This window comes from Phascolarctos cinereus, unplaced genomic scaffold (assembly GCF_003287225.1).
Source record: "Phascolarctos cinereus isolate Bilbo 61053 unplaced genomic scaffold, phaCin_HiC Scaffold_2;HRSCAF=192, whole genome shotgun sequence".
NCBI lineage: Eukaryota > Metazoa > Chordata > Mammalia > Diprotodontia > Phascolarctidae > Phascolarctos > Phascolarctos cinereus.
In genome coordinates, this window is record NW_027555625.1 from 203,350,958 (window position 1) to 203,495,136 (window position 144,179).

The following is a 144,179-nucleotide window of genomic DNA, read 5'->3' on the forward strand; positions in this document are numbered from 1 at the left end:
CAGTGGATAGAGCACCAGGCTTGGAATAAAGAAGACCTGAATTCAAATCCAGCTGCAGACACTTCCTAGCTGTGTTACCCTGGCCAGGTCACTTAACCCTGTTTGCCTCAGTTTCCTCATCTATAAAATGAGCTGGAGAAGGAAATGGCGAACCACTCCAATGTCTTTGCCAAGAAAACCCCAAAGGTGTCTCGAAGAGTGAGACGCGACTGAACAACAACAAAATTCCACGGTATCGTTTGGTAGGAGTGTGTGTGTGTGTGTGTGTGTGTGTGTGTGTGTGTGTGTGTGTGTGTGTGTGCGCTCGCGCGTATTTGTCTAATGATTCTTCCTCAGACAGCTGTGTGACCCCGAGTAAGTCATTTAACTTTTCTTAGCCTCAGTTTTCTCACCTGTAAAACAAGGGGCAATAATATCTTTAGGATATACTTCACAGTGTAGTTGACAGGTTCAAACGAACTAGTGCATGGAAAACACTTTGCAAATCCTCACTAGCTATATAAATGCCAGCTGCTGTTATTCTGATGATGCCCAGAAAGAGAGTCCGGTGGCCTAGGAGCTTAGGATGGAAGGGGGAGAGGCCAGGTAAGTCAGAGAGAGCCAGCAGGGGCCCTGCGACAGGCGACCTGGTACCGTATGCAAATCCGCAGGTAGGTGGGGGCAGTCGAGCTACTTCCCGAGCTGCTGCTGGGGAATAAAACGCCAGGCGGTCGGGGTGGGGCCGGCGGGAGCAGCTGGAGCCGCAACCGCCTGGGAGCCGGGACTCTCGCGCACCCGGGAGTGATCTGGGCAAAGAGGGTAGCACCTGCCCTCCAGCTACCCCGGCAACCAGTTGCGAGAAGCAGCCCAACACACTCCACTCCCAGCCCAAGCAGTGCCTGAACCGACTCCCCGAAGGGCCGAAGGTGCCCTCACCCCAAGGCTGCCCAGGCGGATCGAACGCATCGTCCCGAACCGGAGCTCGCGTCTGCTTCCCGCCTCCAGTCTCTCTGCCCCCGGTCCTTCCCACGCACCCTGGCATGCGAGCCCCCTTCATTCTACGCCAGGTAAGTGCCGGGAGAAAATTGGGAAAGTGTTGCCGAGAGAGGGTGGGTGAAGAAGGGAGCCAGCGAGTCGGGAGAGCCCAGACCATTCGCTATCTGGAAACAGGTAGAAGGAGGAAAGGAAACTTCCACCTGCATTTATATTCGCTTCAGTTTTACTCTGGGTACTCGCTCGCCGTCATTTCTGAATGGGAAGTCCAGAATTCAGGTAGCTCACATCTCTACAGCTTTTTCAGGTGTAGCAGTCCCTTCCCTCACTACATTCCTGTGAGGCACTAAGAGCAGGCAGTATTATCCGTTTTTGACCGGCTGGGAAATTTAAGTTCAGGGGTGAAGGTCACAAGGCTGGTAAGGATCAGAGTTCAAACTGGAACCCCGTCTACGAACCAAGACCACTACATCTCCCTGCCTCTCGAAGGAAACTATGAGGCAGCTGACAATCTTTTGAGTTGTCACATCAACATTAGGCAATTCGGGTTGCAGGGGCACCTCTTCAGTCCCCTGAGAATAGGAGCAATCCATCCCCAGATTCTTTGCAATGAAGATGTGAAAAGGGAATTGGGGTTAGCCGATTAAAAATTGCCTCAAAGCATTAGATATCAGTTTCTTTTAGTAAAATTCAGGGTGTTTGGTGTTTTTTTAATCCACGGAGCAGAGCCCTCTTTAACTCTCATCTTGGTCATCTAAAAACAGGAGGTACTAGAGAGGAAGGAAAGCCAGATAAACACCTAGAGGGAGGAGAGACAATGGGAAGAAGTAATGTGTGTGGGTGTATTTGTGTTCGAATGAGCAGAACTAATAGGTTTTAGTGGTAAGAACACTTGGGCAGAAATTCCTAGGTACCAGGGGTTAGAAGCCGGGCTGGCTATAAGCTACTTCTCTAAAGGAAGACATTCGAGGTCCTCTGTACACCAGATGTTAAGGGTTTTTCTGAAGAGACTAGCAAAGGCATGTTCAATTATGTAGGTCTGTAGTTATTACTGATGTTAGAACTGCAAGGATGTAAAATCATGTATTCCACTCCTTTAACTTCAGAAACCAGGAGACTGAACCACAGAGGGAAAATGACTTGTTCAAAGTAAAAACAAAAACAAAACAAAACAAAAAACTCAATTACTAAATGTTAGAGCCAGAATTCAAACCCAGGCTTTTTGACTCCAAATCTAATACTAAACCGCTAAGGTTTTTCTTTCCAAAAGGAGGGAAATCTCATCTCTATTACTCCCCTTCTCCCCTCGCCTCCCCGCTCAAAAGGTGGATATCATGTTAAAGGAACATCAAGTTCTCCAGCTAGGCCTCCTGATTATTACATGTTTTTATGAGGTCATATGGGCATTTGTCACTGGAATGGGGTGGAGGGAAAGGAAATGGAAAACCTCCTTCCACTCTTCCACCTCCACCACCACCTATACCTCCTCCTCCCCAGGAACCAGTTGGAACAACCCCAAGAAAGAAGGTACTTCCAAGGCCTTTCACACTCAGGAGGCCAAGCTTCTGACTAGTCCAGGGCTCATAGCCCTTAGGACTAGGTGCTTCTCATCTTTAAGACTGCTTTAGGACTGTGGAATTTAAAGTGGAAAGGAGGCACAAAATTTTAGAGGTGAAAGGGACCTCAGTGCCATCTAATTCAATCCATACCAAAGAGCAGTATCTACTACAGCATTCCTGAGAAGAGGTCATCTAGCTTGAAGACCTTTCAGAACCAGTTATCTCTTGAGACAGCTGATTATGCTCTTGAGCAGTTTTAATTTTTCCTTATTGCAAGCCTAAATTTGCCTCTTTACAACTTACCTTGTTCCTGGTTCTGCCCTCTGGGGCCAAACAGAACAAGTTTAATACACTTTTCTCATCAATCAGTAAATCAACTAATAAATATTTATTAAGTACCTGCAGTGTGCCAGGCACTGTGCTAAAGGTTTCAATTATTTGTTCTCTTGTCCTCCTGAGTCCAATCCTCTGAGCTAAATTTCCCCATTTCCTTCAATCAATAACCATATGACTTTAAATTCATGGCCTTTCACCATCCTGGTTGTCCTCCTTTGGACTCTTTCCAGTTTATCAAAGTTTATGCTAAACTATAGTCAAACTCCATCATTTTACAGTAGTGGTACCTGAGGCCCGGAGAGAAAGTGACTTGCCTGAAGTCATGGCAATGATTCTAACCTTGGCTGACTCCAAAGATTTGAATCCAAATCCAATCTAAGGCTACTTCTCCATGCACTACACCGTATCTACCTGTGACAGGTCTAATCCCTATCCTCAATCCTATAGAACTGGTACTAGGAAGAAGAAAAAGCAGGTAGGAAGGCCCTTACACTTTTTTCTTTCATGTGTTGGTTTTCTTTTTTGTATGTTTGCTCAGTAACCTTGACTAAAAGAGAAGACTTCAAACATGTCATCAGAATTTTGGTTAATTTCTGCACCTGGAGATAAGGAGAATTTGCAGGCTCTGGAACGGATGAACACAGTAACCTCGAAGTCTAATCTGTCCCACAACACCAAATTTGCCATTCCTGACTTCAAGGTAAAGTCCTAGAAATTAGAAGATCTGGGGAGGGTTGGGAGAGAGGAAAGAAAAAAGCAATAATTACAGAGAGGGAGGGGAAAGGCTGCTCCTCATTTTAGCATCCTGGAAGAAGAGAGTTAATTTGATTTTGTGGAAAGAGTACTGTATTATAGTGTAAGCATCTGAGTTATGGTTTAGGCAAGTCACTTAACATAACTGCCTCGGTTTCCTCATCTGTAAAATGAAAGGGTTAGACTAGATGACTTTATGGTCCCTTCCCGCTCTAAACCTATGGTCCTATAAAAAGTGAGATGGTACTGTGAAGGCCATCTATTACGGATGGTCCTTTGGAAAAATGGAAGATAGAAATGGCCATCAAGAGCAAATGGCCATAGGATTCTAGATCTTGAGCTAGAATGGATCTCAGAGGCCACGGACTAACTTCCTCATTTTTGTAGGTGAGTAAACAGAGGCCCAATGAGTTTAAATGAAAGGGTTACACAGGTAGTATGCATCAGAGGTATGATTTGAACTCAGAATCAGCAAATTTTCTCCTGTATCACATATGCCAACAGTGGATGGTAGAAAAGTCTGATTTTACAGTACTTGGAAGATGAGGAGGAATCAGTCTTCGGATTCATTGTGGTATCATCGGAAGGGATGGATGACAGAAGGATCAGAGAGACTTTCTGCAGAATAGCTAACAAACTTTTGGATAAGGAGAGAGCACTATCTCCCAGTTGTGGGTGGGTTCCATTAAAGGTAGAACTAGCTACCTCCATCTTTGTTTCAAAACACTTGTTTCTTCCCTGTTGAAAGTCATCTAGGAAAGTCTGCTGATTGGCTGTCAGAGTTAAACTCCTGGTTTGATCTTAAATTCCCATTCTAATTCCGTCTGGTAAGGACTAATAATATGCTATAGTTTGGAATTTGCCTTGTTTGTCTCCAGCCTTAAGTATACTTTTGACCCACTTTAGGGAAGGTATGAAGGGAAAGAAAGTCAGTGTTCATGCCCAAGATCACTTTTTGGTTCCCATATGCCTTGGCATTGTTCCCATACCCTTTATTCAATATGAAAAGGAAAACATTCTTGAATTCACAATGCTTAGTTGCATAAGCCTTTTTTTTTTTGAGACCAGGTCTCTCCCTAGCACACCCAGGTTCTAAGTACAGAAGCTACTCATAGGCCCAAAGCTCTGAAGCTTTGACCTGTACTGTTTCTGACCTGGCCTCAGTAGGCAGCTTGGGGCCCTTGTGCCCTTGGGAATCACCATAATGGTGTCTGACTTAGCAGAGACCCTGGATGGCTTTAGCCCTATCCTAGCTCAGAACTCCAGAGCTCAAGTGATTCACCAGCCTCAGCCTCTCAAGTAGTACGAAGTGTGTGTCACCCTGGCCTGGCAGAAATAATTTTACAAAATCAATTAATTCCCCTACCTCCTTGACTAACTTCTTACATCAACTAGGTGCATACTTCCCTTCCCAAGATGAAAGTGAAAATGGAGAGACTGGAGTTGCTTTCAGTGGGAAATAAACAAAAACTCCCATTTATGTAGTGCTGTTAAGGTTTACAAAGCCTAAGCCAATAGAGTAGCCCTTAATGTCTTCATTATATTGAAGAAACTGAGGCTTAGGAAGGTACTGGCTTGCCTAGTGTTACATAACTAATGAATATCAAAGCCTGGACTTGAACCCAGTTCCTTCCAAACTGGAAGTACAGCACCCTTGCCACTATATCACATTGCCAAAGTAAATCTTAAGGAGATTAATATATATTAGCAAAATGGTTTTATTTTGAAAGTAGGTCTATTTGTATGTCATTCTGCCTTAGAAGGCAGACTACTGGGGACAGGATATCCACATTTAATATGATTATGCTCCTTACCTCATAGGATTTTGTTGTCAGAAAGTGTTCTACAAACCTTTAAAAAAAACCATAGAAAAGAGAACTATGGATGCTTAAGAAGTAGTAAATGGACATCTGGAATCAGTCAAGCAAACATTAATTAAATGCCTAACAGGCTAGGCACTATGAAATATAAAGAGAAAAGGAAGACAGTTCTTTGCTTAATCAATCAATAAACATTAAGCACTTGCTATGTGAGCTTACGTGTACATACATATATGTGTATGTAAATTACATACAAAATGAGTATAGTGTAGTTTTGAGAAGCAGGCCACTAGCAGGTGGGGAAAGAGGAAAGACTTGTAGAAGTAATGATCCAGATGTTTAAAATAATGATGTATACACCCACTGCTCTTAGATCAGGGGTTCTTCAATTTTTTATTTGTATATCATAGATCCCTTTGGTAGTCTAGTGAAGCTTATGGGTGCCTTGGAATACAGTTTTACTGCATAAAATAAAATATATAGAATTATAAAGGAGACTTAATTATATTGAACTACTTTTTTATTTACATTTTACAGTAGAGGGGAAAAGGGGGGAGGAGGGAAAGAAGAATCTTACTCTCATCAGATTTGGCTTAAGGAGGGAATAACACTTAAAAGGGTATGGAAATCTATTTTGCCCTACAGGGTAGGGGGTAATGTTGTCAAATACTAACTATAATTCCTTCCATCCTACCCTGCTCTCCTGTTTATTCTATTCTCTCCTTTGACCCTGTCCCTCCTCAAAAGTATTTGCTTCTGATTACCCCCTACTGACTCCTCCTCATTTATTGAAAAAGTTCCAGGACCCTAGATTAAGCACCCTTGTTTCAACTTCTGCCAGAGCTCAAGCTTTCTTTATTTCAAAAATAGAGATAAGCACAGGAAATCCCTTCATGTACTATTAGTCTCATTTTATAGATGAAGAAATCGAGGCTCAGAGAAGAACATAGATTTAAGACCTTGGAGGTCCATAGTCCAATGTTCCTCCATTTTGTAGACTTGGACACTGGGAGCCAGAGATACTAAGTGATTTACCTGAGGTCACACAAGTAGAAGAAGCCCTGAATTTAAGCCCTTGATTCTGGGTTGTCTTTTTAAATAGAAATAGTAAACATTCATGTGCTGGGGGATTGGGAGGGAGGACCCTTGGGGAAGAGAAGCCACAGTACATCATTTTATCAGAGATAATTGGGCATTGTTGTGCATACTCTTATTCCTTCTTTAATCCCTTTGGTGAGCTGAAGGAATGTTTGTAAACTTTCAGAATATCTAAGAATATGGCTGTTTCCGGGATGACCCTAAAGAAGCCCCACCCAAGCCAGATCCTTTGTCTGTAGCAGCCAAGAAAATTCAAGAAGGTGCTAGTTGAAATCACTTGAAATAGAAATGCTTTTTAAAATTTAAGTTCTTAATTTGATTGTTAATTTAATAAACAATAAGTGTCTACTGTGTGTAAAGGACTATGCTAGTTTCTGATTGTATAAAGACAAAAATAGAAATAGTCCCTGAAAGGAGCTGACATTTTACTAAGTTTTCAAGTTTGCTTCCACAGGTATCTCTTGCTGAAATCAAACTGCAAAATTGCTATTTTCTATTCTGTGAAGAAAATGAGAAATAGGACCTACCACAAGATAACATGCAGTCTTTCCTATGGGAAAAAAATATGACAGTGGGGAGAATCTAAAGTCCCAAGTTTCTATCATTAAAGATTTCTAACCAAGTTTCTAGACTCTGGATTAATTTATCTAACAATGAATGGCTCTCTCAAGTAGGCTACCATAGAATTTCCCACTAGAAGCTGTTAAAAAAAATCACAAAGCATCTTTCCCATAAATCTTTTGTACATTTAATTTATTTATACTTTTTACAGGTGGGGACCTTGGATTCTCTTGTTGGTCTCTCAGATGAGTTGGGGAAACTTGATAGCTTCGCTGAAAGGTAAAATAGTTCTTATTTACTACATACAAGTGAGAATCTGACATTGTTTTTAAAGGACACAGTGTTTTTGTATTAACTGAACCCATACCTGTCTAAACCTGGTGGTAGTAAACCAGCATAGTGGACAGAGGAGACAACAGTTCTCTAAGGGCTGCAGGGTCATCCTGGTGACTCACTTGCTTAGATAATGTGTTCCTAAAGAAGACCATAATTTTCAAGGCAATTATTCTGAAATAAAAGTAGGACTCTTAGCATTAAGCTCTAGGAATCAAGAAGTTTTCTTTCCTTCTAGAAATAGCCCTGAGCATTGTTTAGAGCTGTAGTTTTCCTACTTTTTGAGGTTGCGAAACCCCCTGTATTTCTTTTAGGACACAATTCTGACTATGAAATGCTGTGTGGAGTATCAGTCTAAGAGGGAGGACAGTGGATATGAGCTTTGAAATGTGAAGATATTGGGGGTCCAGGGAACATAGTTGAAAAATAATTGGTATTTATGGTTGCTGTTATATGATAGGCATTGGGAAATCTCTCTACCTCCCTACCAATTGCCTAATAGTATTGTTATTTGTAAAAATGGTAGTAAGTAATATGTACCTGTTTGTTGGATGTGGGATACTATATAGTAGCCCTAATCTTGAGGGAGTTTAAGATTTGTGAAACCTGGAAAAAATTGGAAGGCACTTGTTAATTGTTTATTGAATGAATGATTGAATGAATAAATGTTTTGCATTTTGCTTACCTGTAAAATTGGGTGATTCTACTTAGCTTTTGGTCTGGTTAGTGAGGTATTGTGAGGGTGAGATGATAAGATCTGGGTACTTGCTTTGGGAAATTCTAAGGGGAAAATGATCGGCATTTTCCATAATTTGGGGAGGGGCAGAATGATAGCCTAGAACAATTCATAGGATTTAAAGCCAGAATTAAACTCAATTAAGCAAACATTAAGTACATTTTATGTTTGAGTCACTGTGCTAGGTGCTGGGGATAGGGCTATGATGTCATTAGTATGGAGAGATTCTGGTGAGGAAACTCCACCTATCAATTCAGGTTGACACCTTCTCTGCAACTTGGAGTCATCTAGAACACTGAGAGGTTGAGTCACTTGCCCAGTCACACAACTAGTATATATGAGACCCAGGTCTTCCTGGTTTAGAAGCTGGTTCCTGATCCACTATGTCACACTGCTGGGGATGCAGAGACAAAAATGAAAGTCTCTGCTCTGGAAGACCTATTTGTGGGTGAATGGGACCATAGAAATGATCTAATATAGCCAACTCATTTTACAGATGAGAAGATCATGCATAGTAAATGCTTAATAAATGTTATTCATTCATTCATTGGACCAGTCATCTATCCATTTATTCATTTAAAGTAAGAGAACTGAGATTCAAACTGAAGTCGTTTGATGTTGTCTCTGTGTTCTTTTTTTTTTAACTATATTACACTGCCTAATAATTGATAGGTATTAATGTTACCTTAAGATGTTCTAATAATTAGGTACTGCTGTAACAATTGGCTATAATTCTTTTTTTTAAATAATTTTTTAAAGTAATTTATTTATTTTTAGTTTTCAACATTCACTTCCACAAGATTTTGAGTTTCAAATTTTCTCATCTCTCCCCTCTCCCCACCCAAGACATCCTGCATTTTGAATACCCCTTGAATACTTCCCTCAATCTGCTCTCCCTTCTATCACCCCTCCGTCTTTTCTTATCCCCTTCCCTGTCTTCTCTTATCCCCTTCCCTGTCTTCTCTTATCCCCTTCCCCTTCTATTTTCCTGTAGGGCAAGATAGATTTCTACCCCATTGCCTGTATATCTTATTTCCCAGTTGCATGTAAAAACAATTTTTAACATTCATTTTTAAAACTTTGAGTTCTAAACTCTCTCTTTTCCTCCCTCCCCACCCACTCTTATTGAAAAGGCAAGCAATTCAATATAGGTTATATATGTATAGTCATGCAAAATACTTCCATAATAGTAATGTTGTGAAATACTAATTCCTTCCATCCTACCCTGCTCTCCTGTTTATTCTATTCTCTCCTTTGACCCTGTCCCTCCTCAAAAGTGTTTGCTTCTGATTACCCCCTCCCCCAATCTGCCCTCCCTTCTATCATTCTCCCCCCCCTCCTCTTTCCCCCTATTTTCCTGTAGGGCAAAATAGATTTCCATACCCATTTGAGTGTGTATGTTATTCCCTCCTTAAGCCAAATCCGATGAGAGTAAGAGTCATTCTTTCTCTCTCACCTTCCCCCTCTTCCCCTCTACTGTAAAAGCTTTTTCTTGACTCATTTATGTGAGATAATTTACTCCATTCTATCTTTTCCTTTCTCTTTCTCCCCGTACAATTCTCTCTCACCTCTTAATTTTGTTTTTTACATGTAATCCCTTCATATTCAACTCACCCTGTACCGTCTCTCTCTCTCTCTCTGTCTCTCTGTATGTGTGTGTGTGTGTGTGTGTATGTAACAATTGGCTACAATTCTGAGTAGTATGTTCAATGTACCAATGAAGTGTTTTGCTGTCTCCATCCTACTGTAAAGTTTCTTCTGTGTATGGGTTTGCCATCTAGCTTGCTTGTGGTGCTATGCAAACATATTAATAAAACCTACCTAGATAGAGGTATGTGAGCATGTGTATGTGTATATACTGTATAATATAATTAGAATCACAGATTAAGAGCTTGAAGGAGCTATAGAGATCTGGCTAATTAATCTTCTTGATTTTAAAGTAAGAAAATTGGGACCCTGTGAGGTAGGTGGCTTGCAAGGTCACACACTGAATTACTGACAGCAGAGTGGGACTAGATGACAGAGTCTGGTAGAAGATTCTAGTTCACCAAAAAGAAGCAGCCTTCATCTATAATGTAGTGGAAGGAACACTGGACTTAGGGAGTCAGGACACTTGGATTTTGATTCTTGCTCTGCCCCCACCCTCTCCAACAAACTGTGATCTCAGAAATTGAAAAGAGAAGACAGCATGGCATAGAGGATAAAATGTGGAACATGGAATCAAGAAGAACTGGGTTCAAATCATCACTTATATACTAACTAGCCATGGGCAGTCACTCTATTTTTCTCAGTCTCAGTTTCCCCATTTGTAAAATGAATATAATACCTACTTCAGAACTTTTCTCTCAGGTTTGTGGTGAGGATCGTATGAGATAATATGCTTAAAACATTATACATATGTCACTAATTATTATTATCTCTAAGGTCCTTTTGAGTTTTAGAGTTGTGTGATTGCTCTTTCCATCATACCTTACATTCAGGGTCAAAAAAATTCATGGAAAGAAAATATATAAAAATAAGTGTAATTGGCATGTTAATTATCTGGCTACATAAAGTAGCAGCTAGAACTGACTTTATGTGGCAGTCAGTATAAATCATTACTGATTTATGGAAGCAGTGAGATCCAAAAGAAAATAAAGTATCTGACATGTCTTAATTTTCAATATGAATTGTTGTTTGCCCTTCATTCCTGAAGGAGATGTTATGACTTGCAAGTGAATTGGGTTTAAGTCAGGAAGTCAAGCAGGGCTGTGCAAAGTCACTGGCCTTACTCTCTCCACCAGAGCCATCTGGGTCCAGTGACAAGATATTCACCAGGACGACTGGAGATGGCCTTGATGCAGTGGGAGGCCTTGGACTTTTTAAGCTAAGGTATTTCCCAGGTCTCAGTTTGTCTGAAGCAATGACCATCCAGTGATTAAGGCTAGGTGAAAATGAGGCAAAGAATGGCCTCTTTTATCTGGTCAAAAAAAAAAAAATCAGTCTGGGAGGGGAAGACCCTCAGGGTTTCTGGCCAAAACAGAAACAAGTAGTAGATACTGTGTCAACCATAATCGAAGAAGAAAATTAAGATTTGAGTTGGAAAGAGCCCTAAAGATCACCTAGGCCAACAGCAGCCCCCCTCTCCCACCCATACCCCCACCCCCATCCTCCTCACCCCTAACTATTACAGGTGAGAAAGCCGGCCCAGATTTGTTAAATAACTTTCTAAAGTAATATAGCTAGTAAGCAGTAGCAGGATTCAAACCCAGGTCTCCAGTCTATAAATCTGGCACTCTTTCCCTTGGACATCATTGCTTCCAGAAGATAGACATGATCTGTTTTGACTACTACAAAGAGTTAGTTCAAGCTCAACAGTAGTATAGCCAAAGGGTGGTTAACCTGCCAGCCACCCCTGCCCTCACAGTGGGAACAAATAATGTATAGGATGCTTATAAGGAATAGAGTATTGAAAGAAACTGCCCATACCCAGCTTTAGTTCTTTGAAAAGGACTACTGGATTCTCTGAAAAGTGCTTTAGTGTTATTAGATAAATAAATGCTAGCTGTTCTTGTAACCTAGGCAGCACAAACCTGTCAGCACCGCCTCTGGTCAGGAGAGTAGAGAAGGTACAAGAGTTTTCAGGGTGTATTGTTTCCATATCCTTTTATTATTTATTTACTCGGCTAGACAGAGTGTTTTTCCATGTTGCTGTAAGGCAACTTTTGGCTCTCAGAGGTTTTCATCTATTTTTGATTTATTCCCTAGCAGTTCTGTTGGGGGATCTGTTAATTATTTTTGTTCCAATGCATTGACATCTGAGGAATCAATACTTTAGTCTTAGAAAGCAGCACTTTCCTCCCTTTCCTGAGTATTTGAGCCCTTTAAATGATCTTAATCAGGTTAACAATTGCTGGTGGAAACATCACATGTCCCGAGAGCTTTCTTAGGACGTAACTCGAATTAATGAAGGAGAACAAAGCATGGACAATGAACACAAACATTATTTACCTAGGATCTAGTTAAGCCCACATTCACAGCTACTCATTTATAAACTAATAAAATCCACCAGCAAGAAGACAGATAGGATTTGAAGACTTTAGAATTTAACCCCCTCATTTTATAGGAGAAGAAACTAAAGTCCTAAAATTTAGCTAAGTGGAAGTGACCCGTCCAGCACGGCGTGGACATGTAGTCATATGCTCAATCATCCGTGAATGGATTATTCGTGACTGAAAAAAACTTAGAGGTAGGAATTTAGAGATTCATCTAGTCTAGCCCCTTTATTATATAATTGAGGAAACTGAGGCCCAAAAAGAGGAAGTGATTTTCCAACGTTACATAGCTTAAAATTGGCAAATGTTGGGACTCTAACACCTTTTGGTTCCTTATCTAAAATTATTTCCCTTCTTCTATTTCTTATTTGGGTTCCAGGCTGCTGGTAAAGCTGAGCCGAGTCTGAGTGTGAGATTGCAGATACAGTGCATGGGGTACTTTGGCATTTAAAACCCTTTACAACCTAGCTCCATCCTATTTCCCAGGCCTCTTATACATTAGTCCTCTCCACATGCTTTATTATCTAGCCAAACTGACCTTCTTGCTGTTCCTTATGTGCAACGTTCCATTTCCCTCTCCACACTTTTGCAAAGACTCCCCCAAGTAAGTGCCTCCATTGTCATCACCTCTGCCTCTTTATTGTTATTCAGTCATGTTCAACTCTTTGTGACTCCATAGACCATAGCACATCAATATTATCCAGGGGGTTTTCTTGGCAAAGATTCTGGAGTGGTTTGCCATTTCCTTCTCCAGTGGCAGAGGTTAAGTGACTTGACCAGGGTCACTCGGCTAGTAATTGTCTGAGGCCAGATTTGAACTTGACTCTTCTTGACTCCAGGCCCAGTGCTCTATCCACTAAGTTATCTAGCTGCTTCCAGTATCTCTGGGTGTACGCTATGGGAGATATGAACTGGATCTGTGATTTCACTGGTATAGAGAAGTTCTACAAGGGGAAACTTCCTCTGTCAATGCAAGTCTGTATTATCTCTGCAACTTCTCCTAGAGATTTGTCCTAGGGAGTTGCTTAGAGCTCTGGGAGGCTGCTTGATTTGCCCAGGGTTGCACAGCCAGGATGTCCCAGGTGGACTTGAACTACCTACCTTAGAGGTGAGTTTTCTATCTACTATGCTATGCTGTTATCTCTCTTATTAGGCAGATAAGGTTCAAGTATAAGAATATACAAAAAGTAAATTTAAGGAAATTTTGGAGCTGGGAGGAATGGGAAGGATCTCATGTAGGATATGTAGTACTTGAGATGAGCTTTGAAAGAAGAGAGAGTCTAAGAAGTAGAGAAGGGAAGAGGGCATTCCAGATGTGGGGATGGGATGGAAACTTGAAATGGAATGTTGTGTGTGAACACCTGCAGGTAGACCAGTTTCAGGTTGCATTGTAAACTGTATGCAAGGGAGTCAAGCATAACGTACTTGCAAAGGTTTGCTGAAGAGCTGGATTGTGAAGGAGTTTAAATTGTCAAACCAAGTCTTCAAACCTTAGCCCAAATGCTGCCTTGTACAGGAGTTTGTGTTTTGGTTTTGAGGCAGGACAGTGACATGGTTAGAGCTGAGTTTTAGAAGTTTTTACTTTGGTAGCTGTGTAAAGGATGGTTTGGAGAAGGAAGAGATAAACAGTGAAGTGAGAAAGGTGTTGAGCAATGAATCAAGAAAGTAGAAAAGATAAAGCATAATCCCCAGGGAACAGTATTGTAGTGGTATATGTGTATTGTGTACAGGTGTATTGTGGGAGAATTTGAGACTTCTGTTTAATACAACAAATATTTATTATTTGAATTATGATAAGAAGAAAAGCCACATGGTCCCTTCCCTCAAAGGGTTACAATATGAGGAGGAATAATGGCAAAAGAGAATTTCAGAGGGTAGGAATCCCGTATGTTTTTCATTGCATGTTTCTTGTGCTTAAAGAAGCTCTAAATGGTCTGGGTTGAATTTAACAGTAGCAAAAGTTCTTTAATTTAGGATAAAGATTTTAAAACTAGAAAGTACTTTTGAGATCAATCTTGTTTAACCACCACATTTTACCAGTGAAATTTAGATTCTGTCAGAGGGCCACACATGAAGACCTAGAGGACCACATGTGGCCTCGAAGCCAAAAGTTTCCCACCCCTGGTCTATAATATATCTTATGTCATTCTTGCATTCCCAGTGCTTTGTACATTGTAGGAGTCAGTCAATAAACATTTTTTCCCTTTTTTCTTTTTTAAAATTCATTTTTAACTTAAATATAAAAAAGCAAAAAAACTAACACTTCCATGTACACAGCACAACATAAAAAGATTTAATATAAAACCATGAGTTTCTATTTTATACTATTTACTTTTTTTTGAAAACTGTGTAATAAATACTAGATATCATTTTCAAAGCTACCCTGCTTTTATGTACTTCCTTTTAAGTTTTCTTTTGTTGTCTGCTGTGTACTTTTTTTCTCCCTCCATCCCCACCCTACCCTAGAGAAGGCTACCATTAGACACAAAAATGTGTGTGTGTATGTGTGTGTGTGTGTGTGTGTGTGTGTGTGTGTGTGTGTGTGTATAAAACCATACTATACATAGTTCTTTTCATCAGTTTTTTCTCTGGATGTGGATAGCACCTTCATAGGTCCTTATAGCTGATTTGAATATTTATGGAACAATATCGCTATTACTGTGTACTACGTTCTCTTGGTTTTGCTCATTTTGCTCTTCATTATTTCATATAAATCCATGTTTTTCTAAAATCAACCAGCTCATCATTTTTTGTAGCACAATAATATTCTTTCACAATCATATACCACAATTTGTTTAGCCATTCCCCAGTTGATGGGCATCCCCTCAATTTTCAGTTCTTTTTCTACCACGAAGAGAACTGCTATAAATATTTTAGAACATATAAGTTCTTTTACTTTTTCCCTAATCATCTTGGGAAACAGACCTAATAGTGGTATAGCTAGGTCAAAGTGTATACACAGTTTTATAACTCTTTAGGGCTAATTCTAGATTGCTTTCCAAAATGGTTGGATCAGTTCACAGTTCCACCAACAGCAAATTAGAGCCCCATTTTTTCCACATCCTCTCCAATATTTGTCACTTTCCCCTTCTATCATTTTAGCCAATCTGATAGGTGTAAAATGATATCTCAACATTGTTTTAATTTACATTTCTCTAATGAATAGGGGATTTAGAGCACTTTTATATGACTATATATAGTTTTAAGTTCTTCATCAAAAAACTGTCCTATCATACATATCCTTTGACCATTCATCAATTGAGGAATGACTCATATTCTTAAAACTTGACTAAGTTCTTTATTTTATATAGTTGATATATGAGACCTTTATCTGAGAAACTATAAAATTTTTTTCCAATTTTAAAGTTTTTATACAATAATATGTGGTCAATTTTTGTAAAGGTACCATGTGCCACTGAGAAAAAAAAAAGTATATTTGTTTCCATTCTCCTTCACTTCTCTCCATATACATATACATATATATATATACACACACATATATATATATATACATATATATATACATATATATATATATATATAATCACAATATCATATCTAGCTTATCTAAGATTCTATCCACCTCCTTAACTTCTTTCTTGTTTATATTTTGGTTAGATTTATCTAGTTCTGAGAAGGGAAGGTTAAAGTCCCACACTATTGTAGTGTTGTTATCTGTTTTCACCTGTAATTCATTTAACTTTTCCTTTCAAAATTTAGATGCTGTAGCATTTGGTGCATGTAGGTTTATTACTTCATTTTTCTATGGTACATAGAAAATATAGTCTCACTGTTTATCTCTTTTAATTAAATCTATTTTAGCTTTAACTTTGAGATCATGATTGCTACCCCTGCTTTTTTTTTACCTCAGCTGAAGCATAATAAATTCTATTCCAGCCCTTTATTTTAACTCTGTATAACTTTCATTTTTAAAAGTGTTTCTTATAAACAACATATTGTAGGATTCTGATTTTTAATCCATTATGCTATCCATTTCCATTTTATGGATGAGTTCATCCCATTCACATTCAAAGTTATCATTACTAGTTGTGTGTTTTTTCTCCATCCTATTTTTCCTCCCTATTACCATGGTCACCTTCTCTTTTTATCCTATCCTCACACATCTGATTCACTTCTAACTGCTACCTCCCTAGTTCTTAATTTTAAAGAATCCCTTCTTTAAAAAAAAAAAAGAATCCCTTCCTTATCCTGTCCCCTTCCCTCCTATTTTTAAAAATAAATTTAGAAGATTTTCAAACCTTTCTAGATGTATGTTATTTCCTCTTACACCCAGTTCAACCAGCACCCAGCAGTACCAACCCTCTACTCCCACCTGCTTCCACTCACCCCTTGTTTGAATGAGATAATTGCTCCATTTTATTTCTCCCTACCCAGTTTTATTTTTTTAGAATCATTCCTTTATATCCAACTCAATCCAATGCTCTTTCAAAACTATCCAAGTAATGATAACATTCTTAAAAGTACAGATGACTTTTTCCCTTATAGGAAGTAAACAGTCTAATCTTCTTGAGTCCCCTATACAGGAATTAGTTTTCATTGTTTACATTACATTTCTTCTAGATCCTGGGCAGCTAAGTGGTGCAGTGGATAGAGCACTGTTCCTGAAGTCAGGAGGACCTGAGTTCAAATCTGGCCTCAGACCAAACACTTGACACTTACTAGCTTTGTGCTCCTGGGCAAGTCACTTAACCCCAATTGCCTAAAAAAACAAAAACAAAACAAAAAAACCCAACATTTCTCCTAGATCTTGAGTGTCAAATTTTCCATTGAGTTCTGGTCTTTTTGTCACAAATACCTGAAAGTCTTTCAATTCATTAAATGTACTCCCCCCCCCGATTTTTCATTCAGCTTTGCTTGGGTAAATTATTCTTGGTCTCAAACCCAGCTTCTTTGCTCTTTGAAATGTTCCAAGCCTTTCAGTCTTTTAATGTAGAAGCTTCTAGATCTTGTGTTATTCTGATTATAGCTCCACAATATTTAAATTTTTTTTCACTTGTTGTATGTAGTTTTTTCTTCTTAACATGGTTAGCTTTGAAACTTGGCTATGATTTTCCTATGAGTTTTCATCTTGGGACCTGTTTTAGGTAGCGATGGATGGATTTTTCCCATTTCTGTTTTGTTCTCTTTTTCTAGAACTTCAAGGCAATTTTCCAAATTTTAACTCATTATCTTTCCACCTGAAGTCACCCACATACTGAACTTCACTACTTTGTGGTTGAGTTGTTTCAGTTGTGTCTGATTCTTTGTGACCCCATTTGGGGTTTTCTTGCTAGAGATACTGGAGTGGTTTGCCATTTCCTGTTGCGGTTCATTTTACAGATGAAGAAACTGAGGCAAACAGGGTTAAGTGACTTGACCAAGGTCACACACCTAGTAAAGTGTCTGAGGCCAGATTTGAACTCTTGAAGATGAGTCTTCCTGATTCCAAGGAGTCAGGAAGATGAGTCTTCCTGATTCCTGATTCCGCTGTACCACCTAGCTGCATTCACTGCTACTGCCTGAGATATAACCATTCTCCTCCTAGTCGTGTAGATTTGTAACCTTGGTATCATCCTTGACTCCTTACTTGTCCTTACCCCATATGTCCAATCATTTGCCAAATCTTATCATTTTCATCTGTGCAACATCTCTTGTAAAGGTCGCCTTCTTTCTACTCACACAGCCATCTCCATAGTTCTGGCTCTTATCACTTCTGATCGTGTATGATCCTTCACACAGTTGTCAGAGTAATTGATTATCTTAAAGTCTAGATCTGGCCAGATAGTCACACACTTCCCCCAGCACTCCCCAATTCCAGTGGTTCTCTTCTGCCTCTAGGATCAAATACAAATTCTTGTGTTTGATATTTAAAGCTCTTTACAACCTGGTCCCTTCCTGTCTTTCCAGTTTTTTTCCACATTACTTTCTTCCTTCTACCTACTCTGTGGTCTACCTACTCTGTGGTCTACTATTTAATATATTGCAGTATTTTTTTTTGTGAGGCAATTGGGGTTAAGTGACTTGCCCAGGGTCACACAGCTAGTGAGTATCATGTACCTGAGGTCAGGTCTCCTGACTCCAGGGCCAGTGCTCTCTATCCACTGCGCCACCTAGCTACCCCTGCAATAGTCTTGCTATAGACTCTTCAAAGGAGTCCTGCCAATGAATGCCCGATTGGGCTTTGTGATCCTGCTTGCTGGGCAACTTAGCCAAACATCCAAGTCTGTAACTATTTTTAAGTACCATTGTTGCTGTCATGATGTCAGGGAAAGAACACTGCACTGGGAAGGAGTTAGGAGATCAAGGCTTTGATGCTTAACCAACTATGTGACCTTAGGCAAGTTATGTAACTTCCAGGAAACCTCTGTTTCTTCATCTGTAAGATGGGGATAATACTTGGACTACCGGCTTCACAAAGTTGTTGTGAGGAAAGTATTTTGTAGTCCTTGAAGAACTCACCCCCCTCCTTTCCCTGTACTAGACACAAGTTCCTCCATTTGGCAGTCAGTCAACTAGCATTTTTTGTTGTTGTTGTTGAGTTATTTTCAGTTATGTTTGACTCTTTGTGATCCCATGTGGTGTTTTCTTGGCAAGGATGCTGTAGTGGTTTATTCTTTCCTTCTCCAGCTCATTTTACAGATGAGGAAACTGAGGTGCAAACAGGGTGAAATGACTTGCCCAAGGTGACAGCTAGTAAGTGTCTGAGGCTGGATTTGAACTTAGATCCTCCTGACTCCCACCTTGGCCCTCTATTCACTATGCCATCCTAGCTGCCCCTGGGTAAGTTTTAGAAACAGCCAAAAGTTATTCAGAATTCAATTTGGCAAATAAAGGGGTGACTGAGTTAGGTCATACCATATGGTATAGTGGAAAGAACCTTAGATTCATAGGGAAGCTTGAGTTTGAGGCCTCAATCAGCTTCTTCTGATCTTTGTAACTTTGAGTAATTACTCTAAACCTCAGTTTACCCCTTTGTAAAAATAGTAGGTTGGAATAGATGATTTAACTGCTCTTGAATAAAAACATATAGTTTTGGAAGAGACAGCATTTTCCAACCTCTTCATTTTACAGAGGAAGAAACTGAGGCCAGAGAGGGTGGCTTGCCCACAGTCACAGGGCTAGTAACTAGCAGAGCCTGAATTTGAGATAAGAAATTAGAAATATGCTTTTTTTAAAAGGTTGTACATAATGGAGATTCATGGTTTCATAATCAGACCTCTTTTTCTGTTACTTATACAGGGAAATGTTCATGTTTGTTGATATTAGTAAAGTTAATAACAGTAAAAAAACTAAAAATGTTTTGAACCCAGATATTTTCATTCTAGGGTTTTCCATTACAGTCTTTAAAAAAAAAAGTTCAGCCTCCTTCCTTTGTAGTCAGTCACACCTTCCTATTCCTGCTGCTTTGCTCCAGGGTAGGTTGGTTCCATTGTTCCTATTGGCTGAAGAGGAAACAGTAAAACAAAGAAGCTGGGTGACTTGCCCAGGGGTTCACTGAGTCATCTGATGGGCCTGAATCAGAACAGACTCCCCTGTTTGGCACTTTTTATACCTCTGGGCCAAACTATCTCACTTCAGACTTCACTATAATGAAGAGGAAGGAATGTCAGACCTTTAGTTTTTGAAATACCCAGGCCATCCTTCATGTCTTGCTTTTTTAGCTCACTTGGGAATCCATCCAGCAAAGGCAGCCCTTGTATTGTCGTATAGTTTGTTTGAGGCTTGCTGTCTTTCTGCTATAGGTGTAAAGAACCTAGCTGTAAACAGAGCAACCACTGGCAAAAGAAATGCTCAAATCAGTCAGTTAATCCACAAGGATTTATTGAGGCTTGCCATGTGCCAGGCTTCAAAAAAGGAGCTGGGGTAGCTCTACAAGTATAAAAGAGAGAACACTTCTTGCCCTCCAGTGACAAACCCACTAAATAAAACACGACTGTACATAAAGCTATAAATTCAAAATGATTTATAATTTGTTTTTGAAAAAGTATGTGTTAACTTTTAAAAACTGTATTCATTGCTTTTGTTTACTTGATCGTCATTTCTGAATATCTCACATCCCAATCCTCCCCCAACCATTGCTTCTAACCAAGAAAAACAATTAAGCAAAACCAGCAAACACAATGACTTTCTGACATGGCATATTACAATATCCACCTGTAATCAGTCTTGCCTCTATACTAAGATGACGGAGGTGTGTTTAGTCATCTGTTCTTTAGTACCAAGATTGGGCATGACAATTAAGCTGAATTCTGTTGTGTGTCATTGTATGTACTGTTCTCCCGGCTTTCCCTGCTTCATTTTCCATCAGTCATACAAGTCATAACCATTGAGTTCTTTTCCAATTATGAGATTAAGTTTGTGACTTTGTTCCAGAACAGAAATAGTCCCTTCTGAGAACATTAACTCTTGCTATTTCTTGGGCTTTCTGACTTTGAGTATGAATTAGGAAGGGAGTGGTCTCAAATGATCCCTTTTGGGGACCCCTTAGGGGAGTTTTAAGTGTCCTCTATGACACCTTCTGTTGTATTCTGCCATGCCTTGTGGTACCTCGGCCAGGAAATTCTCTATTTGGATGGGAATTGAAGCACTAAACCCTTTTCTCTACCGATTCTCATTTGTTATTATTTCTTTGAATCTCTGCTTGTCCTGTTCCCTAGAGGCTCTTAATATTCCTAATGTGATAATGGGGACTAGCCCCGGTCAGTCTTTTGCATTTTTTTTTTTTTTGCTTTTTGGTGAGGCAGTCGGGGTCACAGAGCTAGTAAGTGTCAAGTAATACCTTTGCATTTTTAACTGAAACCTTCTGGTGTCCTTTAACCCCAAAGAATGATCTCCTTGGCAAGGACTGTTGGCTTCAGAAGCTCTTAGGGAAATGTTTTGGGAGGGGCAGCTAGGTGGCACAGTGGGTAGAACACTGGCCCTGAAGTCAGGAGAAACTGAGTTCAAATCCGGCCTCAGACCAAACGCTTGACACTTAACTAGCTGTGTGACCCTGGGCAAGTCACTTAACCCCTATTGCCTAGAAAAAAAAAGAAAAAAAAGAAATGTTTTGGGGAAGTACAAGAAGGAAGGCCTTGTAGCAAACCTCAGAGGTGAATGCCTGCTCCATGCTTCTGCTTCAACCTAATTATTATCTCTGTGCTGGTCCAGTCTTATATCTCCAACTGCCTATTGAATATCTCAAACTCGATGTCCAGTAGACATCTTAAACTCAACAAGTTTCAAAAGAACTCCTTATCTTTTCCCCTAATCCCTCCCCTTTTCTCTAACTTCTTAATGTTGAGGCCTCTTTTCTCTGTATGTTAAGTGCTTGTTGCTTGCTGCCTGGCTAATGAAACTCCGTAATGGTTCATAGGCTTTAGAATTGGAAGGGACTTTAGAGAGAGAAACATCTAATCCAAACCTTTCATTTTACAGATGAGAGGTTTGTGGCCCAGAGAGAGCAAGGGAATTTCCTAGGTCACACAATATAAGTATGACAGTCAGGACAGGAACTCAGGTCTTCTGACTCCAGGACTTCTTCTGCAATGGCACATTGCTTTGTATGCTACTTTATGACTGCTTTAGAGGAACCTAACGTATTTGGCTTTCGCCTGTATTCACTCTTTCATTTCCAGATGTTATAACTCATTTCTGTAGTGTTTTAAGGTTTACAAAGCACTGAAGTAGGGTATGAGAAGTCAACATCTGATTAAGAAGATGTCAGTAGAGAAGAGCAGTTTGGCACAATGGAAAGAGTGCTGGATTTGGAAATAGAGGATCTGAGTTCTAGAGGTGGGAAAAGGAAGAAAAGAAGGAAGGAAGGAAAAAAGGAAAAAATTGATTTATTAAGCACCTATTATGTGCCAGGCACTGTATTAGGCACTTTACAAATGTTAGAAGTAATCTCATTTACAGAAACTTAGGCATACAGAGGTTAAGAGACTTGCCCAGAGTCATACAAACAGTAAGGAGCTGAGGCCAAATTTGAACTCATGTTTTCCTGACTCCAAGCTCAGTGCTTTATCCCCTAGGCCCAAGTATTTGCCACAGTTTTTGCTGTGAAATTGTACTCGAGTTCTAATATATCTGTAGTCTCCTTTGCTAGACCCGTTAGTTTTTGAAGAGAGGAACTGTCTCTTTTTTTCTTTGAGCCTCTTCTTTCTCATTATTTTTGAACAATAGCCATGATAACTCCCATTTCTAGAGCACTTTAAGGTTTATTAGTAGTTTTCACAACAACCCTATGAGGTAGACAGCATATGAATTATAGACTTCATCTCACATGCGAAGAAACTGAAGTTTAGTTAAAGTGACATCCCCAAGGTTAACATTGCTACTAAGTGTCAAAATAGAAATTCAAATGTAGGTTTCCATATGGTTATTATGGCATCTCTCTCAAAGCTTTTTGTGTCTTTCTAATCTCTCAATTCCCAACATAGTTATGTTGTAGAAATGTTGAGTTTGAAATGTCTAATAAGTAGTTACTGATACAAGCTTGGGAAGACCAAAAGTAGGCATTTAATAAAATGTTTGTTGAATCTAGTGGAAATGACTTATTGAAATTAAAACTGAAAACCAGCACTAGTAACTGCAGTGAAGTCAGAAGCTTCCAGTCCAGGTCAATGGAGTAATCCTGATGATAGACGCATTAAAAGAGCTCTGTCCTACATCACACTTTAGCATCCTGAATTTCTACGGGGACTTCTATGTTCTACATGGTAGCAAATACTGTTGGTACTGAGAGTGTGTGCTGTTGGTGCTAGATAGTAATAATGATAGCAATAACAATAATAATGATTATAGTAATAATAATAATACTTGAAGGGATGAGTGGTCTCATCAATATGGTTATACCCTCTAGGGGTATAGATAGCCATTCATCCACAATTTCTCATCCTGGGCTACTATTGTCCTGTCCTCCTATAATCCCATCACAGGGGGCCCCATTGCCTGGGGTCCTTAGATCTTTTGACTTGGTGTCAAAAGATTACCACCTTTAAAGCATTATATAAATGTTAGTTATTAGTGACTTTAATATAGTGTTTTAAAGTTTGCAAGGAAACTTTGCAATAGACATCAGAAAAATCTAGTATAAGAATTCCGTTTCTGCTAGTTACTCTCTCTGTTACTTTGTAGATATCACTTCACTCCTCTAAGCCTCAGTTTCTGTATCTAAAAAATGGGGGAATATAGTACTTGCTTCACTGGGGTGTGAGGCTTAAAGAGATTATATACTACAGTGCTTTGCAAACTTTAAGGTGTCATAATCTAATAATAACTATGTCGGTTATGCCTCTCATTTTGTAGATGAAACAACTCAAGCTCAGACAGTTTGATTTTTCTCATAGTCACACAGTTATTAAGTGTCAGGAGTGAGATTTAAAAAAAAAACAAAACCAACTCATTTGATCCCCACAACAACCCTGTGAGAGTAGGTTCTATTTGAACCTCATTTACAGTTGAGGAAATGAAGGCAGACAGGTTAAGTGACTTGACCAGAGTCACACTGCTAAAAAGTATCCGAAGCTAAATTTGAATTCAAGTCTTCCTGTTTTCAGCCCTACTGCTCCATCCACTATACCACCAGCTGCCTCTTTTCCCCTTCCAAGTTAAAAAAAAAAGCTTCTTTACTTTTATGCCAGAAAAACCCAACAAATAAAAGGTGAATTAAAAAGTGCACGTTAGCATTAAGAATTCTTCCTGCCTCTGAGTGTAGCACTCTATTCACTACACAAAACTACCTCTCATTTCTGGATGCCTGGTGAGTGCAGAAGGCCCTGTGCTTCACTTAGAGGTAAATGGCCTTCCTCTGTGCTCCCTCCAGGCGTATCGCTGCTCCTGCCCTCACCAGAATGCGCACAAACTGGGATGTAGGGCGGAGAGTCAGATCATTAATATCCTCTGTAGTACTTGATCTTAGTTTGTCCAATGAATTTCTAGTTGGGTAGTTGCTTTCCATCATCACCATCATCATCATTGTTGTGGTCAGCAACATCATCATTATCATAATGTCATTTACAAAGCACTTTAAGTCCTGAAAAGCAGTTTGCATATATTAGATAATCCTTGCCACACAGCTCTGTGACTTACCCCTAGTTTACAAATGAGGAAACTGAAGACCAGAAAGGCTCCCCAATTACATACTTAGTACATGTTGGAGGTGGGATTATAACCCCAGTTTCTTCTTTTTTCTTTTTCTTTTTTCTTTTTTTTAAGGCGATTGGGGTTAAGTGACTTGCCCAGGGTTACACAGCTAGTAAGTGTCAAGTGTTTGGTCTGAGGCCAGATTTGAACTCAGGTCCTCCTGACTTCAGGGCCAGTGTTCTAACCACGGTGCCACCTAGCTGTGCCCCCACCCCCACCCCAGTTGCTTTTAACATGAAATCTCATGTCTTTTTGCTGTAACATGCTGTTACCTTCTTTATGACAAGTTTCTTATTAACTGGTATGTCTGTATACTTTTGTAGGACAGTTTTCTGCTACTAATTATATTTTTCTTCTCTTCCTTCAAAGCCTTATAAAGAAGATGGCTCAGTGTGTAGTAGAAGTCATGGAAGATGCGAAGGGCAGAGTTCATGAGAACCTGTTGGCCAATGGAGGTAGGTAACATGCATGGTCCCAAGTGTGCTTTGGGGGCTGGGCCCTGAAGAAGGGCTTGCAGATGTCTTTGGCAGATCCAGCCTTTAAGTAGAACTTAAATCTACTCAGTATTGAAGACACTGCATACCCCTGGTATGACATCTAGCTGCTCAAAGTATACTGTTAGAATCTGAAATGGATATTTGGAATTGCTTGAAAATGTCCTGTTCTTTGCATGGCAGAATTATGGTGTTTTACAAATTAAAAGCCTTTTTCTATATTGATCTGACAGTTTCTGAGGCTAATGAGATTTAAAAACATATCAAAAATATTTTGCCTTCTTTTTGAAAGGATCTCATGGCTCCTAGGTGGCCTCATCATATCAGGGCTCAGAGGTAGCAACGGGCTTCCTAAGACTTTGCCGGCGGTATAGAAACTTTGGCAAGGCCTCCCAGGTTGCAAAGGCTTTCCGGTACAAGCCTGAAGACTGACTGGATCTGTTGTTTAGTGTATGTTAAGCGACAGATGGAAGTTTGTCACCTAAGTTCTCCAAAGGGTTGACTGTTTTTCAGCCACAGCATCTCTGAGATGACAATCTATCAAATTGTAGATAGGTTGTTATCTGTGTCAGTGGAGGAGACTGTCCCCACTCATCAAATCTCTAAGTACTAAAGTATTAAAATGTTGCATGTAGGTGCGTGCGTGTGTGTGTGTGTGTGTGTGTGTGTGTGTGTGTGCACGCACATTTGTATATTTAAAATAAGCCTTCTTGTTTCAGAATGAGACTTTGAAATCCTTTTGCTCCCAGATTTGAGCTGTACTCCAGTAGCTTCACGTAACTCATAATAATCCACCTTCCTATGTTGCAGGGTTGAAGGAAAAAATGAAATACCTCAAAAGTAGGTTGAGCATGGTTTGCTGTTCTGATCCGTGTGATGTGTGCATGCTACCCAGAGGGAGGAATCTTGGTCTGGTTGTAGGGGTACAGTGATCGGGTTATGATGGATTTCTCAAGTAACCACCTCGTAGCTGGGTCACTATATACATATGACTCAGATGGTCACAGTTTTAGACTTTTGTCTTATTTCTTATGTTACTTGTTCCTTGCCCAGTAATTGATCTATATGTTAAGTAGGAGGTAGAAATTCTTTAGGAGGCTTGCTGCTAACATTTGCATAATGCTTTAAGGCTTACCAAGGGCTTTTTGTAAACTTTACCTCACTGGTCAGTGGGGTGAGCATTACACCTGTGTTTAATAACCTAGATATTTGTTTGTGTGGTCACTTCTTTCTTTTACGGAGTGGACAGGCTTTAAAAAAGTTGTTGTAGTCTACTAACTCATTGCTAGGCTGTTCAGAAAACTGATGTACAGTGTGATAATAAATAATAATGATGATGATGATAATTAGATATCATTTATGTGGCACCTACTGTGTGTCAGACACTACGCTAAGTGCTTTATAAGTTATTATCTTCGATCCTCACCATTCTGAGGTAGATGTTATAATTTTCTTCATTTTGTAATTTGAGGAAACTGAGGCAAACAGGTTAATTGCACTACCCAAATATTTATTATTAATCCTATTTTACAGATAAAGGAACTAAGGCTTCTACTCCTCCAAGGCTACACTGTAAATAACCATGTCTTCCAAACCTAAGTCTAGCTCTCTGTGCCCTGTAGGACCCTGCTTCTCTTTCTGAGCTGTATATGACTTCCTGTGTACGTTGCAGTGCTCAGAAATATGGTTGCTTTTCTGTTACTGTTTTTCTGATGGGTCACATTGCATTGCTCACCTCTCTATTCCAGACATATCCGAGGGAAGATAGTCCATAAGAAATTAACTTACTTTTGTTTTTGTTTGTGTTAAGTGTGCTCTGAAACATCCTTAGGCCATTTACTTTTTAAATATACTTCTGGTTTCTGCCTTGGGGCCTTTGTGTTCAAATATGCTGGATCTGGTTTTGGTGAGGAGAAGGAGACTTAGGTTTTTCTCTAACCAGGTCAGTCATCACCCAGTAGGCTGGATGGCTTTAAAGATGTAATCTTCAGTGTGAGTCCAATCCTATTTTCAATTCAGTTCGACAAACATTTACGAGGTCCTTCCTGGGCACAAATCACTGGGCTTCCTGGAGCTACCTGAGATGTGTAGTTTAGATACAAAACAGTTCATGCCCTTGTGGGGCTTAGATTTATAGCCTAGTGAGGGATAAGACACTAGAACAGAAGACTGTAATACACAATTGTGTTTGGGAGGGGCAAACAAAGACAAGATAAGGGGAGGTTCTTAACTGAGTGATGGGGGGGGGAGAATCACAGTGTATGAGAATTGCTTTTGAGAGGGGCAAACAAAGGGAACTAGATAAGAGGACATTCTTAACTGAATGTGGGGGGGGGGGAGATCCGGGATCAAAGCTTCCTGAAGGAGGTGACATTTGAATTGAAACATTTATTAAGCACTGTCTGCCAAATCCTGTGCTAATCCTAGGGCAAATACATTTTGGGCAAGACAATCGAATGCTCTCAAAAAACTGGTAGTTCTAGCTAGCCTTTATGGTTTAAGGTTCTCAAAGTGCTTTGCATATATTATTTCATGTGAACCTTGCCACTCAGGAAGTAGGTGCTATTATTATCCCCATTTTACAGATGAGGAAAGTGAGGCCTCTGCCTCTTAACCTCTGTTAAGTACTTCAGGGTCACAGAGCTGGAGTCTGAAGAAGGATTCAAACTCAAGTCTTATTGGCTCCAGGTCCAATGCTGTCCACAACACCATCTAGTTGCCTATATAGAGTTTTTAAAAGGGTTTTTAAAAATACAGCAAAAAGACTTTCCAAACCAAATCTGTCCTGTACAGTTGCCCTGCTAACAGATCCTGAACTAAGTTATTTGTTAATGCTTTTTTGTCTGATTGGTAAACCAATCTGATGGCTTTAGTCATCTTTTGTACTGGATCAGCTGTTCTTGCTTTTGTAGACAATCAGACCAGACCAGTAACCTGAGGCCAGTAACTGACCCACTAAAGACCCAACATTTCTGGCCTTAGGATAAACCTTGTTTTAAGGGGAAAGGTCTCAGAACAACACTTTAATTATCATTACTGTAAGCTCTTTGTAAGAAGGGATTGTTCATTTACTGTATTTGTACTTCTAGTGCAGTGCCTGGCACAGAGTTAAGTACTTATTGATTGATTGATTTTTTTTTTACTAAATTTGTTATGCATCTTAAATTATAGTATTGGTTTGTAAACTCATGATAGGAAAGAACCTTGAAGGCTCATTCCATTTACCCTGAAGACCACCTGGGTAGAAAAAGCCCTAGAAGTGGTATAGTGGGTAGAAGATTGGATCTGGAGTCAGGAAGCTGTGAGTTCCAATCCTGTCTCAGACACAATATGTGTATTCATTGGAAAGTCACTTTTTTTTTTGCTTTTTAGGCAATTGGGGTTTAGTGACTTGCCCAGGGTCACACAGCTAGGAAAATGTCAAGTGTTTGGTCTGAGGTCGGATTTGAACTCAGGTCCTCCTGACTTCAGGGCCAGTGCTCTATCCACTGCGCCACCTAGCTGCCCCCTGGAAAGGCACTTTTAACCACTCTCAAACTCAGTTTCCTCCTCTTTAAAATGGTGGTAATTATAGCACCTATACCTTTTAGGGTTGTTATGAGAATCAATGAGGTATCATGTAAAGTGCTTTACCTATCATTATTTATTATTATTATTATTATTATTATTATTATTATTATTATTATTATTATTATTACCTGGAGTTGGAAGGGCTGGATTAAAATCCCAGTTTTGCTGCTTACTACCTGTGTGAATCTGAGCAAGTTACAGAAATGTAAAATTTCAGAGTTGGTTGTAAGGGACCTCAGAAGCCATCCTGTCTTAACTAGTACGTTGAAGAGCAATCTCCTTATGTAATACTTTAACAAGTAGTGATCTGGCCTTAGCCTGAAGACCCCTCTCTGAAGCTCAGTTTCTTTGTAAAATTCAGAGGTGGATGTTACACGTATGTGGGGAGAAGGTGGGAGTGAATTGGCCTCTCAAATCCTTCTAGTTCCAAAGTTCTAAAGCATAGTATCTTTTTAAATAAGGCAAGATTAGAATCAAACCAGCTCAGAACTATATTTTTTCAAGTCTTCAGAAATGGAAACTCTGGCCTCTTTTGATGATGATTTTTAATGTCTCAAGTTCTTGTTACAATTAACTTACAGTATTTTAGAATTGAGAACTGGAGCTCTTCAATATGATAGTAGCTCTGAAATGTAAACAGAGTCAAATGAAAGCTTCTAAGGATTCTTTCATCCCCATGCCAACAGCACATCTAATATGGATACCCATTCATTTCGAAATACATCATTGACTTCATTCCCTATTTAATTAAGCCATGAACCCATGGAGGTTACCTCTGAGTAATCCTACTCCCTAGAGCTTTTAATTCTCAGAGGCACAGTCCTCTACTGCTGGTATTCTTTCTACTGGACCATACTGCTTCTAGTCTGGCTTAGGACCCCAGAAGAGATTAGGAGCTGCAAACTTGAAGGGAAGGAGGAAGGGCTGCTTGAGACGGAAACAGATATCCTTAATCACAGAAGAAGTAAAAGAAAGTATGAGAAGTAGATGATAGAACTTAGAAAGCATAGAAGCCTAGGGTCATTTAGTGCAAGGGCAAACTGTTTTGAGCAGCTTAATAGTACCTGAGCATCATAAAATAGTATAACAATTACGATTTATAACAATGACCCAGATTATCTAGAATAACTTGAATCTGGGGCAGATGGTGACATTTGGAGGAGCTTAGGAAGATGCAGCAGGACAAATGGTAAGGCCTTGTGATTCTCCATCTCACCATTAAAGGGGAAAGGAAAGAGGGAAAGGGCATCCCTGGTGTCATGTATGTATTCTAGGTGGCCTGGGGCAGGGGCGATAGGATGAGAAAAGGCAATAATCTTAATGAGGGTAGAGCATCTTGCATTATACAGCTATGCAATTTGTCTTGGTAATAGAAGCACCTAAATCCCTATTTCATTATTTGTTGACTTTTCTTTCGCTTGATCTCATTGGCGTTAGTATTTATTTCATTTCGATTTTATAGTCACACTTGGACAAACATGTATATATCAGGTTGCAAGAAGAACTGGTCCACAGTGAAAAACAGATGTCTAACTCAAGCTTTAAGATATATATATGGGGGGAAGGAGGGTAAACGCTTGTTAGGGCCAAGTGAGTAAGTGATCCTTAAGTCATCATCTTGTTTTTGGCTCCTTGGATGTCACATAAGCTTAAATGCCCCTGTGGTATGATTATAGAGTTGATTGGTTTAAGTCTCTGCCAATAATGCTTTTGATCTAATATAGAGAAATGCAAAACAAGGTAGTCATACTTCACCTTCACTCATATTTCACCACCCCCTCCCCTCTTCCCCCTCAACTGGGCAAGAATTAGGCAAACATCGGTTAGGGCAATTGGCTAGAGCCCTTACTTTGCCAATAGAAAGGGGAGAAAGTTGTATAAGACTAAAGAGACAGGACCAGAGACTTTAGAACTGGAAAGGGCCCCTAGCTGTTAAGGCCTTTATATCTCCCATCCTCTATTACCTTGTATAGTGTATATTGTCTATATAGTTCTATGTGTTCATGTTATTTCCTTCTGATAGGAATAATAGCTCCTAGAGGGCTGAGGTTGTTTCCTTTTTGTCTTGGTATTTCCAGCACCTAGTACTGCTTTTGAGTAGGCCCTTAATAAATACTTGTTGATTGATTGATGTAGATATTTAAATTTCAGTCCCTTTATTTGTCATCTGAGAAAGCTGGAGCCGCAAGTCACTGAAATGACTTGTCCAAGGTCACACAAGTTGTAAGAGACAGGAGGTGCTTTGACTCCAAATCCAATGCTCTTTTCTTAAGACAATGGTCCTTGCCTAGTCTTACAGGATTTTCTCATCTGATAGTGGTGATAAGAGCAAAGTGCCCTCAGTTGGAAAATAACTGGGATTTTGCTAGACTTTTTTTGCTCTTACGGTAAGATGTGGGGCTTGAGATACATGTGCTCAGAGTTCAGAAATCTTTGATTTGTCCTTCGGTTGGGAGCTATAGATAATGCTGTGTTCTGATGGCAATAACTCCATTGGAATTTGTGACATGTCTGATGAGATGGAAGTGAGCTTCTGTTTAGCAAAGTTTTTATAAAGTCCACTTACCTGTTAACCATTATAAAGCCCAAAGACACTGGTAACTACAGATATACTTTCTCATCTCTATAACAATTTTATGAGAATATTCTATGGACTTTCTGAAGGGCTGTTGAAGGAATGAACAGACAGACTTTTGCAGACAATTTTCTATAGCAAACAGCATCTTCACTGTCAAATGACACAGCATGATCATATCAAAGGACATACTATGATCCTGTAAGATTTCTTGATAAATCATGAGATCATAGATTTGGAGATTGAAGTGATCTATGAGGTCACTTCATTAACTCCCTCATTTTACTGATAAAAGTATTTGAAGCTCAAGGAGGTTAAATGATTTACATTTCCACATACATAGTTGAACAGAAAAGAATTTTGTGCGTGAAACTGCAGGTGCCTATTAAGTATAGAGTACTTTTCTGTGGAAATAAAAAGTAGAATAAATTCAACATAAAGCTTTCAAATTGGTCCTACTTGTCATAGAGATAGTAAGAGAGCCAGGATTCAAACTCAGGTCCTCTAACACAAGATCTAGTACCCTATCCAAACATTGTACTACGCTGCTGACATAGAACACTTTATCTGATGATCTTGTAATTATCAAATGAGGCATAAGGCAAGACATAAAAGTTGTTTATCACCATCATGGAAACTTTCCTATGTTCTTCTTATGCCAAAAACAGATCAACTAATAATTTCTTCACTTAAATATAGAAATGGTCATATATCAAAGGGCAGCTAGGTGGTACAGTGGATAGAATGCTGGATCTGGAGTCAGGAAGGCTCATCTTCTTGAGTTCAAATCTGGCCTGAAATACTTACTAGCTGCATGATTTGGACAAGTCACTTACTCCTGTTTGCCTCAGTTTCCTCATCTGTAAAAATGAGCTGGAGAAGGAAATGGCAAAGCCAATCCAGTATCTTTGCTGAGAGAACCTCACATGGGGTCAGGAAGAGTTGAACACAACTGAACAGTCTTTCAAATGTTAAAGGAACTAAAAAAAGCTGCCATTCTGGACCTGATTGTTACAAAGGAAGAACTGACTGCTGAAGTAGGCATACAGGCTACCTACCTTTGTGGGGAAGTGACCATTCCACTTCAAAATCTGTGCTAGAGAAGGAGAGGAAAGCTGGGTATGGTCTGACATGCGTCCTACTTTGGGGAAAACATATTGCAAAGGGATCAGAGAAAGGAAAGCTATAGGTATAGAAAGGGTAATTTTCTCCTAGAAAATGCAATAGAAGAAATCAGTCAAGGAGTGATGAGGCAGTTTCTTTTTTCTTTTTTTTTTTTTTTTTTTTTGTCTAGGCAATAGGGTTAAGTGACTTGCCCAGGGTCACACAGCCAGTAAGTGTTATGCGTCTGAGGCTGGATTTGAACTCAGGTCCTCCTGAAGCCAGGGCTGGTGCTCTGTTCACTGCGCCATCTAGCTGCGCCTTATGAGGCACTTTCAAGAATGAATTTGTGAAGCCACAAAGAATAATTTTGATAAAAAAAGAGGAATCAGTAAAAAAAAATTGTCACTCATCAAGCAATTTAGATTTTAAAAAGACATGTGTAGCAAAAATATTTATAGCAGTACATATCATGATGGCAAAGAACTGGAAACTAAGGCGGTACCCATTAATTGGAGAATGACTAAATAAATTATGGAATATAAATGTAATATAATATTATTGTACCATATGAAATGATGAAAGCGATGATTTCAGAGAAACCTGGGAACACTTGTATGAACTGATTCAGAGTGAAGTGGGCAGAAGCAGAAGAACAAGAACATTATGAAGACAAGCAACTTTGAACACCTTTAAACTATTAAGTGACCAACTGTGATTCCAGAGGACTCATGATGACATGTGCTACTCACCTCTTGACAGAAAGGGGACAGACTCGGGATGCAGAATGAAAGATGTATTTTTTTTTGGAAATGACTGATTTAGGAGTTTGTTTTTATTGACTATGCATTTTTGTTACAAGGCATTTTTTTTCCCCAATAGGGGAGAAGGCGTGAGAGAGAGAAAGGGGGGGAGGGGAGGAAAGAAAAAAAGAAGAAAGAAAAGGGGACTGTTGAAGCATCTTTAGAAGACAATAGGAGAAAGAGCAGAAAGAAGTACAGACAAGCAGAACATATTTGAAAACTATATGCTGAATTTATTATATTTTAAAAGAAAAGCATGCTATACTTAATAGATATCTGCAGTTTCATATACCATATTCTTTTCTATTATATGTATGAAAATAGATTTTTTTTTTAGTGTTAAGTTCAGTATAAAAATATTTTAAACTTAGAGGACGAAATCAAGGTTAGGTAATAGAAGGTCATAACAGTCCTGTAAAAATAGTGTGAAAGTTGTTATAACTAAGCCTAAGTCAGCAATGCTGAAGATAACTGGAAGGTGGATTTTATTTTTTCTTTCATTTTATTGGTTTAAGAAGAAGTAGTACTGTTCCATCAGATGGATAGAATCATGACAGTTGAAAGAAGACAAAATTACTCAACTCCTATTTTGCCTCTGTTTTGTCTGATAAGGAAAACAGGCTTTAGACTGGAAAGGACAGAACACAAAAGGCCAATACAGAATTGAAACCCAAGATAAGCAGGTAGATAGGAAGAGAATGGCATCTTGCTGCCCTTGGTGCCTTCAGGTTTCCAAGGCCAGACAAACTATATCCCTGGGTACTGAAAGTACTGGTGAATATAATTGCTAGGCTACCATCAGGGATATTTGAAAGATCATAGAGAAGGGGAGTGCTGTAGCAAGACTGGCTAACAATAAAAATTTTATTATTTACAAAAAGGAGACGATAGTAGAGTTTGCCAACTGTAGGCCAATGACCATTGTTTCAATTCCTGGAAAAATTCTACACTATGTTAAAGGAATGGTTACTGAATATCTAGAAAAGGGAAATGGTGATCTCCAAGAGCCAGGGTGACTCCACTAAGAATAGGTTGTGCATGACTAGCTTTTTTTTTTTTTAATAGTAGTGCTAGCCTTATAGATCAAGGAAATGAAGATGATGAAGTTGATCTTATGAACTTCAAGAGGTCAGAAGATTTCGGGCTTTGCATGTGTGTCTTTCATGTGATGTCTGGAACATCAGTAGTTGACAGCATGTCAACGTTGGGAATTGTAAAGAATAGACTACACACACTGATGAAAGTTAGCTTCAGGACTCTCTAAGCAGTTCTCCAGAAATTATGCCATCCATACCTATAGTGAGGACTCCTCAAAAGGAGAAAAGGACTTCTAGTAAGCAGGAGCTATGAATGTACCTTTGCCACATGAACTTTTTAAGGTTGAGACTATTTCCTTCTGAACTTTATGTGTATTTAAGGAAGAGTATGTCCCAGATTTAGAGATAGCTGGTGGTGCAGTGGACAGAGTACTGGGCCTGGAATGGGGAAGACCTGAGTTCAAATCTAGCTTCAGACACTTATTTCATGTGTAGGCAAGTGACACATTCTATTTGCCTCAGTTTCTTCCACTGTAAAATAGGTATAACAGTAGCTCCTATTTTGCAGGGTTGTAAGGAAGAAGATAGTTTGCTTTTTTAAAAAAGAACTTAGTATAGTACCTGGCATATTGTAGATACTATATCAATGCTTATTTCTTTTCCCCCTCCCTCCTTTTGGGGAGATGCTTTGTGCCAACTGTTCATACTATACCACTTCAGTTAATACCTTTTTTTTTTTTTTGGCGAGGCAATCAGGATTAAGTGACTTGCCTAGGGTCACACAGCTAGTGAGTGTTGGGTGTCTGAGGCCAGATTTGAACTTGGGTCCTCTTGACTCTAGGGCCAGTGCTCTATCCACTGTGCCCTCTAGCTGCCCCCCAATACCTATTTCTAAAAACTAAATCTGGCTGTTAATTGATATCAAACGATAATCAGTGAGGGAAACGTATTGATGGAGAGCCCAACTCTAAAGGATTACCTCTAGAAGCCTGAGGGGAAAAATTATAGCCTCACTCTGGGGAACCAATGTACTAATCTAACTGTGGGTTCTCAGAGAAGAAGAGCTAATATGTTAGATGACAGAGTCTAAATCCCAAAGGATTTTGAGAGGCTAGAACATTGGATTAAATCTAATCTTATAAAATGAAATTAAATAGGGACACACTTGGTTTGTTTTTTTAATCAGCTTCATAAGTATAAGATGAAGACGGTATGACTTAATTTCAATTCATTTGAAAAAAGATATGGAGTAGGTGGCGCGGTGGATAGAGCACCAGTCCTGGAGTTAGGAGGACCTGAGTTCAAATCTGTCCTCATACACTTTGACACTTACTAGCTGTGTGACCCTGAGCAAGTCACTTAATCCTGATTACCTAGGCAGCAAAAAAAAAAAAGATATGGAGAATTTAGTGCACTATAAGATCCATGAGTAAATAGTATGAAGGGTACTCAAAAAGCTAATGGAATCTTAGGCTGCATTAAGGGAGGTAAAGTAGTGAGGACTAGGAAGGTAATAATCCCATTATACTCTGCCCTAGTCAGATCATACCTGAAGTATTAATAATCATAATAACAATAATAATTCCTAGTATCTGTCACAAACTGGAATGAGCTGCTTTTAGAGGTGGTAGCTCTTCTCATTAAAGGCGTTCAAATAAAGGCTGGGTTTTCCCCTTTGGGGATGTTGTAGAAAAGATTTTTTTCCTGGTGTAGGTTGGACTAGATGAGCTGTGAGGTCCCTTCCAGCTCTGACACGTGTAAGGCCTGTACTTCGTGCTGTGGAAGATACAGATAAGACTAACTTGCTGTGTATAGCAGGGATTACATGGGAACAAAGAATACATTCCAAAGTGCAGAACAAAAGTCCTGGGAGAGCTTCAGATCTGCTGTGAGGTAAATGGACACGATTTCTGCTTGGAAAGATCAGAGAAAGTTTCCTGGAAGAGATAGAAGTATTTAATGTGCCTTGAAAAATCAGTAAGTTTTGCAGCAGAAGGTGAAAGCAAAGCTGTTTTGCTTTGCTCCCTTGGAGAGCCCAAAGGGCACAGCAGGTCCTTTATCAGAGTAGAGAGAGCACTAGAATTAAAGGAAGATACCTAGAAGGGAATCTTAGATCTGTCTTAGATCTGTCTGGGAATTTGGGAGGGACAGAAGTGAAAGTATCCAATTTATGGAGTCTGATGATCTTGGTTCAAATATTGCCTCTGCTAATATACAATCTCTGCAGTCTTAAGCAATTTATTTCACTTCTCTTAGTTCACTTATCTCTAAAGTGAGAAGGTAGGACTAGATAACCTTTAATGTCCTTTCCAGTGTTAATTCCTTTGAGGCTATGATCCCAAGTTGTTTAACTACTCTGAACCTTAGTTTCCTCATCTGTAAAAGGGGTATTAATAAGCACTACCTACCTCACTGGGTCATTGTGAGGAAAGCAATTTGGATATATTTAAAGTGCCGTAGAAATGTGAGCTATTATTTCGAAGATGGCAGTTTTCTGCAAATCAGTCTTGACCAAAAGATATATTTCTGTGATGAAGCTTTCTCAGCTGGCTTGACATAATGAGAATAGTACTTTCTATGGAACTTCAAGGTTCCATATTTGATTTGATTATGCCATCTATCTGTAGATTACCTTCAAGTGACAGTTAAAACATTAATTATATTGATGTGGGTGGGGTATTTCAACTCCCATGTTGCATGCATCTTTCCTAGAGCAAATCATTCTAAATAACTCACAGTTTTTCATCAGCTGCAACACTGATGTAAGTACTCGATATGTTGGAGAGAGCATGGAACCTTAAGTTAGGAGACCTGGGCTTAAGTCCTGGCTCTTACACTTATATGAGTGACTTTGGACAAATCACTTTATCATGTTGGTCCTCAAGTCTCCTCTGTAAGATGGGGTGGGGAACCTGTGACCTCAAGGCCACACGTGGCCTTCTAGGTCCTTGGGTGTGGCCTTATGACTGAATCCAAATTCTACAGAACAAATCCTTTTATTAAGGAGATTTTTCCTGTGAAGTTTGTATTCAGTCCAAGAGCCACACTTGAAGACCTAGCAGGCCACATGTGGCCTTGAGACTGCAGGTTCCCCACCCCTGGATTAGGTGACCTCCAAATTCCCTTCCAGATCTAACAAGCTATGTGTCTATGCATGAATTCAAATGACAAGGAGCCCTCAAAGGAGAACACTTTAATTTAAACCACTCTAGGCCTTGATTTACTCATAAATGGATAAAATGGATATATTTGTACTGTTTCCATCTCAAAGCTGTTGGGAAGAAATTGTTTTGTAAACCTTAATGCACTGTAAAAGATTGTGTGTGTGTGTGTGTTTTATTATTATCATTATCCTGCTTGGTGGCAGTCTTTCATTGCCCCACATTGCACATATTGAAAGGCTGGATTTTCTTATCTTGTTGCTAAACCGACTATATTCATGTCTTTTCAGTTGACTTAACTTCTTTCGTGACCCGCTTTGAATGGGACATGGCCAAGTATCCTGCCAAGCAGCCACTTGTGGTTGTAGTGGACACATTAGCAAAGGTAAAGGAGATACGACTGTGTTTGAGCGTAGTTACCCATTGGGGACTTGACGGATCTCAGGGAAGGGTGTGTGAGCCTTCTGAACTGTATTCTCTCATCTCCCTTTCCCCATCCCACTTGCAGAGCTTCCATATTTTACATTTGGATACAGTGATAAAGGCACTACACCGGTGGACAGGGAACTTGCATTTCATCTAATTCCTTTACCTTTGTCTTTTTTTTTCTTTGCTAGGCAATGGGGGTAAGTGACTTGCCCATGGTCACACAGCTAGTAAGTGTCAAATGTCTGAGGTCAGATTTGAACTCTCCTCCTGACTCCAGGGCCAATGTTCTATCCACTGCACCACCTAGTGACCCCTAATTCCTTTACCTTTGAAAAAATGACCTAGAACAAGTCATTTCACTTCTGGATCTCAATCGTCTTCATTTATAAAATGAAGTCACTCTTATTTTATGCTCTCTGTTCTAAACACCCCTTTTGCCTTAATATCCTCAGATTCTGTGGTTTATGCTTTTCCATGCATGGCTGGATTTGTGTTTTCCTAAACTCAGGGTCTCTTTACTTGCCCTGGCTGTCATGTTCTTCATGAGAAGAAGCTTCCTAGAACCAGTAGAGGCAGAGAGGTAGTACCCACTGGTGGGGTAAAGGGAGTGTGCAAATCCACTTCTCAAACTGAACAGCCAGGTTTGATACCAGGATGTCTTCTGAGTAATATCAACCTCTAAGGGTTTGAGAAGGAAACAGAATGCGATGTTCATGAGTAGAGGTTCAGGTCAGGGCAGTCAGTATGGAACCAGGAAGCAAAATCCTATGAGTTTCAGTGAACTAACTGCCTCCCCAATTCTTCAGGTGTTTTTTTTTTTTGTGGTAGCAGTGGGTATGTTCCCCAGCCTGTATTACTCTGCAATATCATGGGCTTTTGTGGTCATGGTCAGGGCCACCCTGTTCTCTCCCATAAGACTATGGGCTCAGATACTTGTCCTCCCCACCTACCTTGCTAGTCTGGATGTAGGAATATAGCCTGCCCCTTTCAAAACAGGTTTTTGAGGAAGCAGGTTAGAGTTATGATAATAATTCACATTTCTATAACATTTGAATATTTACATCTAAGGTTGATTATGTTCAGATACTTCAAGGACTTGTGATTTCCTTAATGGGGGTATCCTCCCTTGCTGTGCAGATTATATAGTCCCCCACAACCTATTAGATGATCTTTGAGAGTTTCTGTGGTGGAACAATTCATCTTGCTGAGACCCAGTGATGAGCATCTGTGATCTTAGCTAGACATTTCTTGTTCAACACACAAAAGTCTTGTCATTACCTGGCCAATCTTAAAAGCCTTTCTAGCTTAGTAGGCCATGACAGACCTTACACGTCACTGGCAAACTTTTTGAGAACCCACATTCACATTTGTAACATGATGATGCATCAGAGGAGGTCTTAAATGGAGGCTTATTTTTTTCCTTTTTTTAAAATTAATTTATTTTTAGTTTTCAACATTCATTTCCATAAACTTTTGAGTTTTTAATTTTCTCCCCCTTTCTCCCATCCCCCTCCCCAAGAGAGTATGCAATCTGATATAGGCTCTACTTATATATTCCTATTAAACCTATTTTCACATTAGTCGTGTTGTAAAAAAGAATTAGAAGCAATGAAAGGAAGCATGAGAAAAGAGAAACAAAATGAAACAGCCAAAAAAAACCTGAAAGTGAGCAAATAGTATGCTTTGATCTGCATTCACACTCCATGGTTCTTTTTCTGGATGTGGATAGCATTTTCCATCATAAGTCTTTTGAAGCTGTCTTAGATCCTTGCATTGCTAAGAAGAGCTAAGTCTATCAAAGTTAGTCATCACACAATGTGGGTTACTGTGTAGAATGTTCTCCTGATTCTGCTCACTTCACTCAGCATCAGTTCGTATAAGTCTTTCAGGTTTCTCTGGAATCTGCCTGCTCATCATTTCTTATAGCATAATACATTCATATACCACATATACCACAACTTGTTTAGCCATTCCCCAATTGATGGGCATCCCCTCAAATTTCCAATTCTTGGCCACCACAGAAAGAGCTGCTATAAATATTTTTGTACATGTGGGTCCTTTTCCCATTTGTATAATCTCTTTGAGATATAGACCTAGAAGTGGTATTGCTGGGTCAAAAGGTGTGCACGTTTTTATAGCCCTTTGGACATAGTTCCAAATTGCTCTCCAGAATGATTGAATCAGTTCACAACTCCATCAACAATGCATTAGTGTTCCAATTTTCCCACATCTTCATGGAGGCTTTTTTTTTTGGTAATTGAAAGTTTAATAGTAATACATCTGATGGGCCACTACAGTGTTCCATACCCAGGTACTTAATTAAGAGTTATTGAATAAAGGAATAAATAAGCAGTGATGGTAACTGCTATTTATAGATATTTATATTTATATACCTTATTGAGTTTTTTCTCCTTGAATAATTCACATTTCAATAGTGCTTCCAAGGTATGCCAAATGTTTGTCGTATAGTCCCAAGATGGCAGATGTGGTGATACACACCTGTCATCTTGCTAATGGGGAGGCTAAGGCTGGCAGATCTTGAGTTCAAGGGTTCTGAGTTACAGTGGGTTAAACTGATCAAGTATCCTTACTAAGTTCAGCATCAATGTGATGAGCCTCCAGAAGCAGAGAGTGAGTGGGGGGCAAAGTAGGTTGCCAAAGGAGGGGGTGAACTGGCCCAGGTTGGAAACAGGGCAGGTCAAAGTTCCTATGTCAATCAGTGGGATCAGGTCCTTGAACTTCCAGCTTGGGACACCCAGTCTGAAAAGAATAAATAAAAATCCTGAGGGCTAATATTATTATTACCCTTTTACAAATGAGGAAATTTAAACCAAAAGAAGTAACTTGCCTACTGCTTCACAGCTAAGAAGTGTCAGTCAGGGCTCCCCAGGTCTCCTGACTATGTCCATTCATTGATTCCATCCCATCAACATTTGTTAATGAATAAATGAGACCTAGGAGGCATTATATAGTGACTATTACTTATGGTAGTCTTTGTATGGGTGTGAAATAAATAATTTGTGACATACCTATTATGAAAACCACGTGTTAGCGAGGGTGTGGACTCAACTGGCATTCATCTACCCAGTCGATCCATTTTCATCCACTCATGTCCTCTGAGGTCTGATCAAACAGTCCTGTCTGTGGTTTTGGTTAAACGTAAGAAATAACTTCTGAATGAGAATGATTGTGAAATCTCTGCCCAAAGAGGAGGGAGAACATGCACTCCATACCACAGAGAATTGGGGAACATTCTGTCCACGGAACACAGGTCGGCTGGCAGATTTTCCATCTCTTTGAAGTCCTCACTATGCAAACCAGTGGAGGGGATTGTAATGTGCTGTTACGAGCCATTTATTGAAATACTGTATTTGGCTACCTAGGTGAGGTAGGGACAGGCTGTTATTGCCATTTTATAGTTTCCATAAGACCTAGGAGCTGGAAGAGAACTCAGATAATAGACAATTTAGTACAACTCCCCACTTAAATTTTTTTCTTTTTTATAATCAACTTAAATATGAACATTTCAATATACAATGAGCAGAAGAGGATTATATAGGAAAAACATGAACTATTACATCACTTTTCAAAACATGTATATTCAGTTTAATAAAATAACAACTGTCTTGCTTGTCTATTTCTCCTTTTGAGCTTCCTTGTGTTCTTTACTGTGTAATTAAAAAAAAGTTAGTTAACACTCTTTTCTTTCTTGTATTTTGTTTGAATCACTCTCTTACCCACCAAATCCCCTTCATAACTCCTCTCTCCCTACTCCTACTGAAGAAATTCTCCTTTGTAGTACATAAATATAGTCAAGCAAAATAAATCCATTAATAATATTAAATGTATGTTTCATCTCATTCTATACCTCTGGCCATTACTTCTGTACCAACAAATGGGAAGCATGATTCATCAGTAGTCTTCTGGAGCTATGACTGGTCTTTGCATTGATAATGGTTCTTAAAGTCTTTCAAAGTTGTTTTCCTTTACACTATTGTACAAATAGTTCTGGTTGTACTTATACTCTTTCAATCATTTTTCAGTCATGTTCAACGCTTCATGATCCCATTTGGGGTTTTCTTGGCAAAGATACTGGAGTGGTTTGCCATTTCCTTCTCCAACTCATTTTACAGATGAAGAAACTGAGGCAAACAAAGTGACTTGCCCAGGGTCACACAGCTAGTATCTCAGGATGGATTTGAACTTGGGAAGATGAGTCTTCCTGACTCTAGCCCAGGTGCTCTATCCACTGTGCCACCTAGCTACCCACTCATGCTCTACCTTAGTTCATACATGTCTTCCTAGGTTTCTCAGAATCTGTCATCTGCCATCCCTTACAATACAATAATATTCCGTTACAGCCATATATTATAATTTCTTTGACCATTGTCCATTGAATGTAACTCCCTTATTTTGCAGAGTGGAAAAGTGAGGCTCTCAAAAGGGAAGGAATGTCCCTAAATTCCTATAGCTCTTAAGTAGCAGGGCTAGGATTTAAATGTAAGGCTCCTGACTTCTAATCAAGTTCTTGTCCTGTTACACCTCACTGTCTACTATCTCTGGCAGGATCCAGTCTGGTCTCGATTCCTAATAATAACAGCAACTAAAAGAGTTAATTTAAGGTTTACTTAGTTGTGTAAAAGGCTTTTTTCACAGCATCCAGTTCATACATGTTCAAGGTTTTCAAGGTCTGATTTGACAATGTGGCTACTTTCTGTAGTGTTATGCATGGCCTCATTAAAACTTACTAGCTCATTGTATTGTCTAGAGCCAGAAGAGCGCACTTAGAGAAAATGAGTGGCTTGCCCCTGGTCATTCAGGTGGGAAATGGAAGAATTAGGATTGGAACTCAGGTCCTCTGGTGCCAAATCCAAGGCTCTTTCCCCTGGATCCCAAATGAGGTGATTTTCAAAGGTTGCTAATCCTGAAATATCCACCCTACATCTTAACCTGGTGATCAGCCTCTCAGGCCAGAAACCCCCTGGAAGTCTAATGCTCCATCCTTCTCCAATCTAGTTGGACTTGCTTGAGAATGCTCTGTGCTAGTGCATTCGCCAGAACCCCAAAGTTACCTTCACACTGGGTCGATGTCTTATTGTACCTATTTTATAAATGAGGGAACTGAGGCTTGGAGAGATCAAGTGAGTAGTTTATGGTCACAGAGCTAAGAAGTGTTAGGGTCTAGGATTGAAGCCCAGGTCTCCTGACTCCACCTCTAGGGCTCTTAGAATGGAACCATAGTTCTTGGAATTCACAGTATTTTGTCAACACAGTCCATCCGCCCTCTCTAGTTTATAGGCAGCTAGTAGACCCTAACTCATCTTTCCTTCTGATAAATCTGTGGCCCTTTGGAGGCCTGGGGGCATTTGGGAATCCAGGTGGTGCTTCTCTAAAAGCATCACAAAGCCTTAATGTCCTCTGGCAATTAGAGAAACCTGATGGGACATTCAGTTCCTGCCCAGATACCTGAGGCAGTCATTGTCCCTGGGGGGTATAGAGTCCACTGTCTCCACCCATTCATTTTACACCCTCACACTCTCCCCTCCTTCCTCCCTCCCACATACTCTGTGATCCAGAGTTAGAAGGGACCAGTTAGAGAGGATCTTAGAGGTGATCTTATCTAATCCACATCATTTTACAGAGGGGCTAGGTGGCAAGGTATAGCTTGAGTCAGGAAAACTTGAGTTCAAATCTGAACTCGGATTCTTTATTAGCTGTGCGATTCCTGGCAAGTTAATTAACCACCATCTGCTTCAGTTTCCTCACCTGTAAAATGGGGATAACAATAGCACCTACTTTGCAGGGTTATTATGAGGATCAAATGAGATAATTGTGTGGGGAAAAACAGCTCTTAGCACAGTGTGTCTGGCAGTAGTAGGTGCTATATAAATGCTTATTCATTTCCCTATAAATGAGCAAAATGAAGCTAAGAGAAGTGACTTGCTCAAGATGACTTAGGCAGTAAGAAGGGATTTAACTCTTAAGGTCCTATGACTCTTTCCACTAACACAGTCTCTTTCCTTCTCTGGGTCCTAGTGTCTTAGGACTTGGAGCTATTTGGGACCTTAAAGACCACCTAGTTTAATTGTCTCAGTTTCTAGATAAGGAAAGTGCTGCCCAGGAAAGTTGAATGATCATTGGTTATATTCTCTGTACAATGAAGGGATAGTCCTAGGGAGTCTCTTTCAGAGGTCTAAATTCTGTGATCCTTTACTTGAGAAACATGGAGACACAGGGACATCCGTCCTTGAGCTAGAACTAATCAAGATTTCAAAAGTCATCTAGAAGCCAGTTGCTGTTTGCTGGTAGGAAGCTTATGACCATTAAAAGAAATAATTTCATAATATTACCTTACTACCAGTCTAGTATGCTCTGTCCCTCTGTAGCGGGATTCCTTGAGGGCATTGGACTCCAGATAATGTTTTAGTTCCCCTTCAGCTCTGAAGTCCTAGGATCTAATTCAATGCATGGCTTAAGATGTGTAATGAAGTCAGTTCCTCTCTGAAGCCAGTGCCTGAAAGCTAGAGCAGGTATTGACCATCTCTATGGCAGGGAGGGGGCCAATTGGCATTTATTCTAGAAGGTGGCTGCCAGTTACTACTTTCTCTAGCCCACTGGTGATGTAAACAGGTTGAATATACGGAATATATATATATATATATATGCCATACTGACTATATAGAATTGTATATTCTATACAGAATTGTCAAGACATTGATATTCTTAAATAAGCTTGAGAGTGGTCAATTTGGGGCAAATAAGTTATAACATTGGTAGGACATGTTGTCGAACCTGATACTACTCCAAGAGGTAGAATGAGGCAGATAAATACAGAAGTAACCTCAAGAAAGATTTAGATGAACTAACTGAATGACAGTCACGATAATATACGTGATGTTTATATTGTGTTAAGATTTACAAAGTACTTTTCATTGTCTTATTTGATGAGGCTCATGATAACCCTTTGAGAGAAATTGTTTAGATGTTATTCCTCATTTTGTGGGTGAGGAGCATGGGGCTTGCTCTTGGCCACAGATTTTGGGTGCCTGGGACACATTCAAACCAAGTTCTTGTGCCTCCCAGGCCACAGCTGTAGTCAGTATAATAAATATTTCAAACATGTCCTTAAAAGCCTTTCCTGCCTCTGACACTTTAACTAGCTGTGTGACCATAAGGCAAGCCACTTAAATTCTCTAAGCATCAGTTTCCTCATCAGTAAAATAAGGCTAATAATGCCAGGAACAAGATTGCTGTAAGGATCAGAAGTGTTGTTTAAATGTCAGTTGCTATTGTTATTTCCTGCTTGGTAAGATTTACTTTAGCTTAAGCTATACTGGAAATGTGTTCCCAGAACAATGAGGAAACAAATGATGACTTTAATAGCAACAGTGATTTATGTTAGGTTTGCTTAGCTCTTCACAGGTCTTCTTTCATTTGATTTTTGTAAGAATTCTATTGTCTAGGAAAGGAGTACAAGGATTATTATCTCCACTTTACAGGTAGGGAAATTGAGCCCCAATGTGGGGAGAGGTTACAAAGCTGGTAAGTCGTGGACCCTGAACTCAAACACAGGTGCCTCCTACCACACTATACTGCTGCATGGGTCCTCAGGGTGAAACCCAACTTGTCACCTAGGTTGTCCTGAGAGTTCTTTAATATATCCAAATGGAGGCAGTCTTGTAGGAAATCTTGACTTGTTAACTTTCATTTTTACATACAGCAACTGGCACAAATAGAAACAGACCTGAAAGCCCGAACAGCTGCCTACAGTACTCTGAAAGGAAACCTGGAGAATCTGGAAAAGAAATCCTCGTATGTATCTTTGCTTTTGCTCATTCACATGGGACCTGTTTCTGCAGGCTCTGCTGAAGTTGCCCCACCCAGGTAGCCCATTCCCCTTCCTTTTACAAAAACCCTTCCCACCCCCCAGCTTTGATTATGCTCCTCTATAGATTTATAACCTTGTGCTTCTTCTGAGGCCTACTAGGATTTAGAATGGCTTAGTTCTTTGCCCCAAGCTGCAGTGCCTCCCTCATTTCTCCCCTTATTCAATTCCATTCAGCTAGTGTTTACTGTCTGTGATATGCGAGGGTGGGGTTGAGATATTGAGTGGGACCATTTGTGGGGAGATTGAGAAGTCCTCTTCTCAGGGAATTTACCACCTACCAAAGAAGAATGCAGTATATACAGATAAGTAAACAAATGGTAACTAGAATGGATTGAGTATGGAAGGAGGACCTGGATTCTGTGAGAAGAGAGAGAGTGCATTCCAGTCTTCCGGGAAGGATTAGGCAAATGCCTAGTGCCAAGTGGAATGTTTAAGGCTGGAACATGGAGTTCACGAAGGAGGATATTTTGAGTCTAGTAAATGGGGTTGGAGGGATCATGGAGGACCTTAAATGCTAGAAAGAGGTCATTTGTATTTTATCTAAAAGAGCCACTCAAAGTTTTTGAACCACCTAATTTCATGGTCAGTTCTGTGCCTTAGGATTATTATTTTGGTAACTGAAGATGGATTGGGGACTGTAGACATTAGAAGCAATTAAAATAGTTGGGACAAGAAGGGGATAAATTAAAGTGAGGGTGACATTGTGAATGTTAAGAAAGGGGACAGATGTGAAAGAGGAACTAAAAGGACTTGGCAAGTAATTGAATATAAGGATTGAAGAAAGAAGAAAAGTCTGAGATGTCTCTCAGTTAAGGGTTTGGCAAAGTAAAGGAAAAGTTGAAAAGAGGCAGCTTAAAGTTATATTTTGGTTAACTTTAGGTTCAAGACTGAAGTAAGGTCAGAGTAGGAATGATGGCTTGAACAAACAGGGAATGTTGGGGAGACTGGAGATTGCAGTGAGGATGGGGGGCTTGAGGTTGAGAAATGGAAGGCAGCAGATTACTGCCAGAGGGGGAATTTCGGAGTTTAGGATCACGTAATTCCTACATTTTGACTGCCTCCTCACTGATCTTCATCCACTTGCTTCTTTGGGGCTTTCTTGGAGAAGAAATTAGAAGTAAAGGAGTGTAAAAGACTTGGAGGTGAGTGGGAGAATGATAGTTTAGAGAAAAGAGCTACTCTGAGCTAGAGGGAATTAAGGGCAGCCAGGCGGTGCAGTGGATAGAGCACAGGGCCTGGCTTATGGAAGATTCCTCTTTCTGAGTTCAAATCTGGCCACAGATACTTACAAGCTATGTGACCCCAGGCAAGTCACTTAAAGCTGTTTGCCTCAGTTTCTTCATCTGTAAAATGAGCTGGAAAAGGAAATGACAAACCATTCCTGTGTCTTTGCCAAGAAAACCCCAAATGGGGTCATGAAGAGTCAGACATGACTGAAACACTCAACAAACTTCCTGACTCTGAGCTACCTAGTTGCCCTCACTTCTACATTACTCAAGTACTTTGTACTTCTCAAAAATCCTGTGAAAGGATTAGTTCAAGTATTATGCTCCTTATTTTACAAGTGACTTGTCCAGGGCCAGAGAGTTAGTTAAGTCACTCACACCCAAGTCTTGTTCCTTCTCCTCTTTTCTATGAAAATCTTTTAGGGTTTTGTGGACAACCCTACTGGGTACTGGGAAAGGACAAGCAGAAGAGATGAAATCCATTCTCTGGTAGTAGGAAGGGAAGGGAAGAGGAAGCCCAAGTTATTCATTCAAGGGAGTTATCCCCCTGAATCAGAACAGGCCTACAGTCTGCTTCTTAGAAGACTTAGAAGTCATCTAGATGCTCAAGCCTCCTACAACAATATGCTAGTCCTCCCTGCAACATCTTTGACAAGGTGTTCTCAGGCATCTACATCTACATCCCAGTGCTGATTGTTAGAAAGTTCCAGTGTGGGATAATAGAAAAAACACTGGATTTGGGCATCAGATCCTAGGTCTAGCACTTACTGACTATGCAACCTTAGGCAAGTCACTTAATCCTTCTGACTCAATTTTTTCATCTGTAAAATGGGAACAGTAAGGAACTCGCTATTCTACCTATCTACTTCTATTTTTTTTTTGTATTTTGCTAGTCAATGAGGTTAAGTGACTTGCCCACAGCCACAAAGCTTGTTAGTGTTAAGTGTCTGAGGTCAAATTTGAACTCAGGTCCTCCTGACTCCAGGGCTGGTGCTCTATCCACTGCGCCACCTAGCTGCCCCTCTACTTCTATTTTTCTAGTATTTCAGGAGATGTTGTAAAATCCCAAATCAGGCTCATAAAGAATTTTGACCCAAGGATACAGGGTTGATTATAAGGAAAACCTTTAAGTAACTATATAAATGTAAATTGCTGTTTAGATTTTATGTTCCTATTTCTTCCCACAGCCCAGAACAAATCTGTCTCCTGTCTATAGGACAGCACTTTAAATATGTGAAGACAATGATCATATGAAGGGATTAAATTAGATGATGTCGAAGGTGCCACTCAGGGGCAGTTAGGTGGTACAGTGGGTAGAGTGATAGGCCTGGAATCAGGAAGACTCCTCTTACTAAGTTCAAATCCAGTCTCAGACACTTCCTAGCTGTGTGACCTTGGGCAAGTCACTTAACCCTGTCTGCCTCAGTTTCCTCATCTGTAAAATGAGCTGGAGAAGGAAATGGCAAACCATTCTAGTATCTTTGCCCCCCCAAAAACAAAAAAACAAAAAACCCAAATGGCAAAAAAATTGGAATTGAAGGGATGCCCATCAATTGGGGACTGGCTGAACAAGTTGTGGTATATGAATGTAATGGAATACTATTGTACTATAAGAAATGATGAGCAGGTGGACTTCAGAAAAACTTAGAAAGACTTGTATGGACTGATGCTGAATGAAATGAGCATTATTATACTGTGTATAATAGCCATATTATTCAATGACTGACTTTGATACACTCAGCTCTTTTCAGCAATGCAAGGATGTAAGATAACTTCAAAAGACTCATGATGGAAAATGCTATCCACATCCAGAAAAAGAACCATGGGAGTCTGAATGCAGTTGGAAGCATACTATTTGCTCAACCTTGTCTTTTTTGTTTTGTTTTATTTCTTCTTTTTCCTGGTTCCTCCCATTAGTTTTAATTCTTCTATACATCATGACTAATGTGGAAATATGCTTAATATGAATGTGTAAGTAGAACCTATATCAGATTACACATTCTTTAAACAAAACCCAAATAGGGTTATGAAGAGTTGGACACAACTGAATCTCACCATCAATGGTTATAAAGGTGCCATCTGTCTCTCAAGGGGATTACCATATTTTCAATTCGATTCTACAAACATTTATTAAAACAAGACAATTTTCTGGGTGGAGAAGATGCAAAGTTAAGAGTCCCCAGTAAGTATGAGGACTGGTCCTGTGATTTCTTTTTGTTGTTGTTTGTCCTTTATTTTCTTTCTCTTTTTTTTATTAATTAATTAATTTTTAGTTTTCAACATTCACTTCCATAAGATTTCAAGTTCTAAATTTTCTCCCCCTCCCTCTGCACCTCTCTTCCCAAGATGGTATGCAATCTGATATAGGCTTTACATATACATTCATATTGAACATATTTTCACATTAGTCATGTTGTAAAGAAGGATTAGAACTAATGGGAGGAACCATGAGAAAGAAGAAATAGAGAGAGAGAGAAAGAGAGAGAGAGAGAGCGAGCAAATAGTATGCTTCTATCTGCATTCTAACTCCATGGTCCTTTTTCTGGATGTGGAGAGCATTTTCCATCATGAGTCTTTTGGAGTTGTCTTACATCCTTGCATTCCTGAGAAGAGTTAAGTCTATCCAAGTCAGTCATTGCACAATGTGGCTGTTACTGTGTATAATGTTCTCCTGGTTCTGCTCACTTCACTCAGCATCAGTCCATACAAGTCCTTCCAAGTTTTTCTGAAGTCTGCCTGCTCATCATTTCTTATAGCACAATAGTATTCCATTACATTCATATACCACAACTTGTTCAGCCATTCCCCAATTGATAGGTATCCCCTCAATGTAAATTTCATTAGTAAAGCCAGCTCCCAGTGGGGGAATATCTATATCTCTACCAATGTAGTAGATTAGTACCTTATCTGCAAATTACAATCTTAGAGTTGCCTAGGGTGCAAAGAAATTATATGACTTGCACAAGTCACAGAGCCAGTATGTGTCACAGGTGGATTTGAACTTAGGCCTTCCTGGCTCCCAGGTTAGCTCTCTATCTTTGAGGAGGGGGGAGAGAGCAAACACAACTGGGCTATCAAGGATACTTCTCAGGAGATAGTTCCTGAGCCAGGAGAGGCAGAGAGAAGTAAGAAGGGGGCAATTCCAGGCATTTCTTAAAGACATCCCACCCACTAAGCATTGTCTTCACCTGTCTAAACATTCCCAATTTCCTTAACTTGTCCTCATGGTTTTGTGTTTCCCAGTCCTTCTGATCTTTCTTCTCTGGATAATTTTTAGCCTGTCAATAAAATGCTTACACCCAGAATATAGGCACTGAAGCATGGTTGGACAACATAGCAAAGTACACCAAAAAACAATAACATGCAATAAACCACCGTCATCCTTTTATGCAGTTGTTGTTAAGTAGAAGATTCAGAAAGTAAGAAGTTGGTTGCTATGATTCTGCTTTTCAGTTTTCTTGTTTGGTACCACATCGGAGTGAGTAAAATCCTCAAGATCATAGGACCTTGCATAGGAAAGGACTTCTATACCATCTGTTACAACCTCTTCATTTTATAGAAACATTGGGGTCCAGAGGTTAAATGACCTGCTTAAGGTCACACCAATAAGAAAAAAAGAGGCAGGATTTGAACCCAGGTCTGCTAACACTAAATCCAATGCTCCGTCTACCACATCTTGCCACCCCCTTTGGAACAAACTTCTGATCAAAAATGATGTCCTTTATCCTCTTTTTTTTTTTTTGGTGAGGCAATTGGGGTTAAGTGACTTGCCCAGAGTCACACAGCTAGTGAGTGTTATGTGTCTGAGATCAGATTTGAACTCAGGTCCTCTTGACTCTAGGGCCAGTGCTCTATCCACTGCACCACCTAGCTGCCCCGCAATGACATCCCCCTTCTCTCAACTCTTAGGCATCTTCTCCATGCCCCTTATTTGGCTAGCATCAGATACTTCCTGGTATTATTAGTTATAGAATCAGACAGGATCTTAGAGCTTAAGCTGGAAGAGCTCTCAATAACAATTTTTTAACCTGTTCTGATTCTTTTCTTTTTTTTTTTACTTTTTAGGCCATTGGGGTTAAGTGACTTGCCCAGGGTCACACAGCTAATGTTGTGTTTGGTCTGAGACCGGATTTGAACTCAGGTTGTCCTGACTTCAGGGCCGGTGCTCTATGCACTGCACCACTTAGCTGCCCTTTATCCCCATTCTTGACTGATAAAATTCTGCCTACACTTCAAGGCTCAGATAAAATGTTATTTATTTCCTCTTTTGTTGTTGCCAGTGTATCATATGCCAATATCCAGGATGATGTTTCTCTGAATTTTTTAAAAAAGTTTTTTTTGGGGGGGCAGCTGGGTGGTGAAGTAGATAGAGCTCTGGCCTTGGAGTCAGGAGGACCTGAGTTCAAATATGGCCTCAGACACTTGACACTTACTAGTTGTGTGACCCTGGGAAAGTCACTTAGCCGTATTTGCCTCACCAAAAAAAAAGAAAAAGAAACATTAAGCAATTACTGTACTCAAGAGTACGGAAGGAGATACAAAATACAACACTGTGATTAAGATAAAAAAGTTTTTTTCCCCTCTGGTACAAGTCAACTAGATTGTTTGAGCTGCAAACCATGTCAAAGGCAGCTTTGCTCTATCTCGAGCCATCTTCCCTATGGTAACTTGAATCAGCTCCTCCTTCTCTCCTGGTGGTGAGCTTCAGAGTGGTAAAGAGCCCTGCCCCTAGGGAATTCCCCCTGCCCCCTGTAAAATAGCTTCCACTTCTGGAAGGCGATAGGAGCTGGAAGAGAGGTACAGTCAGTTCAGTGGAGAGCATGGGGAAAGTAGCATATTGCAGGGGAGGCTGCCTCAGGCTTGAAATCAGAGGATCTGGGTTTGACTCCTGACTGCTGCCGACTTCATGGTGATTCTGACATGCTAGTTTCACTCCCTGGGTCTCAGTTCCATTTTCTATAAAATAAGGAAGTCATACATTGCTAAGATCCTCTCAGCTCTTGAGCTCTTGAACTTTTGATTAGGGGCAGCCAGTGGACAGAGTGCTAGACCTAGAGTCAGAAAGGCCTAAGTTCAAATAGAACCTCTGACACTTAGTAGTTGTGTGACCCAGGCTGTCACATAACTTCTGCTTTCCTTACTTACCTGAACCTTCCTGCCAGGGTTGTTATAGGGATCAAATTAGACAGTATTTGTAAAATGCTTAACTTAGTACCTGGCACATACTCAGCCTTTCCTTCCTTCCTTCCTTCCTTCCTTCCTTCCTTCCTTCCTTCCTTCCTTCTTCTTCTTCCTTCTTCCTTCTTCTTCCTTCCTTCTTCCTTCCTTCTCCTTCCTCCCTTCCTCCCTTCCTCCTCTCCTCTTCCTCCTTCCTTCCTTCTTCCTTCCTTCCTTCCTTCCTTCTTCCTCCTCTCCTTCCTCCTCCTCCTCCTTCCTCCTCCTCCTCCTTCTCCTCCTCCTTCCTCCTTCCTCTTCCTCCCTCCTTCCTCCCTTCTCTCCTTCCTTCCTCCTCCTCCTCCTTCCTTCCTCCTTCCTTCTCTTCCTCCCTCCTTCCTTCCTCCTCTCCTTCCTTCCTCCCTTCCTCCCTTCCTTCCTTCCTCCCTCCCTCCCTCCCTCCTTCCTTTTTTTCCCTCACTTTCTAAAAATAATAGTAAATGAATTCTCAATATTTTAGTATAGAGAATCATCATGGTGTAGAAGTCACTGGAGTCAGTAGTCTCTTGGGTTCACGTCCTGGACCTGCACTGTGCCACATTAGATAAATTACAGCCTTTCTGAACTCAATTTCTTTATCTTGAAAGCAAGGGGTATTAATGCTTGCAAAATCCATTTCATAAGGTTATTGGTTGGAAAATGCTTTTAAAATCCTAATATCCTATAGAAATGTGAGTATTTTTGTGGGTTTCCAGTTATGGAAATGATTACATTTTTTTAGAAGGAGGTCTGATTGGGAAGTTAAATTGGAGACTTGGGTAAGAGGCGTTGGAAGGTGCTGTGTTCTGTCAAACACTTCATGAGAGGGAAATAAGACCAGAAAAGAAGGTTATGGCCAGATCCTGGAGGACTTTGAATAGCCAGGAAATTGGACTTGACTTGGTGGGCAATGGGAATGTGCTGGGGCTGAGCTTTTGAGGAGCTTTTGAACAGAGGAGCCGTATGATCCAAATAATGCATTAGGGAGATAAATCTGGCAGAGCCATGTAGATGGAAAGAATGGAGGTGGGGAGGGGAGCCCAGGTCACTGTGGTGTGGAATTCAGGCAGCTAGAGTTTAGCCACCTTGGCAGACTGGTGAGAACGCCATTGGGTTAATGAGCCAAGTTTGTCACATCTCCTAGGGAAGGGAGGGGGGTGCCAGCTTTAGTGCCCTGGATGCCAGGAAATAAAAGCAGAAAGAAAGTGTGAATGGCCAGGGAACAAGATGAATAACAAGCATTTTTCAAACCGTGGGTAACACCCCCCCTCCCTGCCTTGTCCCATGATGCCTCGAGGGTACTTGCCCCAAGTCTGTAGCTATGATGTGGCACCTTCTCTATGACATGGCACCTTCCCTACCTTTCCAGTCTTAGCTCAATCATTCCATTCTCCACAATTCATGTTCCAGGTCAGCTGGACAACTCTGTCCCTTCAGTGGTTCACGCTGTCCCCTATCCCTGAAATTAATCAACAAGTGATTCTTAAGTGCTTACCTTAGTGCCAGGCACTGTGCTACATGTTAGGGACTTAGAAAAAAATAAAAATAAATAACACCTTTTTATATTCTATGGGTGAAATATCCATCCCTATTTTTACCTTTAAAATCTAGCTTAAATGGCATCTCATCCTTGATGCCTTCCTTATAGCCCCCGAATCAGTAAAGTGGACCCCAATTTTACTTGCTCAGGAGGAGGCCGTGGAATAGAAAGTGGAAGGATCACCAATAGTGGACTTGAATTCAAATCTTCAGCTTACAACTTGTGCCTCCGTGGGCAAGTCATTTATTTTAAGACCTTAGTTCCCTTATTTGTAAGATGAATGGATACAACCAGATGTGCTTAAAGGTCCTATCCAATTTGAAATTTATGAACATTCTCCTCTTGCTTCTTGGAACCCAACTTTGCCCTGGGTGAGGCCTTTCGACTGAGTCCAAGTTTGTTTGTTTGTTTGTTTGTTTGTTTGTGAGGCAATTGGGGTTAAATGACTTGCCCAGGGTCACACAGCTAGTAAGTGTCAAGTGTCTGGTCTGAGGGCGGATTAGAACTCAGGTCCTCTTGACTCCAAGGCTGGTGCTCTATCCACTGCGCCACCTAGCTGCCCCTGAGTCCAAGTTTTATAGAACAAATCCTTTCATTACGGGGATTTGTTTTGTGATTTGGATTCAGTCAAAGGGGGGCTGCACTTGAGGACCTAGAGGGCCACATGTGGCCTTGAAGCTGTAGGTTTCCCATTCCCCCCCCCACCCCAGCCCTAATACTTAATCCCACACAACTAAGGTGAATTTATCCCTAGATAATGTGACTAAAGCAATCAAATTATTTTATCAACCTGACAGAAAAGTCATTGATAAGCGTCTGTATAATGAATGACTCACTGTATGTTAAACCGAATGTGTTTGAGGAATGTTTTTGGTGTCTTTTTAAAACTTTTAACTTTTGCATTTAAAGGGTGCAAACTCCTTGGTGGTATTGACCCTGTCTAATTCAAATTGGATCCCCCCCCCAACATAGGACTTGGTACAAAGTAGGTGCTTAAAACATGTCTGTGGTATTATAAAGTCCAATTCAAATGCTACTTCTTCCAAGGAGGCTTCCCAGATGCCCTCATTCATCTAAGTGTTGTTCCTGGTAATATGTTAGATAGCACTTTATCATATTATAATGCACTCATCATGTAATATTATTTAGTTATCTGTGTCTATGTCATATTTCATGGTAAACTCATGAAGTCAAGGACCGTGTCTTATCTAAATCAGGGATTCTTAGCCTTGTTCTCTGCCATGGCTTCCTTTGGCAGTCTGGTAAAGCCTGGATCCCCTTTTTGGAATAATATTTTTAAATGCATAAAGAAAATTGTTAAGAAAACCAGTTATACTGAAATAACATTTATTAACGTGTTAATCTCATGTCAAGAATGCCTGATCTAAACTGTTTCCTAAACTGCCTAGCACAGTACTCTGCAAAACACTAAATAATGCTTGTTGACTGATTGAATATGACCATTTTGTAGCTGAGATCTCTTGTTTTCAATGTGTATGTGTTACATATGTGGCACATGTGCCTGTATGCCAGAAAGCTTAAGTGAAGGAACAGGAGCTCAGATAGGACTGTGATGTGCCTTTCCATTAAGCTCACAGCTTTTTGCTTTTGTGTTTCAGGGGAAATCTCTTCACTCGAACATTAGCTGATATTGTGAACAAAGAAGATTTTGTGCTGGATTCAGAGTATCTCATCACTCTCCTGGTGATAGTCCAAAGTAAGAGCATTGTTAAGTGACCTCAGTGTTGAGTGTTCTCGGTTCCTCTTTGGGGGATTTCTCTTTGACTAATGGGCTGAGGGAACCAAGGGAAAGCTCTTTGACTGCTGCAAGGTCTCAAGGATGTAAAGCTGAACCAGAAGAGACATCTGAGAGGGTCGGGTAGTGTGAGAAATAATTCCTTTGAACCCCTGCTCTATTCCAATCGTTATTAATCTATTTGATATGATTCCATAGGGGTAATGATTATAAATTCTGTATATTAGACCCCAGAGCTTTGAGTTGCAGATTGTAAGTTCATTTGCTTAATCATAGGATGCCAACTAGTTTTTTCTTGTTATGGTGACCAAGCCCAGTGTGGTGGAGGTGACTCAATGACATGGAAAGTCCCCAAACTTATTTTTGTACCTCCAGACCATTTTCTCTTGTCCAACATGAGCAGGTAACCATCTTACAACCACTTAGTGGAGAATGCCTCGTGTCTCGCCCAACTCGAGACCCTCCTGCTGACATACTATTTCTAGCTGATGCGTCAATTTTGGGCCCGTGAAGCAGTAGCTATCAACCAATGGGATTCTGTACTTTGTATAGCTTGATTAGAATGCTCGGGTATCAGATCTGGTGTCAAACCTTATACAAATAAAGCCCTGGAAGAAGAGGGCATCTCAGATCATAAGGAAGATCTGAGGTCCACTTCATTAGAGGGGACCATGGATCCTTTAATAAAGTGTCATTAGCTCAGAGCTCTGCCTCAGTCTGTTTTATTGTAGTTTGGACAGTTTTAATCCCCACCTTAGGAAGCTTCTGGCAGGGATGACCTGTGTCAGGCAGGAGCCTCCCATCCCAGTTGCCTAAGGACCTCATGGGCTCTCCCAGAGAAAGTTGTGGCTCTTACACTTAATAGTTATAAGGCATTGGGGAAGTCAGTTGTCCTCTCAAGACTATAGGTCTTCATCTTTCAAATGGAGATAATAACAAACTTACTTCACAGGGTTCTTGTGAGGAAGGAAAGTGCTCTTGTGGACTTTAATAAATAACACTTTACAACGTACTTTATTGTTGCTTTTGCTGTTGCTAACAAGTTCTTTTCTGTTGTTTGAAGGCCAAACTATTCACAGTGGCAAAAAAGATACGAATCTCTCTCAGACATGGTGGTACCTCGATCAACCAAGTAAGTAAAGCTCTTGAACTAGGTCCCTTTTCCAGTGGATTTTGCACTTCTTGTGTTTAGAAATGGCATTTTCTGCAAGGAGAGACTGTTACAGTCTGTGTTTCAGAATGTGTAGTGAATTGAAGAGGCAAGGTGTGGCACTCATGGGAGCACTGTGGTCATGAACTTTGGTCCTAGGCTCACCTCTGCAGAAACAGAGAGTTGTTTCTCCTGTGCAACCTTGAGTAAATCACCCCTCTTCTCTGGGATTCCCTCCTCTGTAAAACGTGAGGGAAATTGGACTGAATCAGAGAGGAAGAATTGTTTTTCATTAGAAGGCTAAGTCACTCTACCGACTTACCATGAAACCACAGACTCTCTTTGACAATGGAAATTTTATGCATAATATATAGAAATGGATTCTATATGTGATGCAGATGTACAAAAGATTCCTTCCATACTTCCAGGAACTATAATTGTTTTGGTTTGGGCAATCTTTCTGCCAGTGCTGGCCATAGTCCCTCCAGACCCTAGAATATGCTTTTTGAGTTGCTCTGACAAGGGGGAATATAATTCACTTGATGATCCTCTTTGCTCTTAGATGAATTGAACTTAGGTGACAGGCATGCTGTCCATTGCTGGGCTGTTGTTATTTGAAACCCTTTTAACTTGTGCTTTCCTGGCATAGCCTTTGTGAAACCACGGTCACCTCTATATCATGATCAATCACCTCTAATTATTATGGGAAGATAGATTTAAAAAAGATGTGGATGGTCCTTGTCCTTGGTGAGCTCACAGTCTATTTCATAGGTAGGGCAAGACAAATTTACCTGTAATACAAGGTAGAAGAATGGTTTTCCTGAGTCCAGTGGGACCAGAAGAAGAAGGAATTCCCTAGGGGCTTCTAAGACCCCCAGTCTTAGAATATATTCTGAGTACCATGTTAAAATGGTGTTTGAAATGGGTCTTGGAAGATGAGTAACATTAATACTTAACCAAAATTAAAAAATATATATAAATAATAATGAGAAAGCAAACATAGTTAAGTTTGCTTGTTGTGAACTAAGAACTTGCTGTTAGCTTCCAGATGAAAGCCACAGAATCCTAGATTTAGAGGCAGATGGGTTCTGCTTGGAATAGTGGATAGAGTGCTCAATCTGGGGTCAGGAAGATGAGTTTAAAACCTGCCTTAGATACTTAGTAGCTGTGGGACCTTGGGACTAAACCTCTGCCACTTGTCATTAAACCTGCCACTCTCAGTTTCCTCTTCTGTAAAATGGGGATAATAATAGCACTGATCTCAAGTATTATTGTGAAGATAAAATGAGATAATGTATGTAAAATGTTTTGCAACCTTAATGCATTCTATACATGTATCATTATCATCTCAGCCATCATTTAATCAAGCCCTCATTTTAAAAATAAAGACTTATGGCCCATTGGAGCTAAGTGACTCAACTATGGTTGCACAGAATTAAAACACAGTTATTCTGACTCCAGAAGTGTGAAGATGTCAATTCACAAGACTCATCTTGGTGTGGAGGTGATCTTGGGTTCTCAAAGGCTCTGGCAGAGTTTACCAAGCTGCAAATGCTTCAGGTGCAAGGCTAGTGATGATCTCTATGTTTGTCGTCTGAGTTTTTTTTTTCCTTCCAGTTTTTTTTTCCTTCTTCCAGTTTTTTTTTCTTTTTTAGGCAATTAGGGTTAAGTGACTTGCCCAGGGTCACACAGCTATTAAGTGTCAAGTGTTTGGTCTGAGACCAGATTTGAACTTAGGTCCTCCTGACTGCAGGCCCGGTGCTCTATCCACTGCACCACCTCGCTGCCCCCCATAGTCTTTTAAACTAGCTAAGTTCATCGTGCTTCTCATCTGGTTGTCCCCAGTGGGTTTATCAAGTAGAAAAAATACTTACACTGATGAAATCACTGATCTTTTAGGTACTGAAGTAATCTAGAAATAAGTATCGTCCTTCTAACTTGTTAAGATCTTGCTGAATCCAAATTCTATCATCCAATGTCTTAAGTCTTCCACCCAACTTCCTGTCAAGTGCAGACATACCCTCTGGGCTTTCACTCACAAAGCCAGGGTTCAAATCCAGTTCTCCTAACTCCTAGTCTAGCACACTGTCCTCTTCAAAAGGACCAACCTTTAGACCACATATGGAGTATCCTCAGGTGTCATTAGCAATCCCTGAAACCTCTTAGCTGAAACAGTCTAGTTAGGAGAATCCAAAAGCTGGCAGAGTCAAGACTACCGTGTCAGAATATGGAAATTCCTTGTATTCCCAGCTCTTATAGCTTTCAAATGCATGGATCCTCACTTGTAACGTTTCTGAGGTGTTAAACAGAAGGAAAAGTAGGATGTCCTATCCTGGAGAAGAACAGTGAGTTTTAGTCTGAGCACAGTTACGAGTGGGGTCTTCTCCTCCACAGACTGATTGCTGAGGATGACGAGGGAGGCCTCTTTACAGTCACCATGTTTCGGAAGGTGATCAATGATTTCAAAGCCAAAGCCAAAGAAAACAAGTAAGGATTTGGGGTTTCTGCTTTATTTATTTACTTATCCACCCACCCATTTTTTAATATGTCTACTTAGTTTTATTCACATATATTTTTTTTCTTTTTGAAATTTGAAGCTGAAAGCTCAAAAATATCCTAACTATAAACTTGCCCTTTAGTTAATGGCAAAGTCAGGATTTGAACCCTTTTCCCCAGGCTGCTGGTCTGCTAGAACTTTCTTCTTCCTACATATTTAATAATTAGCTAACATATTGCTTCTTTTAAAAAATATTTTATTTTTTCCCCAATTACATGTTAAAACAATTTTTAACATTTTTTTTAAGTTTTGTGTTCCAAATTCTATGTCTCCCTGTCTTTTTCCTCCCCTCTCCCTGGGACGGTAAGCAGTCAGATATAGGTTATATATTTACAATCACATAAAACATTTCCACATTACTTCTTTTAAGGTTCATTGTCCGTGAATTTTTCTATGATGAAAAAGAAATTAAAACTGAAAGGGAAGAGATGAGTAAATTGCTGTCTGAAAAGAAGCAACAGTATGTAAGTATTTGAGCCAGGTGAATTCGTACTGAATTTCCAAACTTTCTGCCCCACCCTTTGGTTATCCCTTTACCAGGGCAGATGTTTTAGCTAGAAGAGGCCCTTTGTTTGAAGCTTGGAAGTTTCCCCGATTTAGTCTCCAACTGTTTAAGAGAGAGATCTTGGGGAAGCCTGTCGTCTCTTAATTCTCACCTACTTCCACCAGGTAGGATCATCTGACCTCATAGGAGCTTTCTGCCAGGTGCTGTAGGAAAGCGGCCACAGGCATTGAGATGAACATGAGCTCAGTTTCCCGTTGAAAGAGATCTTAGGGTGCCCTCACACTGAGGCACAACAATTCAGAGGTTCATTGGTCAGAGGGACCAACGCAACTCTCTGTTGATGGCAATAAGGCAGCTATGCTGAAGGGAGTGGTGCTTGGTGTCTGGATGTACCAAACAACTACCTCATGTCTTTATGTACTCATGTTTTTGGCAAGGCATCTGCCTCAAAATGTATCCTCCAGCAATAGTATCATGTGAGCTTTATACTGTGTGAAGGAAGCTTAGCTTAGTATATAATGAAAGTAACAGACTTTCCATTTTTGTTTTTATTATTTTTTTTTTTTTAGTGAGGCAATTGGGGTTAAGTGACTTGCCTAGAGTCACACAGCTAGGAAGTATTATGTGTCTGAGGTCACATTTGAACTCAGGTCCTCCTGACTCCAAGGCCGGAGCTTATCCACTGCATCACCTAGCTGCCCCCAGACTTTCCATTTTTAAAGACGATCTGCATGGCCTTTGGGCAAATCATTATTTCTTTCTGTACCCTAGTTTGCTCCTCTGTAAAGTGGGCTTAAAACATACGCAACCCCACCCAAATCATAGTCAGGTTTTCAGAAGCCAGAAGAACTATGTCCCCTATTGCTCCTTTTCCTCAGAGAGTACAGTGAATCTTTTATTACCATGCTTACCATCAAGGGTTCTGGTTCTGAGGTCCTGTGAATCTCCACTGATTTTCAGGACTGGTCATGAAAACGGAGAGCGAGTCCAAAAAGCCCCTTTGCTTTCTTTGGGGGGGCGGGGAAGGCTTTATGCAAATCAACACAAAATTTGTTAAAAGCATGTCATCCTTACTGCTGAAGTTAGAAAAATAAGTTTATTCTAAAGGCAGTTGAAGTTTTAGAAGTGTTATTTGTATGGAAGAGTATTTGTTAATATATTATCCTATGTTCTGTTTTTTGGCCAAAGTTTGATGTCAGATGTTTAGATAACTCATAGAATCCTGAATATGCTGCAATTCAGGCTTTGAATAACCCTTTTCCATGTGTATTGGGAAAAAGCAAAAAACATAGTAAACGATCACTACTGTAAACAGATTACCTGGCACCTCCATGAACTGGAATTTTGTGACTGCCCCTACTTTTAGCAGTAAGAGATATATGACAAGAAAGAAAAGATGTCAGAGATTTAGACATAAAAAACTTCAAACCTCTGGCCTAGGTCTGGTGTTCAGTCACCCACAACTTTCATATTGTCTTGAACAATAACAGATGACGTTCCATTCAGTACAGTGGCCCTGAACTCCCCGAGTATCCTCAGACATCAAAGAATCAGTCAATTCTGGTCACTGGACTTGACTTTATTGAGGCAGGTCTCAGTGGGACTTTGCCAAATAAGACTAAGTAAGAGCTAGAACACAGGTTTTATTTTTTTTTAGTTGGGAAAGAGGGAAGAGTGGGAGTAGATGATTTCTGAGGCTCCTTTCACTGCTAAGTCTACGATTCTATTAACCTTGAGCTAACTAGAAAATCTTGTTACCCAGAACTACCTCTCTCATCAATTCCCTGAGCATTCCTGTTTATCCACATTTTTTAAAGAATAAAAATTAAACGGGCAGCTAGGTGGTGCAATGGATAGAGGTCCTGGAGTCAGGAGGACCTGAGTTCAAATCCCTCCTCAGACACTTGCCATTTCCTAGCTGTGTGACCCTGAGCAAGTCACTTAACCCCATTGCCTAACCCCCCCGCCAATACTTATATGTGTGTGTGTGTGTGTGTGTGTGTGTGTATACATATATGTAGCTACGTGATGCAGTAGAGAGAGCTCTGGCCTTGGAGTCAGGAGATCCTGAGTTCAAATCCAGCCTCGGACACTTGACACTGTGTGACCCTGGGCAAGTCACTTAACCCCAACTGCCTCACCAAAAAGCCAAAAAAAAGAATAAAAATTAAAGCACTACTTCTCTCCCCAGGTACCCCCCACCCCCAATCAAAGGACCAATACATCATCCCTTCCTGACTCGAAGCCAGCTATCTTTTCTAATGCTTTACCTGTGAATTTTATCTAATTTCCAGGACCTGGACTATCTAAGAGTCATTTTTATTTCCAGGGAAACTTTTTAGAAGGCTGTGCTAAGCAGGAGGGATAAAGTGGGGCTCTTGGCACTACCCTCCGTATCATCACAAGCCAACCTGAGACCACCCCGTTTATCAGTGTGTTATACAAGAACATCACACCTGCCATGTGGGTTATCAGATTGCTGGTCTAGAATTTTACATGGTATTCCACTTCTGTACATCTCCATCCTCCCCCCTCCCCCGCCCCAGGGAGTGTGGCCAAGGTTTCTTTAAGAAGGGAAATGGAGCTCTGTAACAGGCATCCAACTTTTAAACATTTAATAGCTCTCAACCTTCTCATCTTATTATATGGGGAAAGTAGCATACTGCCCACTAACCTTTCAGTGGGGGTAGAGGTAGGGGTAGAGTGAGTTTGGGGTGTTTTACAGTGTTGGGTTTAGAAACTATTTTCTGTCTTAATCCATTTTAAATTGATTATATTATACATTAAGAATTAGTCATTTCATCCTTTTATTCTTTTTAGTTTTTTAAAATTTTTATTTTATTTTAATTTTTAAAATTTTATTTATTTTTTTCCTTCTTTTATTCTTGACCAAGGAGAAAAAAGCTTTATTTCTGCTTTCATTGTGCTCCTTCATTTCAGTCAGTGTTTAAAGAGACAAGATGAAATCTCAGATCTACAAATTCAATCCTGATATTTCCTGAGCTACAGTCCAGTACCAGCAACTGTCTATTCATCATCTTCTAGTCTTTTTTCACTTAACACCCCCTCCACACATTCTACAGCATAGTTTTGCTGGTCTTGCAATTTCTCAGGACTCTCCATCTCCCATCTTCATGCCTTTACATTGGCTGTCTCATGACTGGAAAGTTCTACCCCCTCACCTCTATTTCCATGACTTCCTTCAAGATTCAGGGAGGGCTTGGACCATTCCACTAACTTTTTGTGTTGCTCTATGAGGGAAAACACAAAATATAGGCAAAGGCTGTATATATTCCAAGCGTAGTATGTGATCTTAATCCCTCTTTCAGCAATTGGCTTTGGTCCTGGAATTGTGGGCATGGAAATGCACCAGGGCAGGCACAGGCCATTTTCAGTTTCCCCAGGTTAGATGACAGATCTAACTTGTACACTTAATCTCTAGGATTGATGTTAAATTTCATCATTCACTTGCTTGCTTTTAGATGCTTTTCATTGATTTAATGTTAGTTTGTGTTCTGATGCATGTTTGCTGAAAGATTAATAAATCATTTCTATGCTTATAGCAAACTTCACGTGTTGCTCTTAAAAAGAGATCATCTACCTTCCCGGATCACATGGTTAAGGTAACCCCGATAGGGAACCCTGGTAGGCCCACTACGGGGCAGACGGAGAAAGAAAAAGAGAGTGAGGGCGAGGGTGAGGTAAGCAATTCTGCGTGGGGAGCTTTTCTATTCCCTCTCCAGGCTTCGAGGTCTTTAACTTTTGATAAAATGAATTTCTTCCCACCATTTTCATCATCTGGTGTGGCTTTCACTAGACCTCAAATTAATAAAAGTGATGAAAAAGGGGACCCTTCCCTTGCCAATCATGCCTTTTCCTAATCTATAGGACTTTTTGTTAACTGCTGCCTCTTCCCCCTAATACCTAAATGAATGTGCTTCTTGGTCAGGTGGGCTAGGTTATCCCAGGATTCTGAGTGGATGGAGCTGATTGGGAGACATGAGTCCTTGGCTTTTTGACGGGTTCTGCCACTAACTCATCTGGATATTGGGCAGATCATCTATGCTCTCTTGGTTTCTCCATCTGTACAAATGAAGAGAATGGTACTCAACCACCTACCAACCTATCTTGAGGTGTTGGGGAGGATTCATGCACTATGGTCTTTGAAGTGCTTTTAAGATTCCTGAGAAGAATCTGTAGCTTGTGCTGATTATCATCAGTTTTGTCACTATCTACATCAAGAGAAGCACTATTGAAAGTTTTGCCACTATCTACATCAAGGGTAGCACTATTGAAATCCGCGCATTTCCCCTGCCAAGCAAGGCTGGGGCTTTAAGCTGGTCTGAAATCTAGTCTTGGAATGTTGGTAGAGCACTTAGCACTGTTGACATTACAGCTTGCAATGAAAACCGTAAAGGATCCCAAGTTGGAAATTGTTGTCAGACAGAAGCCTGAAATCTGCCTGGTATCAGAACTTACGTTTAAGGTGGGCTCGCTAGTTTTCCCAGACACTGGTATAGATGGTATGCATGTGCTGGGTGGCTGACCTGCTAATTTCCTTCAACTCTACTTAATGGAGTCTGGAGAATTTGATGTCAATCAGCCCCCATAATATATTTGGGACTGGTTTATCTTTCTGGAAGGCGGACTTCTGGGTGGCTTCTCCACCTTTTCAGCTTTTGCAAGCTTCTGGTTCTTATCAACATCAATGTTCTGTCATAATGAAAAGTTTCTTTTTAACATTCTGTGTCTGGAGGTAGAAGAGAAAGGTGACAACCTGATTTCTTTTCAAGGGTCCCCTTTTGCGCTGGCTCAAAGTAAACTTCAGTGAAGCTTTTATTGCCTGGATTCACTTAAAGGCTTTGAGAGTCTTTGTTGAATCTGTGCTAAGGTAAGTGAACCCAGACCACATGTCTAGAAATACCATTTTTCTTAAGGCAGCTAGGTGGCACCTGGTCTAGAATTAAGAAGACAGTTCAAATTTGTGACCCAGGGCAAATTCCTTCACTTCTATTTGCAAAATGAGTATAATAGCACCTTTCCCCTAAGGTTATTAAGAGGAGACAGATGAGGCATTTGTGATGTGGTTATCCTGGTACATGTTAGATGCTATATAAATGCTAGCCATTGATTAACATTTTATTTTTAATTAATATTTTGCATAGTATTTTTAGGTAGTATTAATTAGTATAACTAGTATTCTTCAACTACTTTGTCTTATTGATGATGATGACTGGACCTGGACTCAGAAGAGTTAGGGTTCAAGTCCCAGATCTGACACTGTGTGTGACTACAGGCAGCTCACTTTAGCTTAGAACATCAGTTTATTCATCTATAAAATGGAGATGACATCTACCTTATCTTCTTAGGGTCACAAGGAAAACACTGCAAATTTTTAAGACTAAAGGAATATTGTTACTGTTATGTGGCTGAGATTTTATGGAATTTTAGAGGGGACTGTCGAACAAATTACATAGGCCTGTATCATCTGTATAGGTAATACAGCCTCCCACCTGTGTTATGTGGGGGCACGGGCACTGGGTAGAGATTGTAAGACTGTTAAATACTGGTAATAGGTACACTCTTGCAGCAGAATGAGAACATTTCTGTCCAGTCTCTTCACAGACGTGAAGAACAGGGCAATACTAGATGCATATTAAAACCGGTAAAACAATAATCCCCTGGGCAGCTGGGTGGTGCAGTGGATAGAGCACCAGCCCTGGATTCAGGAGGACCTGAGTTCAAATCTGGCCTCCGACACATAACACTTACTAGCTGTGTGACCCTGGGCAAGTCACTTAACCCACTGCCTAGCCCCCCCACCAAACAACAACAATATTCCTGGAGAAATCTCCATCGAAGAGATGGATGTGACAGGAGGAGGGAAAAGCCAAAAGGCTGCATGAAAAAGCCTATGTTGCAACCAAGGACCACTATAGAGGGGAGTGGTGAGGATGGAGAAGACAGGAGAGAGGAGGGAAGAGGAGAAGGACAGAAGAAAGAGTATAGAGGAGAGAGAGGGAAATGGAGGGGAGGGGACAGGAGAGGGAGCAGCGAGGAGGAAAAGAGGGTGGTAGGATAGAGGAGAGAGAGGGGAGGGAAGGTCTACCCCATGATCCTATTTGCTTTGAATGAAAAGGTAACAAAAATAACTTTCAAAATCCAAGTTTCTCTATATTTGGAGGTGGTGCCTATTTGCTATCAAAATTTTCCCCTTCTATGCTGACATATTCCTGTGGGTCTCTACCTTTCAGAGGCTGCCAACTTTTTAAGGGAGAACAGGATTTTGAGAAATGTTCCAAGATAGTAACTTCTTGGTGAGCCACCCCAGCTGGTGGCAGATTTTATATCTCTGAAGGTCTTTGTTTAATAGAGTTGAGGTTTAAGAAGTAGGATGGATTGAAGGAAGTGTTGCCTTCTCTTAGGGAAGAACAAAACAAAACATGGCTAATTATTATTTCACTTTCCTTTCCCAAAAGATCCCTCCCAGAGAGCCATCCTTTACAACAAAGAATAAGAAAAATAATTCAGCGGAACAAACATGCCAAGTCTATATGAATATGTAGTTTCCCACAATTGCTCCCCATCTCTACAACTTTAGCACAACTAATCATGTATTAGATATCTACTATGTACCAGGTGCTATGGTTACAGATAAAAAAGAAATAGTCTTTGCCCTCAAGGGCCATCTATGTTACCTGGAGGATACACATGAAAATAGGTAATATAAAGTGATATTTTTTTGGGGGGGAAGAAGGCACAAAGAATGTTAATTAGCTAATTGGCTAATTATCACCAGGGAGAATATTGCAACAGAAGACCAGAAAAAACATGAGGCTTTAGGGGGTTATGCTTTCATAAACCTAAAGTTCTCACCTCCAATGTTTTTAGCACCTAATGACATGAGTCAACAAATAGTCAAACTCATTTTTGCTCCAGTTTTATACATAGGGAAACTCCAGTGAATCTCTCCTTGCCACATGTATAATTTGGAATGTCTTGATGTAAAGTCTTTTAATTTCTAAGGGGTATAGGGTGTATTCAGAGATTAGTACCTCCGGTATGAGGGCTGCTCTCCACCTTTGGTGTCCACCTGATCCACCTCTCACCTGTGGCTCCAAGAAGCTGTAGCATGCATAGCAGCTATACCCCAGTAAACAGTTTTGGCCTGATAGGCTTAACCAGGTCAAGGGGTCTCAAAACCGTTGGTGAGTTAGGGAGCTGTCTACCCCAAGAATATGAAGACTTCCTCTGGTGGAATGGGTGGATAAAAACAATTTGTGGGCCAAAAAGGGAAAAATTTTACTTTTAACGGTCAGTTCTGACAACAGAATGACTACAAAAATGGCATTTGAGTCCAAGAACCATTGGGCCCCCTGACAGCCTTTTTTTTTTTTTTAACAAAACAAAAACCAACGACCATAAGAGTATTTTACTCTTTTATAGCTTGGTATAAATGCTCATTTCTTTAGGATACATCTTTTGTTCAGGAACAACTTCCATTTTTAGCCAGCATTTACTTTTTAGAGTAAGTTGATTCTAAAGGCTCCTGAGGTTCTTTTTTTCTACCTTCCCATTCTTACACTAGTAACTTTAGAAGGTACTAGTCATACACTCACCCCAGAGCTCAAGTAAACAACGTCCTTCATGTGCCAGAATTCTGACACCTCTATCCTTTATTTTTTTGGGTTGGGGGCGGGAGGGAGAAGCAGCAATTGGGCTTGTGACTTGCCTAGAGTCACATAGTGTCTAAGACCAAATCTGAACTCAGGTCCTCCTGACTCCAGGGCCTGGTACTCTATCCACTGCGCCACCTAACTGTTGGACATCACTGATGTTTAGAGTGATGCTTGTAGCCTATAGTCTTATAGACTATTATATTCAATGTCAGCAACTTTTGTCTATTAGAAACAGTACTATGGTAAACTGGGACTAATGTATTTTAAATGTCAAGCAGCAAACTAGTAATGTCTACTTATTTGAGGTTTTACTGTATATCTTAAGATGGTCTTGATCTTTACCCTTTGAGTCAATAATGTTCTATACATTTGAAAAAGGTATGGACTACCCGTGAATTTTCAGGCAGTGCTTTTACAACCCCACAAGAAGGCCACAAAACGTTTAAGAGAAGTTCTAAACTCAGTCTTCAAACACCTGGATGAAGTAGCAGCAGCAAGTATACTGGATGTATGTATATCACCTATGACAAGAAATAATTGTATTTTATTTCCATTATAAAAGTGTGTGTGTGTGTAGGAAATAAATCAATGTGAAGGATGGCAGGAAGAATTAGTTTCAATATCTAGAGATAAGTTCTTGTCAAGTGTTAGATTTAGAGCTGAGCAGTGTTTTCAAAGGCTGAAACATGGAAAATAAAACTGGTGAAACTTAAAAAAAAACCAGCTTGCTCTTTCAAGAATGTACTTAGTCTTTTTTTCCTTTTCTAGGCCTCTGTGGATATTCCTGGATTACAACTAAATAACCAAGATTATTTTCCTTATGTCTACTTTCACATTGACCTTAGTCTTCTTGACTAGTTTTTTGAGTCTGGTAACCCTTAGTAACTCTAGGAATAACCTTATTTCATGTCTTTATGTAATCAAATTAAACTGTAGATGCTGTCTTCTCTAAGTTAGAGAATTCAGAATGTTACTCACAAAATTTACTCACAAAAATTACTTATGGTTGTATTTATTTTTTGTAAGTTACAATAAAGAAAAGCTCCCATAGTCTTTGAACTTTGAAGTATTTTTTCTTGAGTTCAACTTAAACATAATTAAAAGCTAATACTGAACACCTGGTCACCCTACACGTATTCAAGGCATTATATGTACAAACATGTAAAGTAATTACAACTGTTTTGTACTTAAGTCTCATAGTTCTGGTTCCCTGCCCCAAAGTCCAAGATACACAATTTGCCAAGGTTGAAGAGTCCAGGTCCTAAGTAAGGAGGGCCTAAGTATCAGTTCCATGCTTTACACAGAAGTCTGAAAGAGACTATTACAAATGGGGTACATCATGCCATTTAACAAACATTTGGAAACTTCTTATTGCCTAGCTATATACCTGGGTTCTGTTCCCTGATATTCATTTGATGAGGCCTAAAAAGAGGACCGAGAGCAGTAGATTGGAAATGAAGCAATTGGTTAAAACCTACTTTCAAGCAAAGGAAAGACTAGGGATAGGTGGCTGCTTCCAGACAAGAAGCACTTTAAAAACAGTAGGTGATTAAGTTTTGCCTGGCTTTCACAGATGCTTTGTTCCTAATTCTGCTCACGAGTATACAGAGTATATCTCACATAAAAGTTTTGTCTGGGTTCTCAAAACTGAAACTAAATTTATAAAATGCAAAAATAAAAAAGTGCTACAAGCAAGGGGTGTTTTGTCTTTCTGTAGGCATTTAGTTTACAAAGATAATATAATTAAAACAAGAGAAATCTGAAAACAGACCCAGTGAAAACAAAAATAAGAAAGGAAAAAAAAAGATGGTAAGGGGAAAAGGAAGCCAGAGAGCCACATCTCTCCAAATGTTCAAAAAAGAAAGGCATATATATTGTGTTGTTACTCTTCACCTATAGAAGGGAAGAAAGAAACCCAAAGGCCATTATGATGTGAGGATAGTTGCTAGTCACAACCCTTAAACCCTGAATTAAACTTTGTGATGTGGACTTGTTTTCATACATGATAGGCACTGTCAAAAATACTTTGTGTTTTTATTCTTTAACTGGAACAAAGCATTGTGTTTAAATGAAGAAAAAAAATCACAGTTAAAAACTTAGTAAAGTAACAGCCTTAAAGAACCTACAAACAGCACACTTGGGATGGAAAAAAATGTTTTCAACAGCAACAACAAAAAAAATCATTTATCTTCAAAATATTATTTGACAGAATACAATCAAATTCACTGGTTAACAACAATTCATAGAATTTTTCAATGTTTTTCTTGAGATGCAAACAGTTCACTGTTACAGTGTTTCAAATGACCAAACAATGCTGCTTCAGTTTTTAAAAAAGGCCACTGGTATATCCATTTGATTGCAAAGGATGTTCCACCACTGCTGGAAAAATCCGCTCCCAAGAAGTATATGTCATATCTCACAACTCATCTTTTCCTAAGTCGTCGAGTTCTACATCACTGAGGTCAATATCATCTTCAACGGGAAGCTGTGAGACAGTAAATGGGATTTTACAGAAGGTGGCAAAGTAATACCTTAGAGTCAGACTTGTAAATCCTGGAAGGATCTTTAAAGAGCATCTAAATACAACTTCCTTCCTTTTACACATGGGTTAAATGCCTATTACACAGCATACTTTCTGATCCTTTTTAATCTCACCCTTAAACCTCTTCCTCTCAACTTCCATGTGCCTAAATCTAACAGTAGATTAAGTATTACAAATGACCAACAAAAAGAATTTGACCACTGTTACATAGTTTCTTAAACATAGTTCTACTTCAGTCATGCAGAAACAATATGTTGATCCTAACAGCTCAGATGCTCTAGCCTTCTAAACTCCAAAGTAATGACTTATTAACTATTAACACAACACATGAGACAATGGGCCAAAGCCATAATATTCCCTGTCATAGTGTCAAAATCTCAGCTCGAAGGGCAAACCTCCGAAGTTATGTGGTTCAATCTCCTCAGTTTAGAGATGAGGAAAGTGAGGCACCAAGGAAGTTTAGGTAAGTTGCCTAAGACAAATAGTTGTCAATGAGAGGTGGAAGGGTCCTCTTGAAACTGGGTCCTCTTTATTCAAGAGTGATGGTATTTCTCATGAGAAAACAAAAGATTCTGGAGTGGCTAAGTGTTAAGTGATGGAGCTAACAGTAAAAATTCAAAGAATCACTGCAGTAAATACAAAATACAAAAGATTTGTGTCTCCTAGCACATGACAGAAAGCAGCCTTAACCTCAGTTTCCTCAACTGTGAAATAGGAATAATAACAGCATCTACTTTGCAGGGTTGTTGTGAAAATCAAATGAGATAATATTTATAAAATGCTTAGCACAACACAGGAGGCACTACATAAATGCTTACCTCACCATCTTTGCCATCCCAAGGGGCTACAGTGCTTATTTTAGGGAAAACACCACCACCTACTGGTGCTGTGGAGCCACGGCCAACAGAAAGCTCTCTGTAAAATAAACAAATAAATGGAAAATTGTATGATTTAAAACATCTCAAAATATGTATTTGGAGAGCCAAGTAAAACGTGACTTCAACATTCTTAAATACTGGAAAATATACATTTCAAGCCAATTTCCCCAGTTACATTTAAGTGCAATTAGAAATCAGTAACAAATACAAAAACATCTGATTCTTTTTTCACTTAAAATGGTACAATTCCAAGTATTTGGTTTTCTCATTATTTCAGTTCATGAACTAGAAAGCAAGACGGTTCTGAAAGAATGATTTTATCCTCAAACTTGGCACTGCAGTTAAATTCTCAAGTAGCTGATTAAAACAAAACCTTGATTTGTGAGTGTTAGTTTTGCCAGGTTAATTACTTGTTAAGCGCCATATACAACTTACTTCAGCAGAAAGCACAATAAGTGTTACATGCTTACTAAGCAGTGGCATGTTTCATGAAAAAGAAAAAAACAAAACAAAACCAAAAACCTAACTCTTTTTTCCTGCATCAGATTAGCTGGGGTACTAGGGTATACCAATATAGGTAGCAGGGTATTCTGTTCAAAGTGTCTGGGTCAATTGCATGCATAATTTTTGTACTGTTTTGGTACTGTGAGAAGATGACGCCCAGCAAGAAGGTACTCTGCACATGGAACAAACGGTTGGCTTTCCATTCCCTAAATCCTTAGATCCTATGTAGTCTCCTATAATCTCCACTGCCTCTTCCCTTCTTCTCAAGAAACCCCTTGTTTCATTTTAGCAAGTAATTGCAAGGATCATAGCTGGCTAGAATTTTAGCTCTGGCTCTTTGGTCCCCCCTTCAGCCTCTAAGAGTCTAAGCCATGTAGGAGTGAATACAATACATCTATGTCTTTGTGGAGCCACAGCACGACAACTCAGTGGAGGTGGAGCCAACATAGTGAACAAAAGGGCAGGGACTCACCTCAGCTCTCCCAGATTACCCTACAAATACCTTTAAAATAATGCCTTAAAACAAATTTTGGAGTGGCAGAACCCACAAAAGGATGGGGTGAAACAGCTTTCTAGCCAAGACAACTTACAAGGCTGTCTCACTAGGGTGAGTGAGGAGCGCAGTCCAGTGCAGGCTGCACCAGCACAGCCCCACCAGCCAACTAGGAGGAGGCCTTGGAAGTGACTGAATCAGCAGTGGCAGTGGCTACTTCTGGAGTTCTCAGTCTACAGATGGTTAAGGGGTTGGACAACTGGTCAGAAGATCAGAAGTTCTGCTGGCACTGGGGGCAGGACACCTGCTGCACTGCCCCCATGGATCCGATTTGCTATCCTGGGGTGAGGAGAAACACTAGCACAATCAGAGCTTGTAGCTGCAGGGGAGCAGGGACTCTGGTCACACCTCCAGGGTAGAAGAGAACACAGGCCAGGAGAGCAGTAAACACACCTCTCCTTAGATCATACCACCTTGGAAGAACTGAAAGCTTACACACCTCCAGAACTAGCTCTGGAAACAGCTGCACAAAAACCCTGAAGCTTGGGAAAGTGTGCCAAGACATCAAGAAACAATCAAACAAAATCAAAAGAATAAAAAAAAAAAGTACAATCTCATTGGAAAAACAACTGATCTGGAAAACAGATCCAGGAGAGATAATTTAAAAATTATTAGACTACTTGAAAGCCAAAATTAAAAAAAAGAGCCTAGACAGCATTCAAGAAATCATCAAGGAAAACGGCCCTAAAGGGCTATAAAACCATGCATATCATTTGACCAAGCAATACCACTACTAGGTCTGTATCCCAAAGAAATAAAAAAGCAACAAAAATGAAAATGACTTATACATACAAAAATATTTACAGCAGCTTTTTTTATAGTGGCAAAGAATTGGAAATTGAGGGGATGTCCATCAATCAGGAAATGGCTGAACAAGTTGTTGCATACGAATGTAATGGAATACTGTTGTGGGGCCACCTAGCTGCCCCAGATTTAGTTATTCTCAATGATCCAAGACAATTCTTGAGGACTTATGATCAAAACTGTTATCCCTCTCCTGAGAAAGAACTGATGGAGTCTGGTTGCAGATGGAAGCATACTTTTTCTTTCCTTCTTTCTTTTTGTCTGTTTTCTTTCACAACATGGCTAAATAAGGAAATGTTTTGCATGACTGCACATGTATAATCTGTAGGCACTATTATCCTTATTTTACAAATGAAACCGAGGTGGACAGAAGTTAATTGATTCGTCCAGGGTCATACAACTAAGTGTCCAAGACTGGTTTTGAACTCCTGCTGTCCTGATTCCAGGTCTAGCACTCTAGCCACCAAACCACCTAGTGGCCTTCCAACCTCTCCATTTTAAAATGAACTAAATCCTCAGAAAGGGTAAATGATCTTTTCAAGGTAAAAGAGTTTATTAGAGCCAGAACCGTGGAGCCCCCAAATTTAAACGAGATCCTCAGAAGAAAATTATTTCAAAGAATACACAACTTGAAGGCAAATCTAGAGACTATCAAGTTTATAGCTTATGGCAATGTAGTACAATGGATGGAAAGCTGACACTGAAGCCAGGAAAACCTGCCTGAGTTCAAGTCTGCCCAGGTCACAACCTCTCAGTGTTCTAGGCTAGAGGTGTCAAACACCAAGGCCTACAACACTCCCCACTGGGGCTGAGCCAGATTAAAATATAATTGGTAAATATTTAATAAAATAAAACATAGGTAATATTGCATTTTAAAATTAAGTCAACCTGTAGCTGGCAAGGATTCTTATTTATGGCCCCTGTTTCTATTTGAGTTTGACATAACTGCCTGAAAGCAACTTTCTAAGACTGTTACAGTTGCTGATCTTTCATAAGAGGAGGGAATTTTAGTACTGGAGAATTCTTTGCATGGTTGAAACCACAGAACCAGACCCACTTTCCCTATTAAAAATTTTTTTTTCAAGACAAAATGTCTTATAAATTAGCAACTAGGAGGAGAAACTTTCTACTTAAAAGAGTTTCAGCTTACACTCATTATTAGCCCAAAATGTAGAAAATCCCTGAGTATTCTGCAAATTTTGCTACTTCTTAGAATTTAGAGCAGAAAGTTACTTTAAAGATCTAAACCAAACCTACCTCCTTTTCTACCTGAAAAAAACGAGACACAGATATTGAAACTTGAGATAAGGGTCTCCCAGAGCCTCTGGAGTCCAAACATACTCTTCCATTAAAAAATTATCAAAAATATCTCTTTTGAAAACACTTTAACTGAATTTAAAAGGATTTCAACGTTTCCTCTTTTTCACAATGGGTCTTTGTACATATTTTAGCAGCCAGGTGGCCCGCTAGGTGGGTAGAGTGCTGGACCTGGTGTCAGAAGATCCGTGTTCAAATTTTGCATCAGAAACTTACTAGCTGGGTAACCCTGGGCAAATCGCTTAACCTTTGTCTGTCTCAGGTCCCTCATTTGTAATACTACTTATTACCCTTGCAGGGTTGTTGTGAAGATCAAATGAGACAGTATTTGGTAAAAAGTGCTTAGCTCCTAGTAGGCACTATAAATGCTTATTCCTTTCCCTTGCCTTTTGTCCATTGCTTCTCTGTCAGGATGAAGGGAGTGTGATTCATCTTCAATACTCTGGACTCATGGTTTATCATTGAACTAATCACACACAGTTCTAAAGCATTTCAAAATTGTTGGCAATAGTAAGTGCTATATACATGTTAATTATCGTTAAAGCACTTTGCAAACCTTAAAGCACTATGTAAATGCTAGCTTTTTATTATCACTTTAATCACTATGTACTAGGACAATACCTGTAGCCATTTTAATTTCTTGAACATGCTTTTTTGAAATGTAAGTAAATCCAGTCAATTAACAAGGGTTATTGTAATTTTAGCCTTAATTATTCCATCATATAATAAGCTAGTGGTTTGGGGGAATGTTTCCAGAGATTTCAATAAAATCCAAACCTTAAAAGAATCTGCTAGGAATTGACTTTTATGTATCTGCTTTTTGTTATCACATGCAATCTTTCTTAAGGGCTCCTGTCCTAGACATTAACTGTGCACATACTGAGTGAGAAACTGTGTGTCTCTCTCCTCTCTAACAGACTACATCAATTCCTTCCTAAGAGGAGGCACTTAATAAAAACTCTAGATGCAACTGAGTAGTGTTAATATAAATAACAATCATGGTCTTTATTGCTACTCAGGCATATTTTATCTATCATTCCCCACAAAAAAGTGTTCTGAAGTACTGAGTATTAGAAGATTCAACTGCTGAAAAGGGGTGAAGCACGCATGAATAGATCTCATTAGCAAAGTCATCTCTACCAAAGGAACCATATCTCTAATCTATTTCTGACAAAGTCTGTTTCTCAGCAATCTGTATTCATTGGCAAAAATATGACATGGTGAGATAAATCAGAAATCTCCTCATTTTACAGATGAGGAAAGCAAGTTAAGTATTAAGCTGAGATTGGGATCTAGTTCTCCTGACTCAAAATCCAGGGCTCTTTACATTACACTATTATAGATGTACAATTACACAACAGATAGATTCAAATAAATTTTGGGGGTAGTTCATTAATTTTCTTTCCTAGAGAAGCTTACTACTTAAAAGTTAGTATTACTATGGTTCCTGCAGAACTAAAGCTGCTCTAAATCAGTAGTTATCTACTTTTTGGTTTTAGGACCTCTTTTAGAACTCTTACAAATGACTGAGGACTCCTTTACACTCTTAGAAAATGACTGAGGACCCCAAAGAGCTTTTGTTTATAAAGCTTAGTTTTAGCTTAGAAATGAAAACTGATAAACTTAAAAAAAAAAACCAAACTTACATGTTTTTGTAAAATCTCTTAGTTATTTAAAAGACGAATAACATTTTAGTATTATTAAGAAAAATTTTGACTTCAAGGACTTCCAGAACAGTTTTTTGGGATGTCCCAGGGGTCTGCTGACCATATTGGAAAACTGCTGCTTTTGAGCAGGGATTTTAATCTGGATACAGAGACTCTTGAAAAGGTCCGTGGATAGATTTCTTTGGGGTGGAGGTGGGGCGGGGTGGGGTGATGAAGATCAAGAACAGAAGGTAGGCCTGTGAAATTGGATAGGGGAAAAATTAAATCTTTATTTTCACTAACTTCTAACTGAAAGTTAGCAATTCTTTTGTATTTTGAAACATCATCCTGAGAAGGGATCCATAGGCTTCAGACTGCTAAATGGGATCCAAGACACATAAACCCTTAAAGAGAAACTTTATTCTTTACTATTCACTAGCAATTTCAGGAAAAAAAACATCCCCGCATTTGCGATATCTTTGAGACATTGAATAGGCAGTTAATGATTCAGGACTATAACTCAGAGGAGACTAGGACTGGAAATACAGATTTGGATTCATCATCATAGATGACAATTAAACCCATTTATGAGAATGGGATCATGAAAGACCATTAGAGAAAAGGGCCCGGGACAGAACCCTGGTGCACACCTATAGTTATTTGTGGAGTATTGTAGATGATGATACTGTAAAAGAGACTGAGAAGGAGGAGAACAAAGAAAGAGAAATATCATGAAAACCCAAAGGAAAACAGGGCTGTTAAAATTTGAAATGTTGCAGAGGGTAGAAGTCAAAAAAGGATGAAGACTGAGATAGGCCAATTTCAGTTGAGTGACAAGGCAGGAATCCAGATTGTATTAAGTTTAGAAGTGAATGAGAGAAAAATGAAAGAACAAATGAAGTCGACAAATGGAGAAAGCTTTTTCAAGTAGTTTGAGAAATAAAGCAGAACTAGAGGATAGTATCTTGTGGTCATGGTGGGATGTAGTAAGTAGTAAAGATTAGCTAAGGATAGGAGAGGCTTGGGTTTGTTTAGAGGCAGAAGGAAAGGAACTAGTAGAATGCTGAAGTAGACAAAAGGGTCTGGGGTAGAGACTCAATCTTTTTTTTTTTTTTTTGGATTCAATCTTATACTACTAGAAGCTTCTAACTGGTTACATCCAGGTTTACAAAGATTAGGTATTACACTTACTTCCCTACAAAAAGCACATAATTTATTATTCAAATTCCACAAGTAATTTGAGAAAAGATAAGCTATTGGCCCAGGCCAATTTCTGTATATTGCAATCTCCCACATAATAACAATCTCTTATTTTTGTTAGATAACATAGTGAGGGAACCAAAACATTTGTCAGATGCTTTTTTTTTTTGGTTTAGGCAACGGGGTTAAGTTACTTGCCCAGGGTCACACAGCTAATGAGTGTTATGTGTCTGAGGCCGGATTTGAACTCAGGTTCTCCTGAATCCACAGCCGGTGCTCTATGCACTGTGCCACCTAGCTGCCCCCATCGGATGCTTTTAATACAAAAAAAGATATGCTTTGCTACCCCTGCAGAATCATAAAGTTTTAAAGCTAAAAGTGATTTAAGAGATTATCTAGTCTAACTCCTTTAAAGATGAAGAAAATAACTGTTAAAAACCAAGAAAGCTGATATCTCTTCTTCCATATTTTAGATACAACAACATCATTAAAGTAGCCATGTCAGATACACACTATATGAGAATACGTTACTAATTTGGCTCCCTGAAAACACAAAACTAGATTACCCATGGCATTTTAATCCCATAAAAACAAAGCTATAAATCTGAAATGTTTCCGAGGAGCATAAAAATTTATATCAGGTTTTTAAGAGAGAGATAAAAATATGATCCTTATAATGATTTCCCCCTTACCCTAGGGCCTCCGAAGAATATCTGGTGATGAGCAATAGGGCCTAATCACTATACCCAGGTGGGCTGTAAAGCTTTCCCAACAACTATTTTCTGAACATTAAAGGCTTCCAGGGAGGCACTATGAAAATAAAGCTTTTTTGTAATGCACTATTTTACTAAGTGATATGATAGGAAATAGATCAGTGATTTCATCAGTACAAAGAACACCCAGATGAGGAAACTACCTCTACTAACTAACAGAGACCAACATCTTTTCCCTTATTTACAGATTTGCCTAAAACACTGAGATGTTAAGTGACCTGCCTAGGGTGACAAAGCAGGTATGGGTTGGAGATAGGATTTAGCCTCAAGGCCAAGATGTCTATCTACAATGCCACACTGCTTCTCTTGGTTACTAAATGAAAACTAAAGCAATGATTTGACCATCTATGTCTATTCCATCTAAATTTTAATTTCATCTTTTTTTTTTAAATTATGGAACATTTATTTTTACTATACTTGTCTGAAAATACTCCATATACTCTAAAGATTTCTTCACATATTCAGAGGTAGGGTGAACTCTTAATTATCCACATTCAGCTCATGCACAATTTGGTCAAATCTGGCTTTCAATTTCTTATGGATATTAGTAAGCTGCTGGGCCAAGTCCTTTGTCACTATTTTAAATTAAATATCTATTTTGTACCCAGAAACAGAGATGAGATGGTAGTTCTTTTCGATTAGACAATTACTTGCCCCACCTTAGGGAAGGAGTAACTGAGAAGTAAAGGCTGAATCTTATGAAAGGCTGATTCTCTTTAGGCTGGGAGTTAGGGGATGGGTATTTTCCTCAAAATGAGGGACAAGGTCAAACTCCAGTATACTCTGGAAAGCATGGATATGAGCAAAGAACAAGGATAAGAAAGCTAGCAAACTTTTTAACACTTCCTAGAGTGGATTTATTACATTATTTGAAGAACTGTGAATTCCCTGGTCAGACACACCTGTACTGAAATACCTAGAGTCCAAAGCCAACTACAGTGGAATCTTGATTAGCCAGCTCTGGTCCTTCTGGATCCCTGGTTCATAATAATTTTACTTATGGCTAAAAATATCTTTAGAAAACAAAAATAAAAACAAAACTTGTTTCTAAGGCTGGAACAGAAAGTCTGGTAACTTTGACTACGAAAAGATTCAACATAAAGCACATACGAATTATTATATATAATCATTAATGCTAAAATGATAATAAAAAGTTAGCATTTATATAATGCCTACTATATGTCAGATGCTGTCCTAAGCAATTTACAAGTATTCTCTCATAAGCCCCACAATCAACAGTGATGAAGGATGCTATTATTATACCTATTTTATAGTGGAGGAAACTGAGGCAAACCAGCTAAGTGACCTGCCCAAGGTCACACAACCAGTAAGTATCTGAGGCTGGATTTGAACTCAGGTCTTCCTGACTACCCCATTGGGACACTTGGTTGCCCCCCCTAATATTTACCACTTTAGAATTACCAATATTACGTAAGAGAAAAAGGCCATCAAAAACGGAGCAAATTAAAGCACCAACTAATTTAAATGTGGATTGAAAAGTTTATTTCAGTCGCCTACAAAATTAGCTTATCTCAAAGCTTATTTTAACTTTAAAGCCTTCTATGCGCCCCCCCACCCCACTTACCTGAGAAACTCATTAATTCCTTGCTCACTGAAAGACCCTTTCAAAAGAGCAAATTTCATCTTCCGTGTATTGACAGCTGCCATTGCAGGGTACCCAAAACCTCCAATTCCCAAAGCAGTTTCAAGTTCATGCTGAGCTCCAGCTTCTGTCCACAGCCATCTAGAAAAGAATATTTTTATAATTTCTTAGGGTACTCATTATACTATTAATTGGCCTCACATTAAGAATAAAAGATTGGTCATTTCTCCACCCCCAAAATATCAGTTCCACACATAAAAGAGGAGATAAAATATGAAATATACAAAGATAAGTAAATACAGGATATATTAAAAATAAATACAAAATTGAGGGAATCAGAAAAGGTCTCTTGAAGGAAGTAGAATCTGAACAGAGCTTTGAAGGGAACAAGAGATTTCAAGAGGCAGAGGAAAAAAGGGAGACCATTCTAGGCACATGGGCCTAATTGTGCAAACCCACAGAAGTGTGAGGCAGAATGTCATATATGGGGAACAGCAAGAAGGATAGTTTGTCTGGAGTGTAGTGTCTGCAGGGGAATAGTATATAATTTACACAAATAAAAGATATTCTAAAGCCAGACTCTACAGGGCTTTAAATGCCCAAGAGTGAAGTTTGTATTTTATCCAGCGATATGGTGCACATTAGGTACAGCAATTTGGCAGCTTTAGAGGATATTTTGGAAAGAGAAGAGACTGGACACAAGAAAAGTGGTTAGGAGGCTATTACAACAGTCTAGGCAAGAGGTGATTAAAACTTAATTCAAGATGGTTGTGGTGCAAGTTGAGAGAAGGGGACAGATGTGAGAGATGTTAAGATGGAGTCAACAAGACTTGGTAACTCACCAGATACAGGAGGTGAGAGAGAATGAAGAATCAAGAATGACACTAAGATTTTGAGCCTGGGTAGGTGGAAAAATGGTGGCCCACTTGACAGAAATGGGGACATCAGGGATGAATAAAATGACTGCATGCAACAATGAGTGCCCAGTTGAGAATAGAAAACCAATTTGTGGTTGACCCAATCAACATGACTGTGTGCCTTTCTTCAGCAGCAGTGTTCAAACAGGAGTGGAGAAAACAGATGATAAGAGTAATCCAAGGCAGAGTTTGAAAAGGGATAAATAAATGGCAGACAGGCAATGGGGCTAGGAGCTGAAGACAGTATAAGAAGTTGAACTGGGTCAAGATCTTAAAGGGAAGAAAATGAGTGCAATGAAGGAGGCAGGGAAATGGAGACTGTAGGGAAGAAGGTGAATAGGTTTGGTGGGGAGGGGAAGGCATAGGAATAAATGGAAGGACAGGTTATGACAAATCACATTCTCTAAAATTCTGCTAATTAGAGATTTCCCATAACAAAGAGGTGTTTTCAATGGGTAGCAAATGTCCTTTTGATGGGACAGTACTTCTTCCAACTACCCTAATAGTGACATTCCCATTTTTTTGCTTGAAGGCTAGTATTTATCACATCATATCAAAGAATATGTGCCCCTGCAGTGTAAGGAGACTAGAAAGGTAGGAAAGGATTAAGTTATAAAGGTATTTAAATACCAAACCCATAACTTTATATGAAAGATGTTATAAAGGTAGAAATGAGAGGAATTAGCAAATGATTGACTATGGGAGCGAGTTAAGAATGCCTGGGAAGATGGTGGTGCCCTTAAAAATAATAGGAAAACTAACAAGAGGGGAAGGTGTGGGTGGGAAAGATAATGAGTTTAGTTTCTGACATGTTCAGTTAAAGACGTCTATAAAACATCCAATTTGAGATGTCTGTTAGGCAGCTGGAGATAAGAGACCATAGGTTAGGAGAGGGGTTAGGGCTAGAAAAATTGATCTGAAAATCACCAGCACAGAAATGATAACTGAATTCATGGGAACTGATGAGATCACCAAGTGAAACAGTATATAGAGGGAGAAGAGAAGATCCAGATAGAGCTTCGAGGCTGTGACTTGGATGAAGAGACAGCAAAGAAGACTGAAAAGGAGCAATCAGAAAGGTTATGAGAACCAGGTCCTAGAAGCACCACGAAAACTTGTGAAGAATGGGAAAAAGCCCTTAGATCTGGCAATTATGAGATCATTGGTAACTCTGGAGAGAACAATTTTCAATTGAATGTCAAGGCTGGCAGTGACTACAGAGAGTGAGAAGAAAGAAATAGAATCACTGATTATAGACAGCTTCCCCAAGAACAGCCATGAAAGGGAAGAGATATAGGATTGTATCTACACATGAATGATAATACTACTTATTACTTTACCTCATAGGGTAATGGGTATAAGGAATATACTTTGTAAAATTTAGAGTATTATGTAAACACAAGCTACTACTGTACAAAGAAAAATGGATGCTTACAGGATTACCAAAATCCTTTATATATCTCTTCAATGCTGACAAGAAATAAGTGGTGTCAGTATTCCTAAACTCATTTTACTGAGTTAAAAACTGAAAGTTAAAATAGCTAACTGATTTGTTGCTGGTAACATGCCTGCTACATGTCAGAACAAGGACCCAACCTTCAGCTTTCAAACTCAAAACTTTCCTCCCTAAACAATCCTGCCTTTTTTTGGAAATCATAAATAATATCCACAGAACAGGATTATCGTTTATAAAGCTTGTCTAGTCTTCTCACAAAGATCTACAGAAGGCAGATTCTATTATTTTCTTTAGAAGGCTTTCACTCACTCAAGAGATTCTTCCTTAAGCCCAATCAACCTCCCTCTTAACTTAAACTCTTTTATTTAATGGGTAAATTGTTTTCTACCTTTACTGATAACCACCACCACCACCATCTCCTTGGAGTTAGAGATTGAGGAGAATCACATAGCTTTATGTTTTGTGTTAATCTGTTCATAATTTAAAACCTGGGTCCACTGGACACCTTCACATTTTCCATTTAATAATCATCCTACATGTTCTGCATAATCCTAAGATCATTTAATGGGAGCATACTTTTTTTATCTTTTTGCTCATTTATTCTGTTGCCTGCAAGTTTGCTGAAGCTATTAATCGTCTAGTGGTAGGGAGAGTGGACATCCTTGTTTCACTCTTATATTTACTGGAAAAGATTCTAGTATCTCACTAGAGTATGCACTTTCTAAAGACAGATTTAAAACACTATAAGAAACAATAAGATCTTAACTATTCCGGATACCTAATGGGAAGACAATGTCTATACCTTTTGAAATGTGAAAACCGTTAAGATAAAATGATCAATAACTTACCCCCACAATTTCTTTTTGTATTTTTCTGCCAACTTTAGTAGAACTTTAAGTAAGAATTTCTTCCTGATGCTCCTGTTTTAGACAGACAAAATCTGAGTTAGAGAGAAAGCAATTTTTCTCCCTCCACTTAAAAGCTATTTCCAGGATATGTTAGTATCAGAAGAAAAACTGATGAAGGATGAATTTCTGTTTCTCTTACCAGTATCAAGGATATGAGGCAATACAGCAACTACACAGAGCTGGTGGTCTTCACAGGTTTTCTTTGCCACTGCTTCATCAACAATCTGTGAATAATAATATGGAAACTGGCAGTTAATATTTAGGAAGGTCCAAGATGAACAGCCAAGAAAATAAAAAGGAAAAACCCAGTATTTTGAATTTCATAAATTACTCAAAAGGGCAACCCATCATTTGTTATATGTTAAGTTCTTTCACCACTTTAAGAACTTATCTAATAATGATGCTCACACAAAACCTAATAAAATGTTATACTTACGATCTTTTGGTACATTCTTGTTCTTATCAATTATTGCAGTGTAGAAAAGTGAAATGAAGCATTCAAAAAAGACTATGCACCTAAGAGCAGCTGTTTGTCAAAAAGGCTAACAGCCAGTTAAAAATTAAAAGGGAAACAATCTAAGTGCACTTAAATCAATTTCATATTCTCCACATTCCAGTTTTAGAAAGTAATTTTCTCAAACTTCAACATTAAAAGTACTTTGTATGGCAACTTTCTTCAACATTTCAATTTACCAAGCAAACATATGAGTGCCTACCATGTGCTAGGCACTATACTAAGAAGAAAACAAAATAGTCCTTGCCCTTAAAGAGATGTTCTATTCAAGAACAACATGGACACAGAGAAACAGAAAACAGAGAATCCTTCTTTTTTCAAATGAGGCAAATAAGTGACTTGCCCAGGGTCACACAGCTACTCAGTATTATGTGTCTGAAGCTGAATTTGAACTCAGGTCCTCCTGACTCCAAGGCTGGAGCTCTATCCACTGCACCACCTAGCTGCCCCCAATGAAGAAGTAATTTGAAAGGGTGTGAGGGAGCACTAACAACTGGAGCGAATAAATTTTAAAAAAAAGGTTCATGTAGGACAGGCCTGTACAACCCACGGCCCATAGGCCACTTACAGCTTGTGGCATACCAAAGGACTTTGGGTGGTCCACAAAAAATGTGGAGGAAAACATCCTCTGTATGTGGAAGAAATCCTTTGGCGTGCCGCAAGGGGCTTGTGCAGGCCTGATGGAGGAGGTGGTACTTCAGCTATGAAGGAAACTAAGGATTCCATGAGACAGAAATGGGAAGTAAAGTATTTTAGGTATAGAAGACAATCTGTACAAACCCACGGAGGTAGAGTGGAAAATGTCACAGATAGCAAGTAGGCTAGTTTGGTCAGAATACATAATATGTCTGAAGAGGGGTAACATAGAACCAGTTTGGAAAAACAGGAGCCAATGAAGCTTTTTGAACAGGAGAATGGCATAATCAGAACTATGCTTGAGAAATAACAACTTGGCAGCTGTGTAGAACACAGATTACAGAAGGGATACTGAAGACATGGAGATCAATCAGGAGGCTACTCCAACAGTTCAGAAAACAGGTGATGTGTACCTGAACTTGGGTAGTAGATTTGTGAGTTGAGGGGAAGGGATGGATATGAGAGATGTTATGTACATAGGACCGACAGGATTTGCCAAATAACTGAATATAGGGGAAGGAAAGTGCCAAGCTGAGAGTAAGATTGTAAACTTGCACAATGAGAGAAAATAGTGATGTCCTCAATGGAAACAGAAGTTAGTATAAATATCCTGTATTAATAAACAGGTAGAATTTTTTAAAAAGGATATACCTCAAGGAGCTCAGGTGGTGGGGCATTATCAGAAAATAAATCTAGGGCTCTGGAAACTATGTCAGATCTTGTCCTCCCACCACTGTAATCCATAGGTGGTTCTCCTTTCTGGAAAATCTTGATTGTCGGAAATCCTCCAATCTATAATGAAATACAGAATATTAATTCTTTAACCAGAGTAAGATAAAAGTAATTGCTTTTCACCATTTCTAAAACTGCTTTTGTAACTTACTAAAAGAAAAAAGGAACCAGTTTTTTACCTTCATTTTGTATGCATATCAAAGAATCCACAAAGTAGCAATATATTAGAAGTCTCATACTGCTATGATTCAGTCTAAATTGTTCTTTTCTTGAGTATGACTTCCTTTAGGCTCAATTAAGCCTTTTTTTTCCTTTGGAATTTTCAATAATAATTGAGTATAATAATAATTTAAATAATCAAATAAATTGATTAAATTATAGTCCTAAAAACTCAGCTACTGATTCATGTGTTTGAAAGCATCTACATGCACAGGCTGGGGAAACGGGAGTGTGGGACAAAGCAAGTCTACAAAATACACATTCATTTCTTTTCTTTCTCTTCTTTCTTTTTTTTTTTTGGCTAGGCAAAGTGACTCACCCAGGGTCACACAGCTAGTAAGTGTTATGTGTCTGAGGCCAGATTTGAACTCAGGTCCTCCTGAATCCAGGGCCAGTGCTCTATCCAATGCGCCACCTAGCTGCCCCACCTAAGTGATTAAGAGTAGCAATATGAGTGGGGCACCACAACACTGCCATTCAATTAAAAGGCTTCTGAATTGGCTGGTAGTGCTGCTGAGCATTAGGTGGCATGAAGATCAAAAAAAGGGACTGTGTGTGAGTTTAGGTCTAGAGACAATCATGAGTCAAATCAGGTCTTGAGCCACCATTAAGGATTATATTAGAAACCTTAGCTGACATACTATCTGACATGGCTAATTAACCTATTTTTAACTGCTGAATTTTCAGTTTCTAATTCCTCATTAATTTCCAACTCCTTGTGGGTCAGAAGGCATCTCAGACTAACCTTAAATCTTCTTCTGAGAAGGCTAATCAACACAGAGCCCTAAGCATGCTGCCCATAGTGTTTACTTTGATAAAGTCTCATGAAATTCTTATGGAAATGACAGAAGAGATTTGGCTAAATGATATAAAAAATTATAGAGATCTGGAACTGGTGAATGACTACAGTAGTGGTAATTATTCAATATTAAATTGGATGGAAGTCATCATCAGTGGAGCGCCCCAGAGATCTGTGCTCAGTTGGCCCTGTGCTGTATAAACTTTTATTAGTTAGCTAAAAGGAAGGAAACAAAATACTTATTACATGCCAGGCACTATGTTAAGAATTTTCCAGATATTTTCTCATTTGATCCTCACAACCCAGTGAGGTAGGTGTTGTTGTTATCCTCATTTTACAGTTTAGGAAACCGAGGCAGGCAGCGGTTAAATTATTTGCCTAGAGTCACACAGCTAATAAGTCTGATGCCGGATTTGAACTAAGCTCTTCCAGCACTATGTACTGTGTCACCTTGATGAAAGTGGAAAAGGCATGGTTAGACAGCAATTTGTCAGAAAGACTTGCAGTTTGTTGGACTGCAAGCTTAATGAGTCAATAGTATGCTGCATTGGCCAAATAAAACTAAAGAGGCATGGCTTCCAGGAAGATGACTAAAGTCTTCATCAGACTGCCCTGGTCAAATCACAAACAGTGCCGTGTTCAATTCCGGGCAACATAAAAAGGACATTAATAAGTTATGTAACATACAAGAAGGAAGCCAGGATGGTGAAGAGCTTCAAATTCATCATACATGAAGACTAGAAGAACTTGGTGTACAGCCTAATGGGGAGACCTATATCTATCTTTAAGTATCTTATGGGCTGTCTGTTGGAGGCGAGATGAGATTTCTTCTGCTTGGCCTAACAGACAGAACTAGGAACAATGGGGATAAGTTTCAAAGGGTAAATTTAGGTTAATATGCAGAAAAATTAGAGATATCCCAAAATCAAATGGGCTTCTTCATATCGCTGTAAGATACTCCTCACTATAGGTTTTCAAGCAATGGCTAAATGACTAGTTGAGGAAACTGCAGAAGAGATTCCTATTCAGTAATTCTGTGTGTGTGGAGACAGGATAGAAGGAAGCTGAGGAGGCCCTGAACTTCCAAGTGCCGTGGACTAAAGGCAGGTTCTGTTAGACTGGTGTAAAAGCACTGTAAATGATAGGTGACAGTACTGGAAAAAAAATCTGCCAGTCTGGATGAGGGGAATATTTATGGAAGCAAATATTCCAATATATCAATGACTTTGGGATTTTATCAACACGAATATCCCTTTCAACAATACAGATTAACCCATCCATTCAACTCTTGTTCACATCTTCCCACAAATTAGACATGGGGCCTCCACCCAACTTGCTGGAAGATCTTCCTAAATGTAGTGATGTAAAAACAAAAGTTTTCAGTGATGATTTACTTAAAAACAAACAAAAGGTCACCTTTGTAGATATTTTTTCTGTCTTTCATTTGCAAATATGATACATAAAAAGTTGAAGGGAAGCACTGTCAAAGTACTATACTTGAGTTAGAAGACTTGGATTTCAAGTCTCAGCTCTTATTAGCAGGGAGCATCATATCATGTCATCTTTAGGTTTCAGTTTCTTCACCCTTAAAATGAAGGATTTGGACTTTTTTTTTTTTAAAGGCAATTGGGGTTAAGTGACTTGCCCAGGGTCACATAGCTAGTAAGTGTCAAATGTCTGGTCCAAGGCCAGATTTGAACTCAGCTCCTCCTGACTCCAGCACCACCTAGCTGCCCCAGGACTACATGGTTTTAAAGGTCCTTGATATTTAATGATTCTGTAATCAGCCTTAAATTGAAAACATACTTACCCCATATCGGCTAGTCAATGCCTGATTTACTGTAGCATCTACAGCAGCTAGCTTCACCTTTCCTTTTGTCTGTTCCTTTACTTCTGTGGCTGCAGCTGCCCATTCTGGTTCTAAGCTATTGGAAGAATAAAGTATCTTTAGATTACACCTCATTCTAAATGATTAGCAGTAATATTTGTTTTTATACTCTCTTTTTATAAAATTCAGATAGGGCAGATCTTGAACCTTTTAAGTTATGCTCTCCCCCAGACAAAACCCTATTTTCTAAATCCCCTGAAAGAAAACATGAGACATACAAAATAAAAATGCATTAAGTATATTCTTTTTCCTCCAAGTTCCATATTCCATAAATATGTGCCATGCTACTCCCTATATACCTCAGATCCATTTTACTGGCTAATGTTTGAAAGTTTGATGATACACTGAGTTCTCTATCACTATAGTTCTAAACTTAATCGTGTAAGAAATTTTAGACCTAAGCTAGGTGGGTAGATTAAAATAAACATGAAACAAAAAGAGGGTAAAAACCAGCTGTCCAACTTACTTTTTGCAGTGTCCACACCAAGGAGCATAAAACTCCACCAACCAAACATCATCACTGTCAAGCACATTTTTATCAAAAGTGTCATCTGTCAGTTCAATCACATCCTTCTTGCCTGAACCTTCACTTCGACTCTGTAATTAAAATATATCCAAATTTTAGTTATAACTAGGGAGTAAGATTTAGGGCAATGAATATAATTCCATATCTAAACTTAAGAAATGTTCACATACTCCTGAAAGCTTTGGTTTAATTTCTGTAATTCCAGTGCAAAATGAGTAAAAAACAAAAGGTTTCCCAGTGTATTAAATACTTAATGGAATATGATTTTTAGATAACTACACATATACTCTCTATCTTAGAAATGTATACACATAATACACTTCCATACATACTAGGAGCTGAAGCTTCAAAACTCTCAAACTCAGTTAGAACAAAGACAATTTAAAAATTAAATGGCTACCCATCTTTGGTTAGATGAACTGTGACGCATGAATGTAGCAGAATATAATTTCACTCTAAGAAGTGAAGAATGAGGAATTTAAAGAAACACAGAAGACCTGGATAAAGTGATCCGAAATGAAATGAGGAGATGAGGAAATGCACCCCTAACTTCTGATGGATGAAGACTATGGGTGTGGAATATTGACTATGCTATTAGATATGGCTGACGTGTAGTATTGCTAAGTTTGTAAAGAGCAGTATTAACAAGAATCAGAAACGTATTCATGCAATACAGTGTCAATACAAGTAGTGGGTTTTTTTTTTTTGGAATATGAGAAAACTAACAAGGAAGGAGGAGTTGGTTTAGTGAGGGAGGAGATGAAGAACTATCTGGAAGTGACTAATGTAAAAACAAAATAGCACCAATACAACTATTTTTAAAGTTACCAAAAATAACAAGAAAGCCTTACAGAACTATATCCACTACTTCTTCCACCAAGGCGTTCCTTTACCAGTTGTCGTAAAGAATTAAGAGCAGCATCTACAATAGCTTCACCAGTTCTACCACCTAAAAGGAAAACAAATGTAAAATGGTAAAAATGGTCATGGATCACATAAAAACAAGCAGGTATTCTTCTGACAACTCGAAAATTGACTACTTGCAGTGTCATTAAATTGCTTTCTAATATAAAAAGTACAGACAGTCCCTATTTTAAAATCATTCTTATTCAGTGTTGTAATGACCCACTGCCTAATTTTTTTTTTGCAGTCTTTGTCCGCAGTTTTAACAGTGATGATAGCAAAAGCATGTGCAATCAGGATTTCCCTTATGTCAATTACTTTAAGATGTAGTCAATCAAAATAAAATCTAAAAGTGACAAATACTTATGTTCTAAAGATATAGTCATTACTGCTATTAGAAAAAAGGAATTAAAAATCTCTAGCACTTCTAGAGATTGTTATCTTAGTATCTTTTCTGAAAAGAGAACAGGTAACTTAACCTAGAAAAAAGAGTTAGAAAATTACACAACAATGTCAGTGCTATCAATACAATGATAAATAGATCCCTAACGAGCCTACTCATCATATTTCATATAAAACAATCTTTCATAGGTGTTAATAATTTTGTCTATAATTGGAGACAATTATGAAGGGCATTGCCATAACAGAAGTCTTGCTGGCTTCCCTAAGATCCATTCCAGCTTTAAATTCGATGATCCTTAAAATGGAGACTAAACTCAGGTATGAGTCCCAGTCTGCTAGGCTATACACCTGAATATCAGGAAGAAACTGACCAAACTGTTATAGAAGCAATATGTTTTAAGGGAAGAACATCATCAGTAATGGAAAATTACAGTCTCGTAATAAAATTTTGAAATTCTGAAGGCTATCATGTCATTTGTAGTACTTATGGATGGGAGAAAGAATCAAACCTGAGGTTAATTTCAATCAGTTTTTGAAATAACTACAGAAAGAGGAACGAACACAAGTTTTTCAGTTGTCAAATACAGGAACTCCTACAGAATATAGGGTCCAGTAAACTTTTTATAGAATCACAAATTTATAGTTGGGACCTTGCATCATTTAGTCCAAGACCCTCATTCTATAGATGAGGAAACTGAAGCCCAAAATAGTTAAAGAACTTGCCCAAGGTCACATATGCAGGTAAGTTGCAAAGCCTGGATCTGAACCCAGGTTCTTGGATTCTAAAAACAGAAATTGGTCTACTATGCTGCTGCTTTTTTGCGATAATTCAACACGCTATGGGTATTAGTGTCATAGGATATCCTTTTATAAAAAGTACTAGATACAGTTCACAAAATTAATCTCTTTCTCCAAATTCTACAGCAAAGTAAAAATAATACTTGCGAAAACTATCTCATAGCAACTGTTTCAAGAAGAAAATGGTTACACAAAAGTCTAGCAAGATTCAATGGAATAGAGTACTGAGGTCCTTATAAAGTTTAATAAAAATGACTTTGTCTTAATGGATTGTAAAATAAACCAATTTCATTTAAGGACTGCAGTCCATTTAAAGACTTATCTTAAAACAGTAAGAATGATGATAATAATTGTGAGGATGACTTTTAGCTATAACTACTGAATTCCCTGGGATTTTAAACTTAGTTTCTTTTCTGAAAACAAATGCTTTGTTCAACAATAATACCAATTAGTTTTGCCTTTATATTTTATCTGATTTTATATTTTCTGAAGTAGAAAAACTAGAAGATGCTAAATTCTTAAAGGCTCAGTAGTTTGCAGGTCCTATTTCTAACAAGACAAAACAAATTAATATTCCTATCTACTGTACAAATTTTATTTTTGTAAAAAGTGCTAAGAAAAATATTGTTCTTTCCCCTATTTTCTTCCTATCCTTTCAAAAGAAAAAGTCACAAGGGAGAAGAAAGGAGTCATTTCAATAATATATGGTTAAAGAACAAGGCAGTTTCAAAATTTTATTACATTTTTTCATCAATCAAGCAATAATTTGTCCCTCTTCCAATTTTCCCCACCTCTTGACCCTCACCTCAGTGGAGATTTAAAGAAAGAAATCTGAAAACAAAACCCTTTTGACAAATATTTACAATAAAGCAGAATAAATTTCCATAATGGTTATGTCCAAAAACAGACAAGATGAAGTGCCATCTCTTGCAAAAAGGTCCATATCCACTTGGAAATGACTAGTCCTCTTCCCACCCCAATTACTCTGTACATGTTTTATATTTATTCATCTGTTTCTACTCAACAGAATATAAGCTCTTAAAAGGCAAGAAATGTTTCAATTCTTCACTGTATTCCTGGCAGAAAGTAAGCACTTAATGTACATACATATATTTTAGACCTGCCTCTGAGGGTGTTTAGACTGTAAGCTCTCTAAGCCTTTGAAATGACATGTGCTTTTAACCATATGCTATTCCTTCTGTTCCCAGTAGGAGGAGGAACAAAGTTGTAATATAGAGAGGCATCAGTAGAGGGACATGTTGTGCCATCTTACATGCTGAGAATGACACAAGCAGCAAGTTAAGTGGGAAGCACCTGACAATCTAATGCCACAAATTTTCCAATGATAATGTAATGATTATTTAAAATGTGGTTCAAATTGAAACAAAGAAATACCACTATACAGCAAAGCCAGAAGAAAGGGAGATACAGGAAAATAAATTCTTACCCTGGTAATCTTCCGGTCTATTTTTGTTGGATCCAAAGATCTTAATAGTAGGAAATCCTTGGACTCCATATTGTCCACCTAGGGACTGATGTTTATCTGCATCAACTGCACCAACTCTCACTATATCCTGTTGAAATTCAAATAAACGTTATTTTGTACTCACACTACACAAAGACCTGCTTTTTTCTGGGTTTCTTAGGCCAGAGTCAATAGCATGGTTTCATTACTTCCTCCAAAATTAAATATTTTTCATATAAATATCAGAACTACTTAAATAAAAAAGTTTAAAAACAAGTTGCATGATCAGAGTTTTAAGTTAAATATAATGACATTAAAAACTGCCCCATTAATTTTTTTGCCTGGTCAAATTTCTCAGACTTGCAAATGCTATGTACTTGATTACCTGCATCAGTTTACTTTAAATCACTGATAACACTCCCTATCCATTTGAAGATCTGGTCCATCAGGACCATTCTGGGGGTAAAACAGAATTAAAAATAGTAGAAAAGTCCATGAGTGAGGAGAGTGAGAAATAGGAGAATTGGATCAAAAAGGAATCTTTGTGCTGGAGTAAATGAGGAAAGGAGCCAAAAATGGATTAGTAGATATAACAGAAGTGAGCTGTGGGAACCATAAGCAGGTCCACAGAGGTAAATCTGGATATTATTTTAATTTTTCCAATTTTCCCCTGGTACAACTAAGTGACATAGCTATAGGAGATTCTACAGTTCATATAATTCAATTCAGTTAAATAAACTTAAGACTCATTATATGCAAAGTACAATGCTACACATGCTTGGATTAAAACATGATAGTACCTGTCCTCAAAAAGTTACAATCTATCAGTGGTTAAGATGAACAAAAATATCAATGACAGTTCTTTAAGGTTTACAAAGAACTTTCCTCACATAAACCCTGAAGGTATTGCAATCATTACATTAATCCCTGTTTTAGAAATAAGGAAACTAGAGCTCAGAAAAAGTGGTTTGCCCAAAGTCACACAGCTAGGAAGTATCATAACCAGGATACTAACTAGGTCATCTGACTGTAAATGTGTCCCCCCACCACAACATCACAAGAGTAGAACGAATGAATGAATGAATGTATGTATGTATGTATGTATGTATGTGTATGTATTATGTATGTATGTATGTATATATGTAATGATGTGAGAGGTCATGGACTAGCAAGTGAGGCATTCAAGGAGGGAAGGACCAAGGAAAACTTAATTTCATGCAATTAGGTGGCACCTGCACCTTTCCTCAGGGAAAAAAATGTTTAACAAGTATAGGGAGGTATAGGGGATAAAAACTTCAGGAACTGGGGACATGGAAGAAAACAAAAACTCAGGGAAAAGCTAGCATTTCAGGGTAACTGGAAGATAAGAGAACATAACATGAAGAGGAGTGGTATGAAATAAAGCCGAAAAGGTGGCTGATGCTACATTATGACAACCTTAGATACTACATGAAGGACATTCTTTTTCATCCTGCAGACAATGGGGAAGCATGAAAAGTAGTTATTCAATTTGTTCATTAGGAAGATAACTTTAATAGCAGTGTAAAGGATGAACTGGATTACTAGAATATTAATTTACATTCATCACATATTTAATTAAAATAGAAAAAGAGACTAGAGAGAATGGTTAGGGAAACTACTGCAAAAGTCCAAGTAACAGGTATTAGGCAAGAAAGAAAAAGAGAGTAAGGATGCAAGATTTTGAGGCAGAATTAATACCAAGTGGATTATAAGGTGAGAGGAAATGAATGATAAATCAACAATAATCAAAAGCAGAATGGAAAACAAAATATAATTCATAAGGATTCCACATGGACTTGACATTTCAATATATTCAAACTGTACTATGAAAACCAAATTCATAGCTACTGCAAAATTTCCTGTCAGGTTAAACTCATATAATCTGCTTATTTTTGAGTGCAAAAGCACAGAAAACATATTAGGCATCTTTGAGAATAGCTGAAACTTACTTTTAATGCAGTTGCTGCTTTCTTCCATTCTGGTGCTAACCTTTGGCAGTGACCACACCTTTATGGGGGTAGGGGGAAGGGGAGAGAAGATAGGGTAGAAGGTTAGGAAAACCGCAAGCCAATGACTAGATTACTTAAATCTCTTGACTTTTAGGAATTTTTGGTTAACACTTCAATAAGAAAAATGCTAAATTCTGTCTAAATGGTTTGAATAAGCATCAAAGAACTAGAAATCTGAACAGCAGAGCTGAAAATCCATATATTTCAGGGTGATATCTTACAACTAGTAGGTTTTTGGGGGGTGAGAAGAGTGGGTGAGGATTAAACTTTTAAAAATTAATTTATATTAGTCAAACAATATTTAAAACAGAAAAATTATATGGGATGTTCACCTGTAACATAAGTAATAATTTCAGAAGTTACAAATTTAAAAACAAAACCTCAGCCCTGAAACATGGTATAATGTATTCTGAATCACTTGTGTTCTTCAATCCTAATCATTTAGTTATTTGCAATCATTGACCCAGACATATAAAGTTATACTTTATTGATGGGCACTGCGCACAACACTAATCTAAAATCCTAAATATCTAAAGATATATCTTGGGATGAGGCTTTTATATATTTACAAATAATATACTATTGCTATATAAACAGTCACATTAAGGGTCAGATTTTAACAAAATTGTATGTGATTTATATAAACACCTTTGTCTAAACAGGATCATAATGTCTCTACCTCTGTTAGATTCTATCAGCTGTTGCACATCAAGATGTTATAATGTACAGTGTAGGTAAATAGCAAAACCTCTAGTTTGATATTGTTACTCAAATCTCTATTAACATATGCTTTGTCAGTAAAATGGTAGATTATTTTAGCAACAGTATTATAAAGGCGGCTTGGCAGAGTGGCTAGTCTTAGACTCACTCTTTAAGACCTCTGTTCAAATCCCACCTCCAGAACCTAACACTTAAAAGCTATGTGATTCTGGGCAAATCACTTAACTTCTATTTGCCTCCAGCACTAAGACTTTTGTATAGTCATAAATGACTCTATGGAGGAAATGCTTACACAAATAGTTTCTTTAAAGGTGAAATCATACAGCTCCCCTATATTTGTATAAAAACAATAATATTCCTTATGCAGCACTGGATACTCAAGTTCCTTTCTCAAATACTATATTTATATTACTACAGTCAATGTTGAATAAAATACACATTCTTTAAAAGGGCAATCTATGTATATTATATGTAACTATTAACCATGTTGTTTTACTTCATTAAATAGTCACTTTGCATGAGTATTTCAACTGATATCTAATTTCCATCCTTCCAAATTTTTAATTATGCAAGTTCATTAAAAAGCAATTTTAATGTTTCCACTGATAAATATTAAAAATGTGAGATTTTTATTTTTAAATTCACATTTTAAATTTTCTTTTATAATACAAACATTCCAAAAGACTCCTTTACAAAGTACACTCCACTCTTCAAAAAGTTAGATTATCAACTATGGTGTTACACTAAATGGACATATGTGACCAGAGTTCATTAGCACAGCTCCCCCCCCCCCAATCTAGACCAAAGATTTCATAAATACAGAACACTTCTTGGTAAGGAAACGCCTACGACTGGAGATCTGCAGCTGTCTCCAATTTAGAGAATTATCTGGGGACACTGAGAAGCTAAGTGATTTGCCTACGGACAAATAATATATATACTAGAAATGGAGTTTTAATACAAGTCTTCCTAACTCTGAGGCTAGTTCTCTATCCACTACACCACTGAGGACAAGGTTTTAATTAAATGTTTTCTACTTCCCTTGGAGAAGTTCTTTGTTTTGGTAAATTATCAATTTTTATCTAAAATAAAAACCTTAACTTCCAGCTACTTTTTATATTTATTCATTTTATTTTTAGGCAGTTGAGGTTAAGTGACTTGCCCAGGGTCACACAGCTAATAAGTGTCAAGTGTTTGGTCCAAGGCCAAATTTGAACTCAGGTCCTCCCAGTCCACCAGGGCTGGTGCTCTATCCACTGCACCACCTAGCTGCCCCATCTTCCAGCTACTTTTAACTTACTCCAATCACATATTAAAATGAGTAAGACAAGCAACTAGAAAGTACATTTTAGTAAACAATTTGCTTAAAGAAATTGAAAAAACAATTCTTGATTCTATTTTGTCTATAAACATTTGCACATAATGAATTCAGTTACCATTATTAATTTTTATGCAAGACAGTTCAAGTTCTGTGTATATCATCACAATATCACAGTATTTCCCAGTTTTTTAAAAAATTTCTTCTATAATAAACACTCATTTTACTACTTTTTCTCTGTGTTCTCCAATATCTTTAAACCATTTAAGAATTTCATCAGTTCCCCCAATTATCTTCCACTAGCCTCTCCTTAGGTAAGAAACCAAATAATCCAACACCAATCTTCTCAAGTTTATATCTGAGTATATATCAATACTTTGATATCATAGGGCTTACAACTATACTTACCAGGGAGCGTAGAACTCTATAAGCCACAAACTGTTACTCTGAATAACTTCACGGTTGAAATTGGAAGGAGTCAGTTCTATCACATCATCACTAGAGGAATATAAGCCACTCACACCCAGAAATAAGGCACAGCTTATCAGTCCTAGAACAAAAACACAACCATACCATCAAAAGGGTGATGATGGATTAGTCTTCTATTTCTCATTCCTCCCCACTACCCACCCCGTATTGGCTCCATACAGTTAGAAGACCCCTGCCTGTTTACTTCTAGAATAACCCTGCAAGGAGTTTTCATGAATAAACACTACAAATGGCAAATTTTACAGCTATGCTGAGGGCTAAATGGGTTCCTGATAGCTATCTTGGGGACCTAACACCACACCACCATTTATAAAAATCTCTATAGCAAAAGACTCGAGTGCTAAACAACTGGCTTCAAAGCCCTTTTAGATCATACATATTCAGAAGCTAAGGTCACCCTATACACCATTTTCTTTTTCGCAAATTGTTGGATGATTTATAGTTTGTGTTCATATATCATCTCATTTGATCCTTATATCATCATAAAATAAGCAAGATGAGAAAATCAAGGCCAAGAAAGGTTGTGACACTCGGCTGGAAGGTGGAAAAGCCATGTTAAAAACCCAGGTCTTTCGGCTCCTGCCTGATTCTGTGCTTTCTATTACATCTGCCTTTAGTGTGAAAAAAGTGAATGGTACAAATGGAAAGGGTATTTACATGGAAAGAGAAAAAACACAATAAAGATAATAGTAATAACAATAGCTAGCATTATATAGGGCTTTAAGATCTGCAAAACACTTTACAAATTATCTCATTTTATTCTCACAATAATTCTGGGAGGTAGTCAAGTAGTTGCTATTATTATCCCCATTTTACAGATGAGCAAAGTCAGATAGACAGAGGTTAAATGAACTGCCCAGACTCACACAGATAATAAAGTGTCTGAGGCCAAGTTTGAATTTGGTCTTCCTGACTACAACACTATCTACACCTCGCTATCTACCTAGCTCCTTTCATTCCTCTAATCAGGTTCATTCCTTACACTTAAGAGTGCCCTCCTTCCATCTCTCTCAACAAAACTATTACGGTACAATGCTAGGCATTAGTGGTATAAAGAAGTAAAGTATCTCTGTCTTCTAGGTCCTTACACCTAGAAGTAGAATACAAAAAAAAAAGACTAAAAAAACACTGAACAACTTGCAGGAGGGAGTAGGAAAGAAATCAAGGTATACTTCAACCTAGGAAGTAGCAGCTGAGTTGAGACTTGAAGAATTCTGAACACAGACGAGGTAGCAATGTGTTCCGGGAATTGCAATGGACTGAGAATGAACAGACGTGAGAAACTGAGTAATAGCTAATTTGCCAGTATGACTGGAACACAAAGCAAGTGAAGGGTAGTAGTACAAAATAAGTCTGGAAAGGAGCATGGGCCAGATAGTAGAGTCTTAAACACGTACAGTGAGACATTTCAACTTGATCCTGTAGGCAATGAGGGTGGATGACATGGGTGATTTTGAGCAGGGGAAGTGACACATATTAGAAATATTGTTGGGGCAGCTAGGTGGCGCAGTGAATAGAGCACCAGCCCTGGAGTCAGGAGGACCTGAGTTCAAATCTAGCCTCAGAAACATAATACTCACTAGCTGTGTGACCCTGGGCGAGTCACTTAACCCCAACTGCCTCACCAAAAAAAAAATACACACACATATACTGTTGGCTGTGCAGAAGTCAGACTACAGAGGAAAGACTAGAAGCAGGGAGACAAATAGGAGATTACAGTGATAGAGGCCAATGATGAAAATTGGAACTTTGGGAGTCAAGAGAAGGGAAACTGATGCAGATGAGAGATAAGTCATGGAGATGGAATCAAAAAGACTGGCAATGGATAATCAAAAAGACTGGATGTGAGGAAGAAAGAATAGTTGAGGTTAGTTCTGAGGTTATAAGTATAGGTGACCAAAAGAATGAGGGAAAAGCTTGGAAGAAGGGTGAGTTTAGGTAGGAGGAAGATGAGCTCTGCTTCTGACACCTTGAGGCAGAGAAGCCTACTGGACATCCTGGAAGATATATTTAATAAGTTAGGTGAAGTTCTGTGGCCTGAATCCAACACAAGGATTAGCAATAGGTATGTATATTTGAGAGTTACACACACAGGAATTATCTGAGAGAAGACAGTGACCTAGGAAACACTTATCTTAAGACAGCAAGATGATGATCCAACAATGCATATAGCCAGACAGGAAGAATACCAAAGAAAAGCATCCAAAAAGGGTTAGCCAACAGTATATAAAAGCTCCAGAGAGGTCAGAGTGGATAAGGATTAACAGGCCATCAGATTAAGTAAATACAAGATCATTTCAGCAGAGTGGTGGGACCAGAAGTCAGACCAGTAGGAGTTGAAGACTAGGTAATAAGAAAGTGGAGATAATAGAGATCTAATAATTCTATGACTTTAGTAGTGAATAGGAAATATGTAAGATAACTTCAGGGGATAGTGTGTCAACTAAAGGTTTTTAAAGAATGAAGTAAATTTCACTATGTACACAGGTAGCAGAAAAGAGGTGGTAGATTAAAGATGAGAGATAATCCACAGGATAAATTCCTGGAGATGAGATCTAGGGAACAATGAGAGGAGTAGGCCCGTCTTTCTATGGAGTAAAAATATGTGGTTCATATTTCCTTAATAAAGGTATCCTTTTCAATTTGGAATTATGAACAAAAGGCTATGAAACTGTGCATACCCTTTGATCCAGCAACACCACTTCTAGGTCTGTATTCCAAAGAGATCATAAAAATCCAAAGAGACCCACATGTACAAAAATATTTATAACAGCTCTTTTTGTGGTAGCAAAGAATTGGAAATTGAGGGGAAGCCTATCAATTGGGGAACAGCTGAACAAGTTGTAGTATATGAATCTAATGGAATACTATTGTGCTATAAGAAATGATGAGCAGGCAGACTTCAGAAAAACCTGGGAAGACTTATATGAACTGAAGCTGAGTGAAGTGAACAGAACCAAGAGAATATTGTATACAGTAACAGCCCCATTATACAATGACTAATTTTGATAGACTTATCTCTTCTTAACAATGCAAGGATCTAAGACAACTCCAAAAGATTCATAATGGAAAATGCTGTCTACACGCAAAAAAAGAACTAAGAAGTCTGAATGCAGATTGAAGCATATTATTTGCTCTCCTTTTTTTTTGTTTCTTCTTTCTCATGGTTTCTCCCATTGGTTCTAATTCTTCTTTACAACATGACTAATATGAAAATAGGTTAATACGAATGTATATGTTGAGCCTACATAAATTTACACTACATCTTGGAGTTAGGGAGTGGGGGGGAGAGGTAAAGAGAAAATTTGGAACTCAAAATCTTATGGAAGTGAACGTTGAAAACTAAAAATAAATAAATCAATCTATAAAAAAAAATAAAGGTATCCTCTTGAAGTCCGCCTCAAATGCTATCTTCTTCATGAAACCTTTTGTTTTTCATCACCAATGCACTTGTACAGTACTGTGATCTTTGAACCTTATCCCAACTGGCTGTTTCCCAAGGACTTGCATATAAAAGCCTGATGTTTACAAAGTCAATGATTGAGAAAAGTTTTTCTTAACTCTATCTCAGCACTAGCTTAAAGCTGCTTTCTCTCAAACTATCACTGAAATGCATCAAGCTTCTGAGATAAATATATCTCAAAGCAATATGTGCTTTATATATATAAACCTCTTTGGACTCCTGTTCTATTTTCAAGCTAGACATAAGCTTAATCATCTACTCTGTGGATTAGAAGCCATGGTGACATATCCCCATTCAAAGAATATCTCTAGGCTTAAGCAGGTGGTAGAAAACTGAAGGTCTCCTCAGTACTCCCACCTTTAGCAGTAAACTCCTATAGTGAATGGACTATCCTTTTGAAGGTGCTTTACAACCAAGCCTTTCTATTCAATGATGGCACTAATGATATAATTTTAGGAGAGCAGTTATTTTAGTAGTTAGATGGTATTTTGCTGATTCCTCTTTCAAATGAGGTTCCCTACATTCTTGACAACTAATGGAGTTTATGCTAACTTAAAAGGTATTATATATGACATATTAGAAACTACACTAGGACTTCTAGCCAAGATCACTGTCTGAATGGAGACTGATCAGCTTATATACACTTACTTTTAGCAAAAATTGAATTCATACCAGACTGAATAAATCCAATAATAAAACTATAGCAAATGAGTACTTTTGCTTCATAGCTATACAAAATGTCAACCATAAGAATAGGAAAGGGGGCTGGGATACCAATAAAGCCAAGACAGCACCAGTATAGACAAAGAAGTTGGTAACTTTCCATTGCAACCAGAAACACATGTCGTTAACAGGTTTGGAGGTAGCAACAGTTCCCCCCATTCCCCAAAGTCCCTGGAAGCTGAAGTTGTGTGAAAACCAAAGCGGCCCAGGTGGCCAGTCTCCAAGTTCCCTAGCACTTTGTTACGAGATGCTACTGATGACCTGCGTCAATGCTATGAATCTCAAGACTACGAGGGTCCCCAGAAGGTGGAGGTCAGTGAAAGTAACCCCAATGACTTAGGGAGAGAGATAAAGCAGAGGCAGGGTCTGAGCCTGGCTCAAAACCCAAGTTAACTAAAAATGTAAAAATAGTAAGATGTACAAAAGAGAGTAATTGTAACAATGGCAATCATAAATTCAAAGGAAAAAATGGATTTTTCTAGAAGGACTACATAAATACTTAGAAAAAGTGAAATAAAAGCTTCAGGGGAAAGAAATGGAAAGAGAATAAATAGCTTAGAAAATAATGTGGTAAACCTTACCCAAGAAATGGACTCCCTGAAAACCAGGACAGAAATCAACGACTATGACACAGCCAAAATCAAGACTGGAAAAATTTTTTTTGAGATAACTGACATCAAAGACAACTAATAATTTAAGAATCATTAGATTCTCTGAAAACAATGATCAAAGAAACCATTTTATCATCTCCTCAAAATACAAATGGCAAAGTCCCAGAACTGTCACAGCCTGAATCAAGAGCTCCCCTTGTCAAAGAAAAAACACTGCAAGCCTAGTTCTGAGTTCAAGTCCTGAGAAACCAGTCAAGATCACAAAGAGATCTTAGAGTACTACAAAAGACAAGAGATAAAAGCTTACAATCAAGAATAATTTGCCTTGTGAAGCTAAGTATAATCCTATGGGGTAAAAAAGTGGATCTTTAATGGAAGAGAAGATGCTCAATCACTTCTCTGTTGAAATGACCAAAGGGTAAATTTATTTGACCAACTGGAAAAAGGTTTTTTTTTTAAATTTTATTAATTTATTTTGATTTATCAACAATCACTTCCATATGCTTTTGAGTTGAAAAAGGGGTTTGATGATGAGATTGGAGAGAACAAGTGTTCCTTCAGTCTTAATGCTTTCAAAGGTGATTAAGGAAGTTAAACAAGAAAAACAGTATTTGGGGGTGGACTGGTTCTGTTTGAGGGCTTTAAAAGGGCAAGAGAATGGAGAATAAAAGGAATACACTAGTGTAGAGAAGAAGAAAGGGATGCAATTTGCTATTTCTCAAAATTGGAGAATATGTAAAAACACAGGCAACAGGGCAGGGATCAGAAGAACCCTCACTCTTACCTGAAAAGGAGACAGGAAAGTTGAACCCACACACAGTTTTGTGTGAAAACACAAGAAAACAAACAGGAATGAGAAGGTGTGGTAAAAAGGGAAAATAAGTCCAGGGAATAAATAACAACAAGCAAAGCAAAATTTCTGATTATGAAAGTGCAGTTAAAAGTGGGAAAAGATCTAGAACCTAATGGGGTGCCCTTCAATGGCTGAACAAATCATTATATAATGAATTTATTGTGCCATTAAAAAAAGACAAAAGATACTTTTAGAGAATCCTTGATATTATGAACTAATACAGAGTTCAAATGAGCAGAAATAGAAGAACAAATTACACAAATACAACAAGGTTGTAAAAGAAAAACTATGAAAGACAAAGCATTCAGATCAATTCAAGGACCAACCATGCCTCCCCAGAGGATCTATGATGAAGTATGTTACTTCCTGAAAGAGACAATTTGTACATGGCCACTGTGTGGATTCCTTTTCCTTGTCTGTTACAAAGGCCTTTGGCCTTCCTCCTTTGTCTCTTCCTTTCTCTCTCTCTTTCTTTTTTAAAATTAGGGAGCCAGGAGTTTGGAGACTAGAAAGGATGGGTAGGCCACTGAAGTATTTTTTCTTTTTAAAAAGAGAATAGTTTTACAAGTAATGTGTATTATATTTTTAAAAAAAGCTAGTGGAATGGAGAAATCACAGTTGCATATACAATTTTGTTTTTGTGTTCTGTTATATACAGGAAAAAGTTTTTTGAGATCTAAGTTCAGAATTTAAAAATTAAAAGGTTATATAAGGGAGAACTTATAGGCTAATTGCTAGAGCTTAACTTCAGACCCCCAAACGAAAGAACCCCATATATCTCTATAAAAGCAAAACAGGTTAATTTCTAAACTGATCTATACTGTTTCTAAATTTATTTTTATCCTTCTAGTCACTAATGAATGCTGTCAGTAACATCTCAATTATCTAAATGTCTAGAATATATGTGAGCAGATGATTTGGCATCTGTAACTTCTATTTCTCTACTGCATTTAAGGATGTCACTACGCTGCCTCAACAAAGTCTCAGTGAAGGGACAATTCCACATTCTAATAAGAGTATGAATTCTAAAACCATCCATATTCTGATGATTGCTTATCCAGAAACCTAGAGATTCTCAAGGAAATTTAATAAATTAGGAGCTAAATTAATACAGAAGTCATCCTCTTCAGTTGAATGGATAGGACATCAGATTTTGAATCAGAGAATCTGAAGTTTAAACCCAAGGATCTGCTACTTAATTACACTTATGTGACACTGGACAAGTCATTTAACCTTTTTCGGTCTCAGTTTCCTGAACTGTAAATGATGGATTTGGTCTATGATCTCTAAGGTCCCTCCCAGGTCTAGCCAGCAAGTATTTATTATTAAGCAATTCCTATGTACTAGGTACTGTTACAATCTAGGGATATAAAGGGGAAAACAGCACCCCTGATAGAAGTACAGGTACATAACAGAGAGACATTACTCCTATCACTCACACTGTGTCCCATGCAAAACTCTCACTCAGCCTTCACCTCAAATGTAGCATTACGTAGGATGGACCCGGAGAGGCAAGGGTCCCTTAACCCCAAGGCTCCACACTCTTCAAATTGGTATACTTCATTTTACACAATACATGTATCTTTTCAGAACTGTGTGTTACGCCCAACCCACCTTGTGTACCCAGAAAAATTAAGTATGAACAAAATGAACTGACAGTAAATTCTTTTTCTTTCTACCATATTCTTCCAAATACTTGGTGCAAGGAGCAATGAATTCTCCCACACCTAAGTGAGCCTACAAACACATACACGTTTTCCCTGCCCAAAAAATGCTTTCACACACCACACCACACACACACACACACACAACACACACACACACACACACACAACTTGTCAAGGCAGAATGGGAGAGAGATTAAGGATAACCCTCACTGGGCCACTCACATCACAAGCTGAGATGTAACGAAGCTTTCCCCGCCCCCACCATCCCAATTCACAGACTACTCAAAGTTTTGCCCAGGGAAGGCCTCTCGGCCCACCCAAACCGACACCCCTCACTGCCATCGTTTCCTCCCCTACAGGAAGAACTTCCTCGACTAGGCTTCTTCACTACTGGGTCCCACCCCCATCCCCCACCCCAGCGCACACTCACACTCACATCTCCCTCTTACAGTGGGTTTGGTCCCCTACTTACACCCGCTCACAGACAGCAGCCCCCCCCCCATGTGGGAGGGCCTCCCATTTTTATCCTTCCTCCTTAAGCACCGTCCTATTCCTCACTGGGGGACTCCGTGCTCCTGTCCCCCGCCCCAAGTAACACCAAACTCCAGCCCACTCAGACTCCTCCCCCCACCACGCAGGGATCCCAAAGTCCTTCACTTTAACTCTCCGACAAACTCCCCGCACGGCCCCCACCACCGTCCTCCCCCCATCCCAGCTCATCCTCTTCCCCTCCTTCCCGTCCACAGCAGCACTGTCCCAACCCCCGTACGTTCTCCGACCAGAGGCCACCCCTTCCTTTGGGCTCCCTCCTCGCGCCCCCGGCCGGCCCGGACGCCACAATGGCCGCGGGAGGCGGAGGATGAAGCCGGCAGTCCGCACGCGCTACCCCCTTCCCATCCCCCCATCGCTCTCCCAACGGCCGCCTCCGCGCGCGCGCGCGCCCGCCCGCCAGCTTAGCGCTTACCGAACCCTAGGCCGGTCATGTCGAGGAGCGCCCGGGGGCACCGCTGCAATAAGAGCTGCCGCTGCAAAGCCCGCTCGCCCGCTCCCTCTGCCACCCTCCCGCTCTCTCCTCCCTAGCCCCGCCGGCCCGGCGAACCCCGCCCTCCGCCCAGGAGGAGCGGGGAGGGAAGCAAGAGAGCTGCAATAGCAGCGGGGAGGTTGGACGAGAAAACGCTCGCCAAGCCGTGGCCGCACCTCATTGGTCCACGGGTTCTTCACTTATTTGAATAGCCAATGGGAGTTGGCCGGGTAGAGAATCACGTCTTCATAGGCAGTGAGTGGGGGAGGGTACCTAACTTCAGGGCCCTGCCTCCTGCCTTCCTCATATGTGGTCCTTTTCGGTTCTGAGGCTCAACCCCGCCCCTTCCCCTCGCCCCAGTCCCGCCCCGCGCCATCCCATTTGTGTCCTCGACTTTGCTCTTTCTCTCCTCAGTTACTCAACTTCTTGCTGTTACGTTTCTCTCTGCCTTCCATTTAATAATAATTATAGTATAGCACTTATGTAGCGCCTTAAGGGTTGTAATGCGCTTTACACATGTTATCTCCCCACGCTGTGGAGGTGACATTATTACCCCCATTTTACAGATAAAGAAACAGATTAAGTGATTTGCTCAGGGTTACACAGCCATAAAGTGTCTAAGGCAGGACTTGAATACATGTCTGTCCTGACCTTGCCAACTAGCTGTCCTAATGCTTTTTATTAGAAGAGAGGAACTCATCCTAACCAGCCTGTATATAGACCCTCATCTAAAACATACCTGAGAAGACACCATTCTGCCTCTGCTTCTTATACTTCAGTGTTGGGAGCTCACTACCTCACTAGAAGCATATTTATGGTAACCTAAAATCAATTTATTGAGTATAAAGTGTGCCAGGCTCTGGACTAGGTTCCCAGGAAACAAATACAAAAATCAATCAGCCAACAAGCATTTATTAAGCTCCTACTATGAGACCGTGCCAGGCACTGTGCTAAATGCTGGGAAAATAAAGGAATGAAGTCTAGGTCCTCAAGGACTTCCCTTCAATCTTTCCCCATACCTTCCTTCCCCTTCCCCTGCTGTCCTAGTCACCTAAAGCAGGGGAAATGTGCCAGGCATTGTGCTAAGTGCTTTACAATATTATTTCTTTGGATAATATTTGCAAAATGATTAATATGAAGCCTTCAGAACTCATTTAAACAAAGGATGTGTGATTCCACTGATGGGTCCTTAAGGTTTAATCTCCCATACCTGCTAGCCTGACATTTTGAGGACAGATACACATTCTGTCTTTGGGCTGGTACTTGAAGCCTTTCCAGCTTGGGAGGACCCGACCCGCCAGAACTTGCCCTCTGCTGGCATAGCATTTGAGAATTGTGTGTCACCTTCACCCCAGATGAAGTACAAGGACCCAGCCATCATTACATTTATCTATTTTTCTTCCCAAGAAAGAATGGGCTTTTCTTTGGCCCTGGGGAACCCAATTACTTTATTAATGACTAAATGTTAAGCATCTCAGAATTTTTGGATGAAGTTTTTATTGGCTGTGTGACATTGGGTAAATCACTGAGTCCATTTAAGCTTTAGTTTCTCTATCTGGAAAATGAGGGGGTTAGTCTAGATGATTTCCAATTCCAGCTGTAATATGCAATTTTCTTTTCTTTTCTTTTCTTTTTTTTAAGGCAGTTGGGGTTAAGTGACTTGCCCAGGATCACACAGCTAGTAAGTGTCAAGTGTTTGGTCTGATGCCGGATTTGAATTCAGGTCCTCCTGACTTCAGGGCTGGTGCTCTATCCACTGCAACACCTAGCTGCCCCCTAACATGCAGTTTTCTAAAGGAAGCATTATATTTCGTTGAACAAATGCATGTTATGACAAAGAACATCTTATCAACAAAAAACATTGGACTTAAAGCTGGAAGGGACCTTACTTTAATCTTTAATTTTGCTGAGGAGGAAATTGAGGTTAAATCATTTGTCTAGGATTTGAACCCAAGTGTTATGAGCCTAGACACAATGCTCTTCTTATTGTTAGGAAAATGCTTATGTGTCTCTTTTCCAAACTTCCATCCTTCAATAGCTCTTTGATGCTTCTCAAATAAAGCCTTTGGCTAGCATGCAAAGTCTTCCACAATCTAGCAGGACCCATATATATACATATATATAATACATATATACATATCTATATATATATATATAATTTTTCACTATCCTCTATCTTGTACTCTATCACAACCCGTCTTGTACTCCACCTATATCTTGCCTCCATACCTCGGAATCCCTCTTATTCCACCCCCCCACCCCTCCACCCCCAGCCTTTCTCTCCCGGCCACCCCCCCCATCCTCACCTATGAAATTCCCAGTCATCCTTTAAGACTTAGCTCAAGAAGCACAGCTTCCTTGAAGGGATCCTTAATTCCCTCAATCAGAAGTGAAGATCCTTATTCAGACTTCTTGTACCATTTACTACCTTTCCTTTTTTTGTTCTCTTTTGCATCATCGAAGAGATTTACCATAAGAAAAGGAGAGGGGGCCGGTTATACCAGTTACTCTATGGTTATCCACAAACCATCAAGAGAAGGCCCCCAGCATATTTGATGGTATCTCTGTGGAGGATTTACCTCTGTGGTGTAAGAATTACCCTGGATGAGAAGGTGTGGATGGGCTATGATTGCCATCGTATACAGGATGAGAGAGCACTGAACAATCGAACTGTTGAAATTATTTTCTATGTGTATTTGCATATTCTTCCCATGCTGTAGGTCCAAAAGGGCAGAGATCAGTGTGAAGAGGCCCACGTGTTGATTTTCTGCATCTTTCCTGACCCCTACTAAGGTGCTAATGGATGTTGTCCACATGGTAAGTGAACATAGTAAGTACTTATTGAATTCAATTATTATTCATTATATTCTTAATCCTTTCTCTCAAGAAACATCTTTAAAGGCATAGTTCTTTCTTTTTTTGGAGGGGGGAAGGCCAAGGAGTCCTGACCTGTGACTTAATTGGTCCTGGGAACTCCTGGGGAAGAAATGCCCTCTACCAATATAGATCCGCCATTCAGACTCAGAGTTGCCCAGGGGCACCGAGAGGTAAAGTAATTAGCTTATGAACATATAGCCAACTTCCTGAGGGTAGGGACTGTCTTTTACCTCTTTTTGCATCCCACTTCTTAGTACATTGCCTGGCACATAGTAAGTGCTTAATAAATATTTATTTATTAAATTAATTTCAGAGAAGGGACTTCAAGCTAGGTGTTCCTGCGTCTAAGGTTGACTCTATCCACTAGCCCACTTTGTGATTCTTTACAGAATATTTCTTTAGTGAATGGAGTACCAATTCTTCAATAAAGGTTTTAAGCCCTGAAGATAGACATAAACAGTTCAAGACTTCTCAAATGTTGGCAAAAAACTAATGTGATTGTAATGCCCTCTGTCCCACCTTCTGTGGGATGTCTCTAACAGCTCAAGCCTCAAGTGCCTTTACTGTTGAACTCTTTCCTTATCACTTTGGAGTTGTTTAATTAACATATGTGAACCTCTCACCCCCTTATCACTGACCAATGGTACCACTTCCACCACTGCCTCAGTGGGCTGATTTGGTATTAGACCCCAACCATGTTTAGCAGGGACTTCTTGGATCCCATTCTATCCCTTATGCAAGGGGATATGTGGTATGTTTTGTTGCTCATAGAGGTTATGTTTGTCCAAATGGGTCTGCCTAGATGTGAGTCAGAGGTATTCATAGATATCTTTAGAATCGTCACTGCCCACCCTTCTCCAGAGGAATCTTTGATTCCTGCCAGGAGGGTTGTAGGAGGTTGAAGCCAGAGGCTAGCTACTGTGCTCTCCTCAGACAAAGGATTCTGGACCAGAATTATATCTATTCTTCTCACTCCATACCCAAATATTATTAGTCTAGAAGAAATCATTTTTAAGGTCAAGATGTTGTTTGTCCTTCGTTCCCAAAGAGGACCAATGGCATCATGAAGCTGATGTCTTGACTTGTGTGTGAATTGCATTAAAGTGAGCCAGAGCTGTGCAAAGTCATCAGCCTCACTCTCTCCTCCAGAGTCATGGGAGTCCAGTGGCAAGATAGAAGTTAACTGGCAATGATGCAGAATGTGGTGGGTGACTTTGGCATTTTTAAACTAAGGTCAGTGGGTCCCAAGGTCATTGTTTGGGCCCTGATTGGCTCAGAATAAATGTAAATAGCAATTGTTTCTGTTTTGGCCAGAAACTCTGAGGATATTTCCCTCCCAGATCGATTTTTATTTTATTTTTTTATTTTTTGACTAGATAAAGAAGCCATTCTCTGCCTTAATCACTAAATGAGCCTTGGCTCAGTCAAATTGAGACCTGTTAAAGACCTTAGCTTGAAAAGACTAAGGTGCCCATTGCGTCCTGGGCTATGTCCAGTTGTCCTGATCTTCATCTTGCCACTGGACCCAGATGGCTCCAGGGAAAGTGAGGCTGGTGAGTTTGCACAGCCCTCCCTCACTTAAATCCAATTCACTCGCATGTCATGGCATCATGGTGTCATGGTCCTCTTTGAGAATCAAGGATAAACAACAACCTTCTCCAGGTCTCAGTTTGACTGAGATGATGCCCATTCAATGGCTAAGGGCAAGGTAAGAATTGAGACAAAGGATGGCCTGGCTTGCCATCACAAAAGAATCAATCTGGAAGGGGAAGAACCTCAGAGTTTCTGGCCAAAACAGAAAATAATTGCTATTTATGCTCACTCAGAGCCATCAAAACCCTAACAAAGAGCAAGAGAGGCTTGGGCTGAGATTTTTTATTGGCTGTTCAACGAAAGTTAAAGGGATTTGGGCTTAAAGGTATGGTGCAGTAGTTCCATTTGAATCACAATAGGCTTTTTAAAAGCCTTTTTTTAGAACAATATTTCATAACTGAAAACTGCACAAGAAAAAGAGTTAATTGTTCCAAAAAATAATAATGATAAAATAAATGGTAAATTAAAAAAAAATCTAGTTCCCAAACCTCAAGATAGCTTACAAAATATAAATGACCAAAATTATAATTCTTTGGACAGAGCACCCATATATAAGGGGAAGAAGAAGAAGAAGAAGAAGAAGAAGAAGAAGAAGAAGAAGAAGAAGAAGAAGAAGAAGAAATAATTCTGATAGTATCATTGTTCTTTGTTCTTGAAGAAGACCAATGACATCATGAGGCTGATGTCTTAACTTGCATGTGAGTTGGATTGAAGTGAGCCAGAGCTGTGCAAAATCATCAGCCTCACTGTCTCCTCCAGAGCCATAAGACAATAGTCAAGATGACTGGCGATGGCCCGGTAGAGTCAAGATGAGTTCCTGATCAATTTCCCAAGCTATATATCTAAGGCTTGACTCCCTTCTCACCTAATGTTGGTTCTGCAAAGAACGCCATTAGTAAATAGCATCCATTTAAATAATAAAAAACCCTATTTAACCAAGTCAATAGCAAAACAGAAGTCAGAGAAGGTACCCAGATGAGATAATATTGAGTTGAATGAACTCTCTTACTATGAGTGAGATAGCTTAATAGAGAGAGAATCCCAGATCTTGCCCAAAGTGAAAGTCCCCAAAGTTTCTGGTATAGCAAGGTAGGGATAAGGGACATTATGTAAGTGTTGGTTCCTCTACATGTCAGCTTCTTCCCAAAGTCTTAGTGTTTCTTCAGGAACCTGTGAACCTTGTGTCTTCTTTTTTGAAGTTGGAAGCGAGATGATCAAGATCTCTCATCTCCCTCAAGCTCTGACAATTCCACCCTTCCTGCAGGCATAGAACATCAAATAATCTCCACCAATGAAGGGAGTCCCATGCAAATGGGTTTTGAGCCTCAGGTTTCACTTCTATAAGTTTCCCTTATAACTCTACACCTCCCCAGAGAACAAACAAACAAACAACTTCTGGGGCCACTTTCCACCTGAGGAAGGCATGTCAGTCCATGACTGAACTGTTTCTTTCTGGTCTTCAGTATGTGCTAAATAAACCAGTTTGCTTAACTCATTTCCTGCCTTCATAGATCTCACTGTTTCCTAAGTACCTGAAGGGACTTCCCTGGAGCACACCTAACCAATGGCACAGTGACAGGTCATTCCCCACCTCACTGACTCCTAAGGAGAGCCAGATGGGGTAAGATAGAATCTATTACTTTTAGTTTTTTTAGTCACATCAGAAGAAGAGGAAAAGATCACCGTAGAATTTTCTCCAAAGAGCACTTTAGGTTCAGCTTAAACAAAGGAAAAGCCCTCCTCTTGCTCCTGAGCACAGTGCCTGTCAATATATAAATGCTTATTCTCTTCCATCCCTTTGAGTGCCATCATTTATCTTACTGATTCCAGGTTTGTTAGGAATTTGCTTGGACTCAAATGTGGGAACACAACCCTACCCCCACAAAAACAAACAACAATTGCTAAGCTTTCCAAACATTCTGACAGAAATCTAGTATAATTCCTTGATCCATTTAATAAATGATAGATTGCTCCAGGTTTGGGATTTTCTCTAAATCACTAATAACTAGAGAAATGCAAATTATTTATTTTTTATTTTTGTTGTTTCTAAAAAAAATATTTATTTTTAGTTTTCAACATTCACTTTTATAAGATTTTGAGTTCAATTCTTTTCCTTTCCTCCCTTCCCTCCTCCCTCCCTAAAATAGTATGTAATATGATATAAACTATACATATACAATCATATTAAACATATTTCCCATTAGTCATGTTGTAAAGAAGAATCAGAACCAAAGGGAAAAATCCCAGGAAAGAAAAAAAAGAGAGAAAATAGTATGCTTTGATCTGCACTTAGACTCCATAGTTCTTTCTCGGGATATGGATAGCATTTTCCATCATGAGTCTTTTGGAATTGTCTTAGATCATTGCATTGCTGTGAAGAGCTAAATCTATCATAATTGATCACCACACAATGTTGTTATTACTGTGTACAAAGTTCTCCTGGTTCTGCTCGCTTTCCTTAGCATCAATTCATGAAAAAACCTTTCCAAAAAGAAAAAAAAGAAAAAACCTTTCCAGATTTTTCTGAAATCTACCTGCTCATCATTTCTTATATTCCATTATATTCATATACCACAACTTGTTCAGCTATTCCCCAATTGATGGGCAACCCCTCAATTTCCAATTTTTGCCACCACAAAAAAGAGCTACTATAAATATATTTGTACATGTGGGTCCTTTTCTAATTTTTATGATCTCTTTGGGATACAGACCTAGAAGTGGTATTGCTGGATCAAAGGGTATGCACAGTTTTATAGCCCTTTGAGCATAGTTCCAAATTGCTTTCCAGAATGTTGCTGGACCAGTTTATAATCCAATATGCAACAAACAAGAGAGAAAGCAATAGTCAAATAGAAGTGATGGTGGAGAAACAGGCCTGAAACATCGTGGGTTAAACTTCATAACATTTACTCACAGGTGAATCAATAGAGGCAGGTTAGGAAAAGTATACCTCTTTATTGTTTAGTTATTCAGTCATCCCTGACTCTTCATGGCCCCATTTGACAAAGATACTGGAATGGTTTGCTATTTCCTTCTCCAGTTCATTTTACAGATGAGGAAACTGAGTCAAATAGGGTTAAGTGATTTGCCCAGGGTCACATAGCTAGTAAGTGTCTGAGAACAGATTTGAACTCAGGAAGATGAGCATTCCTGACTTCAGGTCCAGCACTCTATCAACTGCAACACCTAGCTCCCTCTTCTGTAATTGAACCATGCAAAAAACAAATATTGATTCACTTCTGAGCAAATGTTATGAAGTTTAACCCATGATGGTTCAGGCACACCTAAAAACCAAAGATATACACAGAATAAAAATGAGAGTCTGGAAAAAATGTATTATGCATTAGAGGAATCTAAAAAGCAAGAGTTGAAATCATACCATCAAAGGAAAAAATAACAGTCACAAGATAAAAAGAGATAAAAAAGAAAACTACATTTTACTAAAAGGAATCATAGACAACAAACCAATATCAGTATCAAATTAATATGCTTTATATGTCTCATGATCTAAATTCTTAGAGGAAAAATTTACTAAAATACAAGAAAACACCAATAGTAATATGGTATTGGTAGGAGATTTCAATGTCTGCTAGTTTTTTATGAATTTATCAGAGAGATAAATAAAATGGAAAATATAGAACTAAACAAATTGCAGAATCCAGAGCTAAATGGTTTACTAAATGGAACTGCTAAAGGATATACATATATTTCAGCACCATGTGGAACTTTTATAAATATTGGCCACACTTTGGTCCACAGAGATGTGACAAATACATGTAGAAAGGCAAAAATAGTAAACACATCTTTTAGAGATCATAAAAAAATAAAATTAGTGATCAGTTCAGTTAACATGAATGAAAGACACAGATCTGATGAAATATTAGATAATGTATGGGTCAAAGAATAAATCATATAGTCCTAAGGGGAAAAATCATATCCCTACAAAAATACATCAACAAATTTTAAAAAAGACCAATAAATTGAAAATACATTTTTAAAAAATTAGAAAGCTATATGAAAGAATTCTCCAAGTCACAAGTAAGAGAAATTCAAATCAAAACAACTCTGAGGTTCACCTTACTCCCTATAAACTGGTAAAGATGACAAAGAAGTGGTAACAGTCAGTGTTAGGTTGTGAGAAGATAGATATACTGGCATATTGCTCATGAAACTATGAATTGGTACAACCATTTTGGAAAGTAAATGGAATTATGCCAATAAAATGGCTAATGTGTCCATACCCTTCAGTCAGAGATTATATTACTGGGCTTATAGCACAAGGAGACCATTGCTAAGAGCAGTCATCATATACACCAAAATAGTTATAGTTGCACTTTCTGTGGGAGTGTAAAATTGCAAACAAAATAGATGTTCATTAATTGGGGAGTGGCTCAACAAATTATGGTATATGAATGTAATGGAATATTACTGTTCTGTGAGAAATGATGAGTGTGCTGAATACAGAGAAGTACGGAAAAATCTACATGAACTGATACAGAGTGAAGTAAGCAGAACCAAAAAACAATATAAACAATTGCTGTAACAATGTAAATGGAAATAACAATTACACACATACACATAAATAAAAAGTGAACAATGCTAAACTATAAAGAATAAGTATGGCTTAAAAGAAGAGATATGAGAAGATGCTTCTAACCCACTCCTTTGTGGAAATGGAAGAGCCATAAATGTTGCACATTGCACTTGTTTTTAGACTTTTTCCATCTATTGGCTGGTTGTATTGATTTTTCTTTTTGTATGATTTTTTTTTGTCTTTAAAATACTATTTGCTATATGGGATGGATAATAGGGGAAATTACAATAATGTAAATACAAAATACATCAATAAAAACTTGTTAAAAGAATTGTAATTAATATTATTATTTTATCTGTTCATAGCATATCTTGAAGACTATGACAACAAAATATAAGCTTTGATTGGTTTTACCAAGTTGGAAAGGCCTTGGGTATAAACCTAGTGATAGACAGAATTTTTATTCTGAGGCATTTAAGAGTTAGAAAGGGTCTTAGACGCAGTCTAGAACTACTTGAACAGGAAATCTTTCTGCAATATCTCCAACAAGTAGACATCCAGTGATGTGGAACCCACTGGCTGTCTAGGCAGCTTACTCCACTTTTGGACATCTCAGGGTTTTACAAGCTTTTCCTTCAAAAAGTTATCATGATATATCTGTATTTATCTCTCTGAAACTTGTTTCTATGGTTCCTGGTTTCTTCTTCTTGGGCTGAACTATTGCTTCTTCCACATGACAATCTTTCAAACACTTGAAAACAGCAATCATGTCTTTTCCCAGTCTCTTCTTCTGTAGTCTAAACGTTCAGGACAGGAAAAGGTTAAGTGGCCTTCTCAAAGTTAGCTATCATTAATAAAAATGTGTGAGCAGGACAGTGGCTAAGACATTTGAATGCTATGATACCATTGGGATGATTCCTGGCTGTCTGTCAAAATCAATTGATAATACTTTTGATGTATGTCTCCATCACCTTACAGCTACCAAGTATTGATTCTTACTAATGCTTATTTCAAACCCATAGATTGTTAATATTTAAAATATTTGTGTTTTTTTCTTCTCTTATTCTCATTAGCAGCAAGCCTGAGAGAGCCATAAATAAATCTCAGCAGGATCTCAGAAACCATGTCTTCTACACATAAGCTGCAATTTCAGCATGAGTTCTCTATAGCTGACAGCATTGATTACCAAAAAAATCAGATGTGCAAATACAGGATGTGGGAAGATGTTATTAGACAACAAGTTGTGTGGGGAAAAAATAAATATGGTGGCTTGAGTAGACTCTGATATAGCAGCTGAAGAAGCTATTGCCAGCTCTGGCTGTGCTAATAGGAATACTGTGTCTGAATGACAAAGAGGATGGTCTCATTGCACTCTGCCCTGGTTTTACTATGTCCAGAGTACTGTGTTTGTTCCTTTAGGAAGGACATTGACAAAATGGAGCACTCTAGAAGAGGATGATCAGGAGAGTGATAAGACTGGTAATTATGTCATTAAACAGTCAGTTGAAGGAACTGAGCACATTCATTTCAGAGAAGAGAAAGCTTAGGGGGAAATATGAAAATGGGTTTCAAGCACAGTTGATTCTTGTCATTTGAGGTATGCTGAATTAGTGAATATGAAATCATTTTTCCTTTGGGAAATATAGGGTTAATTTCCTGTAAACCTCTGGTCACAATGTTTGCTTTAGCATTTTCTGAGCGGCTTCACGTACAGATTGGTTAATTTCCTCTTCCCTTTTCTGGATGTATTGTATTATTGATTAATATTGAACTCGTGGTCAACAGCACTAGAACTCACACCTGAACAAAACTTATCTAACACATGTATTTTCTCCATAAGGCACATTATGGGTTTCTTGCATTTAGGAACATTAAACAGCACTTTAGCACTTCATCTGGGGGCCATTTTAAACAGCAAAATCACCAAAAAGCACACAAAAATGTGAAAAACACGAGGAACTAAATAGACCATAAAAAGAACACTTGTTTCTATTATGAGAGCTGAAACAAGAAGGCAGAGCCTCACCTTGTTCAACCTCAGCTGGGAATGTTTCCAATCAGCGACTCAAATTTTTCATTACTGTGCATATCTGTGAATGACTATGAGAGTACTCTGAATATTGATTTTGGGCTTACAAATAAATTTTAGCAAGTAGGCATATTTGCAAATAAGGAATCTATGATTACTGATTAGCTGTATTTGAAAAAAAAATGGTCACATAGATGAGAAACTTGACTTCTTGTTCTTAGCCCCAGAAAGCAGAACCAGGGGTAATGGATGGAAGCTATGAAGATGTGGATTTAGGCTTAACATCAGAAAAAAAAACTGGCTAATAATTAGAGTTATCTGAAAGTGGAATGGGACACTCTAGATTTAGAAGGTTGTGAGCTTCCCATTATTGAATGTCTTCACTTATAGGCTGGGTGATCAACATCAGGGATGTTGAAGAGTAAATTCCTGTTTAGGTATGGATTGGACTAGATGGTTTCTGAAGTTTCTTCCAAGCTGAGATTGCAGAATATGTAACAAGATAAAAATAAATGGTAATGGTTACCTTTTCCCAATTGTATTTGTATTTTTTTTTTTAGGCAATTGGGGTTACATGACTTGCCCAGGGTCACACAGCTAGTAAGTGTCAAGTGTTTGGTCCAAGGCCAGATTTGAACTCAGGTCATCCTGATTTCAGGGCTGGTGCCCTATCCACTGTGCCATCTAGCTGCCCCTGGTATGTGTATTTTAAAAGGGAATAATTTCTTCTATCAAAGGAATTATTTCCCCAATAGTGAGATCTTAAGGTAGAGAAGCTATTCAGGCACAGTCACATTTTTGGGCCAGATTCCATTCCATACTCCTCAGATAACACTATATAATGGACCTTCCTTCTTATTTGAATTAAGGTGAGGGTGAGTGCTGGTGGAAAGGTTCAAAGACTTGGGTGATCAAGCTGTATGTGGGTAACAGTAGCAGGGTTATGTCAGCTAGGATGGAGCTTCTGTCCATAGAGCGGAAAGAAGGATGGTAAAATATAATAGCTAAAATCTTCCCTTTGCTTTCCTCAAAGCCTGGATTTCAGACAGGGTAAGTCAATCCTAAGCTAAGTTTTCCTTATAGGATCATAGAATGTTAGGGCTAGGAGGAGCCTAAGACATTAGATGTCAGGCCATCTCCAGTCATCCTGACCTATATCTTGCCATTGGATCCAGATGGCTCTGCAGGAGAAATAGACTAGTGATTTTGCATAGCCATCTCTCACTTAAATCCAATTCACTTGCAAGTCATGGCATCATCTTCTGGATGCCATGGTCCTCTTGAGAATGAAGGACAAATAACAACAACATAATAACAAGGAGAAATTATCTACTCAAATCTTCTTATTTGATAGATTAGGAAGCTGAAGATTAAATGATCCCTCCAAGCTTTCAGTGTAAGTTAGTTCCAGAGCAAGGATTAGAATTTAGGTCATAGAATCACAGAATGTCAGAGCTGGAAGGGGTCTTAAAAATAATTTAACCCTAACCTAACCAAAAAAATAAATAGGAAAGAAGTTGAGGAGGTGAATAGAATCTTAAATAAGCTAGATATAATAGCTCTGTGAATGGGAATAGAAAATAATACACCTTTTTCTAAGTGGCACATGGTACTTTTATAAAGATTGACAAGATATTGGGGCATAAAAACATTATAGTTAAATGCAGAAAAGCAGAAATATTAAATGCATCCTTCTCAAATAACAATGAAATAAAATTTTATTAAATAAGGGATTATGGAAACACAGCTTAAAAACTAATTGGAGACTAAACAACCTAATTTTAAATAATGAGTGGGTTAAAGAACCAATCATGGAAATAATCAATAATTTCATTAAAGAGAGTGACAATAACGAGACAACATATCAAAACCTATGGGATGCACCAAAAGCAACAGGAAAATTTATATCTCTAAATGCTTATATCAATAAAATAGAGACAGAACAAGCCAACAAATAGAGTACGCAATTAAAAAAAACTAGAAAAAGAACAAATTAAAAATCTCCAATTAAATACCAAATTAGAAATCTCAAAAATTAAATGAGATTAACAAAATTGAGTGTAAGAAAAACATTGAATTAATAAATAAAACTAGAAGTTAGTTTTTATTAAAAAAATAAACTATTGGTCAATAAAATTTTTAAAAAGAGAGAAGAAAACCAAATCACTAGGATTAAAAATGAAAAGGGTAAATATACCAAGAATGAAGATGAAATCAAAACAATCATGAGGAGTTATTTTGCCCAATTACATGCCAATAAATTTAACAATTTAAGTAAAATGGGGGAATATCTACAAAAATATAAACTGCCTAGATTAACAGAAGGGGAAATTGAATATCTAAATAAATGTATTTTGCAAAAATAAATTGAGCAGGACATAAATGAGCTTCCTAAGAAAAAAAATTATCAGGACCAGATGGATTTATAAGTGAATTCTACCAAACATTTAAAGATCAACTCATTCCAATATTAAAGAAATTATTCATAATACTAGGTAAAGATGGAGTCCCACTAAACTACTTTTATGAAACATATATGAAACCAGACCCCTAAACCATGAAGAGCAAAAATGGAGAAAGAAAATTATAGACCAATTTCATTAATGAATATGGATGTAAAAATCTAAATGAAATACTTGCTAAAGATTACAACAATATATTATAAAGATTATACATTATGACAAAGTGGGATTCATATGAGGAATGCAGGGATGGTTTAATGTAAGGAAACTATTAACATAATTGACTATATCAATAATAAAAGTAACAAAAATCATGATAATATCAATAGATATTATATAGAAAAAGCATTTGATAAAGTACAACATTCACTTCTATTAAAAACACTTGAAAGTATAGGCATAAATGGACTTTTCCTTAAATTGATAAGAAGCATTTACTTAAAACCACTAGCAAGCATTATGTGTAATGGGAATAAGCTAGAAGCCTTCCCAGTAAGATCAGGTGTGAAATAAGGATGCCCACCGTCACCAATATTATTCAATATTGTATTGGAAATCCTAGTAATAGCAATAAGTGAAGGAAAAGAAATAGGAGGAATCAGCATAGCAATGAGGTAACAAAACTATCTCTTTTTGCAAATGATATGATAATATACTTGGAAAATCCTAATGACTCAACTAAAGAGTTAATTGAAATAATTAATAATTTCAGCAAAGCAGCAGGATATAAAATAAACCCACATAAATCATCGGCATTCCTATATATCACCAACAGGATCCTGTAGGAAGAGATAGTTAGAGATACTGCATTTAAAATAACTCTAGATGGTATAAAATTCTGGGAATACTCCTACCAAAACAAACTCAGGATCTATATGAACAAAACCATAAAAAACTTTATACACAAATCATATCAGATTTAAATAAATTGAAAAATATTAATTATTCATGAGCAGGCAGGGCCAATATAACAAAAATGATAATTTTACCAAAATTAGTCTATATATTCAATGCCCTCCCAATTAAATTACCAAAAAATTATTTTATGGAGATAGAAAAAAAGCATAGCAAAATTATTCAGAAGAACAAAAAGTAAAGAACATCAAAAGAACTAATGAAAAAATGTAAGGGAAGGAGGTTTTGTAGTACCAGATCTTAAACTATATTATAATGCCGTAATAATTAAAACTATCTGGTACTGATTAAGAAATAGAAAGGTAGATCCGTGTAACAGAGTAGACATGCAATCCACAGCAGCAAATGGATATAGTTACTCAGTGTTTGACAAGTGTAAAGACTTAAGTTTTTGGGATAAGAATTCATAATTTGGCAAAAATTGTTGGGAAAGCTGGAAAGTAGTCTGGCAGAAATTGGGCATAGGCCAACATCTTACGCCATTTACTAACATAAGGGCAAAATGGATACATGACCTAGATGTAAAGGGAGATATTACAAGAAAATCTGAAGAAAGTAGAACATAATACCTTTCAGGCTTACAGACAGGTGAACAAACAAAAGATTAAAAAGTCTCGTGAGGTGTAAAATGGATAATTTTGATTACATTAAATTAAAAAGGTTTTGTACAAATAAAACTAATAAACTAGATCAGAAAGAAAGCAGAAAGGTAGGGAAAAAATTTTATTGACAGTTCCTCAGATAAAGGTCTCATATCTCAAATATATAAAGAACTTTTTTAAATCTATAAGAATGTGAATCATTCCCCTTGATAAATGGTCAAAGCATATGAACAGGCAGTTTTCTGATGAAGAAATCAAAACAATTTATAGTCATGTGAAAAATGCTCTAAATTATTACTGATTAAAGAAATACAAATTAAAACAACCTTGAAATATCATTTTACTCTTATCAGATTGGCTAAAATGATAGAAGAGGAAAGTGACAAATGTTGGAGTGGATGTGGAAAAATTGGACCTTAATTCATTGTTGGTGGATCTCTGAGCTGATCCAACTATTTTGGAGAGAGATTTGGAATTATGCCGAAAGAGTTATTAAACTGCCTCTACCCTTTGACCCAGCGACAAACTATTAGGTCTGTTTCCCAAGATGATTAGGGAAAATGGAAAAGAACCTACAAGTTCTAAAACATTTATAGCAACTCTCTTTGTGGTGGCAAACCACAACTGGAAATTGTGGGGATGCCCATCAATTGGGGAATGGCCGAACAAATTGTGGTATATGTTCATGATGAAATACAACTCTGCCATAAGAAATGATGAGCTCAATGATTTTAGAAAAGCCTGGAGAGACCTCCACAAAATAATGAAAAGTGAAATAAGCGGAACCAAGAGAACATTGTATCGTAACCACAGCATTGTTTTAAGAACAACTTTGAGCAATCAAGTCATTCTGACTATTAAAAATACCCAAATTAACCTCAGAGATCCTAGGAATGAAGATGCCATTTGAATCCAGAAAAAGAAGTGACATATATATATATGCATGTATGTACATATATATGTGCATGTATGTGCATATATATGTATGTATACATGCACATACAGATTTATGTCTAATGGCAGCCATCTCGAAGTTTGGGGTAGAGAGGAAGGGAAATAAAAGAAAGTCACATGATAACTTTGTTGTATATTTAAAAGGAATAGCAAGTCGAACATAATGGATCTGCAATTTCAGGTGCAATCCTCTATTTTTCTATGCCACCTTGTTATGGAAATGCTTATTTTATTTCTTAAGTTCAGAATAAAAGAAATAAGTTTAAAAAGTTCAAAATGAGTAAAAATCAAAATACAAAAAAATCTTCTAGTCCTATGGTCTCCAAACTTCTTTGATCACACACACTTATCAGTAAAAATGTTTAGCATATATTCCCAATACATTTATATTTTCTTACTTAAAAGTTGTATACTACTATATAAATGATACACATAAAACTTCCATAAAAACAATTTCAAAGGGATAAAATAAGGACAAAATAATAGAGAATTTGTCCTGTATAGCTGCTACCAGTACCGGCATTGGGTTAGGTAATAACTTCCCTGAGGCATTCATGCCCTGGCATGCCTTGATGCAATAATGGCAAGCCATCAGTATGAGAGTTTGGAGTAGGGGAGTATTGAAGGGGGTATTACAGTTATGTGTGAGACAAACCTACCATTAGTTATGAGTAAGGGAAAGGTGGCATACAACCCATCTCCCTATCCCTGCAATTGGTTCATCATATACCCTTTGTGGTTAAGCCATTACCCCAAAGGACAATCCATGGTCTAGCAAGGCATTTCAGTCCCCACTTTGGAGTCTATATGAATCCCTGTATTTTTACAGATGAGGAAACTGAGCCCCAGAGAGCAGAAGTGTTTTACCCAAAGTCACAAAGCTAGTAAATGACAGAACTTGGAACTTGAGCCAGATCTTTCGACTCTCAATCCAGTATTCATTCTTTCTATGATATCTTGTTCCCCTGAAGCCTTTAAAAATCTGTTCCAGCTTTCCATAGTGATCTTCTTCTAACTCCAGAGTTACTTCACAGGCTTTCACATCCTATGTATCCTGTTTTTCAGTAATTCAAGGGGCTCTAACAAGTGCCTCACTGTGGGGACATGGTCGATCTTTATTTTTTAAAGGGGGTTATTTATGACTCCTGATCTGTGGAACCCAGCACTCCTCCTACCACTTTGCATTTGCTGAAATTTAAGGATGTTGGTGGACAAGTAGCAAAGACATTGAGATGCTCTTTTATTCAGATTTTGAGTGGCCCAGATTTGCACTTATAAAAGGTGTGCAACTTTGGCTCATTTTCACCTTATAAAGAATGGGAACCTTTTAGATTTCGATTGGTCTATTTGTATAAAAAAGTCCAGGAAGCTGAGTTGAGGATTAGCAGGAAATGATGGATTTAACATTGCTTCACTTAGGATGTGTTAGTAAATATTTAACAACTGAGTTGAGGGTGAGGGAGGAGGGAAAGAAAGTAAGATCACACTTTTAAATCTAATCTGTATTATTAACACTTTCTTAAGTCTGGACAATCAAGGAAACAAAATCAAGGCTTGATTTGTAGCCACCAGAAATTTCTGAGGAATAAACGCTCACACTGAAAATCTTACAATGTGGGGCAGTTAGGTGGCACAGCGGATAGAGTACCACTCTGGAGTCAGGACCTGAGTTCAAATCCTGCCTCAGACACTTGACACTTACTAGCTGTGTGACCCTGGGCAAGTCACTAAACCCCATTGCCTAGCCAAAAAAAAAATCTTACAAAGATCCCTGCAAACCAGTTAAAGCTGTCTGTGACACATCCCTGGTCTTAGTGAAACTTTAAAAACAGATGAATCACTGCAGAATCAGAGAAGAGAGATACTCATGAAGGAAGATCTCAGCTATTGAGATCTTCATATTTGCCTTTGTGCCTCTTAGAGAATAATAACCCTGCTGCTATCAGTAATGGTGACTTGCAGCAGAAATATATGGCCTGCCATCTCTCCAGCAGGACCCCAGCTCTGGACTTTGAACTGTCATCTTCTTTCTTTGACTGCTGCACTTGCCTTGGCACATGCATGTGGATGGTCATATATTTTTGCTGCAAATTGTTATTGTTGGTGGAGTTGTGGGGCAGGAGAGAAGAAAGAAAAATCAGAACTCTTGGAAAGATGGACTCTTGTTGAAAGGACCTTCCTTCTACATTGGCCTATAACAAAGATCCTATGAACCATTTTACACTCCACCCCCTTTTATCTATATGAGGCTCATAGCCAAGGGGGCTCCCTCCTACTCCAAGATGTTTCAGTTCTGGACTCACTCAGACCAGATTCAGTCCTAGGTTGTCTCTAAGGCAAGGATTCTAGATGAAAAGCATCATCTCACATGGAGATAACATTAATAAATTTTCTTGTTACTCATAAGGGGAAGAGAAGAAGAGCTATTAGCCCAACCAGTATTGGTATGAGTCCTCCATGCATCAGTGGACAACACAAGGTTGGGGATAAGGTTTCCATTCTCCCATCCAGAGCTCCTTCAGACTCAAATTTAGGTAAAGTGTCTCAAAAGTCTCAGTGTATTTTTAAGCTTTAACAGCATAAAACTGCACTAAGACTTTTGGGACACCCCATGTATTGTTTGAAACAAAGGGCTAGTGTGATGCTAACCAGCGACTGCCTTGTTATCCATAGGACCAGTAAAGTGAGAACATTTAGGAATGTGCAACAGAGAAATAGGAATAGGAAGTAGGTGACAACCCATACGGTACCATTTTAGCAAGAGTCTGAGAAAGGTTAATGTCCAGTCTTTGAGTTAGTCTTGGCATAATTGTATTCTGGGGGGCAGAGTTCATACCAAACTGATTTTCACCTGTCAACATAGTCTGACCTCTAAAGAGAGGGTAACTGCTCTTTTTTCATATTCTCCAGCTCATTGTACCTCCTACTCCAGAGTACAACTCTGGGGGGATATCTTTTTTTTTTTAAATGCAATTGGGGTTAAGTGACTTGCCCAGGGTCACACAGCTAGTAAGTGTCAAGTGTTTGGTCTGAGGCCGGATTTGAACTCAGGTACTCCTGATTTCAGGGCCGGTGCTCTATCCACTGCACCACCTACCTGCCCTGGGGGGAAATCTTAAAAACAAAGCTTAAGAATGGGCTCATATCCCTGAAAAGGCTTAGTAGGATACAGTAGAAAGACATTCAGTGTACAGTTATAAGATTGTGGATTAGGTATAGGACAGCTTTTTATCTCCTCCTTTATAAATGAGATACTGCTGACAAAAGAGACTCATTAAGTATGCATTGATAAATAATACATGAAATCAATTACAACTATTGTACTATATTCTGGAGGCTGACAATTTAAAACATTAAAATATGAAATACTTTTGGAATTGCTGAATGGGAATTTCACTTTCATTTCAGATCTGCACTGCCAGAGTAATTCACTCAAGGGTCATATCTTCTGGAAAGCCTGGGCATAGCTTAGGTCTAGCCTTGCATCTGTACTATGCTCCTGATAGTGGTCATTTTATCCTATAAGAAGTTGGTGTAGAGATTATCTTCTGTTGGGCAACAAGATCTGGGACCCAGGAGCTCCTGACCTCTCAATCTCATGAGATTGCTGCCAAGTAGTCATTTGTGTTCAGGGAAAGAAACTCAAAGTATAAGAGGCAGTCAGAGATTTTGATGTTTGGTTTTGGGCTTTGTCCAGATGAGTATGTGTGCTTCCTGCCATATGTGATGAGCTACTTCCTGCAATATATGATCTACCTACTTCAAGTAGGAAGAGAGATACAACTTCCTCCTCCTTCCCTCCCTGCTGAACATCTGAGGGAGACCTTCAAGAAGATAATGATAGCTGTTTCTTTTTAAGGCTAGCAAACGGTCCTGCTATATGGCTGATTCTTTTTGGCATACTCCTCCTCATCATGGGGACCAAGAGCCCAAGCAGTATTATTCTATTATCCCAAAGTACAAGTCAATGATTTATGCAATCATTCTTCCATCTGTCTTTGTTAAGAAGCTATTATGTGCAAAACACTGTTAAGCTTCCATAGCTTTAGAGATCATTGCCAAACATAGTTATAGCATTTCTTCCCTTGAGCACAAACAAGACTAGGCATATGGTCCCTGTTGCTAGAGTCTTGTACTCCACCCAATATTTCACTTAACAAATCAAGGTAATAAGTTTCTGTGTTATCTGTTCTGCATCTCCTGTATTAGCCAATAGGGAGGGTAATGGTGACTCCTAGGCAAAGCCTAAACAAAGAAAATGAGTCATTTCCTGATGGTGGATAACTGGCACAACTATTGACACTTGGATCTGAACCCTATTTCTTTCTATTTCCCTAATATAAAATTTGCTCTCCTGTCTCCATGCCTTTGCTTGAAATGCCCTTTTTTTCCCCATTGAAATTACTTATTGAGGGGTCAGCTAGGTGGCACAGTGGATAGAGCACCAGCCCTGGATTCAGGAGGACATGAGTTTAAATCCAGCCGCAGAACATAACACATTATCTGTGTGACCCTGGGCAAGTCACTTAACCCCATTGCCTAGCCAAAAAAAAAAAAAAGAAAGAAAGAAAGAAGGAAATTACCTATTGAATTTCTCCCCTATGTCTTCTGCCCAGATTAAGTGACTCCTGTTCTGTAAAGGCTATGTTGCTCAGTGGATAGAATGCTGGTCCAGGAATTAGGAAGACCTTGGTTCAAATTTGGCCCCAGATATTTTAATAGCTGTGTGACTCTGGGCAAGTCACTTAACCCTTTTTGCCTCAATTTCCTCATCTATAAAATGAGCTGAAGGAAATAGCAAGGAAACCCCAAATGAGGTCACAAAGTCAGATATGACTGAAAATGACTAAACAACTTCCATAAAGCCCTTGAACAAGTTTCTTTCTTTACAACAGGGCACTTGGTTCTGTACCTTTGTATTGTGATTATTGAGAAGCAGAAAAGTATAGTGAATAGAAATCTGGACCTGAAGTTATGAAGATCTGGGGTTCAAGTGTTATTTCTAATACCTATTGCCTATGCAACCCCAGGTAAGTCCCCCAACCTCTCAAGTTATCAGGTAGTAGTTGAGGTTATTTCCTAGCTAAGAGTTTCATGAAATTATATCCCCCTCCTCCAACAAAAAAAAGGGGGGGGAGATGACTGTGTAATTCTGTATTTTAGTATTATCTGGGATGATGTTTTAATCTGTCTCCTAGACTTTATGAGGGTAGGGACCTCATGGACCGTTGCTACTACTCAGTGTAGTATAGAGTGCTAGACTCAAAGTCAGGAAGAACTAGCTTCAAAGCATGCCTTTGACAATTATTAACCATGTGACCACTTCACTTAACTTCTTTGAGTCTCAGTTTCCTTATCTGTGAAAGGGTGATAATAATTTGTGTAATACCTACTCACAGGATTCTTGTGAGGATGAAATAATATAAGTAAGGTGCTTTGTAAAGTTTGGAGTGCTCTATAAATGTCAAATATAATGACTACCCCTATTAATTCAATCTTTCCCTTCTTGAGTTCATGTCTTCTCCTTTCCTTCTCTTCTTTTGGAGTCCCCGCTCTATCACAAATATGCTTTCCTTCTCGTTTGGTTTCTTCCTCTCCTATTCTATCTTCTTGTGCTTAAAGAAAACTGACTTTTTCTAGAAGACTTTTCATTTTCCCTTTTGTGACACTTCAAAGAGGTCTGCTCCTTCTCTCATGTCACTTTACAAAACTAACGAGAAGGAGGTGTCAGCACACTCTATACTTTACTGCTACTTTCAGACCTTCCCTCTGATATTATCTCTCAGTGACCTCTTCTTCAAGGTTCAACTCAGCCATCTATATCATCTCCTCTAGATCCTTATTGTGGTCATAAACCAGCTTCTAGGTCACTTTCCCACCTTTTGCAATGAATTCTGAGGTTCATTGCCCCAATTCTTGCTTTCATATTTGGAGATTTCAATATTCAATGTTTAAACACCCTCACCTCCAGGTTCATCCTCCTCCTCACCTCCTATGACCTTCATCTCCATTTTAATTTACTCATAAGGATGCTCACAATTTGGATTTTACCATCAATCAGCAATACTTTAACTATTTGATTTAACCACCTCTCTTCCCAGACACTGAATTGGATGCCTGGACATAACAAAGATAAAAATGAAATAAGTGATTTTCTTAAGGAGCTTGCATTCTATAGGAAAAGACAACACGTGTGTATATAATACTCAATGGTTGTGTGATTGCATCAATTGAAGAATTACCCCCATTATTCTAGATTTCAACTTATACATGGCTTTCCATCCTTTGTAACTTTTGTTCATATTCTCCTAAAAGATCATTCGAGGGTGGCCACCTGAAACACTGGAAACTTTCTTTGTTTTAAACACACACACGTTTTATTTTTTATATACTCACACATATGTATATATATATTATATCAAATCACATTGAATAAAACATAACTTCTTACTAGCAGTATATTCTGTTTACATAGACACATTTCATAGGTCATATCTAGGATATTCAGAGAACAATGCAAAACGTCATTTATGTGTGATGGAACATTATTGATGGCTGACACATTGACAAAGTCAATGAAAGCAAATCGTATACATATGTGTTAATAAGAAATCCTTCCTTCCTTTCTTCTTTCTTACAAGAGTACCAGTAGAGCATTGTCTTGCCTACCTCTCATTCTTCTGTTTCGCCACATGGCCACACCATCTTCTCTTCCTATCATACAACTGCTTGATGACATCCTTTACTCCTTTTCGTTAGAGTTCCTTATTGGTCATATGTTGCAGCCTGCTCATACCCACTATGTACTTCTTTTTTTGCCTTCTGTGTGATTCTCATTTTTAGTTGTTCACTGGCAATTATGTTGCATGTCTTACTGCCAGATAGTTACATCAGTAAAATGTAAGTATTTACAATATAGACCTTTGCTTTCAGGGGAAGTTTGGAGTTTTTACTCCAAAGCAATCCAGCCTGCTTTCCTTCTCATGTTCAACTCTGGGCCCAGATCTCTGTCCATTTGCACTACCTGTCTCAGATATAGATCTTGATGGACAAAGTCTTTGTGGTATGTATCCTAATGCTTGTTGAAATCTGGACAATAGGCATTCTTACTTGGTATTTTCTATGTAGAAGATCAAGTTCAACTTCTTTGAGTGATTACAGATTTCTTTCAGGAGACTCTACAATGTTCTGGAGTTTGATATAATCAGCAGATTTCATCCCAAACAGGAACATGTAGAGGATCTCATAATCCATTGTGATCCCTCTTTAGTCAGGACTGTGTACTGTTTCAACAATATACAGCATGCAATATACATAATATATATAATATGTAACAAAGTGTGCATAGTCAATTTATACTGACTAGGTAGATATGTATTGATGAATTTGAATTTTGATTGTTTTCTGCAAAATTTGCTTAATGACCCTACCACTTGACTGAACATGCTCTCTCTCATTTTACTGATGTAACTATTTGGCAGTAAGACATGCAACATAATTGCCAGTGAACAACTAAAAATGAGAATTACACAGAAGGCAAAAAAAAAGTACATAGTAGGTATGAGCAGGCTGAAGCATATGACTAATAAGGAACTCTGAAGGAACAATTATCTTAAAAAAAATCAGTTAGCAAATATTAAAGTACCTACTGTGTGCCAGATCCTGGGCTAGGTACTGGGGATATAAATACAAAGCTATATCCTTTATTTGTTGGTTCATTAAAGAACTCCTATCCTCAGTTCTCCAATGCCATCCCCATTGTCCCCATGAACTAGATAAGTCTGGTACCTTTGCTTCATGCCCTAGTCTCAGAGGTGTCTGATCCAAGGCTAACAACATCTTTAAAACCCATTCTAGAGTCATCAGAAGGAGAAAGAAAGCCATGGAATGGGATTGTAAATGCTCAGGAGTAAGTAAAAAGGTAAAAAAGGATGGATCATAGAATGAAACAAACTTTCAGATCTGGAAGGGATCTTAGAGTCCAACTTATTCTTAAAAAGTAATCCCGTAGTAGTAGCTTTCTACTGCATCTTCAAACAAGTGGTCAACTAGTTTTCACCTTAATACTTCCCCCAGCCCAGTACCTCTAGTCCATTACATTTTTGGATATCTCTAATTTTTAAGAATTTTTAATGGAGCTAAATCTTGCTCTGTGAACCTTTCAGACATTACTCCTAGTTCTCTCTAAGGATAAATAAGACAAGTGTAATACTTCTTCATGACATATAATGTAGCTCTCCAAATACTTGGATTCCTTTCGTGTTCTCCATAAGTCGCTTTTTCAAACAAAATACCTCTAGTTCCTTCAACCAAACCTCCTGTGCCACATTCTTTAGTTCCTTTCATCACACTAGTTGCCCTCGTCTGGATATGCTCCAGCTTTGTCAATGACTTTTCTAAAATCTACCTCCCATAATTGAACACAATTCCTTAGATGTAGTCCATTACAGCAGAACTATTATCTTTGTTCTGGACACTATACCTTTCTTATATGCTAAATCCCATGGCCTTTTTAAAAATCCATGTTGGATTTTCTGTGGATTTTCAAATGGCTGAGCGTCCTTTCTCTTGTAGAAATATTCTCCTCGGTTGGTTTTCACAACACATGTCTCTACTGGTTATTAGTTCAATCACCCATTTCTCAGTATCTTTTGCTGGTGTAATGTGTATGTTCTTACTCACTCTGTCAAGGACCAGGAGGATCAGACGTCCTGAGGGGCTTAATGGTAGCCTTTTTTCTACTGCCATATCCTTGGGCTTCACTACTTTTGTTCCTTTCGTTGTTAAGGGGCCAGCAACCAACAACATAGGTCTATTTAACCACTTACTATCTTAGCTTCTAAATAGGATGTTTATTTCAAATATACGGTCAGAATAAACATAAAAATTCTTCCCCTAACAGCTTCTGGGCAAACTCTCTCCCACATTATCTTGGTTTCTGTTGGATAATAAGATAATTAACTTAGCTCAGTTCCTACGTGGTATTGGCCTCACTGAGTTCACGTTCAAAGGTGCCTATCTATCTGATGAATCTTTGTCTTAATTTTTTTTTAGAAGGAGAAGCTAGAAGTCCTCTCAAAGATTACTCTTTGCACCTTAGGGCATCAATGCTATGTCGGCTGCAGCCGTTGGACTAGGCCTTGACTCTGATTCCTATGGTTTACTCTCCTGGCCTTTTGAAACTCTGCAAGTGGGAAACTCCATTCCTTTCACAGGACAAAGAGAGTGAAGGAGTCCCCGGTTCTCCAGAACCAAATAAGGCAAAGAGAAAGCAGTTGGAGCTGATGGGCTTCAACATTTCCCCATCATTCCCTTCTGTTTTCTGATACTGCCACCACCTGGTGCAGGCCCTCATCACCTCATGCCTGGACTTGTAATATCCTGCTGGTTGATCTCCCTCTCATAAGTATCTTCCTACTCCAGTCCATCTTCACTCAGCTATTGTTCATATAAGTTTCATGAAGTTGTGATTGCCTGTTGACACTATCAAAGTGATTTTCTTTCTTTCTTTTTTCTTTTCTTTGGTGAGGCAATTGGGGTTAAGTGACTTGCCCAGGGTCACACAGCTAGTAAGTATCAAGTGTCTGAGGTCATATTCGAACTCAGGCCCTCCTGACTCCAAGGCCGAAGCTCTATCTACTGTGCCACTTAGCTTTCCTTCAAAGAGATTTTCTTAAAACATCGGTCTGATCATGTCACCTCCTTACTCCAGTGGCTCCCTATCACCTCCAGGGTCAAACACAAAATCTTTGTCTGATGTTTAAAGCCCTTCATAAACTGATCTCCTTCCCCTACCTTTCTAGTTTTCTTACACATTAACCCTTTCCCCCTTCATATATTCTTTGATCCAGTGACATTGGCCTCCTTGCTATTCAATGAACAAATTTTTCTCTTGTTCTTCATGTCTGGAATGCTGTTTCTCCCCCAGCTTCCTTCAAGTCCCAGTCAAAATCTCATCTTCTATAGGAAGCCTTTCCTAAGGTCTCTTAATTCTAATGTTTTTCCTCTGCTGACTATTTTTGACTTATCCTCTACATAGCTTGTTTGTACACATTTGTTTGCATGTTGTCTCCCCCATTCAATTGTGAACTCTTTGAGGGCTGGGACTGTGTTTTGCCTTACTTTGTATCCCCAGTGCTTATCGCAGTGCCTGGCACATAGCAGGCACTTAATAAATGCTTATTGACTGAAATTTATTTTATTTCATTTCAATTAATTAATTATTTATTTTTGGTGAGGCAATGGGGTCAAGTGACTTGCTTAGGGTCACACAGCTAGTAAGTGTAAGGGTCTGAGACTGGATTTGAACTCAGGTCCTCCTGACTCCAGGGCCAGTGCTCTATCCACTGTGCCACCTAACTGCCCCGACTGATTTTTTATAAAAAACATTTATTTATATCCCCTCCTAAATATATGTAAAAACAATTTTAAACATTCATTTCCTAAACCTCTGAGTTCCAAATTCTCTCTGTCCTTCCCTTCCCTACCCTCATAGAGAAGGCAAGCAATTCAACATTGTTTATACTGGTGCTGACTGGCTTTCTTCAATGCCTCTGTAGTAACATGTAGTTCGCCCACCTTAGCCAGCCAGGGAACATCTCTCCACATGTCCCACAGTCTGTCTCTCCAAGGTACATTCCTTTATATATCATCATGATTCTCCTGGGAACAGGTTTTCTACATTTTCCATGTGGAGAAACACTCATTCTGCACATATGATGATCATCATTATACTGGTTTATTATTCATCTTCTACCCACTAAGCATAGGTGACCCCCAAGGCTCTGTCTCTAAACTTGAGCCCAAGGGAGGTTTTGGAGTCAGAATTGGGCCTGTGCTCTATAAGAACTGAGCTAAGCTCTCTTTATGTTTATTTTGTACTTTCGAAGTAAATATTTCTTCTGCAAAAATGAATCCAACTTTTAGTGATTGAATGGAATTGGGGTACAAGGTCACATGAGAAAACACTGTGGGTGTGTGTTAGAGCCATTTTCAGAGAGCCTAGACATCCCCCAAACCTCCTTAAGAGTACCTGAGAACCCTGGGAGGAAGGGTGAAATGTGACACAGCTGACCTTCAGGCAGGGGAGACCAGGGGAGTCTGTGTTACACATGGTATTCTGGATTCCTGTGTTTATATTGCCTCCCCTGGCTTCCTTGACTTCCTTCGAGTCTCAGATAAAATCTTACCTTTCTATGGGAAGCCTTTCCTAAGCCCCTTTAATGTTAGTGTTCTCTGTTCAGAACTCTCTCTATTTCAAATTTATCTTACATATAGCAAGGGCCATCCCTTATATGCAGCATGCAAATGTTGTATGGCCCTAAGGGAGGAGAAATAAATATCTCTAGCTTCTCCTCCCACTGTTCTTCAAGGAGGCAGAGCAGGAGGTGGAAGGCAGGGGCGGGCCACTGCTATGCTCTCCTGAGAGAGAGGCAGTAGTCGGCTAGAATTAGATTTGTCTGCTCCCTTAAATATCATTAGTCTAGGGCAGGAGTGGGGAACCTGCAGCCTCGAGTCCACATGTGGCTCTCTAGGTCCTCAAGTACGGTCCTTTGACTGAATCCAAACTTCACAGAACAAATCCCCTTAATGAAAGGAGTTGTTCTGTAAAACTTGGGCTTAGTCAAATGGCTGCACTCAAGGACCTAGAAGGCCACAGGTTCCTCACCTGTGATGTAGGGGATATGATTTTCAGGCTCACTCTAACTTCTGATCACTGGTGACAAAATTTTAGAAAAGTTAGCTCAGGTGCCCATTTACTTAACTTTTTTTAAATAAGTTTTTTTAATGTCTTCTGTTTTTTTTTACACCATTATAATTATCCTCTATATTCTTCCCCCTCTTACTCCCAGAGAGCCACCCCATATAACAAATTGCAATTTTGAAAGAGGAAACAAAAATCAGCATAACTTACCAACACATTGAAAAAGTCTGAAAACATGTTCAATGTGTAACCCCTATGGTCCTCCCACATCTGTGAAGGTCTGGGTTGATGATGTCCTCTCATATCTCTTCATTCTAGTCATGCTTGATCTTTATAATTTTGTTACATTCACTTTTGATCTTTTTGTGTGTGGTTCTTTCTATTTTTATTGTAGTCATTGTGTATATATATTTTTTGTCTCCTTACTTCACTTTGCATCAGTTTTTATTGAGCTTCCTATGCTTCTCTGTGTTTATCACACACATAATTTCTTATAGCACAATATCATTCCACTATGTTCATGTACTACAATTTGTTTAGCCATTTCTCCAGCTGGTGAGCATCTACTTTGTTTCCAATTCTTTGCTATCACAAAAAGTTCTGCTATAACTATTTTGGCATATGTGTGGAATTTCTTTTTTATCAGTTATTTCCTTGAGATATAAATCTGGTTCAAAGGGTATCTATATTTTATTTACTTAATTTTCTAACAAATGTCAAATATCAGTAAAGTAAACTGGAAAGTCTTTCTTCCAAATAGGACTTGTAGCTCACGGAGAAAAGATGATCTTGGTAAAGTGTGTCTCACACTATGCCTTGAAGGTAGTGCTATCTTACATATTAAAATATGTCTCAACATCTAAGTCCCTCTCCTTAAAAGAAAAAAACAACAACATCTGAACCCCAAACAAATATGCAAGCAGTTCAATTCAACAAGCATTTATTGAGCATTTGCTATATGCAAGGCACTGTGCTAAATGTTGGAGGTATATAGGCAAAAATGAAATAGTCCCTCCCTTCAAGGAACTTAGATACTATTAAGAGACAGAACATGCAGATAAATAAATACTAAATGACCCTGGGTAACTTTAAGAGGGAGAAAGAATATAAGGGTGGGGTGACATTAGGAAAGGCCTTGTTTAGGAGATGGCACTTGAGCCATGCCTTGAGGGAAACTCAAGGGATGACAAAAAGTAAATGAGGAAGGAGCATGCTCCAGGCATGCAGGACCATTCATGCAAAGGTGTGGAGGTAGGATGAGTTAGAGCACTTTGAATCAACAAAATTTTGAAAAGTCTTAATTATTTTCTCCTCTTTTAGGCAAGTAGAGACAAGCTCACAGAGCTTGTCATCAGTCTAAGAGGAGGAAAAAGAAGGGGAGGCCCTCCGTTGGAATATGAGTAACTACGAATTGTCTGACTGCTTTGTTCAACTGCTGTTAATAATAAGATTAAATCACAAGCTCAATCCCTAGATAGGATCTTCATTTCTAGACCCTTCAACCCTGTGTCACAGGAAAGACTAGATAAGAGAGGGTGAAGGGATTAACATGAGTTAATAGATCATGAATCCTTGATTTCATCAGTGTAGACACTCCCTCCAGTGATGAAGATCACAAGCCTGGTAGTACTTTGCAGATGATCTTCATGGCTAACATTAGTACAATGCTTTAAGATTTATAACACACTTTATATCTCTTTTCCCAATTGATCATTGCAACAACTCCATTGTTAGATACAGCAAGCATTATTATCTCTATATTCCAGATACAGGAGCTGAGGCTCAGAGAATTTAATGACTTGTCTAATATCACACAGCTAATAAATATTGGTGAATGAAGGATGTTTGGGGCAAACTGAAGTCTCTAGGAAACTGAAGTCCATTCCTCTTTCTATTAAACATGCAGGCTCCCTTTATGAGTTGTGGTTGAAAAAATAATCTTGGGGCTATTCTTCTAGTGATAACCTCCTCCACACTTAGCCTAATGTAGAATCTCTCTCTGAGCCCATATTTGAAGCCTCTCTACTTGGGTAGGACCTGACAGAGTTTTTCTTCCACGCTAGTAATTATCACTGTTACTGACTCAGGTCATATACTTTACTAAACATACAATTAATTCCTCCCCTCTCCCTGATTTTTCGGAGGGCCCAATGAAGTAGGAACATTTTAGTATTATAATAGAACATTGGATCAGTGACCTCAATGATGTGGATATTCCTTCCTACAGTGCCTATATGACTGTCCGTATCCATCTATCATTTCTCAAAATGGATGCCACCAAAAGTGTCAGGGATATTCTCTAGATCTCTCTATATTTGAAAACAAATTGAATTGATGTCTTGAGTTTTTATATCATTTTCATTCTTTTTTTGGTGTTGCTTTATAAAAAATTAATCATTTCTTCCCATTGCCTTCTTCTCTGCACGCCTCTCTTCCTTCCCTCCATCTCTCCCTCCCCCCTCACCAACCAAAAAGAATACTTCCCCTCACTGCAAATAAAACCCTTAATAGCTTTGGTCTTTATTTTCTTTGACTATTTGATAAAATTCACTAGTAAACTCATTTGGTCCTGGAATTTATTTTTCCTTTGGGAGTACATTTATGTCTTGTCTGATTTCTTTTTCTGATACTGGGTTATTTAAATAGCCTATTTATTCTTTTATTAACCTGGATATTTTATTTTTTTTGTGAATATTCATCTATTTCTTCCAAATTATGTTTTTTTCTTTTCTTCCTTCTTTCGTTCCTTCCTTCCTTCCTTTCTTTCTTTCTTTCTTTCTTTCTTTCTTTCTTTCTTTCTTTCTTTCTTTCTTTCTTTCTTTCTTTCTTTCTTTCCTTTCTCTCTTTTTAAAGATTTCCTGCAATTATAAAGAGCTGCCTACTCGGTAGGTTCAAGGACACAAAATGTGTTGAACACTTGAGAGCTACAAGGCATTATGGCCTCAACTCATTTGCATATAACTGTTATATGACTAAAGAAGGTAAAACTAAAAAAAGAGAAATCATATAAATAATTTATGGACTGAAATATGATTTTAAAAGAATGATTGATTTCATTGGGGGAAATTTGGTGAATTCTTGCCTTTTTAAGTAAAAAGAAATTTCAGATCCAGGAGGTTCTGATTTAAGCTATCGAAGGATATAGGCACATAGGGAATATAGGAGCTTGACACTTGAGATTGAAGAATAACAAGCAGAAGAGAAAGAAAGAGTAGGAGTTTTGAAAAGCAATTTGTTGGCCCAGCTGAAGATAACAATAGCAAGAGGATTTAGGTGACAAGAAGGCTTTAGCTACTAGTTTTTGATTGGCTGGATGAAGACTGTTGTTTCAGTTACTGCCCTCCAGCACCAGCTACATTTTGAGAGGTCAGGCATCTGATAAATGGATGCTGCCCCTTTTTGTCCCTTCTAGTTTGAGAGGAAAAAACAAAAAAAGGGGAAAGACAGGTAGTGCTGCTGCTTTGCTGATGTAGCAAGATTCTAAATTTACTCTCATAAACTTCCTGTACACTAGCAGGTTAGGTTACCAGAGTAAGGGAACCCATCTCCCCCTCAGGGTTCTACATGTATTTTTGAGAGACTGGAAGTGTCTTCTTTAATGTTATTAGATTGAACCCCTATTCCAATGTGTTCTCTATAAAAGCAATAATTAGTTATTAACATCCCAGGTTCATTTAACCAATTCACATCAATTAGTGGTTTCAAAAAAAAATTAATTTTTTTTTACAAATGGATCTTTACAGAGAAGATCTATCAAGAACAGAAGAATGAATCATTCCTCCTAATTTAAAGTCATACTCTCTATTATATCTTCTCAGCCTGAAGAGAATGGGCCCAAACTTAAGGTATGTTCTACAAAGCATTCACCCCACCAAGTTTGCTATCAAAAGTGGCAAAACCAACAAAGTCACTCCAGAAAGTAGCATCTGCCAGTCTGATTCTCTGCTACTCTGGGTTTTATAGGTCACTCTTTGGGACTGCAAATTCTGGAATGGACTCCTAGACCTCTGGCAGCATTCTTAATTTTTCAGACTTCACAAGGTCACAATTTAGTCCATTCGCACTCCAATATTCCTTCACCAAAGGCAAGAAAGAATAGAAATGATAGGGATAGAAGCAACAGCATAGCATTGTGATCCAGGGTTATGTGTGGATTGTGCTGTATTTTGTTGTACATACATTTGTTTTAAACATTGTGTAGCCATTATATTATGTTATTATTACTTCTTTTGCCTTATTAAGTAAGTGATTTTTTTTAAAGATCTAAGAATTGTCATTGTGAGTTATTGGTTATGCAAAAAGAAACACATCAATGTGGCTTCAGGACCTGGAGCTGTGGATAGGGAGAGTCTGTTTCATCTCAACAGTGCTTCTCCTAGGACCCAGAGACAAGCTGAGTATTTCTAGGAGGTGGTGGTCAATTTCTTGGAACCTAGATCTGCTAGTATGAAAGCAGGTTGGAATGAGTGAGCTAATCCAGAGTGTGAAGAGGCATCTGCACATTTTACTCTGGGAATGATAGTGTTAAATTGTAGGGGTGAACATATAAGGGCCACTTCCATTATGTTGGGAAGCAATGAATCAAACCAAGAAAAATGGAATGAATTAAAATGAAGTCTGAAGCCAATGGGAGGCCAGGAAAGCCAAGTGCTCAGAATTTATTGGCTAAGATGATTTGCCCACTGACAGCTGTTGTAGATACCAAGTACTTTTTGACTTCATAACAGAGAGTGTCTATCATGTCCTTTCTGCATCTTCATAGTGAGAGGCAGTGTGGTGTAGTGGTTTGAGGGCTAGCCTCTGGTACATACTAGCTGTATGACTGTGGACAAGTTTACTTCTCAGAGACTCTAAGCAAATCTCTAGGACCATTAGTTACAAAGCAATTGCTGATCTGCAGCAAAGGAGGGAGGTTCCAAACTGATAGAAACACAGGCCCATGCCCAGAGGAAAACTCCTAGGAATATTATAGCCAAATTCCAGAGTTCCCAGGTCAAGGAGAAAATATCACAAGCTGCCAGAAGAAAACTGTTCAAGTACTGTGGAAACACAATCAGGACAACACAAGATTAAGCAGCGTCTACATTAAAGGACTGCAGGGCATGGAATATAATATTCCGGAGGGCAAAGGAGATAGGATTACAACCAAGAATCACCTACCCAGCAAAACTGAGTATAATCCTTCAGGGGAAAAAATGGTCATTCAGTGAAATAGAGGACTTTCAAGCATTCTTGATGAAAAGACCAGAGCTGAATAGCAAATTTGACTTTCAAATACAGGACTCAAGTGGAACATGAAGAGGTAAAGAGGAAAGAGAAATCATAAGAGACTTATTAATATTGAACTGTTTACATTTCTGCATGGAAAGATGATATTTATAACTCATGAGATCTTTGTCAGTATTAGGGTAGTTGGAGGGAAAAAAATTATCTGTATGTATAGGTAGATAGATAAATAGATAGATAGATAGAGGGCACAGGGTGAGTTGAAGATTAAGGGGTCATATCTGGAGAATAAAATTAAGGAATGAGAGAGGATTATACTGGGAGAAGAAGAAAGGGAGAGGTAGAATGGGGTAAATTATCTCATAAAAAGAAACAGAAAAGAAAGTGCTCTTATAGTGGAGGGGAAATGGGGGAAGGTGAGGGGGAATGAGTGGATCTTATTCTCATAGGATTTGGCTTAAGGAGGGAATAACACACATATTCAATTGGGTAAGGAAATCTGTCTTACCCTATGGGAAAATAGGGGGAGAAGGGGACAAGAGAGCAGGGGGATGATAGAGAGGAGGGCAGATTGGGAAAGGGGGAAATCAGAAGCAAGTACTTCTGAGGAGGGACAGGGTCAAAAGAAAGAATAGAACGAATGGGAGGGCAGGATAGGATTAAGGGAAATAGAGTTAGTTTTTCACAACATGTCTACTAAGGAAGTGTTTTGCATAACTGCACACGTACAACCTATATTGAGTTGCTTGCCTTTTCAATGAGGGTGGGTGGGGAGGGAGAAAGAGAGAAAATTTGAAACCTAAAGTTTTAAAAACATACGTTTAAAAAAATGTTTTCACATGCTACTGGGAAATAAGAAATATAGGAAATGGGGTACAGAAGTTTATCCTGCCCTACAGGAAAATAGAAGGGAAGGGGATAAGAAAAGGGGAGAGAGATAGAAGAGAGGACACACTAGGGGAAGGGATATTCAGAATGCATGCCGTCTTGGGGTGGGGCGAGGAGGGAGATGGGGTGAAAATTTGGAACTCAAAAACTTGTGGAAGTGAATGTTAAACACTAAAAATGAATACATTTATATTAAAATAAAAAAACACAGGCCCATGAACATAAGTAAAAAGTGCTGTCACCAAAATGGACCTGGGATCTAACAAGGAAGGTATATTGGCCACCTACTCATGTTACTAGGAATTCCTGAATATTTTGTTTTCTTATTGAATAGTGACTGATGCATTATTTTTTCCTATGATGAGTATAATGTTTATATAAGGAAAGGACTTTAGAGATCACCTAGTTAAAATGCTTCATTTTGCAGATGAGTGAGCTGGATTAGTCAGTATTGCCCCATCTTCATTCATCTGCCTATTGCTGGTATCACAAGATTTAAACATGGTCACTGTGCTGTGGGTTGGGTTTTAAATTTTAATGAAAATAAACTAGTTAGTTTTTTGGGAGGGAGGGAACAGGTTTTTTTTTTTTAGTCTTTTAGCTTCTAGATATGGATATTTACTTCAAAGTTATAGCAAGAACAAATGTACCAAAAAAAAATACTACGCCCACCCCAACTCCTGGGGATATACTTTTCCGTATAGGCACAATAAGCTCACTCTCAGAAAAAGTTCCTGTATAACCTTGGTCCCACTAAGCTTATATCCTGATGAGGCCTGACTGCTATCAAAGGCCCAAGTCCAGACAGTCACTTATGGAGGTCGTTCCTTGCTTATTATGGTGTTGCTGCGGGGCTGGTGCATTGATTTTGGTCCTTGCTTGGATTCTGACCTCCCTATTCTTGTGGTACCTATGGCTCACTCTCTTGACCTTTAGATTACTCTTTTCATCTAAAGAGAAAAGAACAAACACAGAGGCCAGGGGTAGAGACTGCTTTCACCTGGCCTCAGTGGAGAGAAGGCCCCAAGGCCTCTCTCAGAATTAGAACATTATCTGTAACCAAACTGTAAGTAAAATTCCAACCATGAAGAGATTGGTTGAAAGAACTGACACAAGAGAGACGGAACAGGCCTTTTATCTTCCAATCAGTCCATTGGCGTAAGGATGGCAATCACTGTCTAACTCAGAAGATTTTCAGGAGAGGCAGGGGAAAGTGCACTGCTCTTGGGAGAAGAGTAAACTTGTCCTGGCCTTGCTACTGACTCATTGTAAGATGTTGAGCAAGTAGTTCCCTTCGTTGGGACTCAGATGCCACAAGAGTAAACTATGTGTATTAAAACTGATAATATTTACATGGTCCTTGAAGTTCTATTATTTTTTGATTCTTATTCATTCTATTTATTTCAGGATTTCATAATAGTCCTGGCCAGTAAGAAAAAAAGCAATTCTAAGAATGCCCACTAGATGGCCTCCTATCATTTCTTGAGAAAACTGCAACCTGTTCCCCAAAACTTCTAGTACATTTTCTACTTTATAAATAATAGCTTCAATTATTTTACACTTAAAAAAATAAGTGAAAGTAGCCATGAACTCACCTAGAAAACCAAAGCTCAAACCCAAAGTTCGGAGGAGAGAGACATTCACTTCAATTTAATAGGCATTTATTAAATGTTTACTTTGTGCAAGTTGGATAGTAAAGAGCCTAGAAATGGTACCATGTGACAACCTGCTGAATGAAATAAGGATGCTTAATCCAAAGAAGACTCTAGGCCTGGCACTTTATCTGCTGCATACATTCCTCAATTCTTCCCCTGACTCCCACCCCTCTCCACTCATAGAATAATATGTTTTGAGCTGGAGAGGACCTTAGAGGTTGTGTCATCCAACATATCTTTGAAAGATTTATGACTGGAACAAAAGAATCCCATAAATGGAATTGTGATATCCACAGTGGTTTAGGTAAAGAAGCATAACACAAAAATAAATGCAATATGAATTTTTAACCTTCCCCTTCCCTTCCCCCACCTCCCCAGTTACTGTGTAATTTAATTCTACAGAGAAATCTTCAGTCACCCTTGAGGGTCCACCCACAACAAGCGCTAATAAACTAAAAAGCAAGAGTCTGATCAAGATTAAATTTCATCTTGATGAGTGTTGTGATGGGCATCCAAAAGAAAATTAGAATTCACAAAGAATAGCTCTATTGCCTTGAGAGGCAGCTTGGTGAGGTGGAAATAGCCCTGAATTTGGAGTCATGGAATTTTAGTTTTAGTCATCCTAGCTGTGTGACTGTTTGCAAGTGTGGTGAGGTGGAAAGAACACTGGACTTGAGATCGGTGGGCCTGGATTGGAATTCTGCCTCTGACTCTGTGACCTTGGGCAAGTCAGCTATCTTCTCTAGATCTCAGGGTCTTCCTTTGTAAAATTTTGAGTTCAGGTTGGACATTCTCCATGGTTCTTTCCAGCTCTTGATCCTAATTTTTTTTTTTAATTTATAAATTTGGAATGATACTTTAATTATTTCTTTGGGGTATTATAATGAAAGTGTTTTGTAAAAGTTACAGTTCCAGTGATGCAAAGAAGGTGTAATTGGATGTAGCTGTTCACATTCCTTTTAGTACTCTGTCTTCCAAAGGGTTCTACATGAGCTTCACTGCATGATATCACCCAGGGTGAAATTCTGATTGGATAAGTGTGCTTTTAGGATACAAAGCTTAAAGAGAAGATAGTTTTTCTCCCCACACTTAGATTTTCCCATTATCTACTCATTTTCCCAGCCTATTAACTGACTTCTAACTCTTTGTTAAAGTAGGGCTCAGCTTCCAGGGTGGAGGGCACAATGTCCCAAGCTTTAGGGGTTTTGCGCAGCTGTTTTCAGAGACATTTCTAGGAAACTGTAAGTTTTCAGTTCTTCCAAGGTGGCATGATCTAAAGAGAGGTGTTTACTCCTCTCTTGGCCTGTGCTCTGGTCTATGATTGACCACAAGAACTCTTTTCTGACCTAGAACTGTGAAGAGGGTTCTCTCTCCCCACCCACTGTGGCTGCAAGCTCTGCTATGCTAGTGCTCCTCCTTGCCCCAAAACTGCCACCCATATCCAAGTATGCACAAAGCAACAGAGTCCTGCCTCAGTGCTAGCAAAAAGACCCGGGTAATCTTCTGACTAGCTGTTCTACTCCTTTACCACTTGTGGGCTGAGGGCTCTGGAAGCAGCCACTGCCACTGCTGAGTCAGTCACTCCCAAGGCCTGCCCCGGCTTGCTGGGGCCAGGTCTGCATTGGCCTGGCCTGTGCTGGACTTTGCTCATCTGCCAACCTTCCAAGTTGTCTTGGGCTGGCAATTTGTTTCACACCATCTTTTTGTGGGTTCTGCTGCTCTAGAATTTGTTTAGAGTCTTTTTAAAGGTATTTGGAGAGGTTTGGAGGAGAGTTCAGGTGAGTACCCAACTTTATTCTGCCATCTTGGCTCTGCCTCTTGAGAAGACAGTTTTTCAGGGAGGAAGTGGGTAAGATATATGGGGTTAGCATTAGCTAGAGGAAGATGAGAAAGAATAGCAGGGTTGAACCAAGATCCAGCATCTACATGTGACAGGAGCAGAGACTGGGATTAGCTGAGACATGAGATTGGAGAAACCAGGTAGCAAGGGTAAGCTGACTCAGGCTGCTGTGATATGGGCACAGACACACTGTTGTTGCTCATGGCAGTTACCTTCTGGCTGATGTCCCAAAGCTCCACTTCTCAAGAAGACGATACTCATTAGCTGTGATGCTGAGATGGAGACTAGTGACCAAGCAAAGACTACTCATGGACAATATTCTCTGATATCTTGCATGAATATGCAGCTTGGTGGTATAGTAGATAGAGTGCTACATCTGAAGTCAGGAACACCTGAGTTCAAATCCTGTTGCAAACTCTTCCTGGCTGTATTATGTAGGGCAAGTTACTTAATCTCTATCTGTCTCAGTTTCTCCAACTATAAAATGAGGTTAATAATAGTATCTACCTCTCATATTGTTATGAGGTTAAAATGAGATAATGTTTTTAAAGTGCTACATAAATGCTATTTTCCTCTTCTTCTTCCTCATTGTTATTATTATTTAAAAATTATTATTACTGCTCATATTCCTCCCCAGCTGTGTTGGGATGACAGCAGGATTGAATGAGGAGTTATGGGAGGGGATGTTCTTAGGAAATAGGTGGTCAGATAGCCATTTGATTTAATTCCTTATTATTTACTTTGCACTCTGTAGTAAAGCGGCTTTTGCTTTGCTGTAATGTAATTTGTTTTATTCTAGCTTAGTTTAGGGTAATTCAGTGGAAGTGGGCACTCTCAAATGTGGATTGAGCAAGCTATTGACCTCTTTAGTGCTGGGGACCTGGGAGCAGGAGGTGATGTTAGACACCTGAGATGTTATACATCTGGTCTGTGAATGACCACAAGCACTCTTTTATGACCTAGAACTGTGTGTGAGGAGGGTTCCCTCTCCACTGTGGCTGTAAGCTCTGCTGTATTGGTGCTTTTCCTTGCCTCAGGACTGCCACCCAGGACTGCAACCCAGAGCTAAGTATGAGCAAAGCAACAGAGTCCTGCCTCAGTGCTAGCAAAAAGACCCCTGTAATCATCTGACTAGGTGTTTGACCTCTTTACCATGTGTGGGCTAAGAGCCCCGAAAGTAGCTGCTTCCGATGCTCAAAAACAACTTCTCAGAAGGGGAGCTGGGTGGTGTAGCAGATAGAGCACCAGCCCTGGAGTCAGGAGGACTTGAGTTCAAATGTGACCTTAGATGCTTACTTAGCTGGGTGACCCTGGCCAGGTAGCTTAACACTGATTGCCTCAAAAAAAACCCCAAAACACTTGAATGGAACCTTTTATTGTTTGGTAGTGATCCTCGTGAAGTGGAAAGAGTTCTGGACTGGAAGCCAGAAGCCCTGGGTTTGAATCCAGCTTTGTCACTTCATCATGAAGTTGACTTGTACAAGTCACAGCACAAGTTCAAGCCTCAGGTTTTTCTTCTATGAAACAGGGATGACAATACTTTTGGTACATATCTTGAAAATGTATTTTCTGGATTCCGGGACACAATATAAGTAAAAGAATTTTGCCAAATATAAAGCACGGTGCAAAAATAAGCCGGTATTAAATGAGGCTTGTCAGGGCTACAGTTTAAACAAATGTGTTGTTATTGCAGTGGCCACTAGGGGGTGCTACACGCAAACATTCCTTCCTGAATCAGAGCTGAACATTTTATTTGCGGGATTGAGAGAAGAGGAATAGAAAAGACTTTGGAAACAAGGTAATTTATACAATTTAAATGCATATTGTTATGTTTAAGCTTCCCCAGGAAAATGTTTAAAATAAAAAGCAAGTCAAGAGATTTACTACTCATATTTATAACCCAAATCTGCTGTTTCAATGCAATCCACAGAATCTTAGAGGATATTGGGGACCTTAAGGGATTTGTTTGACATATTCAAAGTCACTCATGTTTCAGTGTCAGGACTAAAACCCAGGCTTCCTAAGTTCATGGTTGGTGCTTTTGCCACCATACTACAGCTGCTTCCTGTCTATTGGAATGAGGATGTAGCATTGCTTGGTATCTAGAGCCTTGGACTTGACATAAAGAAGAGCTAGCTTTGCCTCTAACATTTATGAGATCATGGGTCTCTAAGCCTCAGTTTCCTCATCTGTAAAATAGGGATCATTATTAACTCTATCTCACAGGGTTGTCATGAGATGATGTATATAAATGTCAGCTATTATTATTAGTAACCATTCCCCATACACATCTTAAACTTTCTTGCTCAAGAATTTCCTTCACTTATTAAAAGCTTACCTATGCTTTAAAGGATTAGGGACTGGACTTAATGATTTTATTTGTATAAGGAGCTCCCAAGTGAGGAACCTCCCTCTATGAAAGCGTTTGAAGTTCCTTCTTGGAGAAGCTGGTACTTAGAAAGTTGCCTAGACCACTGAGAGGTTACATGACTTCCCTAGGGTCATATAACCAGTAGGTGTCAGAGAAAGCCATCTTAAATGGAACATAGATTTAGAGATGCAAGGAACTTCATTGGCCTTCTAGGCCAACCCCCTCAGATGAGGAAACTAAAGCCCATGTAGGTTGTGACTTTTCCAAGGTCACATAACTATTAAGTATCCAAGGTAGGATTTGAACTCCAGAGCACATGGTCTCTCCACTGTACTATACTGCCTCCTCCAGAAAGCATCCCTATTTTCCCTCACTGACAACAATGCTTCTCACCTTAGACTTTCTATTACACTTAGTTTGTTTGTAACACGATGATGATGATGATGGTGATGGTGCATCAAGATATTATTTTAGGTCATAGTTTTTTTTTTTTTACAGTACTAGATTGTAAGCTCCATGAGACAGTTAGATGGTACAGTGGATAGAGATTCTGGGCCTGGAGTCAGGAAGACCTGAGTTCAAATCTAGCCTTAGATAGTGATTGGCTTTGACACTGTTCATCACCCTCTCCTCTTTAATATTCTCTTCTCTCTAGATTT

The 144,179-nt window shown here is 38.9% G+C and overlaps 2 protein-coding genes across 2 annotated transcripts; one reads left to right on the forward strand and one right to left on the reverse strand.

Annotated features, from left to right (window-relative positions):
* The first annotated feature begins 684 nt into the window (after window positions 1-684).
* On the forward strand, window positions 685-67,960 carry ATP6V1C2 (ATPase H+ transporting V1 subunit C2). Its single transcript, XM_020992633.2, is given in 14 exon segments — window positions 685-1,046; window positions 3,406-3,567; window positions 7,311-7,378; window positions 24,698-24,783; window positions 37,360-37,454; window positions 45,219-45,310; window positions 54,965-55,087; window positions 56,165-56,233; window positions 58,646-58,738; window positions 59,179-59,272; window positions 62,877-63,014; window positions 64,107-64,204; window positions 67,371-67,500; window positions 67,761-67,960. Coding segments are annotated over 13 exon segments (1,308 nt in total). The 5' UTR covers window positions 685-1,046; window positions 3,406-3,435; the 3' UTR covers window positions 67,851-67,960.
* A 28-nt stretch (window positions 67,961-67,988) lies between these two features.
* Window positions 67,989-103,950, reverse strand: PDIA6 (protein disulfide isomerase family A member 6). Its single transcript, XM_020992632.2, is given in 14 exon segments — window positions 67,989-69,477; window positions 70,353-70,449; window positions 78,795-78,953; window positions 82,034-82,079; window positions 82,082-82,105; window positions 82,233-82,317; window positions 83,895-84,035; window positions 86,804-86,918; window positions 87,348-87,478; window positions 88,259-88,356; window positions 90,958-91,084; window positions 92,946-93,003; window positions 95,452-95,593; window positions 103,814-103,950. Coding segments are annotated over 14 exon segments (1,311 nt in total). The 5' UTR covers window positions 103,833-103,950; the 3' UTR covers window positions 67,989-69,408.
* Window positions 103,951-144,179: the final 40,229 nt, after the last annotated feature.